Source organism: Lepidochelys kempii, chromosome 7 (assembly GCF_965140265.1).
Source record: "Lepidochelys kempii isolate rLepKem1 chromosome 7, rLepKem1.hap2, whole genome shotgun sequence".
NCBI classification, from domain to species: Eukaryota; Metazoa; Chordata; order Testudines; family Cheloniidae; genus Lepidochelys; species Lepidochelys kempii.
In genome coordinates, this window is record NC_133262.1 from 82,431,108 (window position 1) to 82,548,332 (window position 117,225).

The 117,225-nt window shown below is 41.4% G+C and overlaps 2 protein-coding genes across 3 annotated transcripts; both read left to right on the plus strand.

Annotated features, from left to right (window-relative positions):
• Window positions 1–3,387: 3,387 nt before the first annotated feature.
• On the plus strand, window positions 3,388–39,246 carry SUPV3L1 (Suv3 like RNA helicase). Of its 2 annotated transcripts, XM_073353510.1 has the most exons (15): window positions 3,388–3,697; window positions 16,738–16,815; window positions 17,195–17,302; window positions 18,549–18,663; window positions 20,780–20,948; window positions 24,132–24,243; window positions 25,398–25,475; window positions 26,490–26,581; window positions 27,488–27,668; window positions 28,084–28,177; window positions 29,002–29,221; window positions 29,782–29,862; window positions 31,483–31,659; window positions 38,167–38,315; window positions 38,689–39,246. In XM_073353510.1, the coding sequence occupies exons 1-15, from the start codon at window positions 3,436–3,438 to the stop codon at window positions 39,188–39,190; spliced, it is 2,418 nt and encodes an 805-aa protein (XP_073209611.1). In that variant the 5' UTR covers window positions 3,388–3,435; the 3' UTR covers window positions 39,191–39,246. The 2 variants fall into 2 exon arrangements, with proteins under 2 accessions (XP_073209611.1, XP_073209612.1); XM_073353511.1 differs by lacking the exons at window positions 3,388–3,697; window positions 16,738–16,815; window positions 17,195–17,302; window positions 18,549–18,663 and having other exon boundaries at window positions 20,834–20,937.
• A 5,190-nt stretch (window positions 39,247–44,436) lies between these two features.
• Window positions 44,437–81,849, plus strand: HKDC1 (hexokinase domain containing 1). Its single transcript, XM_073353509.1, has 18 exons — window positions 44,437–45,907; window positions 54,436–54,598; window positions 60,995–61,143; window positions 61,234–61,353; window positions 62,290–62,385; window positions 63,313–63,412; window positions 64,640–64,823; window positions 67,041–67,196; window positions 68,279–68,512; window positions 69,378–69,682; window positions 70,286–70,434; window positions 70,521–70,640; window positions 73,243–73,338; window positions 73,414–73,513; window positions 75,335–75,518; window positions 76,329–76,484; window positions 78,943–79,176; window positions 81,174–81,849. Exons 1-18 carry the CDS (start codon window positions 45,845–45,847, stop codon window positions 81,316–81,318), a joined length of 2,754 nt encoding a protein of 917 aa, XP_073209610.1. The 5' UTR covers window positions 44,437–45,844; the 3' UTR covers window positions 81,319–81,849.
• Window positions 81,850–117,225: the final 35,376 nt, after the last annotated feature.

Below are 117,225 nucleotides of genomic sequence, written 5' to 3' on the forward strand. Positions count from 1 at the left end.
GTTTAAATGGGGTTATTTTCTACAGGAAAGGTTGGAAGTTATCAGGCTGTTTATTAGTAACAAGCCAGGCTGAAATATAGCCAGCAGCTGGCATAACTAAACATTTTTGTGGGCACAAAATGCATTTATTGTGGCTCAGGCTTATGTTTTCCATCAGTGAAAAGCCTGAGTTGCTGAGATGCAAGTCGAGGTGAGAAGGAACACCCAGCTCAGGATACGTGTGGCCCGGGGTGGATATAGAGTTGCCAGCTCTGTTTGACTCTATTCCGGAAGGTTTCATCATATGATGTAATAGCAGTAATGGCTGACCTTCTGTACTCAAACTCATTCACTGCAGAGCCATCCTTTTGCCCTCGGTGGAAATAAGGAGCATCATATGAATCAATTTCACATTTTAAGCATAGTGTATAAAAAAACAATATTACAAAATCTCCAGTTGTAATGTAAATCTTATTTTTAAATAGCAAGATTGGGTTTAGGTTACTTTGCTTGTTAACGCATGCTTAAATGTTTGTGTGTATATGTGCGTTAGTTAATTCCATTATTTAAAAATACAGAAAATAAAATACCAAACCATTAGAAAATGACAGGTACAGCAAAAACTCATTGATTAGACTTAAAATCAAGTATTACTGTATTTACGTTATAGAAGTTGGGTCTTCTGTAGCAGAGTGCCTTTGCTCAGAGTTTTTCTTCTTAAATCTGTACTTCAGCTGGCTTCTTGCTGCTTTGAGCAACTCTGGGGACTTTTTGACATATTCATAAAAGTCCGCACATGACATACTATAATTCAGTTGCACCTGTAACTCTGCTTTCACAACACTTTCACTCAGTCTGTTTCTTTCTTTGCTCCAAAGCTGAGTCATTAAGCTGAAGACCCTTTCACAGTATGCATTTGAGACTGGAATTGAAAGTGTGAAAGATACAAGTTTAAACATTTGGCTGTTTCCACTTTCTGGAATTTGTTTGAAAACTTCTACCCATCTTTGATCTACTTTTTGCTCCTTTGAAATTATTTCTCTTCTTATTTGCTGTAAAACGCAGTAATCATCAAACAGCTTGTCAAAATCAATCTCAATGCGAAGAACTTCAGCCAACTTCTCAAGATCAGACCATTTTACTTCACTGTCCAGTGAGAGGATTGACATATGTTTGAAAACAGATGTCTTGAAATCATACCATTTCTCAAGGTATGTAATGCATCTTGAAAATGCCTTATCTGCTTCCTCCTTAAATTTCCTCTTATTAGATGGAGAGACATTGCACAAAATAGCTTGAACTGATCTTCCATAAAAGTTATCCTCTTTCCTTCTCTTTAGTTTAGAGTGAAGACTTTCCATGACACAATCTAATTCTGTACAGCTGGCATTATTGCATTCTAGCTTTTTGAGTGCTTCATAAAATACTCCCATCAAGTTATGCAGAAAGTAAACATAACAAAGAGGGAGAGACTCCTGCTCATTCTCACTGAATGCTTCCCATATAATCTTGACACATTCTTCTTCCCCCTCTGATATGAAATATGCCTTTAATGCAGGCCAGCACTGTAGGACTTGTTCTATCGCAGGCAGAAGGGACAGCCACCTAGTTGGTACATGATGCAGAAGTTCCTTGTACTCAATTTCTACAAATTCAAAAAATGAACTGAGAGATTCTGCCTTTTTAGCAGAGGAAGAGAACTCACTATATACTTTCAGGACAAGACTTTCAACGTCAAAACTCAAAGCTTTCATGCCATTTTTAATACAGTTATGAATTACATGGCATTTGCATCCAACCTCAATAATTCTATCATTCAATTGTTTAAGCTTCTGACAAACTGACCTGTGTTTCTGAAAATTAACAGATGCATTATCAGCCACATAAGATGATACGCAGTTTATACTGAGGCCGTTTTCTTCTATAATATTTGAAATGCGTGCAGCAATGGCCTCACTTGTCTCATCATTATCGTGGTAAAAATCAAGCAAGCCATGTTTAATCCCTTCTGTCTTGGAAAAATAACGAACAGTTATTGGGAAAAACTTCCTACTTCCCTTATTAGAGGCGTCTGATCCAACTGAAAAAAACCCTGCTAATTCAAGATCATTTAGCAAAAGTTCTTGCGATTTTGGTGCCAAAACATTCTCAGTAATGCTAGTTGCTTTTGTCCGTCCACAAGACATTTTTCTTGCAATTTCTGAATCCGGTAGAAACCGTGGAAGCATATTGTTACCACATTGACTAGCATAACTTAAATGATGAACCACACCATGGTAAATTTCTCCAATTTCTGCTGCCGTCACTAGATTTACTTGAGGTGCGTCCTTTTTTGTAAAAAAAGATGCAATCTGAGGAGTTCGTTTCTGATTTTTCACAGCTTCCTTGTGTTTTGTACATTCTGCATGGATGTTAACAGCTCGTCTCCCTTCATATTTAATGGAAAATGTTTGACGACACAAAATGCATTCTGCTGTAAATTCATCGACTTTGCGAAGCCAGTTTTTATAGTCTGGGTCTTTACACCAGTTGTCATTGTAACAACAATAGTATTTTTTCTTCTTTACGATACCTTCAGAGCTGCTATGTTTCGAGGAGCCCTCACCCTCATCCATTTCTGTTCTCTTTTTCGGAAAGTGCGAGGCAGTTGCAGTGGAGCGTAGACTAAAGTGACCCAGACAACGCAAACGTGCCTGCGTGCGTGCATGTATCAGTTACGCTGCACAGGCTGCACGTCATGACAAAACACAATCACACAAGATGAAGAAATGCACGCACAGTGCACCTGTGGGGCAGGCAAATGCACATTCCCATGGCACTTAAAACCCGGCGGGGCCACTGTATCAACTGGATTCACCATTCAATATGCATTTTCGAAGTGCCCTGGGACTTCTGGCCCCGGCTGCTCTCAGCAGTCTCCTGGCGATTTAGATGTAAGTCCTGGAGACTCAAAGGCGATCCTGGAGTAGTGGCAAGCCTGAGCGGATCCCGGGCACGCCGCCCCAGCCCGTCGCTACCAGGCATCTCACGAGCCAGCACGGGGCCGTTCGAGGGGTCCCAGGCCGCCCCTGCCTGCGAGCGCTCCCCCTGCCGCCAGCCTGGCGCCGCTGCTGCTGGGGCTCGCTGTTGACACCCAGGCAAGTCCCCGCCCTGGGCCCTTCTACCCTAATCTCGTCATCGTTAATCGCCGGCGGCAGCCCTGCCTGCCTGGCCGTCCCCGTGTTAGAGACCAAGGAGGGTTTCGGGCCGGGTATTGGCGGAAGGGGCGCCGCCGGGTTCAGCATTTCCTCTCCCTCTGGATGCATAGCAAGCCTGGCGGGGCTGTTGCCATCTTTGTTAATATTTTCCCCATTCAGGCACCTTACCGGGCAGCCCTGCTCGGGGGCCTGTGTCACTCTGTGATGACGCAGTCGGGCCGCGCCGCCACTTGCCGGCGGAGCGGAGGGTGTTGCGTCTATGTATCGCTGCGTATGGCTACTGTCCCGGCTGCCGCCCCACCTGGGACTCTCGCCCCGCTATGCCGGCGCCGCCTCTGCCGCCTTCCGGAGCCTGGGGGGCCTGCGGCACCCGAGCCGGGCCGCTGCCGCCTCCTCCTCGTCCGAGGGGAACGGCGGCAGAGCCCTGGACACCTCCTTGTTCGTGCCCCTGCACGTGCAGCCCCTGGGGCCGAGCCCGGAGGGGGACATCGGGGCCGAGCTCACCCAGCCGCTCAACAAGAGTAAGTGGTGCTGGGCCGTCCGGGACGTGGAGGGACCGTGCGTCAGGTAGCAGGTGAACAGCGTTTGGCGTAGTCCCGAATTGTAACTATATCAGGAAGTAGTCAAAACAACGTATCTGAAGGGATCAGTCTTGGCATTGTTACAATTCAGGCCTATGCTAAACTCTCTTTACCTCCTACCTGGTGCAGAAGTCCCTCTGTCATGCTGTAGCAAGTAGCTGTTAGAATATTATCTATTTATGGAGAACTGTAGTCTCTTATTAGAAAAGTAGAGAAATGTGATGTTACAAGAACAGAAATATATAAGAAATCTTCTTTCCTTTACAGTGTCTTCATCATTAGCGTAGGACATATCTACCCGTATATTACTGAATTATTTACCTGTTATCATTTCCTTTTAACAGACCTGGGGCAAGGACCTCTGAATTGTTCAGATATGGTGATTGTTCCTTAAGCATAGTGATAAAACAAATGTAACCAAGAAACTACAAATCTTAATTTGTTGAAGGCCTACAAGGTGTGTTATATTTGGAGGAAGAACCTGTGATTTTGTTTTCTTTGCCCCTTATTATGGAAAATGTTGGATTACCATAGTGGGCTCTTCACTGGCTAGGTTGAAATCTTGTGGGCAGTCACTTTTATATGTGGTAGCTTCATAACTTCACTATCACAAATCCTAACCAGTCTGCATCTGAAAAAGTTTCCTCAAATTTCACTTTGTGGAGTGCAGGTGGTAATGCTGCCAAATGGCTGAATTTTCTCCAGATCAAAATCAAACATACCTGCTCATGAGCATTTCTGGTAAATGCCCATCTATGTTAGAAACTTATTACACACACCACTGTATCTTGGAGGATCATCTTCAGGCACCAGTGTGATGACTTGGGGAATCTGTCTATGTACAACACATGAATTCTGGATGGTGTTACAAAGCTGCTGTTATGGATTATTGTATTATGGCAAGTGCATCCTCAGTGAATGGTGAATTCACCATTTGCTGAGAGGGACTGTAGCACATTTATCCCAGTCCAGTTACTGTGGTGGTTTATTAGATCATTAAATGGTCGCCTGTTCAGGTAGAACCATCTTGGGACAATGGATATGCAAAGGAGGATGTCTAAGCAAAGAAGCTAGTCCCTCCATCTTCTCTGCAGGGGGAATGGAAAATCCCCAAGAAGAGAACCAAGGGCCCAGGTGTTGGTATGGGGATAGATAAACTCAGGAGACTATCGGATAAACAGGAAGCTTTGTCAGGAGAGAGGAAGAGATGGGTAGGCTTTTGTGGCAGGTGGTCTGTTCTGGGTGACCAGCCAAGGTCAGAGATGGTCAGCTCAGATAGAAAGGTTCCAGGAGCCTGAAGAAAAACCATGAGCTGCAAGGGAAAGATCGTGGACAGCTCAGCCCAAGCCAAAGGAATTCTTCAGAGTAGGGAGGAATCTGAAGCATGTGTATAGATCTGTGTATTTCTCATGTTAACTTAGTAAAGAACAGTTGTGTTTAGAATCCTGTACAGAGTCTGTCTGTTTGCTTTCACTGTCATGTACCCTTAAAGAGAGAACTTGTAAACCAGAAGGTTCATTCTCTGGTGAGATTCTGGGGAATGTGATAGAGCTGCTGGGGAGGCAGCACTAATTTTAGGGCCTAGATAATTGGTCTGCAGGGTCCCCTGCCAAGAGTAGTCCATCTCCCTCTGCTCCACAATGTACAAGCTCTATGCCAGCTGCCTGGCGTCGAGGATCATGGAGTGGTCGGTGAGCGGGGGAGCCATCAGCTCCACCCAGAAAGGCTTCATGTCCTGCGAGGGCTGCTATGAACACAACTTTGTCCTCCAAACCATCATTGAAACGGCCAGAAGGGCGCGGAGGCAGTGCACGGTAGCATGGCTCGACCTGGCTAAGGCCTTTGGGTCCATGCCCCACCACCACATCTTTGCCACACTCCAGGAGTTTGGGATGCCAGAGAACTTCCTCCATGTGATCCGAGAGGTGTACGAGGGATGCAGCACCACCATTTGCTCGGTCGAAGGGGAGACCGCCGAGATCCCGATCCAGAGCGGAGTTAAGCAGGGCTGTCCCCTCAGCCCCATCATCTTTAACCTCGCCATGGAGCCGTTGCTGCAAGCAATCTCCAATGGCGCAGATGGCTTCAACCTCCATGGTGAGAGGATGAGCTTCCTGGCTTACGCGGATGACCTGGTCCTGATCGCGGATGACCCATAGAACCTCCAACATATGCTAGATGCCACCAGTCGAGCTGCCGATTGGATGGGGCTTCGCTTCAATGCAAAGAAGCGTGCATCTCTCCACATCAACGGCAGCAAAAGGGACTCGGTGCAGATGACAGGGTTCCAGATCCAGGGCGAGCCCGTCATTCCCCTGGCAGAGGGGCAGGCGTACCGGCACCTCGGCACGCCGACGGGTTTCCGTGTTCGGCAGACACCCGAGGACACCATCCAGGAGATCTTGCAGGATGCTGCCAAGATCGACGCCTCCCTGCTAGCACCGTGGCAGAAGATAAAAGCCCTGAACACCTTCCTGATCCCCCGCATCTCGTTCGCCCGAAGGGGATCCGCCGTGGCGAAGGTACCCCTCAACAAGGCAGGCAAGATCGTCTGGCAGCTGGTGAAGAAGTGGCTGTTCCTTCCCCAGAGAGCCAGCAACAATCTGGTCTATATCGCCCACAGGCATGGTGGTGCCAATGTCCCCCGCATGAGTGACCTGTGTGACATCGCGGTGATCACCCACACCTTCCTCCTGCTGACGTGTCCCGATGCCATGGTAAGGAACATCGCAGCAAACGCCCTCCATGACGCAACAAAGAAGCGGATCGGCAGAGCCCCCTCCAACCAAGACACCGCCAGCTTCCTGAGCGGTTCCCTGGATGGTGAATTCGGACGGGACGGGCGCAACATCGCTTCATTGTGGTCCTGTGCTCGCAATGCCACGTGTCGCCTGGGGAAGCGCATCAGCTGCTGCTGGGAGTGGTGCGAGGAGTGCCAGGAGCTGGGAGTCCGAGTGCCGCAGATCAGGTCTGAGGACAACACCATCATCACCCCGAGCGCCAGTGGCATGCTGGAGAGGACCCTGAAGGCAGCCATCCACTCGCTGTACATGGAAGCCCTGAAGCGTAAACCGGACCAGGGTAAAGCCTTTGAACTGACTAGCAAGTGGGACGCCAGCAACCACTTCCTCGCCGGGGGTGGCTTCACCCGTTTCGCTGACTGGTGGTTCATCCACCGCACCGGCTCAACTGTGTCCCGCTCAACAGAGCCGTCCGCCACGGGAACCGAGACAAGCATTACAGGAAGTGCGGCTACTCCAACGAGACCCTGCCCCACGTCCTGTGCAGCTGCAAGCCCTACTCCAGACCCTGGCAGCTGTGCCCCAACGCCATCCAGAACCGCTTAGTGAAAGCCATCGCACCACGCCTGGGGGAGGTCGCCGTGAACTGCGCCATCCCTGGTACTGACAGCCAGTTGCGACCTGACGTGGTAGTCACTGACAAGGCCCAGAAAAAGATCATCCTCGTCGACATCACGGTCTCCTTTGAGAACAGGACCCCGGCCTTCTGGGAAGCCCGAGCTCATAAGCTGGAAAAATACGCCCCTCTGGCCGACACCCTGAGAGCGAAGGACTACGAGGTGCAGATGAATGCCCTGATCATCAGAGCCCTGGGCGCTTGGGACCCCTGCAATGAGCGTGTGCTGCGGACCTGTGGGATCGGTTGACGCTACGCACGGCTCATGCAGCACCTCATGGTCTCGGACACCATCCGATGGTCCAGGGACATCTACATCAAACATGTCACCAGCCACTGACAGTACCAGGAGGTGTGAGCTGGTACGACATCGTGCATCAACTATGGGAAAGGGACTGAGAGACTTTTTCCATTGGAACATATGAACTGGAACCATAAACTCACTGAACATTAAATCCCACCAAATGAGGGTAGATCCATCCCCATCATCGTATCCATTCATTATACTCCACACCTGAACATATCCATTATATGGACAACATACCCCCATATCTCAATGTCTGTACTTTGACCGGTTAAACTTTTACCCCCAATCGGGGAGATTGCACATTATGTATCCCTTACGCCACCCGTTCCTAAACCAAATTTCGCACCCCTTGATAATCTGTACCTTATTTCCTGATAACCAGAAACTTTTATGCTTAAACTCTGTACCGTTTTCTTTTTATTTCAACATTATCTTAATAAAATTATTAAATCTGAGACACAGGTCTGGGGGGCCAAAGCTAGGATGATGCCTAAACTCTTACCAGTCCCAGCAAGCTAAGGGCACGTGGGAGTCAACATTTGGTGCCCTTCACAGCAGTCTGATCAGCGTCCAGCAGGGGGAGCTTGACCAGACCTGTCATAACCATAATGTTCTTTAACAGCTGTTTGTCAAAGACTGAGATTTTTTCTTCTTGGTTTCATTTTTAAAGATGAGCAGAAACACTTTCTAGCTGGAACATAAGTGCAGGATTCTGTGTGTGTTTCAGTGGTTAACATCATTAACAACTAAAGCCTTGTAGGGAATTGTATTCACTTTAATGCATTCTGTGCTACTGAAGCTGTTGAGTGTTGTAGGAGCATTATGGAATATTGAACTCTGGCATTGGAAGAAAATAAAAGAATCTCTTGCTCTAGTTTAGTTTATTTTAGAAGTCATGTACAGTAGTTGTAATTCTTGTCATCTTGCATGATCCTTTAGTTTATGTGGAGTTTAAATTAAAACAAAATAGGAAATGCCTTGTGCCCTTTCAAACATTTTGTTTGTTTTCATGTCCCCATATATGTGATCAATATTTCCCTAGAACTTCAAAGCTTTCTTTCGAGATGCTAGGTGTAATCCAGTTTTTCTTTTTAAAGTTTTTTTAAAAATCATTCACTTATTAATTCTGAATTTATTTGTCCTCTTCCACTCAGGAGCAATGTAATTTTGTCAATACGTGCCATAAAAACCTTAGGACTTGCTAAACGAGACAATTTTGTTGAGCTCTTGGTGCTGTATAAAGCTGAAAATGACACTGGTGCTCTAAAGAGTGCAGGATCTAAATTAAAACAGTTTTAGATAATGCATTAGATTATTAGATGCTGTCCTAATCTAATGTTAGTTTGGACAGTAAATGGTCTGTGCAAAACGTACTGGTGGGAAGTGGGAAACCTATCAAAATAATATGAGCATAAGAGCTGCTATACTGGGTCAGACCAAAGGTCCATCTAGCCCAGTATCTTGTCTTCTGACAGTGATGAATGCCAGGTGCTCCAGAAGGAATGAACAGAACAGGGAATCATCAAGTGATCCATCCCTTGTCGCCCATTCCCAGCTTCTGGGAAACGGAGGCTAGGGACACCATCCCTGCCCATCCTGGCTAATAGTCATTGATGGACCTATCATCCATGAATTTATCTAGCTCTTTTTTGAACCCTATTAAAGTCTTGGTCTTCACAACATCCTCTGACAAAGAGTTCCAGACTGACTGTGTGTTGTATGAAAAAATATTTTCTTAATCTTACTTTGTTTGGTATTACTTTATAGCAAGCTTATTATTATTATTGTGATTATTGCCACACAGAGTGTTAGGTGGAAATCCTGAACTGTCGTGCCTTCCTAAGTCTGAGGTGTGTGAAGACTCCTCCTTGAGTAGCAGCTGGAGCCTGGAACTGGCAGTGATTGAGAATTCAAATACCAGTAAACCAGAGAATTAGTATCTTTGTTACATCTTCTAGCTTCCTTCACATGCTTTTAAAGGGCAAAGAGAGTTTGCATACAGTAGAACTAGACTGAAAGATGATAGCAAGTAGAGCCAGATAACCAGCTAAGTGGGCTGTATCAGTGGTCTTTATTTGATGTGTATTAGAAATGCATTTCAGTATTTTTTGTTCAAAATTATAACTTTGAAAAATGGTTTAGGAAACACACACATAGAATCTGTTTGATCTCTAGTAACCTATGGGCAGAGAACAAGGCCTATCTTGACAGATTAGTTAAATTCTTCACCTTTCCACAAATAATCGATTACTTTAAAATGGCTAAAAGAACTGATGTTTTCGTGCTCTAAGTTTGTGAGGAATGCAATGCAAGAGCCCTCCAAGCAAATGTCTGTCCTCTAGCTTTCTCTGTTCTGCTCCCAGTAGGTTCTGTACTTTGAAGTGCAGCAGTAATAGTAAGGAAAAGATCTAACAACATTTATCTTTTCAAATATTCATCCCTCTCTTAAAAAAACAAGAAACCCTCAAACCTTTAAAGCTCTCTATGGATATGCTGAATGTGTACTGTGTGATTCCTTTCATTGTTAGCAATTTTGAACAAAGATTCTATAAAATTGCATTCTCAAAGTAAAACTCAGGAAAGAGTTATAAGTGGATTAAAAGATGTAATAACTGATCCTGTAAATAATGAGGCTGACCATTTTCCACAGTATGCGTAATTCTGCAATGAATCACTTGTTAATTTTAATGAGTAACCGTTTGTAGTAGCCAAAAATTCCAGAACACTCAAATGAACATTGGCAGCTTAACAATTAAGGTTATGAAGACTTTGATAATGGGTATGCTGCTTAACTTTTTAAACTCTCAATTCCACACATCATGCAGACTCAAAGATGCACACTATTAAATTTTGTGCATAATATAATTCCATAGGACCTGTAGGTGCCATAAGGTTTTTATGCAAGAGTGGGTTAAAATTGGAAAGGCTATCGATTCTGAAGTCTCCTTACATAGATTTGTTTTAAGTTTTTTCAAACAACAAAACTGAAGTTTGAAATATCTTCCTGGTAGTTTAACTAAATATACTTTAAACATAGAATGTCTTGCAATCTGTCTATAACTAACTGGAAATCCTGAGTTTCTTTATCAAGTTCACTAGAGGAGGTGTACTTTTAAAATGCCTGTCCTCTCTGAGTTAGTTTTAGCACGGTTAATTGATATTTTACAGACAAGCCTGTATTAGTAACTTGGTCTTGTAGCCATTTTAAAATTTTGTTAAAGTACAAATAAATTAATGTTATAAGAATACAAATGTAATAGGATTCTACTGGTGGCATCCTGATCAGGAAAAGGATGTTGAATGCACAATGTGCTGGGAAGTCAGAGGCAGCTAAGTATAATAAAACAATAAGAAAGGGTGATTTCAACTACTTGTATATAAACTGGTCAAATGTCAGCGTGGGAAAAGGTTCAGAGAAGCAATTTCCACACACCTTAAAATGGTTGCTTCTTGGAACAATTATTCTTAACTTAGTTCTAAAGAACTTATGAATTGATTAAAAAAGTAATTATAGCTGAGCAACTAACTCATAAGTGACCATAATATAATTAGCTCAACATCCTTGGGGGAGAAATCATATGAAAAACTGGCACTGTGACATTAAACTTGAAAAAGGAGGTTTTAAAAATAAGAAGAAGCTAGTCAAAAAGACCCTATGTTAAAGGTGAGTGAATTTAAATCCTTTGGCTCAGCATGCAGTTTATTTAAGCACACTGTAATAGTCACACCTCTACACAAAAAGGAATCAGGAAGGGAAAGGCGAAAAAAGGGTTGTTTAATGGCAAGGTTCAAGAGGCTGTTTGAGTGAAGCAGGTAACCTTCAGAAAATGAAATTTCAATTCTAATAAAGGAAATGGAAAGGATCAAACTGTGTCAAGTAAAATATAACATGAAAAGAAAAGGAGTACTTGTGGCACCTTAGAGACTAACCAATTTATTTGAGCATAAGCTTTCGTGAGCTACAGCTCACTTCATCGGATGCATACTGTGGAAACTGCAGAAGACATTATATACACAGAGACCATGAAACAACACCTCCTCCCACCCCACTCTCCTGCTGGTAATAGCCCATCCAAAGTGACCACTCTCCCTACAATGTGCATGATAATCAAGGTGGGCCATTTCCAGCACAAATCCAGGTATTGTTTCATGGTCTCTGTGTATATAATGTCTTCTGCAGTTTCCACAGTATGCATCCGATGAAGTGAGCTGTAGCTCACGAAAGCTTATGCTCAAATAAATTGGTTAGTCTCTAAGGTGCCACAAGTACTCTTTTTCTTTTTGCGAATACAGACTAACATGGCTGTTACTCTGAAATATAACATGAAAGTTAATTGTTGAAGGGGTTTTGAAGAATAAATAGCCAAAGACATAAAATAAATGACAGGAAATATTTTAAGTAGATCAGGAAAGCTGAGAGAGAGTCAGTTGGTTCATTGGTCTACCAGGGCATAAAAAAAGATACAGACATACCAGAGAAGCTGAGTGATCTTCTCTTTATCTGCCTTCAGCACAGGAAGTGATGAAGAGATTCTGCCTTTGGACCTACACTTCTCAGGTAATAAAGTTGAGGTGCTGTTAGAGTTCAAAGTGTCAGAATAGGAATTAGTAGAACAAATTTGATTTAAAATTAAGAGCAAGAAATCACTAGGATTTACTTGATGGTATATGTGCAAGAGTTCTGAAGGAATTTAAGAATAAGGCAGTTGAGCTTCTAGCAAAAATATCCAATCTGTCATTGAAATTGGCTACTCTTCAATAAGACTAGAGTGTGAAATGTTGAACCTGTCTTTGGAAGAAAAAAAATGCTAACACTGATGCTAGGAATTGCAGTCTTGTGAGCTTTACTTCAGATTTAGGATAAAGGTTTAAAAATAGAACTAAAAGCACCTAGGTGAATATGACATGTTGGGGACAAACCTGCAAAGCTTCTGTAACTTACTTGGAATGTCAAAAAGCCTGTGACAAAGTACCTCACAAAATGCTCTTAAAGAAGCAAAGTAGTCAAGGAATGAGAGCTAAAGTGCTGTCCTCTGACTAGAGATTGGCTAAGAGAGACAAAGCGAAGAATAGGAGTAAATAGTCAAATTTTCAACTATGCTAGATTGCTCAGAAGGGGAAAGGTCAGAGGTAAATATGGGGATCATCTATATAAAGTGCATATATACAGAGAGAGAGAGACGAGATGAAACCAGAGGATAGATCCCTGTGGGGATTCACCCATGAAAGCTTATGCTCCAAGACGTCTGTTAGTCTATAAGGTGCCACAGGACTCTTTACCGCTTTTAATAGATAGGAAGATGAGGAGCCCCTAAAGGTGATGCTGAAAAAACAATTAGAAAGACAGAATAATAATCAAGAGAACAGAGATTCATGTAGGTGTAGAACGTAAATGGTGAGTGCTCAGTTGTGTAAAAGACAACAGAAAGATCAAGAATAATTAGAGAGATGCTCTTTGACTTAGCTGGGAGGAGGTAATATTGTTTTATTATGTAGCATACTATCTAGAGGTCTCAGTTAGGGATCAGGGCTCTGCTGTCCCTAGGTGGTGTACAGACATTAAGGCTAGATCTGTGCTGTGGACTTTTACTGGCACTGCTGTATTGGTCAGCGATATGAAGAGTTGTGATCCCTGACTGTCAGAGTTGTGCAACAGAAGTCCCTAGTGTAGATGCAGCTATACCAGCAAAAGTGCAGCTTTGTTGGTATATCTTGTTTCATGTGTGGGGGGTGGTTTTACCACACTGGTAGAAAGTGCAGCTTTGCTGATGTAGCTGTGCCCACCGTAGGAGCACTTCGCCAGTATAGTAGGTCAGTATTCCTTTAATAGTAAAGTTCTCTTAGTGAAGACATGGCCTTAGGCATGAGATTCTAATTGTGAGAGGAAGTAGAATAGTTTAGGCCAGGTCTACGGCACAAAGTTTTGCTGGCATAGCTGCATTGGCTAGGAGCGAGCGTGGGAGAAAAGAAATTACACCGCCTAGCTGACATGGCTATGCCAGTAAAACCTCCAGGGTAGATGTGACTGTGGTGACAGAGTTCTTCTTTGGCTTAGCTAGCAACCTCAGGGAGGTGGTGTTACTGTGCAGGCAGACTAACTTATTTTGCTGGCTTATGCTGCATCTACACTTGGGCTCTGCTGGCATCATTATATTGGCCAAAGCTCTGTAATGTAGACAAGCCCTTAGAAAGGAAGAGAGTGTGCTTAAAGTCAAGAGGTATGGTGTAGTCCCAATGCCTTACTGCTTAGGATAATAAATAACACTGACCTGTAAGTTCTGTAACTGAGTTTAGATTCATGGACATGTACTCAGTGTCAAACATTAAGTATCTCCTGCTCTCCCCACTCTTCTCAAAGCTAGTTCTGGAAAGTCCAAAGAGGAATTTAGGGGTTTCATTTTTTATTTTTATTTTATTTTTTTTTTTGAGAGAGAGAGAGCTCTGGCGAATAAAATATTCTCACCATGCATTCATAATTGTTTGAGTGCTGTTCTAGTTCACTCAGGGCTTGGGAATTGAACAGAAAATGCAATACAGTGGTGCTAAAGTCCCCCCGCGCTGTTCTGCTGGTACTCTGCCTTTGTTAGCTGATGCTGCAGGGTGCAAGTTAAGGCATTCAACTGTTGCAGTCTGTGCTGGCACCATGAGATACAAAATAAATTAAAAAAAAAAAAAAGGCTGGCAAAAACGTGGCGGATGGGAATGTGTACAGATCTAGACCAATTGTACTTAGTGGCCAGGTCAGCTATTTCATAAAATATATTTTTTTTTTGTGAGCTCAGAAATGAGGCCCAGTTGACGTGTAGCTTGTAAGGGGAATCTTGAAAGTAAAATTTACCCTGTAGTTGCTCAGAATGCTTAGCTTTTTCTCTTGATTAGTCATGTTAACTTTTAGAATAATATTTAGTTAGCTTCATGTTTTCAGAGCTTTAGGAATATTAGGTATGAGTAGAAGTAATTAAAGGATAGATCATGAATGTCTGGATAATGGACAAAGCATGTCTAGTAGAATGAGTGCAATCTTCTATTCAGTTGCAGATGGAAGTACACTATTTTTGCCACCTGGGCTCTTAATTTTTAATAAGTGCTAAATTCATACCTGACATAAACAGATGCAACTCTGATGTAACCCTGCATCTGCCTTGCAGAGTTAAGGGTTATTACACTGTGCTTAGCTTGCTTTCTGATGTTTCAGGATTCTTAGAACGTATATATCTTTTGCACTGTACCATGTGCTACAATAGCCAAGTGTATTGGGTAAGTTGGAGTGACTGCTCCAACTCTAGATATATTAGCTTATATTGTCTGACCATTTTTATTTGGATACTTCTGAAATGGGTGAACTGCCTGTTCAAGAAAGACCTAACGCGTAGCTTTTGTTATTAGATGTTTAAAGGTAGTGACCCTTTATTTTAAAGGTAAATGAGGTTTTAATTTGTAATGGTTTTAAAATTATAGTACTGCCAGGGCTGGTAGAATTACGATTAAAACCAGATTTCCATTTAAATTTATTTAGGTTTATATCCTATAGCATGGGGTCTAATCTGGTTGGAATTTGGGATTTGTCATTTTATACACTGAAAAGTTTTCTGGCTGGTATCTTGGTTCTAAGTGTTAATCTTCTTAAAACAACTCGTTCTTTCCTTTTCCCCCTAAACACTCAAATTCAAATATTGATCTGTGAATTCTCGATTTTTTTCTCTTTTTTTAAACTAAGGCTAGGGGGTTGAAGTGATGGGATGCAATGGTTATTATTTATGTTTAGACTTCCGTTACTTGAAGTATTTGCAGTCATGTTTAGCAAACTGTAAAGGGGTGACTGCAGGGAAGGGAGAAATGCAGAACAGTAGAGAAGAAACTGTTGCCTGAGTGAATATGTAGTCAGGTTTTCATAAACCACTCAATTTGCCACATAGGCAATTAACATTTTAGTCTTCCTTTCTGTTAAGTTAAAGGGAAGCTGTCAAGACTGGTGCCTAAAATTAGTCTGATAATTTCTGTTTAGGTTTGTAAGGATCAACATTGTTGCGCATGTGTGCACTATTCTTACGTAGTTCATATTCTGACTACACAGTACTGCTTTTTTAAAGGACTTCTTATATGCTATCGATACTCTACTTGCTCAAAATAATCTGATGGGCAGAGTGAAAGGATAACATGATGTACGTGCTTGTCACTTGACATGATGTACGTGCTACTGAGCAACTGGAGGGGAAATCTGCTAATAGTACCACAACTCCTGTAGGACCCATATTGCCTGGTGGGGAGAATGGTCAGAGCAGTAACACACAGCTCCTTGCAGCATCTCTCTTCTGATCTAGGTGCTGTCTTTCCTATAGACGTGTGGGGTTGGAAGCCTTCATCTCCCCCGGTTCCTCTTTGATTCTTGGTGCAGTCACCTTGAGGGGTATTTTCCAGGAAACTTTTTGGTGTGAAATTTGTAGAATTTTCTGTCTTCTGCCCGCTACCAGCTGCAGGGGAGGCTCCAGCCTTGTCTTAAATATATTTCATTATTATATATTTAAAAAATTATTTAGCAGTTTAGAAAGTGGCATATTCTCTTTGACTGGGCTAACATAATGTTAGTGTTATTATGTTGTGATCAAAGAAGAAATAAGTGATTTGAACAAGCCTTTGACAGAATCTCCAGATTAATAGGAAACTAAGTGGTCATGGTTGTGTGTGTATGTATGGGATGTAAACCATTATGCTTTGGGTCACAGCCTACCATTAACTAACAAGAGTAGTAACTGTGCACTACATGTTTTCTTGCACCTTCCTATAAAGTATCTGAGATAGGCTTCTGTCAGAGACAGGATACTGAACTAAATGGGTCACTGGTCTGATCCAGTATGGAAATTCCTCTGGAATCACTTGAGATGATGGCCATCCCCAGTACAAGGCTCAATGTCAGTTGTAATTAAACTTAACGAAAGTAAGAGTGTGTTCATGACGACAAGCGCTCGTTTTTTTACAAACATTTAGATCCACATTTTTTAAGGTATTTAGGTGTTGTGCTCAGTGTGGCAAGGCCTAAATAGACCGCTTTCAAAAATGACTTAGGAGCTCAAGTACCACTGACTTTCAGTGAGACCTAGGCTGCCAAGTCAAGTTAGGCAATGCCTAAATACTTTTTAAAATCTGGACCTTAGACTGAGTTGAACAAAATAATTGTAGTCTTTCTTAATTATATTTTGAGCAAAGGTTAATCTGACATGTCAATTAAGTTAAGAAATTCTAAATTTTTATCTTACAGGTGAAGTCCTGAAAATCTTAAATAAGTTTTACAAGCGGAAAGAAATGCAGAGACTGGGAGGAGAAAATGGGCTGGATGGTAAGAAAAATGGAATTTGTGGCACCAATTATATTTTAAAATGAAGTTATGACCTGGATGTTTTTTCTTGTGTTTTTTCCTTTCTAGTAGAATAACTCACACACATCGTACATCAAACAAATGTGTCCTCTTGGGTTTTGCCTTATTTTTTAGCTGCTTTTAGCAAAACTGTTACAGGCAAACACTATTGTCTGAGCAGCTTGCTTTTCTTTTGTAATCTGAATGTTTGTGTACAAAAGATCTGAATAAGATATATTGTGAAAAATATATTATTTCTAGTTAAGTAACTTGATTTAAATTGACATTTTGCTTGTTCTATTAGGTATTTCAAAGTGAAACTTTGTATGTAACAGTGAAATTTTTTCCCCTCCTTCCACAGCTCGTCTTTTTCACCAAGCATTTATAAGCTTTAGGAAGTACGTTATGGAGTCCAGTTTCCTGAGTGCTGATGTACACATTATTCTAAATGATATATGTTGTGGTGCAGGCAAGTATATAGAACATCTTTTCAAATAAAACTTAGTTCGTTAATAGTTTTACTTCCTACTCTGGCTTGTATAAAGATAAAGAAAACTGAGTCTGAATCTATGAGGTGCTCAATGCCCTTGAAGCCCACTGAAGAGGGAATGGAAGGAGTGGAGGCGTACTTCACTTTGTGGGATCTGGCCCTTTAGCACTTATTGCTCTCCAGACCACCATGAAGCTGCATATCCTGAAGTACATCCCTTCCACAAAAGTATCTATTCCTTGCAAGTTACAAATTTTAAAGAAAAAGACTTGATGGCCATGTTTACTTTTTCCATTCCATATATTTTTCTGTTACGGCTTTACAACTTCTATGATCTTTAAGGGGCTGTTGGAGAATATTCTGATGGATTACTGGTTTTAATATTGCTTACTTTCTCTTGATTTTTTGTAGACGCTGGAGAGTATACTTTTGATCCTTTGCTTTGTTTCTTTGGTGTGTTTTGTTGTTGTCGTCAGTACTGACACTGCCATTCATGTTCTGGTAATTCCATTCTGTAACATAATTAATAATGTCTGTGCCTATGAAGAGGAGATGCTAGCTGATGGCTATAGAAGCAGCACAGGAGTGCACACAGCTCTACTTTTAGAATATGTTCTACAAAAACAGTAGTGTTTTATTTTTAAATGGCAGTTCTAAAGTGTTAAATGTGACAAAAATTCTCTATACTTGAAATATAGTTTAACCTACTGTACTTTAAATTATGGACCCAACATATTTGTTAGCATCCTTTTAAAATTTTCATAAGCTTCTAAAATAGTATACAGTGGCACATAAAATATTTGTCAAAGCAAGTTGAGGAATGAGCTTCACCCCCTAACAAACCTATACATGAAAGTTTCAAACTCATCTTAATTTTAATACAAAATACTCAGTGATGGGAGTCATACCATACTAATTGAAGAGCATCAAAAATAAATTAAAATTTTTATTTGGTTTAGCCTAAACAAATCATCCTAAAAATCTGCCTATTTTGGAAATCTTCTGTAACAAATTTCAGTAAGATGCTGTGGAATAGCCAAAGTCACTGTACTGAAGTTAGATTTTGTTTTCTTGTGTGTTTTTTTTTTTTTTTTTTAATACTAGATTGTATTGCATTATAGGCTTAATGAGTCCATATTATTGTTATACTTTTTTCAAAAAACCCATCTCACGAACCCATATTCGTTAGAAGTAGCAAACTTTGTTAAAAGTGTTTGTCTTCCAGGTCACGTTGATGATCTCTTTCCGTTTTTTCTGAGACATGCTAAGCAGATCTTTCCTATGCTGGACTGTATGGATGATCTGCGCAAGATCAGTGACTTAAGATTGCCACCCAACTGGTTAGTGTTTTTAAGTGTCAGACTTTCATATTATTGCTGTCAGTGACAGCAGTTTTCATGCTAAAGACTATACTAATTTCATTGTCTGCAAGATGTTGTTATAGCTAGTTATCAGAATTGATACTGTGCGTACCTGGCTACTAGTATCAATACAAATTGGAAATAATGTATAGCTAAGAGTAACAGGTTTTGATTAGTCCAGTACGGTTTAGTAGTTAATGCTTTGTTATATAATATCTAAACCTAAGATGGAGTTCAGGCTCATGCCTGTGGTTGTCCAATCTTTGGTGGGTAATGATTTCAGAAAAACGTGCAGAACCTTGAAATCAAGGGTCATAGTGACATAGAATCATAGAAGTACAAGGCCCAAAGGGACCTTGAAAACTCCAGTGCAGCCTCCTGCACTGTGGCAGAATCAAATAAGCCTAGACTGTCCCTGACAGGTATTTGCTGAACCTTTTCTTAGAAACTTCCAATGATAGGGATTCCACAACCTTCCTTGGAAGACTATTCCTGAGTTTAACTATCGTTTATAGTTAGAAAATTTTTACTAATACCTAACCTAAATCTCCTTGCTGCAGCTTAAACACATTACTTCTTGTCCTGTCTTCAGTAGCTGTGGAGAACAATTGATCACCATGCTCTTTATAGCAGCCCTGAACATATTTGAAAACTGTTCCCCCCCCCGTGCCTGGTTTTTTAAATGTTTCCTCATATATCCAGTTTTCCAAACCTTTTTATTATATTTTTTTTGCTCTCTTCTTGACTCTCCCCAACTTGTCCACATCTTTGCTAAAGTGTGGTGCCCAGAATGGGGCAGCAGCGCCGAGTAGAGTGGAACAGTTACTTCCTGTGTCTTACATACAACACTCCCGTTAATACACCGTGGAATGATATTCGCCTTTTTCGCAGCAGCACTGCGTTTTTTACTTTTAATCAATTTGTGATTTGCTATAACTCCCAGATCCTTTTCAGCCATATTACCACCTAGCCCAGGGGTTCTCAAACTGGGGGTCAGGACCCCTCAGCGGGTTGCGAGATTATTACTTGGGGGGTGGCGAGCTGTCAACATCCACCCCAAACCCCGCTTTGCCTCCAGCATTTATAATGGTGTTAAATATATAAAAAAGTGTTTTTAATTTATAAGGGGGGTTGCACTCAGAGGCTTGCTATGTGAAAGGGGTCACCAGTAAAAAAGTTTGAGAGCCACTGACCTAGCCAGTCATTCCCTATTTTGTAGTTGTGCATTTGATTTTCCTTCCTAAGTGAAGTACTTTGCCCTTTTCTTTATTGAATTTCCTTTTGTTGAATTCAGGCCAGTTCTCTAATTAGTCAAGTTTGTTTTGAATTCTAATCCCATTCTCCAAAGTGCTTGCAACCCCTTCAAGCTTGGTGTCATTTGCGAGTTTTATAAGCACGCTCTCTGCTCCATTATCCAGGTGATTAATGAAATGACACATTTGCTGGAGAGTCAGGTATTGGCTTGTTTTTCTAAGAATAACCAGTTTTGCAGATGCTTTGGACCTGGGCTTTATGACATAAAAGTTCAACCGTGGCTATCAGATCACTTTTACAATCCTCTTGTGCCAGGAGGCAAACTTATTTGATGTGATGTCTGTTACTATCAGTGTTCTTTGCCAAAGAATTACAATTAAAATGAGAGGGCTTCAGTTATGAGATTGCTGTTCCATTATCCGACATTCTTTTTCTCCTCCCCTGTTAAACAATTTTAGCTTGTTGATAGAAACTACCTCTACACAAAGCTGTCTTTTACTCATATTCTATTCAATAGACAGTAAGTCAAAACTCTAAAAAGTAAATAAAAAGAATGCAGTAGTAAGACAATAATAGTAAGAATATTATTTGTTGACAACGGTATTCACATATTTGACTTTAAACTTTCTGAAATGGTCAAGAGGTCGACTAATATTTGGGGATTATATTGAAACCTCTTTGTACTTGATTGAGTTTAAGAACTATCTCCTCCCAGTCTTTTGTTTTATTAAATGACAATTTAAAATAAATGGGCAAATAGCACAAATTCACTTGGGATTTCACCCAAATCTGTATCTGGATGATAGATTATAATTATTTTTGTCTTTGTTTTGTGTTTTAGGTATCCAGAAGCCAGGGCTATTCAAAGGAAGATAGTCTTTCATGCTGGCCCTACAAATAGTGGAAAAACTCATCATGCTATCCAAAGATACTTGGCAGCAAAATCAGGAATATACTGTGGTCCATTAAAACTGCTGGCCCATGAGATCTTCCAAAAGAGTAATGATGCTGTCAGTATGTTACTTAAGCAATTTCTCTTCAACTGTACATGCATTCATGTCATTATACAAAATATTTTCTTTTAATAAATGTAAGTTTTTAGGGTAGTCTTTGAAATAATCTCTGCTAAAATGTAGTCTTGAATTATGATACTGTCAGTGTGCATTAATACTAGTGATGCACAGAAAGAGAGGAAATGGTGTCCAAAGAACTTCATGCATGTAGCAGTCTATTGCCCTTCAGTCACTGGTTCACCCCTGTGCTTACATTGGCTTTTGCTAGCTTTCTTGTAGGACTGTCTGGGGAGTGGAGATGACTGCCTCTGTTCCCCTTGACCTTGCATTAAGGCAGCTGTCCATGGACTGTGACCTTGGGAAAACAAGGGCAGTGTTAGGTTGGGATGATCACCGATTGACATATCAGAAAAAAACACTTTAATTCAGGTTACGTTAAATAAAATAATTCTTTTCATTAGCAAATTACAGAAATAGAAACATGAAAGAAAAGTTGATTTTTATATAAATCACTTTCTTGGGTCACTATGTAAAGAGGTGTTAGATTTAATTGGAGAAGTGTTTTTAAACCATGAAAACCAAAAGTAGTAGCAAGTTCATTTCTTGCCTTCCAGCTGCCACATTATGTCCATCTCCCTGCTAAAAGCCCTCCAGATTGGTGGACCAGTCCCAGGAGCTTGTTACATGTATTTTCAAGGAAGTACTTGTGTCAAGGGACACCATGTCTATAGAGTTTCCTTTCTTTTTGGTGTGGAGTTTTATCCATCTCAGAACATCAATAGGGGAGGGCATTGTTCTCTAGTCAATACATAATATAGAATTATTTATTCCTGTTGTACAACAACTTGCTAAGCTAGTTTCATTTCTATTCAAAGTAGCTACCCTGGCGTATACTAACTTCTCTCTTCCTGTTTTAATGTTTATATTCGTACTAGTGGGCATTGAATAAAATGTTTTACCCACTTGCAGCAAATGCTTTGATTTAAAGGGCATTGCTGTGGTCTTGCTTTAGGTGGCTTGAATAAGATTTCATTAGCCCCGCTGATTGCCTTCAAAATCTGTGTAGGTCTTTTTCTCTAGTCTGTTTCCAGCTGCATAGAAGTTGCAGAGAGGCAAATAGAAATGGTATTACGAAGTATTAATTTAAAAGACTAAGTATTAAAATCACCAATATTTATATAGTAATTACGTATAAATCTGTAGTAGTGATCTGTCAGTAAAACATGCTTAGTTTTGGTTAATTCTTTAACAATAGTGATTTTGTAATTCTCACCATTTTAATTTCTAATATATTTTACATTAATACGAAATTCTAATCCCTAGGACCAAACATCTGCCTTTGAATAAGTAATCTGAAACCATATATTGTGTATGTATGTAGGAATGCGTGCATGTGCACCCTTTGTTAGTGGAGTTGTCATGAAAAATTTCTTTAATCTATTGAGGATTCTTTGTGCTCAGCATATTGTATGTTGTTGCTAATATGATTAAAGCATATACTTCCTGGGGCTGGAGAAATACAAAGTTAAAGCATAATGATACTACATTGCAGGAACTGGGGAATGGGTTCAGGGGAAGAGCTTCTGATTACAGAAATTAGTAGTCTCTAAATGTTGCCTTCCACATATTAGAATGTAATTGAACATAGAACAAAATATTTACTGTACTCCATTGTCTATCTTCTGTAAATTACTTTTGGCAGGGATATCTCAAGGATAAATCTATCCCTACTCTAAAAGAAATCAAACCAGAGATGGTAATCCACTAGATCACAAGGGTGGGTCGGAGGGAGAAAGATAACTTATTTTATTTAGATTTTGTTTTAGAGGAAACTATACCAAAAGGCACTTAATCAAAGTGACCAAAACTTCGGATGACTTTTAAAAACACAGCACCATAGGAACTGCAACAAAATTGAGCCGAAAGACATGTTACACCGCTCCCTTGTCCTACCACATCTCATTTAATCAATAGACAATGATCGATACAATTTAAAACCACCCATCAGAGAGAAATTGTATCCTCAACTTCCTCCCCTCCATGTCTAGAAGGTCAACAAAATTGGGCTCTATCTGACCACATATGTAGGAATGTAGTATACTTGGGTTTATTTCTGTGACATACCAGCGAACAATTCAGATATGAACAGGTCTGTCACCCCTGCCAGACAACCTTTGTTAACTTATAAAGCCTTGCAAAAGTAGCTCCCACCTGGGCCGCTCGCAGTTGGCCAGCATGCAAACCACACTGCATGTCACCGTGTAAGTGCAACCAGCCAGCCACACTTGGGTTATGCTCTGGCTTTCACCAGCCTTGGTTATACGCATGGTGACCCCAACATGCCTCCAATCCCAGATTTCCCCCCAGAAATGTGTGTCCAGTACTGCTCAGCCCTCTCCTGGACAGTACAAAGTATTTTAAATCTGTTATTCTTTAAAAGGAACAATGTGCCATCTTATTATCTCAAATAGTATTCAGACACTTTAAATTAAACACACTGGATTAGATAACAGTAAAACAAGTTTATTAACTACAAAACGATTTTAAGTGAGTACAAGTAATGAGGCATAAAAGTCAGAAATGGTTACAGGAAAAATATAGGTAAGATATTTACCAAACTTCACTTCAATCTGATATAGTTTAAGTTTCTCACCACGTGGTTTCAGCAGTGTTACTGACCAAACCCTGTAGATCAGGATCCCACCCTAGAGTCCAAGGAATGCTTTCTTTATTGTGTGAGGTGCTGTGAATGCAATGGGCAGGGAGAGAGGGGGTGGTGCTTTAGGGCATTTGTCCCTTATTTTTACGGTTTCAGTCCCTCTCTTGAAAAACGGCATGAGGAGGCAAAGAATCTATGTGAAAGGATGTTCCCTGTTGGCTTTTTCTCACCTGTTTGAGCTTTCTTTGTTTCCCTTCCTGCTTTGACTCTGTTTACTGCTTCAATGTAAATTAAGCAGAGCATGCATTCCTTTGTCTAGGACAGATCTGTGGCCCAGACTGAGGTTTTCAAATGCTACCTTACAAGATATGCCCTTTGCAAAGATTATTACATTAGTTTGTAGGGTGTAAATACAGGGGTATATTCTGTTCCAATTTCCAATTTTTTTTTTCCCCTTTGGGAAATATTCTAATTCTGTTTTTAAGAGAGTAATTTAACTTCAACTTTCTTAATTCTTTTAGAGTGTGCCATGTGACTTGGTAACAGGAGAAGAGCGTGTTCTTGTTGATCCAGAAGGCAGACAAGCAACCCATGTTGCTTGCACTATTGAGATGTGCAGTGTTACTACGCCTTGTATGTATACATGGTTATTTTCTTCATATACATGCGGTTTTTTATATGCAATGATGCTTACACCCCTGTGTTGAAATTATTAATAATATTTGAAATTATTAATATGGAAAACTATGAAACACTAATTTACCATAAATTCCTTTATTAAATCCAAAGGCCAAACTAATACAATTGCTCTAAACATGCTTATTAGTTAGGCTTTTTAGCCAATTTACTACATCCAAAAAGTAACAAAACGTTTATAAGAATTTGATCAAGATACTTACAAACAGGCTGTTAAATCCAGGGGTGCTTAGACCAAAATACATCAGTTCCAGTGTGGTCAGGCAGGTATTAGCAATGAACCCTTTAAGAGTTTACCTTTTATATCCTTTAATAAGTAAGTGATGTCATTGCCAATTATTGACTTCAGGTAAAAAGCAATTTGAGACAATTCACCCTTATTTCCAGTCTTAATCCAGATAAGATTTACAACCTCCTTACTTCTCAAGGCCTTTCCTCCCCTCCTTGCTGTCCAACAATTTTCCCATTGCACCTGAGTTCACACAGTCTTTAAACACTGGTTTGTGGGTTGGCGAAGGGTCGTGTTGGCTCATTTAAAGACAGTTTGTCTGTGTTTTATTTAAAACCACCTGCAGTCACCCCTGTTGGTCAGAGGCATTCTTTTTAGAAATGTCCTGTTATCTCATTAGTTATTCTTTAAACAGACATGTTCCCTACTTTATTCCTTCTGGCCTTACCGCTTATTATTTTCAAGGCCTTCCTTCTACTTGCTAGGCAGGGTGTTTCTTTACAGTACACACACATTTTCTTAACCAAACATAAGCTAACTCTAATTCTTTAATTTCATATTTATCTTACACCCTATAAGAGGTTAAACTTAAGCAATTCATTCTAGTCTTGCAAGTGCTGTATGTATTCTTATTTTTAATTTAGCAATTTCTGACCTCTGCTAAGCACTGTCATCTGAGAGTTATTAAATCTGGATACTCTCGGCGCAATCTTGGAATGCAGAAGAGATTGAATTTGAATAATTCTTGTAGGAAATAACTTCAGTTATTTTGTATTGTGCTTCTTGGAAATGTTCCTTCATATGTAGTCGTGCCATCTAGGTGCTGCTCTTCACCTAGTATCTTAATTTTCTTGTTTTTAAGATGAAGTGGCTGTCATTGATGAAATTCAGATGATCAAAGATCCGGCTAGAGGATGGGCCTGGACCAGAGCACTTTTAGGTATACCCATCAATGTTGAAACTGAGCCATTTTACATTTAATAACCAAGTGTGTTAAACTTACCACTAATTATGTTGAATGCATTTGTTATTTGTTTACCTGCTTGATTAGTAGAGAAGCCTCATTTTATCATATAACCTACTTATTATACTTTTGTAGGTTGAAACATTGTAATTATAGGTAATCCAGCAGAATTTTAATTTAAATTTACTGTTAAATGTGTGCTAACTTGGCAAATAATACACATTTCTATAATCTTTTTAATTTTAGACTTGGCTGATTATTCCTTCCCCCCCCCCCCCCAAAAAAAAAGTGGGTTTAATTATAAACCAAATTTCTTGCAGGCAAGTGTTTTCAATTTTATATTTTTTTCAGTTGGAATGTTTGAATTTTTTTTTGTCTTCAAAAACGGGAAGACTCAGTTTTGGGGTTTTTCTCTCCCCTTTCTTTCACCACTGAATTTAGCAAAATGATTAAAAAAACAGAACATTCCTCTCCCTTCTCCCCCCTCCCCAATTTAGAGTTAGAGTGTAAAAAGGAAACTGTAACTTTTCCATATTTGAGGAAATTTTGAGAAGTTAGAGTAGAAGAGTTAGTTTCATTTTTCTTTTTACAAGTGAAGCAGTCAAACCTTAGATATGTGTTCCCACGTTGGGCAAATACAAAGATGATGGCAAGGCACCAAGAGGGTGTAAGCAGAATATTAACTTTTAAGATAGTTATCAGATGGATGATTTGACATTATATAATAGTTGGTAAGGTCAAGAATTGCTCCATTGAAACTTAGCAGTGTATATAGTGGTGGTTTAGGCAAAGGCACAAGCAAAAGCTACAGTGACTATAAATATGTAGGAAGGAAAAATCAACAAGGAAAGAAATCCCATCCTTTATTGACATCTTCAGTAGGCAGGATTTTTGTTGTTGTTGTTGTAACCATCTCTGTCAGCTCTCAGTATTGCTGGTTTGTGTGAACATGTATATTTTAACACTTTATCTCACTGCATTTTTTTTCAGGACTCAGTGCAGAAGAAATTCACATTTGTGGAGAAGCTGCTGCTATTGACTTGGTGACAGAGCTCATGTATTCTACAGGAGAGGAAGTGGAGGTAGATCTTATACTGTCTCCTTTTTTCTCCCCTGTCCAGTGGCTATAAAGTTGTTTACACTTTACTATCTAAATATTGCAGGTGTCTACTATATCCCTCATTTGAGAAAATACTGATCAAATCTACAGGAGTCAGAGCTTGTGCTTGACATGTTGGCTATGTAAGCCTACTGAATCAAAAGGGGGTTTCTTAAAGATGTTGCAAAATCAACCTTTTTTTAGCAAAAATATTATTGCCCTTACCAAGAGAACAATGGATCTTAAAATTTCTACTGACTTATCCAGAGGGAGTGCTAGATCTATGCTGAGGCCTCCTTTACATGTCCAATTTTCCTAGAGGTCATGATGCCCACCTTTTTGCTCAGGTCACTTTATTATTAGTTAGTTCTTAAAAAATCTAAAATCAGTGGAAGAGTTTTTAAAATGCTAAAAGGGTTAACATATGCCAAGGAAAAAAGCTATACAAAGGAAAACAGATAACTCGGGTTAGCTACCGACATGTGCTCGTCTGCAAGGGACATTTTACAAATGTAGGTCCTGATTCTGAAAGCATTCTGCCTGCAGGACTCCCATATTGGAGAGCACAGTGTTTTCTCCCTAGTATTAATATAGTTTTACTTACATTGTATATGTCTGCAGTGGAATCGAATTTAGAAATAGAAGTGGTTCCTTTTCTGTCTCCTGAAAAGGTCAGTTTGGAAATGCTCGTAAGAATGTTCATTATTGTTTGGAAGGCAGAAGGGGATGACACATTTTCTCCTAGTACTTCTCTCGTTGGGATTGTGAGGCACAGTATAATCTTAAAGCTTTGATTGACTTGTCATATGAAGTTAAATTTTCATAGTAATTATAAATTTTGCAAAGGATTTTTGTTTTTTGCCTTGACAAAACTGCTGTTTAATCCTAGGTCAGAAACTACAAGAGGCTTACCCCTATTACCGTGCTGGATTATGCACTAGAATCTTTAGATAACCTCTGTCCTGGTGACTGCATTGTCTGTTTCAATAAGAACGATATTTATTCTGTGAGTCGGCAGATTGAAGCCCGAGGATTAGAATGTGCTGTCATATATGGCAGTCTCCCACCTGGTAAGATACTAGCTTTATCTCTCTTTTAAAGAGAAGGCTCTGTTTATTGCTGCTACCATATGAAAAGTATTTAATCAAGAGACTTTACATTTTTCAAGTTCTGTATCTAGATATTGAATTAAGACAACACTGAGCAAATTTTCTTTGTCTTGTATTGTAATGTTGGAGTTAAATCTTTATCAGCTGTGTAATCTTACTTTTGTTCCTCCAACAGTAACTTTTATTTTATTTTGATTTATTTAAAATGACACCCATCCATCTTTCTGGGAACACTTGCAAAAATTAACATTCCTGTTTCTTCAACTGTTATGCTTTTGTTCAGTGACATGTAAGAGCACGCAATCTTTTTTGTATAACAACTTTTGGTGGGTAAAGTCTGTTACAGAAAATGTACTTACGATTGATTCTGTTCTAGGGACAAAGCTTACCCAGGCAAAGAAATTCAATGACCCTGATGATCCATGTAAAATTCTAGTTGCTACAGATGCCATTGGAATGGGGCTTAATTTGTAAGTACTCTGAAAAGGCTAAGGCTTATTTTTCAGTGAGACAAGTGTGCTGGTTTTCCTCAGTCTTTCACAGTTTGCTTAACGTGGATAAAAACCCTTTTTGTACAGTACCCAGTATGTGTGTGTATATGTGTCCTCACTGGAATTAAGTGGTGGCTGACCTGACTGGGAAGAGCTATACTTTCTAGATACTGAAAATGATCGCAACAGTTAAACTGCTCATTTAGACTGCATCCTTTGTGGCACTGAGCATCTTCAATTCAGTGGCATTTGAGAGTGCTCAGCTCCACACAGGATTAGGTTCTTGTTCTCTGATGAGTGGTCTTAGTCAGGTCCCAGATGTTGCCATATCTTTTTGTGACGTGGTCACCATTGGACTCTGCTGAGATTGCAAAGGACTGAATCAGTGGATATCTAATTACTCTGGGTATTCCTTCTTAAACAGGACTGATAAGTCTAAAGAAAGGCCTTCTGTTTCCAATGTCTTCAGTCTGGCAACTTTGAACAGTAAATCCATATTAAAATAACATCTATAGTCTGAAGACCTCCCTGCTTTGTGAAAAGAAGGGACCTTGATAGGAAAAAGGAACTCCTTCCTCTGCAGCAGTTAGCTATATGGAAATAACTTGCATGACTGAAGAGAGAGAATGCAGTGTAGTTGTAGCTGTGTTAGCACCAGGGTATTAGAGACACAAGATGGGTGAAGTGGACCAACTCTTTCACCCCCAGAAGCTGGTCCAATAAAAGATATTACCTCACCTACTTTTTCTCTCTAAGAGAAAGTAGTCCATGATTTTTTGTCTGTCTTTGTTTAAATGTTTCAGGAGTATAAAGAGAATCATTTTTAATTCTCTAATAAAGCCAAGTATCAATGAAAAGGGAGAGAAGGAAATGGATGCAATTACAACATCTCAGGCTCTACAGATTTCAGGCAGAGCTGGAAGATTTAGCTCTGTGTTCAAGGAAGGGGAAGTCACTGCAATGTATCGTGATGACCTCGTACTGCTGAAAGAAATTTTGAATAGGTCTGTGCCTCCTATAGAGGTAAGAGTTTTAAATGTTCTGATCTCACCAGAGTGTGCTGGAGCTGCCTTGGTATTTTGTGATCCAGTATTCTTCACTGTACACTGTTGAGTCTGAGTAAGAAAATTGAATTGTACAGTGCCATCATTCTGAATGCGTGGGGCATTTGCAGGTTTCGTAAAACTCGTGAAGTCTCTCACTCACGTACTGCAGCTGCTCTTCTAGACTTTCTCTTCTTGAGCTTTGTTTTCATTTTGGTTCTTAAAAGTTCAGGATGGTTGTTCATTGTGGTGGATTCCATGGGGTACAGTGATTTCTTGACAGGTTTCAGAGTAACAGCCGTGTTAGTCTGTATTGGCAAAAAGAAAAGGAGTACTTGTGGCACCTTAGAGACTAACCAATTTATTTGAGCATAAGCTTTCGTGAGTTACAGCTCACTTCATCGAATGCATACTGTGGAAACTGCAGAAAACGGTGATTTCTTGCATGTTGTTCTGCTGGATTTTGCTTTTCAGAGACAGTTATTTTCAAAGGTTTTCTTTGTTAAAAAGCAATGTTCATTAGTTCTTCTTTTTCTTTAGACAGCTGGCCTGCATCCTACTGCTGAGCAGATAGAAATGTTTGCATACCATCTCCCTGATGCTACTCTATCAAATCTAATGGTAAGAATGATTAAATCTATAGAAACATGAGCTTTCATTTTTAAAATCACATAAATGTTACCTTATAATTACTACTTTACTGCAATGCAATGTAATTAAAAAGCCAAGATGCTGCTTTGTGGGTTTTTTATTAAGCAATTAGACATTTTGGGTTACCAGTATAGTGACAACTGATGCACTCAGAATGCTCATTGTAACCTTTTGTGTCACTAATGACCTGGAAGTCTCCAGGTAATCTTGTTTTGTTTTTAAGAGCATTTGTTGCTGCAGCCACTGCTGTTCACTTGTTTTGGTATTTTGAAAGTATATTTTTTGGTCTGAAGTTGGAGACATGCACTCAGATATTGAAGCAAAAATAATAGTTTTGGAAACTGCTTCTTGTGAAATTGTTCAAAACTAACCTAGTCATCTAGAATTTTGCTTTTTTTATGTCACTTTTTAGATTTTTCTTCTTCTGATCTTGTGTACTGTCTGAGGCAGTGTCTTCACTAAAGTTTGGACATCTGGATTCTGTAGCAGCCACTCAATCCCATCATTACTTGCTTTTTTGGATTTGTTCCATCTTACTAGTGAATTCACTGTAGTGCTCATAGAAGTTTATTTAGGAATAAACTTTTAATCCTGTGTTTTAAAACAACCGAACAAAAAAAGGACCATGGAGATTTAATCTTCTAAACAGATTACCAGAATTTTACAACCGTTCACACAGATTTCCTGAGTGTCTTGAGAGTCCACTAAAGTTATTAACAGCGAATACTAAGTTAGCTAACCAAAATGTACAAAGTTAACCTATTATGAAAAAGAGAGTTTCGTGCTGTCCAAATGGAGGCCTCATGTAAAACTCATGCTGATAGAATAGCAGCAAGTGTTTAAGCTTCTGCTTTCTAAAACCTCAAAGCTAGTATCCAAGTATACAAAAAATCTTTTAACTATTTTTTTCCTTTCAAAGTCTAATTAAATGCCTTATTTAAAATTTTGCTGTATGATACATATCCAGCCAAGCACACAGATCTGTGATTAAATGTATCTTTACTGATAATGTCCATACTGGTAAGAACTAATGCTGTGGACACTTATATTCAAGATTAGACTTTTTGTTTGTTTGTTTCAAGCACAAGTGGGGAGGAATAGCTGTTTGTCTTTATACTCTTCGATCTCAACTACTGCACCATTTTAGTTTATCTGTTTTCTCACTACTTTTTCCTGTAATCTCAAAAATCCTAAAGCCAACTTTATAATAATTTAATGGTTGAATTATCTACTGAAATAAAAAGAAATCTACCTTGTGTTATGCTGGTGACACAAATTTACAACAGTTTAATGTAGAAATAACTGACTTTGAGATCATACTATGTGGCTTATTATGTATGCTCCTATCCCACTATATTATATATTTAAGAAGAAGTTGTTTTACTTTTTTGTCACATACCCTCTGTACTGCTACGGAATCTGCATTACAGATGTAATTTTTAAAGGAAATCATGTAGGGAGAGAACAAACACAACCTATACAAAAATGATTTGTTTTTTAGCATGTCAATATGAAAGTTGGCAACCATCATTTGTGATAATCCTAAGCTGAACTTCAACTATTAACAGCATTTTAACTTTTTCTGAACAGGATATCTTTGTGAGCCTCTCACAAGTGGATGGGCTGTATTTTGTCTGCAATGTTGATGACTTTAAATTTCTAGCAGATATGATTCAGCACATTCCGCTAAATTTAAGGGTAAGGTATGTGTTCTGCACAGCACCCATCAACAGAAAACAGCCTTTTGTCTGCACCTCTTTGCTAAAGGTAAGTTCTTCAAATGTACAGTATTTATAATTGACTAGATCAGTCTTAAGCAAATATGTGTGCAGTTTCCAAATTGGCAGTTTCCAAGTGCATTTTAAAAAGCTCATGTGGAAGTAGAAATACAAACTAGGTGTTGAATTTGTAAAGAATACAACCTCTGTTAACTGTTCAGATAAAGTTTTGCAAATGCATTATCTTTTCACGTTTGAAACCCAGCTTCCACTTTAGGATGTAAATTAAAAAAAAAAAGTTGTCTAAACTTTCCCTTTGTTCACATCCCCAAATCCCATAACTTGCCCCGTGGGAATTTCTTAACTAGCAGAGGTCAGGAATGATGTACATATTCAGAGTTATGTGGCATTAAGCCTTGCACAGCACCTTCTAGCAGTAGCTTGCCTACAACCAGTTGGTGCCATTATTAGTTACTCATTTTTCTCAGCATCCATCTGTGAATAAAATAGAAGTAAACAAAAACATTTTTGCTGCATATCAGTGCAATGAGAAGTCTCTTATTTGTGTGAAAATACAGATCTGTATTTTACAAAATGGCTAGTGATTTTACTTTTCTCAAATTCTGAGTGCCTCATTTAAGCTACTAAAAAGGGCCAGATCTTCAGCTCTCCCCCTCTGAAAATCAGACTCCTGCCCAATGTCTGAAATTGGGCACCTAAAATCACTAATCACTTTTGAAAATTTAGGCCATAACTTTTGTGATTGAATTGTCTGCTAGCAAAACAGCTAAGATTCCCAAGTGTCCGTGGTTAATTTCTATTTAAAAAAACAACAAAAATCTTTTTTTTTTTTTAATTTAAAGCTGACAATAGTGTCCTTGTTACATCAGGGAATGGGTATCCAACATCACTTCCTCAACCTAGAAAAAATAATCTGAAATAAGAGAAGCATCGTTAGGATTCAACAAAACGAGCTGGCTGCTGATAGATCAAAGACAATGGGCAAAGCCCAGCTGACCATGCTAGGGAGGAGATCATCAAGCCATAAAAGTCTGCTCTCATTTTCTGGATAGCCCCATACTACTTAGTTGTGTGCATGGCCCTTAACAAATTGTTTTAATGAGGCACAGGAGGGGAGAGATGGCTCTTGGGTTGAATAGTTATGTAAAAAATGTGTGGTAGTTGAAGAAAATTCTGAGCTGCATAAAGTAAAACGTTTGAAATATGTGCATACAAACTTTAGATCACTTATTAAAATACAATAGCTGTGAAACCCTCACACTTAGTTGTTCTGATACTTCTGTTCCTTAGTCTCTAATAACAGATGCTTGTTCTTAACTCAATGAATAGACTGAGATCACAAAAGCAGTATTACCTGGCTAGTCAGACTTCATTCGACATGGTACTCTGTCATAGACGGAATGTTAGTTCTTCGAGGAATTGCACCTGTCCATTCCACTTTGGGTGTGTGAACACCCAATGCACTAGTGTCAGAGATTTTTCCCTCAGCGCTACCTGTCAGGGCAGCTTATGTGCCCTTTTCTTCCTCATGCTCCTGTGCGATGATATAAAGGGCAGAGCTGCCCCAGCCCCCGTAAGTTCCTTCTTCCATCTGTGATGGCTGTCGGAGCATGCTGCCTTGTTACTGCAAGTGTTTCCTCTTTCTAAATGTTTTCGATTGTATATAGCTAGTACTTGTTATTCTTAGTGTAGTGTTCTAGTGGTAGTTCTCTTTTTTCCTTTTACTAGCATACTTAGTTTATGCTTCAGTTCCCACTGGTTCTGCATACAGATACCTGGTGCTGGGGCAGGTCTTGGTCCCCGGGCTTCAAACCTTGCCATGAATGCAAAAAGCCGAGGCTGGTCAGTGACCTGCACTTCCATGTGCCTAAAGTGCTTCGGAGAAGCTCACATCAGTGGCAGGTGCCAAATCTTTAGGGACTTTAAGCCCAGAGCTAAAACAGACAGGGAGGTCAGACTAAAGCATCTTGTGGAGGCAGCCTTCTCCCAACCCTTGGAAACTTCCCACTTGAAGTGAGATCTGAGCATCTTTACTTTGGTTGGGAGTGCTCCTCCTATCATGACAGAGTGTCGATGCTGATCTACTTCTCTGATACTAAAGAAGAAACACTGCCAAATGTCATTGAGGAGATCCCTGGCACTGATGTTCAGCAGTCAAGCTGTGAAGCAAGATAGAGCATGCTCAGTGCCGAGGTGCTGTCCGGTGCATATGGAGGCTCAGGCATGGTCGTTGACTCGGCACTGGTACCGGTGAAATTGAGATCAACATCTAGGGAAGCACCATCCTGTGGTGCCATTCTCTTTGGCTCAGCAGCAGCAAAAGACTCTCCTGATGCCATCAGCACCTGAGGCATATGCTGCGGCATGCAATCTGCTAAGTCCGTCAGTGCTGGCTTTGCTGGAGGTTCAATTGACACTTCCCCCAGTACTGGCAGTCTCCAAGGAGCACTTGCCCGCCTCTAGAGTTTAGCACCTGATACCACAGGCACCTCTTGACGCTCTGGTACCACCTCGTATGGTGCTGTTAAAAGGTAAACAGGCTATGATTTCTCTGGTGCCATCCTTTTCAGTCTCCGGGCACTGCTCCCTGGCACCAAGAGATACTGCACCTTCCTGCTCGAACTGCACGGGTTCATTCTCTGAATTGGAAGTTGGATCTTGTGTGTCAACTGTATTACGTAAGCCATCACTCTTCTCCAAGGGGTTTTCATCTCTGGTGTCCAGCAGATGCTCCACATTGGTTGTTCGGTAGGGAGCCTTGGCAGGGGAAAAATTGGGCTCTGGTGCCATATCAACCGCCATATTGAAACCTGTGGCGGTTTCTGCCTACCTCCAGATCCTCTCCTTGCTCACCCTCCTCTACATCCTCTAGTAAGCATTATGAAGCTTCACATCAAGAACTGCAAGAAGTCTCTCCCAGTAATGAGCTCCCAAACATGAGCAATCTGCCCCAGTTAATCTCCCTTTAGAGAAATTTCAGGAAGTAACACCTCAGCCAGCCTTAGGTTCTTCCTCATCACCACCAGCTGAGGCAGCAGTGGTCAGTGTTTCCTCATCTCCTCCTGACAATTACATCAGGACATCCTCGAGAGGATGGCTTCCACCACAGACATACAGGTGGAAGTAGAGCTCACATAGATTGGCTGGTTGATATTTTGGGATCTGTGGGGTCTTGTCAAGTGGCATTTCTCATAAATGAGACTATTTTGGAGCCCACAAAAATAGCGTGACAAACACTATATTCCCTTCTCCCACTGCTAAAAGGACTGAATGGAGGTATTGCGTCTCCCTCGCGCCAGGGTCAGTTGGAGTCTACCTCAAAATCAAAGGATGTGAAGAAACTCTTTTTAGGAGAGAAGTTTATTCTACAGCTGGCCTGCAACTCTGGATTTCTAATCAATGAATATTGCTGGGGCATTGGTTTTCTCCCTCTGGGACATATATTTAAAATTTATAGACAAGTTGCCAGAGGAGGCTGGACAAGAGTTTTTTGCAATAGTGGACAAGGTAGCCAGGGCCTTGCTTCAGGTTGCATAGACTGCTCCAGATTCTACTGCTAGAATTCATCTACAGCTAGATCATAATAATGCATTAAATGTTCATGGATCTAGTCATCAGGCCTTCCTCAGGAGGGACCAGCACTCTCTTCGCAGCAAGGAGATGACAAGTTTCACAGTCTTAAAGGCTCTAGGGCTATGCTGAAGCCTTTGGGTATTTACACTCCTCTTCCAAAAGAAGCAGCAGTTTCCCCCGCAGCAGTCCTACCGTTATACTTTCTTTATGCCTTGTCAGCACCAGACTAGGAGAAAAGGGAAAAGTTACAGGTGGAGAACACCACCACCTCTTCTTTTCTCATCCACTGCGAGCTTGTCCAGACAACCTGGGAACAACAAACAGTCAGTTTGACAATCTTGGGAAGCACAGCGTACAAGGAGTTTTGCTATATTCTCAAACCCCGTTTATTTTTCCAACAGGCTATCCCACTTCCTAAGTGCTTGGACCTATATCACTACAGACTAGTGGATCTTAAACAAGATAGAATTGGGATCCATCCTTCACTTTATTTCTACCTCGTTCCCCGCCTCATTCCCCATCCCTTTTCAGGGACCTCTCTCAAGAGAAAGTTCTCCTTTGGGAGGTACAGCCTCTCCTCCAGTCAGGAGTCATAGAGGAAGTTCCTCCTTTACACAGAGGAAAGGGATTTTATTCATGCTGCTTTCTGATTCCAATGGAAAAAGGAGGTCTCAGGTCCATGCTAGACCTGTGAGAGCTGATGAAATACATAAGGAAAATCAATTTTCACATGGTCCCTTCGGCTTCCATTATCCCCTGTCTGGATCTTGGCGACTGGTACGCTGCCCTTGACTTAAAGAGTGTATTTCAGTGTGGCAATATATCAAAGCCCCAGGAGATTCCTCAGATTTATGGTCAAGCAATCCCACTGTCAGCTTGCAGTCCCTGCCATTTGGTCTGACTTTGGCCCCACCTGTCTTTACAAAGCATGGCATGGCAATGATGGCTGCATTCCACAGGAAATCAGGAGTACAAGTGTTTCCATATCTGAATAACTAGCTGGTGACAGGCTGATCCAAGAGGTGAGGTGGTGCTAATAAATGAGGAAAAGTCAGTCCTTTGACCTGTTCAGAGAATAGAATTTATAGGAGCAGTCTTGGATTCTCCAGAAGCCAGGGTGTTCCTCTTGCAAAGCAGATTCCAGACAATGTTTGCATTTTCTTAGATCTGAAAGCCCATTCTGCCATGGCAGCATGGAACTGTCTCACGCTTCTGGGACACATGGCTTCTTGTATTTACGTGGTTTGGCATGCTAGACTTCCTCTTAGGAAGGTGCAGGGCTGACTGAGCTTGGTGTACTTCCCAATTTGTCATCCACTGGACATGTTAGTTCAAGTGTTCAAAGAAGTCTTACTCTTTGGACTGATGGATGGACCAACCAATGTATGTGTGGGAGTTCCTTTTGTTCCCTACAACCTACTTTGACTCTGGTTACAGATGCTTCTGCTTTAGGTTGGGGACTCCACCTGGGAACTCTGCAGACACAAGGTTGATCTGTCCAGGATTTAGCTCTCCATATAGATGTAAGATAGTTGAGAGCTATTCATCTAGCTTGTCACGCTATTCTCCCCACATTAAGGGAAGGATTTTGCTAGTTCTTGTGGAAAACACAGCAGGAATGCTCTACGTGAACAGACACATAAGGACCAACTTGACACTTCTACGCCAAGAGGCAATGCTGTTTTGGGAGTTTTGTATTGCCAGCTTGATCCGCATCAAACTCTCTGACCTTCAAGGTGTCCAGAACAGTCTGGCAGATGAGCTGAGCAGATCTTTCACCAGTCACCAGGAGTAGTCTCTTTGTCTGGGGAGTTCTCCACATAGAGTTGTTTGCAATCTGATACAACAGGAAGTGTCATCAGTTTTGTTCAAGAACAGGTCACAGTCCAGGGTTTCTGACAGATTCTTTCCTGTTGCCTTGGAAAGACAACCTCATGTATGCTTACCCTCTGGTTCCACTCTTTCCTAGAGTGGTGTTAAAAAATCAGATAGGATCATGCTCACGTGACCCTTGTTGCACCGGCGCGATCTCCAGCATTGCTTTTCCACTCTACTGTCCCTTTCAACTAGGGCTCCATTGACACAAAAAACAGATCCAGATTTGATTTCCCAGGATCCTGGTCTCCTTCACCCCAAACCCAAGGCTCTTCATCTTACAGTTTGGATGCTCCATGGTTAAACGCCTCAGGAGTTTAACCTTCAGATTGAATTGGTTGAGAGTCACCTGAAGTGGAATGGACAAGTGCAATCACTTGAAGAAAAAACTAACCTGGTGTTCTTTGAAATGTGTTACACGTGTTCATTCTATGACCCACCCTCCTGCCCTTTTATCTCAGAGTCTGTCCAGTAAGAAGGAAATGGGAAGGTTTGGGGGGCAGCTCTACCCTTTTGTCATTGCTCAGCACCACAAGGCAGCAGAGGGTGCATGCGGCACCCCAAAGGGTACCACCAAGGGAAAAATCTGTGACAGAGCCTGGTCATCGGTGGGCGGGATCGAACCTGGGACCTCTGGAGCTTAGTGCATGGGCCTCCACCGCACAAGCTAAAAGCAGACTCATTTAACTCTCTCTCTTTAAGCGGTCTCGGTGCCATTAGATGGGACAGAACACCACACCTAGAAGGTGTGGGGGTTACACACACCCACCCACCCCCTAAAGTGCAGTGGACATGTACAACATATCTCAAAGAACAACTACAGAGCAGGTTAATAATTTTTTTTTTTATTTGCCAGTATTATGACTTTCCGTTATTACACTATATCCTCTCTCCAATATAAAAACACCTATACAGAGGGTATAGTTTAACAAAAAGTTGTTGCACTTGTAACTCATGCTAATACAGTCTGTTTCTGAGGCTTTGGGATGGACATTTGAAACGGTTTAATTAATTAATATGTTGTAAAAATACTCAGTTCTTGCTAACAGACTTGTACAAGACCTTGTTGAATCTGTTTATTTTCCAGTTTGCGAGGCAGTTTAGTAGAAATGAGCCTCTGACATTTGACTGGATATGCCGGCACACTAACTGGCCACTGGTCCCACCCAAGAACATCAAGGATCTTGTACACCTTGAGGCTGTTCATGATGTGTTTGACCTCTATCTGTGGTTAAGGTATTGAAACTGAAACTTAAGCTTTATTTTGGTTTTCTAGTATATTTGCAGCTCATGGACAAATGGAAGCCATGTTTTTATGTTGGTGCAAATTTAGCACTAGATGGGAGAATGCCACATAGACAGTTAAGCAGATCTCAGTGGAACCTACTGATTGTACAACCTGAGCAGATGCAACAGTTGTACTGTCAAGATCCGCTCTGATGATGAGGCAATGTGTAATATGATACACAAAGACGAGGCATATGGGTGGGAGCGGGTAGGCGGTCTCTTATATACCACATAATAGTAAGACAGCAACTTGATCTCTGCCTACTCCATTGACCTACAGCAGTTCTTGTATTGGCAAATTTAAAACATTTTTTTCTTTTAGTTACCGATTTATGGACATGTTCCCAGATGCCAGCCTCGTACGGGACATCCAGAAAGAACTAGACAACATTATACAAATTGGCGTGCGCAACATTACAAGGCTTATCAGAGCTTCAGAAGCTACTTCTGTTTCTGGTGCTATCGCTGTGCCAGATGACTTTCCTCTTCAGAGAACTGAAGTTAATGACAGGATGTTGAACTTGGAAGATCTTCCAGCAGCAAACCAAGATCAATTCTCAAATGCCACAAAGGTCCCAGGACAGAAGAGAATAAGACGATCTAAAGCTTTGGGCTATAAACCTGCTGAAGTACAGTCGAATATGAAAAGTCACGGACAAGGATCTCTTGCTGCCAGACTAGTGCGTGAAGGACTCCTTACCCAAGAAATGCTGAAACAACTAGAAAGGGAGTGGCAGGTTCACCACAATAACAATGGAAATTTCCCAACTGAAAAAAGAGATAATCAGAATGGTTCAAAAGGGACAGGGAAAAAGAAGAAGTGAAATAATGACCTAATTCCATTTAATTTTTGTTCACAGAATAAATACTATTTTACTAACCTCTTCTGGCATCTCTGGATTACACTGGTGCTGTTGCATTTTTTTTTTTTGTGGCTAGTTTTATGAAGCAAATATTCAGAGATGGATTCTTGTAAACTGAAAGGTTATTTTATTAATTCTGCTTTTGTTGACTTGTTATGCACTTTCTCACAACCATGACATTCAGCATAAAAAATACTGTGTTTTCCTACATGAAAGTTTGACCCTAAAACATCCTTACAAAATGCACACTTAAACTGTTTTTACCATAATGGTCAGGTATATTTCCTTAGTAATGAATTAGCTAATCATTCCACACCTTCGTATTGTACATAGTTCAACAGATAAGTGCTATAAATGGTAATATACGACTTCACAGGAAATGAGATTAGAATCTCATGCCTTTCAACCTTTGCCTCCCCTGAAAATCTGAAGTAATCAGGTGGAAAGCATTTATCTATTAATGTCCTAGATCTGGGAAATTTACAGTATTTCTCTTACAGAGGAAAAGGTCATAGCCCTTTTAAGTTCTTTCTATCTGATGGCTTTTAGGGGAAAAAATTGATACATTTAAAAAAATTATTCTTTCCCTGGGGGAAAGCTAGACATGATCTTATTCAGGCAAAGCCAAAAATGTTATCCTGTTAAAATACTACATTGTGAATGGGTAGTTTTGTGGTGCTAGCTGTTAAATTCCCTGAATTGCTTTCTTAATGCTGTGTCTTCACTTTGAGTACAATCAAAAGTCTGTATAGTTGCCCTGACTTTTTTACATTCCCTTCAAGAAAGGCAATGTCTATGCTTGGAGCCAGGGCTGTGGTTCCTAACTCATGGAGATATGAGTGGAGATAGCTCCCATTGAGTTCATGCTCTAAAAATAATAGTGTAGCCATGGTAGCATGGGCTGCTGCGAGTTGCCCTCTCTGCAAACCTGCTGGGGCCCTGTGGGTACCTATTCAGGGGTGATAGTCCCTGCCGCCAATGCTTGTGCTACTGTGTACAGTATTTAAATACTGTAAATACAGCAACTGTTTTGGCACATTATCAGTGAGAGCTAATGTGAGTGTGTCTACATGAGCTAGGAATCCTACCCCCAAGTGTAGAAGTCGCCAAAGTGACTCTGTTCTTCTGTGTGTGATGTATTTTATTTCTTGTTTAATTTCAAGATCATCCTTCATAATTCTTAATTGTTGGGGGAGAAAGTAAAATACATAATTCCAGATCAACTAAAAATGGAGACCGTGCAATGTACAGTGCACTGCACTTTGACATCCATGATCTCGGTATATCCGATACGCCGTTAAGAGAAGTTTACCCAGCTAGCTTAAAATTGGAAAGTTGGCTGTTTAGTTTGACCTTTCTTCAGTTTGTTATCTGGCTAAGCTCTCCACCAACCCTGTTTTGACAGGTTGGTTTGTTTGTTTGTTTTAACATGGAGTTAATCACTACGTGATATTTCAAGCAATTTGTAAAGGGAGGGGAATGCTCTAGTCCTATTGCACATGTTCCTTGGCATTCTAGCCCTGATAACTAAATCAGTTTGATTTGGATAACTTTAAGGTGACACTCTTGTTGGTGTATTTGAAGAAAGGCCAGAGATCAAGTGTGCTTAGAAGCTGAAATGACTTTTGTCCAAAGAAGTGACCTTCAGCACTGGGGCATGTTGTAATGGCCGTGGGAAGGAAGCTACCCTGCTTCTGCTGTGTGCTTGTTTTGTGGAGAGGAGTTGTGGCCCTTTGGATGTTAGAGCTCTTCCCATCAATTTTTGCAAACTTGAAAGGAAGTTTTAACTTTCTTTTAACTGATTTCTGACTTTCTAAAATGGTATGCTGTTGTGGAGTTCTCTGACCACTTGCAAATCTATGCTTTAAGTTTTAGGCTACAGACTTCAGTCCAAATCTTAAACTTCAGTTCAGAACAATGTGTTGTATAATGTTAACGCTCCCCTCCCTGATCTCAGCCATCATGGGTATGGCACACAGAAAACCCACATTCCTTCTATACTCCCTGCTTCCATTATGTTTTGATAACCAGTTTATCCATTAATTGTTCACAAAGCTGCTTTTTAATGTATATTTTTAGCAAGGAAAGGCTTCATTTGGGTACTTAGAGGCGTAAACTGAAATCTTGTGTTTGAGCAACAGCCCCTCTAATGAGAAAAAAGCTAAGTAACTCTACAACATTCTTTTGGTATTTTGCTGAGATTAGCACTTCAGCTTAATTCATTGCTTGTTCCCATAGTGACTCCATAGTAACTGTTGTAAGAGCTCTGAAATTTATTCAGGCATTTCGAGGGCTGATTTTCATAAAAGAAAGTTTTCTTTTCTTCTGAGCTAATGGCACAGTTGCCACTAGATCTAATTAACGTTGCTGTCCAATTGGCCTCACAGGGTGTGATCAAAACTGATGTTGCAAAGCTACGCTAGGAACACATTTTTAACATGGGTCTACTTTGCACAAAACAAGAACACTTCCAAATGGCCTGTGTCTAGAGTCTTTGTGCATGGAGCTGTGCTGTGTGTTCCTACGTTGTTGTGAAAGTTCAACACGCTTTTCAACTGGCCCTTTTTTAAATGAAGAAAGCTTGATTCCCTGATAAAAATGTAAATTGCATTTTACACAGTACTTACCTTCAGTTGGAAGAGCCACTTTCAGCAACTTTGTTTCTGAAGACACTGTGCCTAAGCCAACTTGACCTTTCCATTCTTGCACTGTTTTCAAAGGAGATGGAGGTTGTGTAGAAGTTAGGGTAAGACAGATTCCCCCCCCCCCCTTGCTGGACAGGGGCTTCTTTTGTGTTTTCTTTGTTCAGTCTCTCTGAAGGTGTCTTAAGTACAGATTTTATCTTATTATTTTGCAGCCTCGTGCTGCTAATGGTTATGTCTAAAGAGAACCTTAGACAAAACTGAGCTTTGTGCAATTTGTCCTCACTAATGCATATATCCAATATGGTAGTGAAGGTGAAATACACCGTTATCTCCCACTCACTGAAATCTAAATGAGAGCTTTAGAGAATTTGACATGAGGTGAAGCCAAGTGATGACTTTTCACTTCCCTGATATCTGTTATCGCTAAACTCCAATGTGCAACTAAGATTGGAATCCTGAAGCTGAGAATGAAGCATTTGCTTTGGAGAGTGATGCACCAGATAAACTAATAAAACTCATTCTGTCAGAAAATAATGTGCTGGAGGGGTGAATGGGGCATAACGTCAAAATAGTTTGAACAAGTTAAATAAATTAAGCTCTTAGAAACAGCTTCCACTCCTGGTAAAACCAAGTCAGAAGAAACTTAATACTGCACCCAAACTCAAAAAAGTGTTCAGAAAGGTCACTTTTTTCTATCAAAGTTTGCCTGTCCTGTGGCTACTGGGTACATTTGTTTTGCCCAGATTTGAGCTCATTCATATGTGGTATTTTGTTGAGATGACACTCAGAAGGGGGAGGTGTTTAATGTTTTTTGGAAAGTTTTTTTTTAATTTTTTTTTTTTGGTACCACATCTGAAAAATAGCTGAGCTGTCAATCATTTTAGAAACTTCAAATGAGATTTATCTGAAAATTGTAGGGAGATTTGGGACACAGGAGCAGTTCGGGGAAAAGCATATTTGGGCAAATGAGAAATGGTAGTGATCCATTGGTCTTCAACAGAAGGTCCTGATCCTGCAATTAGATCAATTAGATCAACTAGACCCATGCAGAGTTGTGATTGTAGAGTTGGGGCTTCAGATTGTAAGTTCTTCAGGGCGGGCTGTCTCTCTCTCTGTTCATGGGCAGTGTCTTGCACCCTGATTGGGGAGACTGGCTGTGACTGCAGTAGAAATAATAAATAATAAGTAATAATTGTAATGGATACTGAATGACTGGGGGAGACCTAGGCTTTCATTTGTACAGAGCTTTCTTTAGTCTTAAATGTAAACTGTATGCTAGTGTGAGACTGCATGTCCTCACCCCAGGTACTCGACAGCTACACTCTTCCTCTCCAGTAGCCTGAGCTCCTACCTCAACTACCTATTCCTGGCATTTTACCACCTTCTCCCTATACTCTTCCAGAGTGAGACAGCACTGGAATCCACATTCTCCGTGCTACAGCCTACATCCGCATTGCCACCAGGGGAAACTGAGTTAATACCCACCCTTAGTGCTTGTTTAAACTTTCCCCATGCTTCCTTGGGGAAATGACATCCCACTGAAGGGAGAGTCTCATGGAAGGCATTTAAGTGCAGGGATGACACACTGGGATGAACTCACTCTGCACATTTGGGGTAAGAGGAAGTGGCTATCCTCTATCCTAGCACCAGGCTTCTCCTTCCACCAGAAGCCTTGTCCCAAGGGGGTCTGCTCAGAGGCAGCAGGCTGTAGATGCTCGAGTGATAAAATCTCCAGTGATTAAAATCTTCATCAGCTCCCTGCAGCAGGGAGCGTGTAGCCTTTAGCACTCTGAGTAAGAGAGCCTGACAGGCAGCAGACCCATCACCAGCATTCCCTGCCTGTGGGAGGCTGGTGTTAACAACTGTTTCCCTTGATGTAGGGGCAGGTGTTGGAATTTTTTCTCGGCATGCACACCTTTGTTAAAAGCTCCCCATACTGGTTATGAGGATCTTACCTGAATGGTCTTTGACTGTAAGGTAATTGCATGCTGGATTGGAGATGATCATCTGCCTTAGAACACTCCATAATTCCTCAGGATGCGGCTGCGAAGGGAGTATAACAAAGATCGAAAGTCATGCTGTGATCCTTTACGATCTGAAAGTGGGAGGGAGGGGTTGTACCTGACTTGCTGGATAAAACACTTCTATATTTAATGTATATTAACAACAGCAAACCATGACCCAGGTAATTGAAGCTGGTATATTCATTTGGGCCTCAGTTGTCATTTGCACTAATGTCACTACACCACTGTGGCCCGAGTAGCCAATTTGTTTTATTTTTAAGGGCTGTTAGTGTGTTGAAAAATCAATTGAATGGAAACAATAATTTTCCTTCTTTCCTCACCCTCCTACTTATCCAAAGCAAGGATGCACTGAAAACCTGTAATTGATTGAATTTGCTAGCAGAATGAAACTGACAAATACTACTTGATTAACAAACTTTGTGTGGTAATTAAAATCTTTGAGACCCTTTTCATGTGACATTTATATTTATTTATATTATATTTATAATGAGAAAGTGAAAATTTAAATCTGTATTAGGCACACAATGAGCTCTGGAACAAAGAGGAATGGAGCTTAAAAGGTGATGCTCTCCATTTAATTGGCCAGCCAGGAATGTGACTCACATGAGAAAAGTACATAATGAGTAAAGAGACCGGTTGTGTGTGTGTGTGTCTGTCTGTCTCTGTCTTTTTAGGTCAGACAGTACTTACTAAAAGATGAATCCGGGAGAAATGAACCATGATCTCAGGCTGGCAAGGTGTTTAAAATTTTTTTTTGAAGTGAAAGGTATAGTTTAGAAATATTCTTATTTACAGCATGCTCATCTTCTTGTTTGTGTTACAGTTGGCTTTTCCGTTTTCATCTTGTTTCTAGTATTTATTGGACAAAAAATATTAAAAGCTAGAGATACGGTTAAATTCAGCCCTGACGTCAATAGGTGCCTCAATGAGAGCTGCACACCTTAAATTATAATTGAATTTGTCTCTAAGACTGAGTCTAATATTAAAATTGTCCAGCTTCCAAATGGGCCAAATTTTTCCCTTGCACATGCAGTTCTGAGGACATAAGTCTTAAATTTTGTCATCACAAGCAGCCAGAGACGACACATAACTGTTGATTGGGGGGGGTGAGGGTACAATTTAAAGGTTCTGGTGGTATGCAGCAGGGTTCAGGTCAGGACATATAAGCCCTGGCAGAAATGGGGGGGCACATGACCTCACATTCCCTCACCTCTCACGCATCGCCTCTGCAGGCAGCACAGACAATGGGAGAATAATGTGTGCAAGTTGGGAATTGTGTAAGGAGTAAAACTAGGGGCAAGTATTGCTTGGCCAGGGTGAGTGTGAATGCTTACTGAGACAAGCCCCAGAGAATAATGTGCTGTGCGAATCAGAAACTGGGACACATCCGATTTAAGAAACACAGGTTTGTCTCAAAAACTGGAATGCTAGCCAGATGAAAGAAAGATCCTGAATTCCAACAACTCTGCATAACTTTCTAAGTGAACTAAGGTTCATTGAAGCAGCTTGTGTTTGTCACATTCTTGTGTAAGTCTGTCAAATGCTGCACAAGATGGTGCTGGGTTAAGCAAAGAACATTGCATAGTAACTAGATTGTTAAGTGGTAAAAATTCCTGAATGGGCCAATACACATCATTTCCCCCCCCCCCCCCTTCACCTTGGCGGCTAGCCAGATGCTTACTATTAGACAATAAAGTGTGTACCAGGGGAAGGGAGGGACTGGCCGGTGGGGGGGAGAGAGACACACTGAAGTTTAATCATTTAACCAACAAACTGAATGGATTTAGTCCTGGACTTGATTTCGCAGGAGCTCTAATATCTCACTCTGGGGAAATGGCTTTGTTGAAGTATTTTTAACATTTAGCTCATGAATAAGATCTGCCACTTTGGAATTAATTATTCACAGCTGCTCTATCATCACTGAGACACCAATAAGCTTCAAGAAAATGTTTGCTGTGCATTTATTAGCTTTTTATTTCACAAAACTAAAAGAAGATCAAATCAAAAAGGTAAGGTCCAAATTTCTTTGTTGGTAAGATTGATGTGGGTTACAGGAGAGCAGAGAATATTTTACTGTATGAACAAAAAATGAGTGTGGATGCTGTGCAGTATGCTCCTGGCAAAGAGGTGGAGATTAAAGGGTTGGTAAATCTTTGGACTTTAAAACAGTCCTATTTTCATGTAGTCTTCAGATCTGATAAACTTAGACTAGCGCTAGGAAACAAAACTCCCTGTATAGTGAATGTGTGAATAATCTTCAATAAGGGAAGACTGCAATGTTAGCTCTGAGGCTTCTTTTTAAAAATGTTCAAAAAGAAAGCGCTTTCCGGCATACTGCTGTAATGAAGCATAGTATGAGAAACTTGCACTCTTGTTGGATTGCATTATCACTTTGATTTAGACAATGAGGTTGAGGTTTTCAAAACTGGGCTCCGAGTCAAAGTTCACTGAAACCAATGAAAAGACACCCATTGTCCGCAATGGGCTTTGGATCGGGCCCAGGGGCATTTGGACACACAGCTCCTATTTGCTTTATTGGGAAAGTTTTTATGTCTAGATCTAGCTGGCTTTGAAAATCTCAGCCAAGATATTTGATGATCGATGTTTACAAATCTGAGTTTTAATTAACAAAGTCCTAGACAGACCAGACTTTAAGCTTTTGATGTGCAAATAAACTAGCTGATGGTGCCCTGCCTTGGGCACACAGCAGATAGCGAAGTCTAGTCTCTTGGCAAAGTGCTGGTATGTGGGCTCATGGCACTGCAGCATAAAACCCTTACACACTTTGCATGCTCCTTGAGTTAATCTGCATCTCTGTCAAATGTCTGACTTCCCACCTCCTGACCTAACACCACCTCACCCTCATGTTGTGGCCACCTGCCTCTGGCCAAGGGGGATCTCCACTGGACTCCCTTTGGGCCCTGTTGTTGCCACTCTCTCTAATCAGCTGGAAGGATGGCTGTTAAGATACATGAGCAAACCAGAAGCAAGAGTAGGCTGTTAAGTAAAGGAGCAAGAGGAAATGAGTCAAGATCCCCATAAGTGAGCCCCACCACTGGACTAGTCCAGCAATAGAACAAGGTTGTGTGTCGTCCCCCCCCATCCCCCCAAGAAAAACAGAATGCCTTATGCTGGAAGGGCTTGCTGGGTGCTCTCTCAATGTCCTTCCTTCCTTTCAGAAAGAGAGGATGAGTGGACAGCGCAATGGGTAACATGCTGCCCATATCTTAACAAGCAGCCCTAACGCTCCGATTTTCTCCTTGGTCAGTGATAATCCTCAGTTTGTGTTCCAACGTTTTTTCATGATCATAACTTTGGATGGGCTAGCACCAGCAGGAGAGTGAATTTGTGTGGGGGGGTGGAGGGTGAGAAAACCTGGATTTGTGCTGGAAATGGCCCACCTGTTGATCACTTTAGATAAGCTATTACCAGCAGGACAGTGGGGTGGGAGGAGGTATTGTTTCATGATTTCTGTGTGTATATAAAGTCTGCTGCAGTTTCCACGGTAAACATCTGATGAAGTGAGCTGTAGCTCACGAAAGCTCATGCTCAAATAAATTGGTTAGTCTCTAAGGTGCCACAAGTACTCCTTTTCTTTTTGCGAATACAGACTAACACGGCTGTTCCTCTGAAAACTTTCTATAGAGATTTTTCTGCTCTTACGAAGGTCCCTATCTTTAGAATCATAAAATATCAGGGTTGGAAAGGACCTCAGGAGGTCATCTAGTCCAACCCCCTGCTCAAAGCAGGACCAATCCCCAATTTTTGCCCCCAGATCCCAAATAGCCCCCTCAAGGATTGAACTCACAACCCTGGTTTATAAGGCCAATGCTCAAAGCTATCCCTCTCCCTCCTGATTTTTTTATAATCAAACCACTTAATGGTATGACCTTGCTTTGGTTGTAAAGCAGTTTAGAGATCACAGAAGGCTCTGCTTGGTCTTTCTGGAATGTTTTGTTTTGAAGGGCTCACTTATCTTAAGTGCAGAAGCTCCTAAAGGGTTTATACTTGCCCACAGTCTGCAGCTAAACGAGGTGATTGTCCAAACTGAGCCTGAGAAAATGCAACCAGAATACACATTAAGCCGAACGTGCACGTACACACACCTCTAAATCTGTTTTTTCTAAAGGCAGCAGATGATCAGGAGATAACCTCTGCAAAAAGAGAGATGTAATAACTTTTGGATCACTATTCAGATAGTTCTGTCAGAGACTTATCAGCCTCTCTGGAGAAAAGTGTGTGTGTGAGAGAGAGAGATATAGATGGAAGTGCCTTAAAGGGAAAAGGCCAGTTCTCTATCTTGAAACATATTTCAATATAATGTTTTCAGCAATCTCTAGTTTAGATGATAAATTTCTAAATTTATTCCCAAGGTCCTCGCTGCACCTGATAGATTTGCCTGTTTCTTATCTGGGTTTTCATCTGTGTGCTTTGGATAATTTTGGCTCATTCGTTTTAAATGGGACCATGAATGAGTAATTTAGTTGGTCCATGCAAATATAGATATCTGGTGATAGCACAGGCCAATCTATCCCCACTCCCATTTAAATAAAACTGCCTTTTAGTGGCTCATCATTACTTTACCAACATGAAGCAAGCTGTACAAGCACTCCCCAATCTCCACTGTTGAACCCCTTTCATGGCCAATGGCCAGGAAACACCTCAGACAGCTAAAGTAGGACTGCAGTTTAAAACAGACAACTCCAAAGATGGAAAAGAAATTAGCCTTTGGTTCCCTGCTCCTCTGAGAAATGGAACACACTTGTTATACCAATAAAATAAAAACCAGCAGGATCTTATTAAAGGGAATAAGGCAAAATGCCACATTTATTGTGAATACAGAAAGAATCATAGTAAGCAGTTAGTTATAGCTATAACATTCCATTCAATCTCATATTTATTCTCACATTCATTCATACAAACACACACACACACACACATACGCACCCACACGCACAGGTTCTGCAAGGTTGTTATCATAGTTACCAGCCTTAGAGTTGCTCATGCCAAGCCACTGGCCAGGTGGCCTGGACATGAGGAGGGAGCAGGGCCTTGTCAGATGCTCATCTGATGCTCCTGGAAGTTGGTTTTCAGAATCAGACCCCAAAGTTCTCACTTTTTAGAGTCTATTTTTATAGGAATTTCTTCCTATGCCAGTCTATGGGAATTGCTTCATCATGCTGTTGCTGAATCAATCAGCAGATAGCACATTCCTGACGGCTCTGTGCTGCCAGATGTTATCTTGTTCTTCGGTACTCCCATCCTTGAGGCTGTTGGGTGGATTCCAGTCTGCCCTCCGGGGGTTCTCTGGTTGTTTCCACTTGATGCCTTCTTTGGCCGATCGACATCGGATTCTTAGGCTGGCACCTCCCTGATGATTCATTTATTATCCACACCAAGCATCCATCCACATACATCCTCTATCTCTATCTCTATCTCTATTTTAATCACAATTGTTAACAAAGCGAGATGAATACAACAAAAGGGCGGGGAGTCTGTGTGCTGTTTCTGTTGTTACAAAGTATCGCTTTGTGTCTCTCTCTGTGTGAGGAGTAGTTGTTACAAAGAATTGCTTTGAGAACAGACTCTGTCTTAGGATATACTAACACAATTAGCAGCTTGCAAGTGTCACACAGAGGGAGAGAAACAGTACCAAAAACCAAGAGACCTCTTAATTAGTAATACCCTGGAATTTAAACTATGGGGAATCAAACTCATTTGTGATTTTAATACAGAACTTCTTTAATATGAGCAAGCATAACACACTCAGCTCCCATTGGCTCAGTACTCACCATTCCAGGCATCATTCAGCACCTCACAGCACTAGGTCCTATTTAAATCGTATGGTTATGGTGTCATAGGCAAGGCTGAGATGGCCTTTGGATACAACCCACCTGTGCTGTAATCAGTGGCTCTGCTCTGTGGTACAAAAATATGTAACTTAGCAAGGTAAGTTGGAAATGAATTTTAGAAGCTGAAGAGGGGTGGGGGAAGGCTTAGCACACTTGTTGGTTGACTGTTCAGAAAAGCCTGGATTTCACTGGTCAAGGAGAGTAAACCTTTACTCTGAAAGTGGTTCCTTCCACTGGGAGCCAAGGAATGGTGAAAGTGTCGGAGTGGGAGGGAGCTTGATCCTCTACAGCCTTGCCAAGCCCTTTCTGTGTATAAACAGTCAGACTTCTGCTTGTAATGCTGTGCTATTACTCTGACACCTCTGCACAAGCACAGAAATGTGGTCCCAGCACCAAATTAGTTTACAAACCATCAACCCTGGTAGAATTGGAAGAGACTCTGCAAAAGCAGGGAATCTATATAAACAAATGACAGACTCTTCCTTTGCTGTGTTCATTAAACCAGTGAGAGCACCTGGGTAGATCCTCAAGTTTTGGTTTGTGTAACTTATTTTAGTTTCACTTAAGCTGATTCCTAATCAATGTAAATTGGAATGCAGAGGGATGCACGGCCTCACCTGCAGGCATGGCGGACATGGGAGTGGGGACTGCAATGAGCAACTGAGGGGGATGAGTGGTATGTGGAGCGAAGGAGGGGAACTGGGATAGGAAGCTGAGTGGTGTGGGAACACTAACCAGGGCTAGATGGGCCAGATGTTGGGTGGGGCAGAGGGATGAGGGCAAATGGAGCAGGAGAGGGGCATAAGCATCTGTAACCACTAGAACACAGTCCCTTCTGAATCTGGAATAGTATCAAGGGTTTGTGAGTCAGCATTCTTCTGCAGTCAGCAAATATCTATGAACTCCACTGGCGAAACGTGTGGCTCATTTTCTAGTGACTGGCCCACACAGAGGATGCCAACCTACTACTGCTTTCAGTTACTCTGTTAGGACAGGTGGTGGAGATCTGTGCAGTGGTTCTAATGATTCTAACCCTACTAAAGATCCATGTGGGTGTCAATATAATGCATAGCATAGGCACCAACTTTTCCCAGCGCCAGTGGGTGCTCAACCCCCCCACGCTGACTCTGCCGCTGCCCCACTCCCATTCCAATCCCTTCCCCAAAGTCCCTGCCCCAACTCCGCCCCTTCCCTACTTCTATTGGACTCCTTCCCCAAATCCCCGCCCCGGACCCGCCTCTTCTCTGAGTGCACCGTGTTCCCTCCTTCCCAGCACTTACTGCCACGAAACAGCTGTTTTGCGGCAGCAAACCCTGGGAGCTAGGGGGAGCCATGGCGTGCTCAGGGGAGGAGGTGGAGGCGGAGCAGAGGCGGAGGTGAGCTGGGGCAGGGGGCGGGGAGCTGTCAGTGGGTGCAGAGCACCCACCAATTTTTCCCCATGGGTGCTCCAGCCCTGGAGCACCCACGGAGTCGGCACCTATGATGCACAGAGGTTTTAATTGTGTTCACACACTATTTTTTCCACAGTATCCTGTTCTCATTCAGTGAACAGGATGGATGGGGCTCTGGGAGTGAATTAGCGATGTGTAGTGAATGAGGCTGTTGTTTGTAGGACCCCTGCCTCATTTGTTGCAGAAACTGCAAAAGGTATCTAGTGAAGGAGACAGAACAGTGGACGGGGAGAGAGGCAAGTGTCATGGTTAAGGCTGTTGAATGCCACCCCAGAAAATAGACTTCTATCCCTGCCTGTGCCACAGAGTTCCTGTGTTATGCTGGGCAAGTTATTTAAACCAAATACACAGATGGCCAATAACTGTGTATGCATCTCATTTTCTGGGTGCCTGAACTGAGACAATCAGGTCTGGTTTACTGAACTGCTGAGTATTCACAGCTGCAACTGAAGTCAATGGAGCTGTGCTTTGAACATAGATAGTGCTATAAAATTCTAAAAGTCAGGCCATAGGTATCTTATATTGGGGCACTCAAAATTAGTGTACTCTTGACCTTAATATCACCGTGCCTGAGTTTCCCATCTGTAAAATAGGGAATGGTAATGCTTTAACTCACAAGAATAGAGTGAAAATAGATTCATTAGTGTTTGCGAGACAAGGTGGGTGAGGTAATATCTTTTATTGGACCAACTTCTGTTGGTGAGAGAGACCAGCTTTCAAGCCACACAGAGCTGCTGTTTTTGTCTGGGAAAGGTACTCTGAAGGTCAGAGCTAAATGCAAGGTGGAACAGGTTGTTTAGCAGAAGTATTTAGCCACGTTCTACCTTTCAAGGTAGAGTAGTCTCTGAACACCTCTGCAGTCATGGGCAAGAAGAGGGGGTTAGTGGATTATGGATAGTTGTAATAACCCATAAATCCAATGTCTCTGCTCAGTCCATTTTTAGTGTCTAGCAGAGTTATGAATTTAAGCTCCCACCCTCCTCTTTTGAAAGTGAAGTGTTTTCCCAAAGCGATCACTGTGTCTGAACTATCAGTCCTTGTTCTCAAAGGAAACCTGCATGACACTAGTGTTTCAAGTGTAGACAAGCTATAAGTGAGTAGTGTCCATTCTTTGCACTGAATGAAGCAGGGGACCATGGGGGGTGAAAAAAGTATGTGGTCAGGGAATTAAAGATGGTATCATAATGCATGTGTAGAAGAGAGTTGAATTAAAGTGGCACAGAAAATCTTAATTTTAGCATTTCCTAACTTCTGAGTGCTTGGCTTTGCAGCCTGAATGTTGTGTTTAATGTGGTTCTTTCTATGTAATACATAAAGTGTACAAGGAAAGTCAATAGAGGGTTGGGTTGAGATGACGTTTATAGATGCAGCCTTTCAAGTTATCAAAGGATAATCTTCCTTCTCTGAAAACTCAGATATGTATAATGGTACAAATGTAAAATTACCCTTCCTTGTAACATTCATAACTGCAAGTGTGTGTGTACAAACATCAGCTGGATTACCTACGTTTGGCATTCTTTAACTGGAAACATTGCTCTTTACAATGTAGAAATATTTTAATGTGGTCAAAACAAATATGATGACTAAACAACACAAAGGCCATCAGTATAGCACACATAAGAAATAATATGTATTATAGTTCAGCAGGCCAGAGATAAATTTAAAATACACACAGTAAAATGTTTCTCTTAATTTTTAAAGTCCTATGTTAATTAAAATTTAAGGCTGATTTTTTTCTGTTTTTTAAAGCCACAAACTTTCCCCTTACATACTTGGTAAGGATTTGATCACACCACTCATGCAGCAAATATAGGCAAAAGATATAGGTGTGCTTGGCTGGATGTGAGCAGCTACAGGAGACCAGGTAAGGATTTAAAAAGGGTGGTGAAAGGGAGAGATGGGGAGTTTGCCAAGTTGGGTACAGAGGACTAGCTAATAGCACCAGTAACACCTAATTCTTCTGAAAAATTCACAAATCTATTCAAGTGTAAGTAATTTTTGACTACTGCCTGAGACTCTTGAATTGGTGAATCAATTGGTCCTGGGTGGGGAGACCTAAGTTCTCACAAAGTCCTGGTCTACGCTTAAAATGTAGGTCAGCATAACTATGGTGCTCAGTGAAAAATCCATATACGTGAGCTATGCCACCCTAACTTCTGGTGTAGGGGCAACTAGGTGAATGGGAAGAATGCTTCCATCAATCTAGCTGTTGTTGTTCAGGGAGATAGTATTCCTACAGCAACAGAAAAAAGTCTTCTGTTACTACAGACGGCGTCTACGATACAGGGTTATGCCAACATTGCTACAATGCTGTAACTATGCCACTATAGTCCCTGTAATGTAGACATGGCTAAAGTCTTTATTCCTATTCAGTTGTTCGTTGCCCAAACACATGTATATAAGAGAAAAAAAATTGCACAAAACAGCTGATATCTGGTTAGAGCAGTGTAACTCCAAGACTTGGGATCTTCCATTGAACAGGCCAGACTGTTTCTGATGGACAAATAGTAAAATACTGTCACAAACAATATTAGTTAACACTGGGTTAAACATCTTTACAAATAGATTTTATAGGTTGAAGCATTTCTTATATAGGGCATCCTCCTGCTTACACTGAATTCCATGGAAATGTAGCTATTGGTTTCAATGGGACAGGACCAGGCTAACCCTATATCATATGACTGTAGCTGATGTCATAGAAAATCTCAGAATCAGAGGATCAGTGTAAATAACCATTTTACATGTATGTAGGGTGCTTAACTTCAAAGCGCTTTATAAACATTTAACTATTTCTCCCACCTCTGAAAGTGAGGTACATACAATCATCTCCATTTTACAGACATACACTGAGGCAGAGTAGTGAAGTGAGTTGCCCAAGGTTATTCAGAAGTCAGCTGCAGACTTGGGATTAGAATGTAGGAGTTCCTGGTCCTAAGCTCTGTGCTCAGGACACTGCACCAAACTCCTGTGATTAGTGGTTGTATATAGGAAGCATTTTCTGTGTAACTGAACGCTAATGATAGTGGGAGCGTGAGAGAAATCCTGCTCTAGTGACTTCGAGTAGAGAGAAATCATCCCTTATGTACTTACATTGTAAACTCTTTGGGGCAGGGATTATCTTTTGTGTGTGTGTGTGTGTGTGAGATACGTAGCACAATAGGGTCCTGATCCTTGGCCAGGGTCCCTAGGTGTTACCTCATCATTATAAATAATATTCTCAATGTCCTGATTCAGGTTGACAGGTTCCTTTACCACATGCGTCTTTCTGATGATGTATTACTTGACGTGATGACGCGCTTCCAAGCAGAGATGGTGAAGGGCCTGGAAAGAGACACACACCCAACAGCTGCCGTAAAAATGCTGCCAACATTTGTACGGTCGATTCCTGATGGGTCAGGTGAGTGATCCTGGTGCATTATTACTTTTTCTTTGGTTTAAAGAATTGATGGATTACAATGAAATATGTCCAGGCATCTTGGATTTGGAATTTGGAGCTCTGGAACAGTCTCAAGCTATGTGGATAGGTGGGTGCCATCCCAGAGTGTCCCCTTGTGCCCTAGGGTGGCCCTGCAGGTACCATGCCCTCCGTTCCCTCTTGGTTCTTTGCAATGGTTAATAACTCTTGACTCTAAGACCAGAATCTTTACAATAAGATTCCCTTCTGTGGGATCTTTATTTATTCAGTCTTTTATCTGCTACAGCTCCTTTTATCTCCCACAGTCCTAGCCCTTAGTCTCACTAGTTTAGGAGTCCCATATCCCTCGTCCCAGGGGCATTTGTGATAGTCCAAGAGAGATTCCACTCCTTGACACTGGAGCCAGTGGCTTTCAGTCCTTCAGGCTCTCTTTAGTCTTTCCTGGGCTCCTTTGGGGGTGCTCCTGCTCTCCAGTGAGCAGCAGTTCTCAGAGCTTGCTTCTTCCTCTGGTGTCTTCTCTCTCCCACCTGCCAGGCCTCTCCCCTTTTTATCCCAGAGGCCTAATTGGGTCCCGTGACCCATTTTCTCTACCTTGGAAGGTGATTTAACTGTCCCGGTTGGGGCTGAGGCCTCTCTCCCCGTGAAGGGTCAACTAGGCTATGACAAGCTGCTCCTTGCTCCAAGCACAACACAACTCAGCTGAGCTGTGCAGGTACATTCTCACATTCCCTTGGTTTCAAGGGGATGTTCATGCTCAGCTGCAGCACAGCAGGGACTGTAGAAGACCGGGGATTAATATTAAACGTGCTAAATGGCCTTCTAGAGTAGTTGTCGTTCATGGAGAAGATAATTGTGGGTCATTAACAAAAATGTCTAAACACACCTAATATTTTTCAGGTACAATGTGCTGTCAGATGACATGAATATGTATAATGCCTTTGTGTGGGTGTGTTTTGCTTTCACCAGGACAACACTCAGCTAGCTATTAAAAACCTTCATCTTACTGAATACAAAAATACTAATCTAGTCTTAGCCACTGGTGCGAAGCTAAACTCAAACCAACACCGGACCGGTGATTAAATAGGATGAGGGGACCCTCTACAGGTCAGTAACATCCATGCAATTTGAAAACAATATGAAGTTTTCATTTTGAGGATGTGTATAACTTTAGGCAACGATGCTTTTCCTCTGGATATAGAAGAGGAAAAATATTTAAATTCATGGATGCCAGAATGGTGCAGTATAATCAGATCCTGCAAGTGGCTGCATGCAGAACTCAACAGAGCTTGGAGTGGACACGGGGGATGGAGTGAACCCCATTGCAGGGCTGGAGCCTTCATCTTAAACCCCAGCTATTGTATTGAAGTTCTAATAACTCCCTGTCCCCCCATGGATCCATGATTTCCTGACATGGCTACTTAGCCCTTCCGCAGTTTGGTTCCCGACAGTGACTTCTGTACCTCTGTTTATTTCTAAAAATACATGTTTCCACATTGTGAAAATTACAGAACACAGAAAGAGCTTTCCCCAACACAGTCTATATAATCTGTCAGGAAAGTGCCCGTTATATTTGATGGAATTAATCCTCATTTCCAGCAATAGTAATAAATCAACCACGCACTAGCAAACAAATTGACTGAAGAGGTAATCTGTGTTTCAGTCCCTAATGAGACATGCAGAATGATGATTGAACTGACCAGACAAAGGAGACTGAACCCACCAAAGCAGCTCTGTTAGTTTGCAGAAGCCAGCCATAGCAGATTCCCTTTAGCAGATATTGGCTTTGTGATGCTCACGTGGCAGGAGAGGGCTAGCTGCTGCCTGGTGGAGCAGGAGAACCTCCTTCTGGAAGGCAGGCATAGGTTTGGGTTCACTCAACTTCATGGTGATCCACCAAACCCTTAGCTTCTGAATACCCTCCCTCACCCCCTGCCACACACAATAGTTAAAGGGCTGCATCTTCAAATCAGAGTTTATTATGGAAAATTTCAAACTCTACCTACATTTCTGAGAGCTGATTTTCAGTTTCCTGCACAGTTTCAGCTGCCTGCTTCCTATTAATGCTAATAGGATTTGGGTGGCTAAAGCCCGACCCAATCAGTTAAATGTCTCCCTCTCAAACATCCTGATGAGACTCCTGCTGGTTTGTGTCATGGTTGGCTGCTATTTGTTTTAGCCAGCATGCATAGTAAAGCTCTTTATTTTCCAGTAAGTACTGTAATGGGCTTAATGAAAGGTGAAGTCTCTCCCCTGAACAAGTGTGCTTCTCAACCTGCCAAGGCCCAAATGCAGCCCTCCAGGTGTGACATAGCCCCTTGTGGCCAGGGGTGCCTCTGTGGTGTCTGCTAATAATGTCTCCCTCAAAGGGCTCCTGACACGGACTCCACACACTTTTTCTGAGGTCTAAATACCCCGCTGTGGGGTCTGGGTTTATTCACAGAAAATAACTCAAAATCCCAAATTCAAATCCCACAAACAGACATTTCTCTTCCTACTCCCAGGCCTCCCTGGCTGGAAAGATTTCACGCTCTTCCTTGCCTGCTCAGGGTCTCTCCTGCATTAGCAGGTGACTTCTAGACCTTCCTGGTTGGAGTCTTAGGGTATGTCTAACCTGCGCCTGGCCCAGGTCAGCTGACTTGGGCTCGTGGGGGTGTATAATTGTGGTGTAGATGTTCAGGCTCGAGCTAGAGCTCTGGGACCCTGTGCTGGGGAGGGGTCCCAGAGCTGTGGTGCCAGTCTGTGCCTGAGTGGCTGCCCCGAGAGCCTGAGGCAGCTGACCTGGGCCAGCCACAGGTGTTTAATTGCTGTGTAGACATACTCTTAGTCCAGAATGCCAGGACTCTGCTGGAACCTGCTCGCTCCTAGCAGAGTCTGTTGTCTCTGAGCATCCCCCCCCCCCCCCATACAGCTTCCAGCTGCTCTTTATAATGGAATCACCTGAGCCCTCTCATGTGGGGCTCATCCTTAATCAGGATTGGCTTAGCCCCAGGCTCTACAACCTGAGAGCAAGCCACCCAGTTACAGACCCAAAATGGGGGACACAAATTATTCATGCAAGAAATTTAAAATGATGTGGGGCTGTATTCTTTTCATGTGAGAAACCCTGCTTCCCGTCGCCTCAGTTCCACGGCTCTTTGTTTCTGGTGATAGATAATTTTCAACCATAAAAGTGAACAGAGCAAATTTGAGGGAACATAGATAACTGTGGGATTAAGATCAGTGCTGCCCCTTGAAATGAGGGACATTTGAGGGGTCTTGTACACTAGTGTATGTACATAACCCTTCGAAGTCACCCTGCTGGAAATTAGAGCTCGCTATGTATCCCAACCACCAAAACAGAAAAGTAAATCATGGAGTAAGTCCTGTTATCCCTTGGCTTTTCACAGCTAAAATGACGCTCAGCCCTTCCTGAAATTCCAAAGTGGCTTCAGGGGATATCTGATTTCAACAATTATCTCATTACTGTTTCAAAACTTCACTTGTCTCAAGGCCAACCCTAAGCAGTTTCTCCTGGCAGACAACAGTCTCTCTCTCTCTCTGGTGTCAAGGACTTGTTGATATGTCACCTTTTGACGTACCTTACCATCAAATTATGTCTTGTGTAATGCCGTTTTTGCACTCTCCCCGAATTCTCCATTGATTGCTGGAAAAGAGCAGCTTTCTCTGCAGACAAAACTTCTGGAAGATTCTGAGTACTTGGAATTTGTTTAAATTTTCAAGTGTGCTGTTATAATTAACCTTCAGAATAGCTGCACCTTGAGGTTCACTCTTTGAAATAGCTCTCATTTAACAGCACGCCATTCATTTTTGTCATTCAGCTCTTAATTTTCTGACTAGTGTCATAGTGTACTGACTAATCCAGTTTATCTCCTTTCCTTCATGCTATCAGCCCATAGAATTACAGAGGTATATTTCTGGCTTGCTTTTCAAGGTCAAAGCCATTAAAATCTCAGTCTGGCATGGAGTTTAGGTCACATACGGCTACACAAACTCCTGTGGGTAACAGAGTAGCAGCCGTGTTAGTCTGTATTCGCAAAAAGAAAAGAAGTACTTGTGGCACCTTAGTGCGATACAACCGCATTTGCTCCAACCCCTCAGACAGAGACAAACACCTACAAGATCTCTATCAAGCATTCTTATAACTACAATAACCACCTGCTGAAGTGAAGAAACAGATTGATAGAGTCAGAAGAGTTCCCAGAAGTCACCTACTACAGGACAGGCCTAACAAAGAAAATAACAGAACGCCACTAGCCGTCACCTTCAGCCCCCAACTAAAACCCCTCCAACGCATTATTAAGGATCTACAACCTATCCTGAAGGATGACCCAACACTCTCACAAATCTTGGGAGACAGGCCAGTCCTTGCCTACAGACAGCCCCCCAACCTGAAGCAAATACTCACCAACAACCACATACCACACAACAGAACCACTAACCCAGGAACCTATCCTTGCAACAAATCCCGTTGCCTACTGTGCCCACATATCTATTCAGGGGACACCATCACAGGGCCTAATAACATCAGCCACACTATCAGAGGCTCGTTCACCTGCACATCCACGAATGTGATATATGCCATCATGTGCCAGCAATGCCCCTCTGCCATTTACATTGGTCAAACTGGACAGTCTCTACATAAAAGAATAAATGGACACAAATCAGATGTCAAGAATTATAACATTCATAAACCAGTCGGAGAACACTTCAATCTCTCTGGTCACGCAATTACAGACATGAAGGTCTCTATCTTACAACAAAAAAACTTCAAATCCAGACTCCAGCGAGAAACTGCTGAATTGGAATTCATTTGCAAATTGGATACTATTAATTTAGGCTTAAATAGAGACTGGGAGTGGCTAAGTTATTATGCAAGGTAGCCTATTTCCCCTTGTTTTTTCCTGAACCCCCCCCCCCCCAGACGTTCTGGTTAAACTTGGATTTGTGCTGGAAATGGCCCACCTTGATTATCATGCACATTGTAGGGAGAGTGGTCACTTTGGATGGGCTATTACCAGCAGGAGAATGGGGTGGGAGGAGGTATTGTTTCATGGTCTCTGTGTATATAATGTCTTCTGCAGTTTCCACAGTATGCATCCGATGAAGTGAGCCGTAGCTCACGAAAGCTTATGCTCAAATAAATTGGTTAGTCTCTAAGGTGCCACAAGTACTCCTTTTCTTCCTGTGGGTAAGGGAGTGAGAGAAGGGGGGACAAATAGAGGTTTTTAATTTAAATTAAATGTCTATGCTGTGAATTTTAACCAGCTCTAGCTGTATGATGGTTTCATAAGGCCAAGTTTAACTTCCAAGCTCCTCCAAAACAACTTACTTTACAATAAATAAAGTACATTTTAAAGTAAAATAAATTTTTTTAATACTTTTAAAAATTCATTTTTTGTTGAAATTTCATATGTGAAGGTTCTGGGGAGAGAAGAATTCTTGGAGAATATTTGTCAGTGGGATAGAGCGCTGCAGGCAGTGCTGTTTGGGGAAGATGACACTTCCCCCTACAATGGGTATGTCTACGCTGCAGCTGGGAGCAAGCCTCCAGCCCTGGTAGATAGACTCATTCTGGTGGGACTTGAGCTAGTGCACTAAAAACAGCAGCTCGGGCTCTGAAGCCAAGGGGGTCGGGTAAGCTTGAAAGTCTGAGCTGCAGCCTTCACTGCAACGTCCGGACTGTTATTTTTAGTGCTCTAGCTTGAGCCCCCTAGCAGGAGTCTGTCTGCTTGGACTGAGAGGTTTGCTCTCAGCTGCAGAGTAGACATACCCAATATGGCCTATGTAGTTTCAGCCTGTTAGGGGAGGGACTGCACTGGCCCTCCACCTATCTGATCATGTCTTTCTGCTGCTATTCAGAACAATGGAGCTAAGGAAGGGAAAGAAGAATGAACAAAAGCAAGGGCGACAGTAAATATATAATACAGTTAAATGCTGAATGTCAAACTATTACACAAGCAATTTCTCCTCCATCCCCTTTGTGGAATATATCCGCTTGTATCAAATTCAAGGTGAGAACATCATCCCACCCTATACTTGACACTAGGTCCCTAGTTCAGGAAGGCACTTAACCATGTGTCCAAGTTGAAGCACGTGTGTCATTCTGCTGATTTTTTTCAATAGGATGGCATTTCCAATATGGCCTACAACTATTCACAACACACTCTGCAAGGGTCCTTATTTTCATTGCAGAATCTAGTGAAGAGCTAAAGAATTCACCACTCTGATTCTTTTAGCTACTGGCAACAATTCTGCTCCAAATGATTAATAATGTACATTCATTATCCCAAGCATTTACCTTAAATATGCCTTCAGATCACACTTCACATTGCTGTATACTGCTGCAATAGTAAGTAACCTTTATTGTTTTTATTGCAGAAAAGGGGGAATTTCTTGCTCTAGATCTTGGTGGCTCCAAGTTTCGAGTCTTAAAGGTGAAAGTGTCTGAAGATGGGAAGCAGAATGTTCAAATGGAGAGTCAGTTCTACCCAACCCCAAAGGAGATCACACATGGGAATGGAACAGAAGTATGTGGTGCATTTTTCTCTGTGGAGTTGCTTTCTGTGTTGAATATAATTGATGCTATTGATCTGTCCTGTTCTTTCTGTTCTATACAGCTATTCGATTATGTCGCTGACTGTCTGGCAGATTTCATGGAGACCAAAAACATAAAACATAAGAAATTCCCTCTTGGGTTTACATTTTCTTTTCCTTGCATACAGACTAAATTAGAAGAGGTAAGATTAAAAAAAAAACATTATTGTAATAGTAGTAGATCTCAGAGAGAATTTTTGAAAGGATTGTTAACATATAGTAGTGTAGGAAAAAGTAACCTTTGTGTGGCTTTCTGAGGAAGAAAAATATTCATAGTTCAACCAAGTTTCGTATCACCCTTCACACTCTGCATCGTGTTATAAACCTACAGGAGGAAGAGGTGGGAATCACAATTATGTGCTGAAGTAGATCTCAAGGATTAATTTTTATATTTCAATGCAACTGGAGCAGTTAACTAAAACTCTTCTTTTGTGTGTCAATTTAAATAACAATCTACTCAGCTGATAGAAAATACTACATGGATTTCAAAAGGCATTGTATTTCTGTGCTATAAAGCAGGCTTATATTTTAATCCCTCTTGTTTGGTATGTTTATAGGAGATTTGAAATACCAGGGGCACACGGTTGAAATAATCAGATAGCATATGGGGGGTGGGAGCAGAAGCTGCAATAACTGCCTTTATTTGATTGCCTGTTTTTTGCCACCTCTCTTACAATAATAAGTTAGTGTATTAGGCCCTGACACTGCAAAGGCTATGCACATATTTCACTTTAAGTATGTGAGTAGGCCATTGAGGTATATAGGATTACCCACGCTTAAAGTGAAGCACGTGCATAATTGTTAACAGGATCGGAGTCTTATTTTGACCACTTCTGTAGTATTTTTGGTGATGGCTACAGTTGACAAGGCTGCTTGTATGAAAAGACCTTTACTCCGCGTCCCAGTGGATTGCCAATGGGTGATTCCGCTACTTCTGCTGAAATTCTTACATATGCAGTAGTGGCAGTGAAATTCTCCAAAAGTCAATGATAGAATATACTCTATTTTCTACTGCCTCTGTATTTATTCATGCTAAACTTTATTTTTGAAGTTGTAACATAGATTGAATATTTTTAAAGGGTGTGCTGCTTTCCTGGACAAAGTACTTTAAGGTACGAGGAGTGCAGGAGACAGATGTGGTCAGCTCTCTGCGCCATGCCCTCAGGAAGCATAAGGCAAGTTTTATAGTGAAGAAGTCTTAATAATAAATAGAATAAGATAATTTCCTCATATAGAAATAAATAGCCTATATTTGATAATGAAGGCTAGCTTACATATTTTTACAGTCTTAAAGGATAGTTTATTTGTGCTTGACTTTGCTGTATTTGTAATAAAAAGTACTAACTATGGGATGATTGATTACATTTTAAAATTAGTAATGAAACATAGTTAAAACCTAATTTTTAGCATTCTCCTATACGTATTCAGTGGCACTTTAAAAAGCTAGTTTCCTTTACACCTTCTCTATCCCTTGTAACATTTACAAAATATGAAAAAAATTGTGTGCTGACCTCCTTTTAGCATATACTATATTTCTCTGTTTCTAACCTGGCAAAAAACCCCAGCTCTGCTTTTCGTTTGTTCTGTCTGTGTATCAGTGTCACTGACATCAGCAAGGACCTGTGCAGCTCTGACATGAATGTTTGTTACTTAGGGCCGGAGTCTGGTGTACGTACTTAGGTTGAGTAGCTCTTTACTCCCCCAGCTTCCCTTTGGCTTCAGTGGGGCTATGCAAGAAATAAGGTGCTACTTCACATGAGTAAGGATACCTGAATCTGGCTCTTAGTGATTTGCATGGTGATCTTTGGTGCCATCGCATCAAAACTGGAGCTTTTGTTTTCCTTTAACTTCTTGACTAAGGTCTGGTGGAAATGGGAGAACAACTGAAGATTCTGGCCCTGATTCAGCAAAGCACTTATGCAGGTTCTTAAATCCATCCTTATTAAGCATATGCTTAAATCCTATTGAAGTAAATTAATCTTAGTCACATTGTTAAATTGGGCCCTCTAGAAGTTAGTCAATTTTGTGTCTAAACACGGTTACTTAACTATAAGGAGGGGTGTAAATGTTTTTCTATTCACTAGAGGTCTTTATTCTCTTAGGATATTGATGTAGATGTTTTAGCACTGGTAAATGATACTGTGGGAACAATGATGACCTGTGGATATGATGATCAGCGCTGTGAAGTTGGTGTCATAATAGGTAATTTTATTTTCTTAAAGCAGGGTTGAAAAAGCAGGCTTATGATTTTAGCAAATCTGGGGCAGGGAGGCATTTTCAACTTCACAATTCAAAAATTAAACTATTTGAAAATAAAAAACATAAAAGATTGGATTTTTAAGCACTAGTCTCTCACTTTTGGATACAAAGTGGAATGTAAACATTTAAGTAACACTACCTGCATATCCAAAAAATTGCAACTACAAAAAAAAATGGCTTGGTTAAAGCTGGCTTGAAAAAATGTAGTCCCAAATCAATAAAATGAGTGTTGTCATCTTGTATGCAAATTGATGATATTTTAAAAAGAAGTTACTTGGCTTGTTTTATTTTACCTGGGACCTTTTACAAATGATCACTTCCTGAGTACTTCTACTTACTCTTATTCTTACACAGATGCCTGCCTGTCTGTCTGTCTTCTAGTGACTTCTTCTGCCTAACCTTGGGACAATTCAATATATCCTAAAATTTTATCTCTGCATGTATATATTTAGTTCTGTTAAGAAAAAATAAAGACACGAAGATATTGGCAAGTCCTGAGACATTGGAGAGCTCTTGGGGTCAGACCCACAGTGAACAGCTCCTTTTGCCAGCTGTTTGGAAAATGTTTCATTACAGTTAGTATTTTCTAGCCTTTTGATGACTGCAACAATCATGCTTAAAAATGATATTGTTTATATTGTCAGGAAGTGAGAAGTCCATAATGGTAAAGGAATTTCCATCCTGTTCATATGCAGATATATCATCAAATAATAAAGGAGGCTGTAATTGTGTTTCTATTCAATTCTTTCAGGAGATTCTGGCCTACATAATAAATGTTTCTGCTAATGATATAGAAGATCCATATCTTTTTGTTCAGAGATGGAAAACCTCTTCTCACCTTTCCCAACAAGAATCATATACTCTTTTCATAACATGTCTGCTTCACATTTTCCCAATTTTATTTTTTTAAAGTATCATATAGGAGTGAATATGAAATAGCACAAATATTTTGAAGGATTCAGCCCTTCTATTCAGTTAATTTCATTCATTCACTATTTCCTTGATATTCAATGGTTATTTAACAGGTTTCAGACACAGAAGGTTTTGTATAGCATAATATGCAACTTAATGAAAGTACATTTTCTGGTAAAGAAAATATTGAATCTAATTCTAAAATGCATTTTCAATTAATTCTTCATGTGGAAATTTGTTTCCGTCTGATGCACTCAGGAACTGGCACAAATGCCTGCTACATGGAAGAAATGAGTAACATTGATCTGGTGGAAGGTGATGAGGGGAGGATGTGCATTAACACTGAGTGGGGAGCATTTGGAGATGATGGGTCACTGGATGATCTCAGGACTGAGTTTGACAGGGAGATTGACTTGGGATCTATCAATCCTGGAAAACAACTGTAAGTATTGTTCCTCCCTCACCAACTAACATGAGGCTTTCTGTGACAGTCTCCACATTTTGAGTCTGTTTACCGAGCATACATTGAGCTATAGAGCCATTGGGAATGGAAGTAGGGTTAGGTGAACTAGTTCAGTCATGATGGAAGCTGGCTCAAGCCTCCATCCATCCATCCCCAAAACATTCCCGGGACCAGTTCAGTTAAGATCCCCTTCCTTTCTGTAACCTACCAGTTGATGGTGGGATCTCTTACATGGCTGTGCCGCACTGCTGCTGTGAGCCGTCACCGGCCGGGGCACCCCAAGCTGCATGGTGTGACTTGGAAGCCACAGACCTCATGCATTGTGGATCATTTTTTGCAACTCTGTTTCCTTTTATTTCAGCTGGAAGGGTCCTGTTGGAGACTCTGGGTGAAATTCTGGCCCCACTGAAGTCAATGGGAGTTTTGCCATTGATATGACTTCAATGGAGTCAGGATTTCACCACCTATCCCCACAAAGGAACCAGTAATGTTACATGATTACTAGTCAGTAATTCTGTTGTCATTTTGTGATGGAGTAAAATGAGGAAGTGAGGCTGATTTTTATAATTTTTCTTCATGAGAGAACCTGGCATGTGTTCTTCTTAAATTACTTGCATGTTAATGAGAAACCACAGGATAGAGGTGGGGATAGCTCCTCAGCAGTGACAGAATTAGGAATATTAGTGTAACCTCTATTAGTCCACTCATTCACTATGAATGCCAAGAGTTCCCATGCAAGGTCAAGTCATTGAAAACTGCTTCTCTGTTATACACTACCTTCTAAAGTGTTCTCTGTATGTCACCCTGTAGGTGTCCAAAAGAGGAGACCCCAATGCACATAGATGAAACCTGTGTTAAAAGTGTATTTCATCTAAGCTCCTCCTAATGGTTGGGTTGCAAATATATTAATACATTGCTTAAGAAGCGATAACACAGGAATACCTGCTTTGTCCTTGTGTCACTGAAAGAAAATACACACCCAAGTTTAACTGCTACCATTTGAAAGGCTGGTAATCTGATGTTTTCCCCTCACATTATTCTTTTAATTCCAGAAATGCATCATTTTATCAAAGTGCAATTCCTGCACTATTACTTGTTAGAGCCTTTGGAGTGAAATGCATCATGTTTAATATGGTTTCCATGATGGTTAATAACCAGTTTAAAATACAGAGAGTTGCTGGTATTTACTTTTATGAAGGCTTAATTACATTTTACCTTTTAAACATATAGCAATTCTGGTGATCTGTAGAAAGAATTAGATTCACTTAGGTTCCTTGGTGTTTTTGTCTATAAGAATATAAGAACATAAGAGTGGCCACACTGGATCAGACTAATGGCCCACCTAGCCCAGTATCCTGTCTTCTGAAATGGCCAGTGCCAGATGCGTCAGAGGGAAAGAACAGAACAGGGCAATTACTGAGTGATCCATCCCGCGTTGTCCAGTATGAGGTTCTGGCAAGTGGAGATTTGAGCATGGGGTTCCATTCCTGACCATCTTGGGTAATAGCTGTTGATGGACTTTATTTTTCACTAACATATCTAATTCAGATTTGAATCCAGTTATAGTTTTCTCAATGAATTCCTCAGGTTGACTGTGTGTTGTGTAAAGAAGTACTTCCTTATGTTTGTTTTTAAACCTGCTGCCTATTAATGTCATCAGGTGTCCCTTAGTTCTTGCGTTATGTGAAGGAGTAAATAGCACTTACCTATTCACTTTGTCCACACCATTCATGATTTCATAGACCTCTATCATGGAATCGTAGGACTGGAAGGAACCTTGAGAGGTCATCTAGTCCAGTCCCTGCACTCATGGCAGGACTAAGTATTTTCATATTCTCCCCCTTCTTCTATTTTCTAAGATGAATGGTCCCAGGCATTTAAATCTCTCCTCATATGGAAACTTTTCCATACCCCAAATCATTTTTGTTCTCTTCTCTGTATTATTTACAATTCTAATGTATCTTTTTGAGATGGGGTGACCAGAAAAGCACACAGTATTCAAGGTGTAAGTGTACCGTGGATTTATACAGTGGCATTATTATATTCTCTCTTATCTATCCCTTTCCTAATGGTTCCTAATGTTCTCTTAGCTTTTTTGACTGCCTCTGCACACTGAGCAGATATCTTCAGAGACCTATCCATGATGACGCCTAGATATCTTTCTTGAGTGTAACCATTGCTTCTATTCACTAACAGGTTTGAGAAGATGATTAGTGGATTGTATTTAGGAGAACTTGTAAGACTTGTTCTTCTAAAAATGGCAAAGAAAGGCCTGCTCTTCAATGGCAAGATATCAACAGCTATCCGTACTAAGGGCAAGATTGAGACAAAACATGTCGCTGCTATGGAAAAGTAAGAGCTTTAAAAACACTCCTCAGTAATCACTTTTTAGCCTTTCCATAAGCGCAACTAGTCATCTTCCATGCCATTATAATATGCAAATATTTGAAATTGATTGTTGAGATTGATCCTGGATTGATGATCGAATTTCTGCTCAAATCAATTCAGTGCTAGAATCAACGGGAGAATCTAGCAGACCAAACTGGTCTTTTAATCAGTAATAAAGTAATACAGAAGCAAACACACACTGAACTATTTAAATGTGTTCTATTTATCGTATGTAACAAATGGAGAGACCTGACCATATATGTAGATCCACTGAGCTGTTTTCAGTGTTTCAGAAAAATGGAAGGCTTTACGTATTCATACTTGTTGTTATGTTTGGGTTTATAAGGTTGGATAAAGAGCATTATGGATCTGCAGACAGCCCATGTCATTGATGACTGTCTGTAGTGTTTGAAAACTCTGTTTTTGGTGTTTCGGTTTTAAACATCAGCCATATTCCAACCACAAAATAGACCATGACTTTATGGTGTTCTTTAAGGGAAAAGCAACAAATGCACATTTTTCTTTAAAACAGAGCATTTTGTCTTGAATATTAGCATGCAGTGCTCCAGTTCTTCTTCTAATAGTAATCTAAAACCTGAGAATGCAGACAAGGGTGAAAGTGATACAGAAAAGGAGCAACCTGTTTAATGTTTGTTAAACATAACTTGCCCTCCCCTGTTTATTCAAGGGTCAAGCCAACTCTGATTAAACTTAATGGGAATCTTTTCATTGACTTTCATTAGAGCTACATCAGGCCTTCTGAGACTTTCTAATTTTATTTGGTTGGACAACCTGATTCATGGCAAGAAACCTTAAGAAAATGAAAAAAGGACAGGAGAAGATATCAACCTGTAATCAGCCAGCTCACTGAAGATTGGAAGCAAATCATCTGCGGACCACTAGTAATATATGAAGCCCATAGAACCCGTGCTCTCAGGAAATTGCCTCATCTCTTGTGACCTAAGTCTGTGTTGTTCTCTGAGAATCACAACCGGACACAATTGTTCTAAATATAGGTTAATGTATGTTTCTTTGTTTGGTGTTAGGCGTAAAGAAGGTCTCCAAAACACTAAAGAGATACTGATGGAACTGGGCCTGACTCCTTCTGAAGAAGATTGCATTGCTGCTCAGCATGTGTGCACCATCGTTTCGTTCCGCTCCGCAAATCTCTGTGCTGCTGCCTTAGCAGCAATACTGACCCGTCTTAGAGAAAATAAAAAACTTGTACGACTGAGAACTACTGTTGGAATGGATGGAACTCTGTATAAAACACACCCTCAGTAAGTAAGCTGCCTAGCTGCTGTATTATTTTGTCTGTGTTATTTAGCAAAGGTTATGAGCATTAGATCGGGGGAGGGGACAGACATTTACTACATGTCTTGTGTACATTCACTTTTCTGAGACGATACTTGAACATGAAATCTATCAGGATGAAAAGTTTTTGTAAAACAAACAAATAAAAACAGCTCCTCTACCAAACAATCAACAAAATACATTTTCTTATGATATATCACACGGAATTTTCAAACTAATTTTCTATCCTAATTCACTTCTTTATTTTGAACCTTTGGTTTCTTAGCTGTAGCACCGTTCCCTCTTAACTAGAGATGTACCTGAGTTGAGAAGTTTGGATCCAGAATCTAATCTAAATCAAGCGTACCCAAATTCTAGTGTGTTCAGAGTCCACACATTATGGAAAGAAGGGCTTGAATTCAAAGCTTGGCTCTGAATCTACACCTACATTTCCACAAAATGGAGAAGGTGGCAAGTTGTAACTGGTCTGGTTAAGGCCTATCTCTACACCCTCCCCAGTGTGTGTCATATAGGGGCCTCCCTTCCCCCCAGGATCATCTTCCCACTTGAACTCGCCAATATAGCAAGACTTGAAGGTGTAATTTCGTTATAGCCTATTTGTATGGATTGGCTCATGGGGGATATTGCCAATAATTCCTTCTCACCTACAGTAACAACTGAAAGTGCCAATAACCAGAAAACAAGAGTTGCACACCCATTCCCCCTCCTAATTTCTGAAGTTGCATTTAGCTAATTCTGCTTTTGTACTTATGAAGTTTTGTGTGTTTATTCTAGATGTATAGTACACACACAATATTTTGCAAGGGTCTAAGGCAATGATTTTTCTTCTAGATATCCTAAACGCCTGCATAAGGTTGTGAGAAGACTGGTCCCAAACTGCGATGTCCGATTTCTTCTCTCTGAAAGTGGCAGTGGGAAGGGAGCAGCCATGGTAACTGCAGTTGCATGCAGACTGGTATCTCAGCGCAAACAAATTGATGAGATTCTAGCATCATTTGAACTTTCTGAGGAGAATCTTATAGAAGTGAAAAATAAAATGAGGGAAGAATTGGAATATGGACTGAAGAAAGAAACACATGCAACTGCCACAGTGAAAATGTTACCAACTTATGTTTGTGGAACGCCGGATGGAACAGGTAAGGGTCTTTGCTAGGCACCCAAAAATCTAAGGTTACATAGTAGAGATGGTTGGACATTTTCCTCTGGAACATTTTTGTGTTGGAAATTGCCAATTTGTCAGAGTTTAAATGTCTCGTGAAATGCTCCTGACCCCGTGGCAGTTTAGTCTACCAGGGCTTCCAAGCTCCCGGCTACTTGACAGCCTTGACAAAGTCCCTGGTTCTGTGGCAGGCTGCCTTGCAGGCAGGTTTCCAGGCTCTCCTAGCTCTTTGGTGCCTGGTAGCCTGTAGAATCCTGGCTCCCAGGCTCCTTGAACCGGGCAGGCTGCTGGGGCTCCCGGAAGCTCAGGAAGCCTTGGAAATGTTTTTAAAAGGTTCTAAACAAATTTTTGGAATTCCCATTCTACAGAAATTTTGATATTTTATTTCCCATTCCCTTTCGGAACACCATTTAAACTTGGGAATTTTCTGCAGGATGGGAATTTGAGTTCCCGGTCAGCTCTTACCCAGTATTTATGGTGTGCTGTAATGGCTCCCTTAGCTTGCATGTTCTGAGTAGACAGATGTACTATGTCTAACTGTTGAGAAGCACTGAAAAAAATATTTGTTTCTCTGATACAGAAAAAGGAAAATTCCTGGCACTTGATCTTGGGGGAACAAATTTCAGAGTTCTGCTTGTGAAAATTAGAAGTGGGAGAAGAAAATCTGTGAGAATGTACAATAAAATCTTTGCCATTCCTTTGGAAATTATGCAAGGAACCGGGGAAGAGGTAACGTCCAAACCGGTTATTATTTTTGCCATGTTATTGTCCATTAAATGTGTGCTGGTTTTTACACACTGCTTCTGTTCTTCCAGCTCTTTGATCACATTGTCCAGTGCATAGCAGATTTTTTGGAGTACATGGGAATTAAAGGTGCACGTCTCCCTTTGGGCTTCACGTTCTCTTTCCCCTGCAGGCAAGCTAGCATTGATAAGGTAAGGACTGCAACACAAAACCGTGTCGAACAGCTACAGTAGGTCTAATTCCTATTAGAAAATTGCTGGATCATTTTGATGGATTTTTTTTAACTAGTCTCCGTTCAGACATTTAACGCAGAAACCCTTCTTTTAAATCCAGCATTTAAAAATGTATATTTTTTACAAGCAAGGATTTACAAGGTTTTAAATAAGATTCAGGGCAGATCCTTAGACTTATTAATTGCCTCACATAAAATAGAGATGAAGAAAACACCATAAACACACATAAATATTCTAAGTATATACACTGTCAGATTTTGCCACCCTTACTCATACTGAATATCAGCTTATTCAGCCAGTTGGCTACTTACAGAGCAAGAAGAACAAGCCATGATAACTACTAAATGATCTTGTATGTTTTTAATGGGTCAGAAATCTCTTGCTGTCCTTCGGATCGATAATACCAATGGAGATTAGTCTCCTAATTATAATTTTTCAGCTACAGATTTAGAGTGTTTTCAGAAGTGTGCAACTGAGTGCAAATATCCTTTTTTCTGTCTACTTTCACGCTTTCTTTATTCCTTTTTGTGATGCACCAGTGGGCAGTGTTGAACTTAGTCATTCACAGCAAAGGGTTGAATTTTGATTGATCATCAAAGCAGCTTTTCATGATACTTCCTCCCCCTTTGTGCTCTGATCTGACACTTAGACTCTGCAAAAATTTGAAAGGAGATTCAATGCTTGGTTTATTTTAAACCTGTTGTACGAAAAGAAAAAGAAAAGGCAACAACAACAAAAACCCCAACCACACACATCGGAACTTCAGCCTAAGGACTTGGTTATAATTGAGAACTATTTATCACTCTGCCTTTCAAATATGAAGCAAATTAGTGAGTGAAGAAAATGAATGCAGCCAAAATGACAGATTATTTATGAGCTATAAATCTGAGTCAGGGCTTGCACACTCTGGGCCGGTTTGTATTGTCTCTTCCTATGACAAGAATTTTCTATCTTAAATTCATCTTGTTTTTTTAAAACTTGGTGTAATTAACAGCTATGATTTCAACATCATTCAAAAACTGTCATTGATTCATATTGAGCAGTCTGTATAATACTGGTTGCCCAATGGAAAGCTAGCTATTTTTAGCATAACTTCAAAACTTCATCAGTGGGATCAGATTATTTATCTTCGAGTTAAAACAAATCACTTGGTAACCTAGATAAGAATCCGCAGTATTACTCATCAAATGAGCTGAAATTTTGCAAAGGAAATTTCTTAAAACTCATTAAGTTGACTGCTTAATTATTTACAATAAATATAATTCTTCTCATAGTTCACTCACAAATGATGGAACAGGTGATTACCTGCAAGGAAGTAGGTGGGAAGGGAATGCGTCTCAAAGAAGTAGAAAGAAAGAATATTTCAGCTTTTGCTGCTACTTGGTTGATTGCTCCAATGGCTCTTGTGTCTGATAAGATGAGGGATAGCAGACAGGGTATTTAGACCAGCATGAAGAGTAACATATCTGTTAGGTGATGGTGAAACTTCTGGACCCTCATGATGATGATCCTGTTATTGGGGAAACCACAACACACACTGCGGGAATCTTGAGGAACCACTAGTGGTCAAATAATAATGGCATATGTAAGGCTATCTTCTTCCAGTCTAACTGTGTCTCCGTTGTTTCGGTAACAAGCTACACCTTGGTAATGTCTAGTATTTAGGAACATAACTTGACAAATTGAACCACTGTTTGTGGTTCAGAATCTGAATAAACCATGGAGTAAAGCTGTCAACAGCAAACCAAATGGACAGTGGTGGATTTAGAGTTAGTGGGGCCCTGTGCACAGCTTCATTTTTGGGGCCCTCCGCCTTGGGACCCAGCCAAGAAAAAGAACATTCTTCTCCCCCCGCATTTTTCATTTTTTCGTGCCCCTGGAGGGAGGGAGGCAGCGTGGGCAGGGAGCCATCTTAGCCCTGCTGCACTGCTGGCACGTCTGTGCGCCTCTTGTGGGGAGGAGGGAAGCGGGTCTCCGTGCACTGCCTGTGGCAAGGGCAGCGCACAGAGCTGTCTCCCCCCTGCCAGGGGCACACAGAGATGTGCCAGCAGCTGGCCACTTCCTGGAGCGGCGTGCGGCCACCAGCCATGGAAGGCAAGCAGTCTGCCTGCCTGAGCTCTGCTGCACTGCTGGCCAGGACTTGGGGGCAGGTTGTCAAATGAGATTTGTCCTGCATATTGGGGGCCCCCCATCATTGGGGGCCCCATGCCACTGCACTGTTTGTTGCATGGTAAATCCACCTCTGCAAGTGGAGTCATTTCCACACAGCAGTTGAGTCTCAAGCACAGTGGAAGTTTGGTTTTACACGGGCCAAAAACATATTATACATAAAAAACTACATTAAAAGAACATTACTAAGTTTGCAAAAGTCAAGCACTCAAATGTTAGGAAATGCCAGAATGTAGATTACCTGTGCAACCTTAATTCAGTCCCCTTGTGCAAATGATACAGTTGTTAACTACATGCTTACATACTATTTTGTCCACAGGAGGCTGCCCCATTCAGTGCACAGGATTCACATCCAACTCCATTTGTCATTTTTGTTGCTGTTCTGTTACAGGGAGCGCTTGTGGAGTGGACAAAAGGTTTCAAGGCAACAGACTGTGAAGGAGAGGATGTTGTTGATATGCTAAGAGAGGCCATAAAACGCAGAAATGTAAGAAATTCTGTTGCTATCTATTTGGTTTGTTAAAGCAGCTGTACCTCTTTCTAAATATGATTTCCATTGCAGGAGTTTGACCTGGATATTGTAGCAGTGGTAAATGACACTGTTGGAACAATGATGACATGTGGCTATGAGGATCCATATTGTGAAATTGGCCTTATTGCAGGTAAAATACTAATCAAATTACTTGTTTAAAATGAAAGCAAAATATTTAAATGATCAGTTGATTTGTGATAGAAAAAAATCTTACCACTGAGACCTATAAAATAAATGGTTCACTTCATAAGAACTATTAATGTCTGGAGAATCTGTGCCAGCTTGATAGCTCGGTGGTAATGATCTGCACTAGTATGTAGGAGAATGGGAATAACTAATTTTCAGTCACTGGATTGACAGCATGTTATGTTTCACAATATTCAAACAGATAAATTGGATATAAACATTAAATGTTTTCTGCTGGAAAGCTTTAAAATAAGACTACTTTATTTCTTAGAATTCAGAACACAGAAAAAACCCCAAACTAAGGAAAACAAAATAGGTTGATCGCTAAAACAGAGCAGCATAGCTCACCCTAGCTCACTCTAGCTTTCTGGAAACTGACTCTGCGAGGTGTAGATTGATCACATACTTTCCTCCGAAGCCTCTAGCCTGCAAGCTGGACCAGGATTTAAAGTGACAGCTTGTAATTTTTATTGTTTCCAATACACCATCCTGGGGCTCTGAATATAGCTGGGGGAAAGGCTGTGACATGTTCTGGATGAAGTTTCATCTCTTCCTCTAGTGCTACAATTTAAGGCTGTGTCTATACTGCCACTTTCAGCGCTAAAACTTTCATCACTCAGGGGTGTGTTTTTTCACACCCCTGAATGACTAAAGTTTTAGCGCTGAAAGTGGCAGTGTAGACAGTGCTTTATCGCCGGGAGCCGTGCTCCTGGTGATAAAGCTACTACCCCTCGTTTTGGGTGTGGTTTTTTGTTTTTCTTTTTTTAATTGCCAAGAGAGCTCTCCCCCGGCGATAAAGCGTGACTACACTGCCCATATCTGCCGCCGCTGCGGTATAACATGGGCAGTGTAGACATACCCTTAGTGGCCAGCCTGTAAGCCTTATGTGTGGTGAGGACAGGGGAGAGTGTTTAAAGCAGAATATAATGGGGGAATCCTTGGAGACTGTGGCTAATATTGTAGGAAGATGATCAGTGCTTAATTTGTAACGAAAGAGGTGCCATGGCTCAAGCAATGAGGTGCCAGGGCTCAAGCAATTGATTTGCTTTCATAACTGACGTGGCAAACCCAGAGATGCCAGGGCTCAGCCCTGGAAAGCCCTGGCACATATTAAGCACTGAAAATGATGCTCTCCTGCTCTGCTATTTTAGATTCAGATGTTCTGTTCTTTTTGAGAATCTGTTCACATGCAGAGATGAGCTGCGAATCTGATGTATCCTCTGAACAAAAGGACTCAGGGCTCATTGTAGTTAGGCAGATAAAGATGCCTGGCCAGCGTGTAGCAACACTAAACAAGCAAATATGATATGTAGATGCATGAACATGGGATAAAACTAAGTATGGTTGAGCCAAATAACTTTTACAGTAGCGTGAGTTGTTTGGCCTGCAAATGTGATGCAAATATCAATTGTGTAGTATTCAGTCACCTGACTCTGTGCTTTCCTACCCCATCTCCTTTTCTCCAGTGAGATTCCCATGAGGGCATTGCAGTAATAGGAAATCTCCAGTTAATTTCTATGGCATATTTTGCGGAAAACCTACCTCAGTTCTGAATGTTTGTATTTCAATTATGTAGAAGATACGATCAGAAAGGCCACTTGTTGACACTGATTTCTATTAAGATCTTGGGATATCTTTGTAATATGGATCTGGTTCAGGAGAAGTGACATTTAAATATTTCACAGTGTAGACACCATGATTTCCTTCTGCGCATTTCAGTTACTCTTTAACTAGATGTGACTGAAGCCCTGTTGCTTTCTCCCAGGTACAGGTAGCAACGTGTGCTACGTGGAAGAGATGAAGAATATTGAAATTGTGGAAGGGACTGAAGGGAAAATGTGCATTAACACAGAATGGGGAGGATTTGGTGACAATGGGTGCATTGATAGTATCAGAACAAAATATGATAAAGAAGTGGATGAAGGTTCATTAAATCCTGGGAAACAGAGGTAAAGCTGATTTTATTGTTTTTAAATGATGACTAGGTTACTGCAGTTTCCCTGAACTGCCTTTTTTTTCCTTTTCTTTTTTAAACAAGTACTTTACAAGGAGATTTTGGTACCGTAATTCATTTGCCAAACTATAAATCATGCAGATTGCCTGTGTTCTTTAGATCTAGACAAAACTGCTTCTCTGTCCCCACATCAACGTTGCCAAAACAGGTGATTTGCAAAACCAGAACACCTTTTAAGACACATATGTAAAACATAAGCATGTCTGTGTCATCCTTTCACTTTTACTGTTCCACTTGGCTTGACGCTAGGATAAAATACTCAACTGTGAACACTTTCCAGATAAGATTAATTGCAAAAGTTTTGTATTAAAAACAAACTTCAAAATAAAACCTGCAAAAAACGAGTTTGAGTTTGGTTTTACAAGGGGAGAACTTATCTGGATCTAAGTGCCAATTTATATCAGCCACCAAAGTTAAAGGTGGGGGAAGCTGGGTAAAATGTTAGAGTTAATCTAAAACTGGAACTTCAATCAATGCATTATATTTAATATTTTGTGTTTTCTTTCTAATTTCTTTATCTTCTTTAGAACATGAAATATTGTAACTAGTGTTTGCATTTGAAGTAATTGTAACAGATAATGTGTTGGTTTTTTTTACAGCCAAGCAGCAGTGAGTTTAGGTAGTGGAATACCCGAGTTTTTAATATTTTTAGGGTTGGTTATAGTGTGTTCTACAAATGGTATTAAACAGAATTAATTTGCCATCTTTTATTTATTTGTAATTATTTATATGTTTTGTAAAATAGGTATGAAAAAATGACCAGTGGAATGTATTTGGGTGAAATAGTGAGGCAAATTTTGATTGACTTAACCAAACATGGACTTCTGTTCAGAGGTCAGATTTCGGAATCGCTCAGGACAAGAGGCATATTTGAAACAAAATTCCTGTCTCATATTGAAAGGTAAAGTAATTCATTGGAGTGAGGTGGTTTCTGTCTTGTTTCATTGCCAATTACTTCTGTGCAAATAGGAGCTATTGAGGTCAGGAAGTGACAAAATACTGGCCCAAATCTTGAAGTTTTTCCCTGGGCACTGCTCCCATTGAACTAAATGGAATTTGTCCGAGGGCTGGTCTACCCTGGGAACTTACACTGGCATAGCAATATGGCTCATGTGGGGTACGTATTATATCCATTTTAAAGATAACCTCTCTGTGCCTCAGATAATCTAAGTGACCAGCCAGGCTTACATCGAGACTCATCGTTTTGCAAGAGTCCTAGCCCCTGATCCCTTCTATAACCAATAGTCAATGTTCCAGGGCAATATTCAATAGTGAAGGGCAAATATAGTGCCTATGTATAAAAAAGGGAAATAAGGACAACCCAGGGAATTATGGACCAGTGAGCTTAACTTCACTACCCGGAAAGATAATGGAGCAAATAAACACCTGGATGATGATAAGGTGATAAGTAACAGTCTGCAGGGATTTGTCAAGAACAAATCATGTCAAACCAACCTAATAGTTTTTTTTTTTGACAGAGTAACAAGTGTTGTGGATTGGGGGGAAGCAGCAGATGTGGTATATCTTGACTTTAGTAAGGCTTTTGATACTGTCTCATATTTTCCTAGTTTGTTTGTTTATCAGAAGGTCATGCAACCTACATGGAGCTACTATAAGGTGGGTGAACAACTGGTTGGAAAACCATTCCCAGAGAGTAGTTATCAGTGGTTCACAATCAAGCTAGAAAGGCATGTTGAGTGGGGTCCCACAGGGATCAGTTCTGGGTCTGGTTCTGTTCAATATCTTCATCAGTGATTTAGATAATGGCATAGAGAGTACACTTACAAAGTTTGTGGATGATGCCAAGCTCAGAGGGGTTGCAAGTGCTTTGGAGGATAGGATTAAAATTCAAAATGATCTGGAGAAATGGTCTGAAGTCAGTAGGATGAAATTCAATGAGGACAAATGCAAAGTACTCCATTTAGGAAGGAACAATCAGTTGCACGCATACAAAATGGCAAATGACTTCACAGGAAGCAGTACTGCAGAAAGGGATCTGGGGGGTCATAGTAGACCACAAGCTAAATATGAATCAACAGTGTAAAACTGTTGCTTCCTGACCCCAAAAAAACAGCAAACATCATTCTGGGATGTATTAGCAGGAGTGCTGTAAGCAAGATATGAGAAGCAATTCTTCCACTGTCCTCCTAGGCTGCAGTATTGTGTCCAGTTTTGGGTGCCACATTTCAGGAAAGATGTGGACAAACTGTAGAAAGTCCAGAGGACAGCAGCAAATATGACTAAAGGTCTAGAAAACGTGACCTACGAGGGAAGATTGAAAAATTGGGTTTGTTTAGTCTGGAAAGGAGAAGACTAAAAGGGGATATAACAGTTTTCAAGTACATAAAAGGTTGTTACAAGGAGGAGGTGGTACATTGTTCTTAACCTCTGAGGACAGGACAAGATGCAATGGGCTTAAATTGCAGCAAGGGAGGTTTAGGTTGGACAATAGGAAAAATTTCCTGTCAGGGTGGTTAAGCACTGGAATAAATTGCCTAGGGAGGCTATAGAATCTTCATCACTGGAGACTTTTAAGAGCAGGTTAGACAAACACCTGTTAGGGATGGTCTAAATAATACTTAGTCCTGCCATGAGTGCAAGGGACTGAACTAGATGATCTCTCCAGGTCCCTTCCAGTCTTCTGATTCTGTGATTCCCTCACAGAAACATGGAGTATTCCCCTTCCTGGAAGCCTGTTAAAAATAGGAGCGCAGTGCGGGGGGGGGCGGGGAGTCACATAATTATTCTGTAATTGTTAGGAGTGATTATCCCTGTTCTTACTCAACCATGTCATCTTAAAAATCCTACCACCATGCACAGCCTTTATCTCATTCACAGAGTTTTCTGAGGCACTCAAGTGTTACTACCTTTACAAAAAGCATATTAATAATGGATTATAAAAAAGAACTGTACTCTGAATGTACATGTGTATGAATGTGTGTGGGTGCTTGTCCATGATCTTCAGAGTAAAATCACTTTTTGATCCTGAAGGAAAAGATGCTAAAAAAAAAAATAGGGTGGCTGATTTGTGACCCATTGGTGGGAGATTTTCAAAGGCAGGAATGGCAGTGAGGTGCCTAATTCCTACTGATTTTCAATGAGAGGTGCCCAACAGATATTTGTGCCATTGAAAAACTACCTCATTCCTCTTAAGTGGTTTTCATAGCAATTACAGAAGAGCTCAAGATGCAAGATTTGGATTTGAATTCCAATCAGATCCTCCCTCCCAGTTGAGGGTGTTTGGGCTTTTCTCCAGAGCTAATCTCTAACAATTCGGTTTCATTTGTAAGATTAAAAATCCAAAAGTACACACAGTATCTTCTAACCAAAAGTTGCTGTTGTGTTTTGTATGAACACAGTGACCGGCTAGCCCTTCTTCAGGTTAGAAGAATTCTGCAGCAGCTTGGATTGGACAGCACTTGTGATGACAGCATTATCGTAAAGGAGGTGTGTGGTGCTGTTTCAAAGAGAGCAGCCCAACTATGTGGAGCAGGACTGGCTGCTATAGTAGAGAAGAAGAGAGAAAACAGAAATCTAGAGCACTTGAAAATCACTGTTGGAGTGGATGGAACTTTATACAAACTACACCCGCAGTGAGTACTTTGTTCCTACTTTGCTTTAATGTTGACTTAAGAGTCCCTTAAGAAAACAAACAAAACTGTATTCAACAGTCTGTTTAGATTATAGAAACTGAAAGGTTATCCTCAAGAAATGAATGCGTATTCCTGCAGTTGACTTATTAATTCAGACTAAGGGTTGAAAATTGCCAACAGAGAGGCTCAAAGCAGTGCCTTCTTGTACTGTATTAGTTCAAAGCAGCCTGATTTGAAGAAAGGGAAACTTGCTGCTGAGGTTGTAATGATTGATTTTGAGTTTAACAGAAGAGCTAGTTTCCAGTCTTTTAGCTTCCACAGCAAGCAAGAAATGAAGGTTTCTCTTTTTAGTTAAATACATTTAGAAACTACCTAAACTCTTTTATACAGTATAAATGCCTAGATACAATGGGTGCTGACCTGGTTGGCCCCGAGGAGAGAATACAATATTAATGTTAAATAATAATACAATATAAAGGCATATTCATCAGCTGATTAATTTATAGTAAGTCAACTCTATTCTTGTGCCAAGCCAACAGCTACATCTGTCAAAGACTGTATACCTCTCTGGTTCATTTAGCACATATATTATCCTTAACATTTCCTTTTTTTATGGCCTTTTGGATGCTTAAAATGTATTAAAATTCCAGTTATGAGGAGAACCTCCCCCCGAAATCTCAGTCAAAAGGAAATCTTCATGCTGGAAACCTGCAATGGATGAAGTTTCTAATAGTTCTAAATTAACTTTTGGCATTTTGGATCTTTATGCTTTTTGGTGATGGCGTAGGCCTAATTTTTTCCAAAAAAGTGGCCTTGCTGAAATGGAAGATTACGCTAGTTGCTGAGGTTACATCCATGTTCCGTGAATGAGGTCTAACCATGGTAGAGGAAGGTGTAGAATTTGCTGCCAAACTAGCCGCATCAGAAGACCGACCTTGCAGAAGGGAGACTGCCTATCATCTTCAATAGTTTCTAAAATGTGAGGCTTTTCTGCTAACTTCGCTTCATGATGGTAGGAAAGATAAGAAAACTGAAAATGAAAACTGTGACCAAGATGGGGAAGTGCCACTTTTTTTGTTTGCTGTTAAAATGTTTCCAGATTACATTAACTTTTTTCACACTATTTATAGAGAGGAATTTATAGCTGCCATCTCCCAACTGACCAACTTAGGCTGTGGAAATGTTTCCATAGATTTAACTACTTTCTTTTGGCATCTCTTCTTCCCTTCTTTTCTCTTCTGAGTCACCTGCAGTACAAATTCCTGCATTAGCTCCTGATGGGACTTCATCATCAGAACCCTTTGGCACCTAAAAAGCCCCACTTCTTTAAAACAAACAAACAAAAAAACCCTAACCCCTTTTCTGTGAACTGGTCTAAGAACATCTAAACCTCCATGTTCACCATTGCACCACTTGGAACAGGCAAAGTGAAATTCCCATAAAGTACAATGAATGAAATGGCAAAGAGCTGGCTAGACTAGTAGCTCCACAGAAGGCGTCAATGCTTCTTTATATGAAAGGAATTTGGAACCCAGTATTGCCTGTTGCTGCATGCTAGAGCAAGACCATCATTAAGTGACATATGGTCCCCTCTGAGGAAATGGGTCCTTTTCTCTCACCATCTCACAGGATGGAAGAACTTGTTTCTGTTTCCTGTTGTAGGAGGCAGAACATACTGAAGGGACGGGGGAGAACCAGTGGAAGATGTTGACTGGTGTGCTGTCTTGTTTGTTTGGTCCCTTGCTTCCTATAGGTGAAACAAACTGTTTTAGTTTGGGTTAGTGAAGAAAGGATCGAACAACATGTATACACTCAGGATCCCTTATACCTGGGGGTACATTATGGTGGTTGTATATGATAATCATTAGCATAAAATCAGCAAACTAAAAAATTTCAGACTACACAAAATTAAATAAGTGGTGATTTAAATAATTTATAAACAAGTAGAAATGATGACTCCATTTACACATTGTAAAATATTTTTGTTTTACTTTTAGTTTTTCTAGGATTTTACGGGAAACAGTGAAAGAAATGGCACCTCAGTGTGATGTGACTTTCATGCTGTCTGAAGATGGAAGTGGAAAGGGAGCTGCCCTAATTACTGCTGTGGCAAAAAGATTGCATAATGTTGGAGAAAATTAAAAACAGACACAAATTTAAATACAACTGTACAAATGCATTAGAGATTTGCTCAATGACTACACAAAATAACTTGGGTGGAGACCAACAAGAAATACCCACTAGCAGCTAGACTAGAACCACTGCCAATGCAGAACAAGTCAAATCTTTGACCCACCATAACTTGGGTGCGGGTTGGGGCATCCTTTTGCTAGTTAGCACTATGTTCTGGGATACTACAATAGACTCATTGACCGAATGCCATACATAGTGTGAAAAAGCAGGTCACATAAATGTAATTTTTTTTTTCAAAAATCAACTTTTGAAGTGCTTAATTGATCTCCTGCCCCACTAATGTTATCTTGTGAGTTTGTCGCACAGTTTTTCATGGTTTGAGGGGTTTTTAGCCTTAGTTTGGTCTGCCTCAGTGGGTATCGAGATCCTGGTACTATACATCTCTAGTAGGTATACTTGTTCATTTTTGTTGTTTTTTAAAATAGATATACAAATTGGAATAAATTAACTTTGTCCAGTAAAACATTATGTTCAATGAAACATATGTTACTACTAGGGCTGCCAAGTGATTAAAAAAATTAATCCTCGACTAATTGCATGATTGAAAAAATTAATTGCAAGATTAAAAAATAATCACACTGTTAAACAATAATAGAATAGCATTCATTTAAATATTTTGGATTGTTTTCTACATTTTAAAATATATTGATATCAATTACAATGCAGAATACAAAGTGTACAGTGCTCACTTTATATTTATTTTTGATTACAAAAGTGTCATGCGAACACCAGTTCTCACTTTCAGGTGACATTGTAAATAAGAAGCGGGCAACATTATCTCCCATAAATGTAAACAAACTTGTTTTTCTTAGCGATTGGCAGAACAAGAAGTAGGACTGAGGGGACTTGTAGGTTCTAAAGTTTTACATTATTTTGTTTTTGAATGCAGTTATGTAACCAAAAAAAAAAAAAATCTCCATTCGTAAGTTGCACTTTCACGATAAAGAGATCGTACTACAATATTTGTATGAGGTGAATTAAAAAATACTATTTCTTTTATCATTTTTTACAGTGCAAATATTTGTAATATAATATAAAGTGAGTGCTGTAAACTTTGTATTTTAAATCAATATATTTGAAAAGGTAGGAAAAACATCAAATATTTAATACATTTCAATTTGGGCCTTTTTCTTATATAGAATTGGTATTCTATTGTTTAACCGTGTGATTAAAATTGCGATTAATCGCTATTAATTTTTTAATCACAATTGTTTGAGTTAATTGCATGAGTTAACTGCAAGTAATTGATAGCCCTAATTACTACATTTTTTACTTTTTGTTCCAGACCAGTTGTAATACAGTGCACCCCCACATCCAGTGGACATGGTTAGAAAGTGGCTGTACTGTACAAAAATCAGCTGCAGCCCATAGGAGAGTGTAATCGCAGCTGTTTCTTGGTCTCAGGCTCTTTCATGGCCTGGAGCCCTCATTTATAGCCTCCAACCAGGAATCCGATCTAATCACAAAATGCTGTCTTGCTGGATTGGCTGATTCTGCCTGCTGGGCTTCTCTTCGGAACAGGGCTGACTGCTCCCTGTAACGTGGCCAGATAGCAAGTTTGAAAAATTGGGACGGGCTGGGGGATAATAGCCACTTATATAAGACAAAGGCCCAAATATTGGGACTGTCAGTATAAAATCGGGACATCTGGTCACCCTAGTACCCTGCCCCACAGCCTTTAAAGGGACAGACCACTCTGTTACACCTCTTTTAATCTCAGTTTCCCAGGAATTTTTCTAGAATGAGGCTGCATTAATGTATCAGGTTCTTTTATTCTTTGTTTTCTTTCTGGTCTTTCCTCCCCATTCAAATTTTAAAAATCAGATTGTTTCCATTTTGTGGAAATGTTTCTCTTTTCATCTTTCTTAGTCCCCTGGCTGCTGATCTGCATGTCTCCAGCCACGCTAAATTAACTCTTGTGGGAACAGCATGTTTTGTTGCTCACTCCAAAAGTGACTCTTCAGTGCCAGGGGATGAGCAGCAGAGACACAGGCTTATGTGAACTTTTTAAACCTATCAGTAGTACTTGAGCTCAGCAGCCGGGCAGTTAATAAAGATGGTTTATTAATGGACAAAGGCCAACAAGCAGGGGATGAAACAGGAATGCCTGTTTCTTTTGGCTGTTTTATATTTATCAGTGGGACATGGACAGTAAAATGTGCTGAGATTTATAGACATCTTAAAAAGAGTCAATACCTTTGGGTGTGACTTAAAAAAAATCACACTCTTATTTCATGGATTGCCAAATGAAATAATATGTAGCACACAATCAAAATGGCAAAACAGGAAACCTCTGGTTTCCAATCTCAGCTGCTTCCATACCCTCTTAACCCTCTGTTCATATATATTCCTGTGTACTTGTGCTGGGAGCACAGCCGGACACAACACTTGTGCTGACAGCAGGATGCCTGAGGCAGACATACTCTAGGAGCTTGGATGTGTCCATAACTAGTATGCACTGTTAAATAGTTGGCTTCATGTTAACAATAATATAAAAGCTGAAATAAGACTGAAAATTTAAGCCTAGCAACAATGAATCAAATTTGTTAAGATACATTCACTTTATATTTTTTAAAAGCTGGTCAATAGCATCTTTCACTGTGACATATTGAAATTACCGAATGCATAAAAAAAATAAAACAAATTAATGAAACTGAAAATTATTTTCACTTGCTAAAGTGCTAATATATCATTTTTGTTTCTGGGCTAGCTGGAGAGGGTAAATGCATATTTAATATTATAGAACTGACTACTCATGCAATCATTACAAACAGCATCACATAAATGTAAAATTATTAAACTATTTGTAAGACATCATGAAAACATTCATTTTTATTATACCTTTCTTCAGATTTAACAATACCACTTGATCAGATTTTCCCATGAAATACTGTCTCTTCACAGAAAATTACTTCTAGTAAGTAAAATAAGCAGGCACTATTTGGAGCCAACTTTTCCAAAGCAATGAGCAGCGTAGCTCATGTGGTGATGAACATCTTAGAAAAACATTAGAGAGGGTGACTGGGTTTCTTCTTTCAGAGCTATAGGTACTAAATCAAACATACCGTACAGTACTCCCTACTGAACAAAGGTGGGCATTTGGAGACTAGTGACCTGCATCAAATCTTTTTTATATACATTCAAATGTTGCTACAGGAATAATTACATGATCTCTGCATAGCCAATTTTAACTTCAATAGCAATCCCACAACATCAGCTGACTCAAAAGTAGCCTGGCTATATATGACAGAGGATGAATATTTGAGTTGTATTAGTTTTGTAGAGGAATACTTGCAATTGTCAGGCTGTAATGTTAGCATGAATATTTAAAAACAAGTTGGTAATAACTGGGGCAAATAAAAATGGTCAATGCTGCCACATCCTGAGTCCCCATTCAACCCAGGACCAGAGGAATTAAAATGACTGCTCCCTTTAGGGCAAGAATTGCAGTGTTCACCTGACAATGCTGGGACCTGATAACTCTTTCAGTGGGTCCTGATAATCTCCCCTGCAAATGGGCTTAAACTCGTATTTATGTCCCAGAGTGAAGAATGCTCTTGTGAGAAGTGCAGTGTGTTCTGGTCTATCGGTACAGGGGAAACCCCAAAGTGCAGAGGAATCTGAATGGAGCTGTGGGACTCAGTGGAAAAGCTCCTGGCTCCCACTGGCGGGAGATGGCTCTTGGCTGGCTCCCACTGTCACTGTGAAGAGGTGGGATTCATTATAGTCCGTTCAGAGAGGGGAGAGAGCATGGTCTAGTAGTATATGATACATTCCTAGGTTTAAAGAATCACTTTTATAGAGCCCCTTTTTTATTTATACAACTGTTGATTTGATTTCTATTAAAATATATAGGATTTTCCTGTAAAATGATATGTAATATTCATTAGTGTTTTTTTTTTTTAAATAAACAGTCCCTTTAATCCATTAAAGATGATGATAGAGAGTTGTGTACTGGCAACGGCATGTTACTTTGTTGAGAAGTAGGAGCCTAAGGGTTGATCTACACACAGTTTGAATCCCAGTTTAACAAAATCAGTATAGTGAAACTGGTGCAAAACCTTTGTATGGACACTCTTTTTTTAGATTAGAAAAGTCCTATTTCACTCTGTTTTGTATATAAATGAGCCCTTAGAAAACTGGAGCTGAGTTGCGTATACCTCAGCTGCAGTGTGGTTTTCCTGTGATATGCTAGGCCAACAATATAAAATTTTTGTGGCTTCATTTTACAGTTAGTGTAGGTGTTGTGGAATCCAATCATGTGATCACAAAATGCTGTTCACACAGTAAATGGAAATCATTGTCTAAAGATTTCTCAAAATGCCAAGGACATTGTTCTAGTCCACATCTAGTCTAACCTTCATTTAAGCAGCAGGAACACCGGGAATCCAAACACTGCCCACACAGATATGATAAAACGTCAGCAGAACAATGATATGTCATAGCAACAGGGGAGGCTTCTGATTTCTGAAAGTGGGTAGGGAAATAATGAACAAGGTTCTGACATGCAGTTTCTCTCTGTCTCTCTAAAGAGATGAGGATTGGCAGCTATTGGGTTATGGAAAGGTGAGGCATAGTACCCTGTGCTGATTTCCTAAAGAGCCTGTTAGCTACAGCTTTTAGGATCTATACACTTCATTACTTTCAGCTTACTCTAAAATAAGATTCTCCTATAACCAACTAACAATATGGTACATTGTTTCTGATAATGCCAACATAAAACGTGAAAGGAATTTTGCAAACTTGCAGTCTCATGGGTGCATATTTTAAGAAGCTGAACAAAAATCCTTTACACATCACACACAGCAATACCTTCTTTTGCTTTAGCTGAGATTGAAAATAAGAAAACTTCAGATAACTATCTGTTACCCAGCACACAGTACATTGAAAAAGTATGCACATTAATTATGTATATAATTAGCATATAAACTCTTGCAACAGATTTACAATAAAAGTGAGTCACTTCAAGTTGTGTCCATGTTTTGTGCTTCCTTCATTCTGTTTTTCCCCTTCAATATCTTTGCTTCAGATTCTTTAGTGTGTCTTCCCTCTGATTAATGTAGTTTGCATACTTTTTGAAATTGCCACTTTTCTTTTTCTTGGCAACAGGAGAGCTGACAATTGTAGGCTTAATGCAGAAATTACTGGGTGAGGTTCTGTGGCTTGTGAAAGAGGTCAGACAAGATGATCATAATGACTTCTTCTGACCTCCAAACCTATGACTCTGTGAAAGAATGGTCTCAAAGATACCTTCCTCTCCCATTTCCCCCCTCCTCCTCCTCCTCGCTATTTATCCTGCCTTAGGTGAACGGATGTACGCTGGCTACCAGAAGGTTGTTACAACATTTGCTTCTGATTTAGAATCCAGAGTAAGTGGGTTTAATAGATCACTACTGAGATGTTCCCCTTGGTAACTCTGACAAACCAGTGTTCAGAAGTAAATATAGGGTCACTTGTAAATCCTTCAGAAATCCCTGATTATAGTAAATCCCTGAATATCTTGTCTTGGGAGCTCAGTTTTATATAGCATTAAAGGACAGTGTAAAGAAGTGAGGAAGTGATTCTATGACGTATAGGGCCAAAATGTAGGGGTCCTCAAAATTTAATACAAGAACAAATGTTTTCATAGAATCATAGATCATCAGGGTTGGAAGGGACCTCAGGAGGTCATCTAGTCCAACCTCCTGTTCAAAGCAGGAACAATCCCCAACTAAATCATCCCAGCCAGGGCTTTGTCAAGCCTGACCTTAAAAACTTCTAAGGAAGGAGATTCCACCACCTCCGTAGGTAATGCATTCCAGTGTTTCACCACCCTCCTAGTGAAAAAGTTTTTCCTAATATCCAACCTAAATCTCCCCCAATGCAACTTGAGACCATTACTCTTTGTTCTGTCATCTGCTACCACTGAGAACAGTCTAGAGCCATCCTCTTTGGAACCCCCTTTCAGGTAGTTGAAAGCAGCTATCATATCCCCCCTCATTCTTCTCTTCCGCAGACTAAACAATCCCAGTTCCCTCAGCCTCTCCTCACAAGTCATGTGTTCCAGTCCCCTAATCATTTTGGTTGCCCTCCGCTGGACTCTTTCCAATTTATCCACATCCTTCTTGTAGTGTGGGGCCCAAAACTGGACACAGTACTCCAGATGAGACCTCACCAATGTCGAATAGAGGGGAACGATCACATCCCTCGATATGCTGGCAATGCCCCTACTTATACATTCCAAAATGCCATTGGCCTTCTTGGCAACAAGGGCACACTGTTGACTCATATCCAGCTTCTCATCCACTGTAACCCCTAGGTCCTTTTCCGCAGAACTGCTGCCTAGCCATTCGGTCCCTAGTCTGTAGCAGTGCATGGGATACTTCTGTCCTAAGTGCAGGACTCTGCATTTGTCCTTGTTGAACCTCATCAGATTTCTTTTGGCCCAATCCTTCAATTTGTCTAGGTCCCTCTGTATCCTATCCCTACCCTCCAGCGTATCTACCTCTCCTCTCAGTTTAGTGTCATCTGCAAATTTTCTGAAGGTGCAATCCACACCATCCTCCAGATCATTTATGAAGATATTGAACAAAACGGTGTGAGGACTGACCCTTGGGGCACTCCACTTGATACCGGCTGCCAACTAGACATGAAGCCATTGATCACTACCCCTTGAGCCCGACAATCTAGCCAGCTTTCTATCCACCTTATAGTCCATTCATCCGGCCCATATTTCTTTAACTTGCTGGCAAGAATACTGTGGGAGACAGTGTCAAAAGATTTGCTAAAGTCAAGGAATAACATGTCCACTGCTTTCCCTTCATCCACAGAACCAGTTATCTCATCATAGAAGGCAATTAGATTAGTAAGGCAAGACTTGCCCTTGGTGAATCCATGCTGACGGTTCCTGATCACTTTCCTCTCCTCTAAGTGCTTCAGAATTGATTCCTTGAGGACCTGCTCCATGATTTTTCCAGGGACTGAGGTGAGGCTGACTGGCCTATAGTTCCCAGGATCCTCCTCCTTCCCTTTTTTAACGTTGGGCACTACATTAGCCTTTTTCCAGTCGTCCGGGACTTCCCCCGATCGCCATGAGTTTTCAAAGATAATGGCCAATGGCTCTGCAATCACATCCGCCAACTCCTTTAGCACTCTCGGATGCAACGCATCCAGCCCCATGGACTTGTGCTTCTCCAGCTTTTCTAAATAGTCCCAAACACTTCTTTCTCCACAGAGGGCTGGTCACCTCCTCCCCATACTGTGCTGCCCCGTGCAGTAGTCTGGGAGCTGACCTTGTTCGTGAAGACAGAGGCAAAAAAAGCATTGAGTACATTTAGCTTTTTCCACATCCTCTGTCCCTAGGTTGCCTCCCTCATTCAGTAAGGGGCCCACATTTTCCTTGACTTTCTTCGTGTTGCTAACATACCTGAAGAAACCCTTCTTGTTACTCTTAACATCTCTTGCTAGCTGCAACTCCAGGTGTGATTTGGCCTTCCTGATTTCATTCCTGCATGCCCAATCAATATTTTTATACTCATCCCTGGTCATTTGTCCAATCTTCTACTTCTCGTAAGCTTCTTTTTTGTATTTAAGATCAGCAAGGATTTCACTGTTAAGCCAAGCTGGTTGCCTGCCATATTTACTATTCTTTCTACACATCGGGATGGTTTGGATCAGGATCTGGTTTGTTTTCATGATGTTTCTTTAGATTTCAGTGAAAATACATGTTCCTGGGGGATTTAAACATTCCCCTGTGGCGTTAGGAACCCAAACACAATGGCAGTATGTGAAAGAGAAAGTTCTCACTTCCTGTTCCTGCCAAGATGTCTCCTCCAGTGAGTTCTCTGCTTGTGATGGTGGAAGAGTCTGTCTATTTGGAAACTGATGCAGAAGTTACTGTGTACAGATTGGTGGATCTTGTGGTGCTTCCTCATTTCCTGAGCTCGGGGTAGTCAAAGGATTCCAAGCAGCACTGCAATGACTGATGAAAGCCCCACTTTGAATGGCAGAGCCTCTCTACTTGTAGGGGGAAGGACCTTGTCCTTTACTGATACAGGATTGGGAAGGGTGAGGAAATGGGAACCTTCGAGAACCTGGACAATACAGATGGGGATATGAGCACTGGTAATGTGGGGGAGAATACTGGAAATGGGGAGGCAGAAAAAGAGAAACTAGGGAAGGGACATCCACAGACAACTGGTTATGCAGCAATCCCAGTCACCAAGGAGAGATTGGCAGGCTATGGGTATAGCAGATGCTCTTGCTGGGGAGCAGGTTTCGATGTGCTCAACTTCAGGAATGGAAAAATTTCTTGAAGTCAGACAAGAAAAAGAGAATCCAAGGAGACTGCTGGGGTTACAGTAACTGAGGGTGGCCTACCAACTGTCCAAACCATGTAGCATTTTCATAGTTCAAACGGATAGCAGGTTCTCTGTATCAACTGGAGTACAGACAACATGTGGCCCAAGTGCAACCGCCAGCCTGTGCTGAAAATAACCACATCATTGAGGGATCATAGATGCCACTGCAAACTGGCAATGATGGCAAAGCATGTGGTCCAGGAGGTGCTGGAAGCGGGCTGTGGCTCTGTGCAAGCCAAAAGGCATGGTGGTGAACTGAAAGAGCCCAAGGGGAGTGGCAAATGCTGTTTTTCCCTCAAGTCTCGCATAAGGGGTATTTGCCAGTGCCCTTTTGTCAAGTCTAGGGCTGTGATATACTTGGCCTTTTCTAGATGATCCAGAAACTAATCTAGCCACAGCAAGGGGGAAGTGTCAAACTGGGATACAATATATAACCTCCAGAAATCCATGCAGAACTGGATAGTGTTGAGTTCCAGCATTGCCTGTACCTCCCGCTTCACCGAGCTACTCAAGGATTTGATAGGTCTTGTGGAAGGGAAGAGACCAGCAAGTTCAGACCTCCAGGGGATGCCTAGAGATGCTCCCATGATCAGATGGAGGCAGAACCAGAGAGAGATGGTCATCTGGCACCTGCAAGGGAGGCCAATCAGAGTCCAGCTGGCCAGATAAAAAGGGCTGGCTGCTTCTACTAGGGGCCAGTTGTGGGTGAAGCCAGGACACAGAAGAAAGGCTCTTGCCCTAAGCCATGTAACCTGACCTGATCCAGGGCCTAATCTTGATAATGCTGGCCAGCGGTCTCTATGAAGGACTAGGGTACACATTATGAACTCTATCACCCAGATGGCTATTTTGAGTTGCGGTTCAGTTTGTTTTCTGTGAACCCCAGAAGGGGTCTGGGCTGAGAGCTGACCTGGCTGGAGGGCTGGGCAGTGCTGACTGTTGCGGAACCAGGACAAAGGGGCACTAGAAGAAGAGTCCCTGCAATGCCGCATTCTCACAGAAGAAGGTGCTCCGGTGGTGAGTGCACCCTATACCACAGGTATGGTCCAGTCCTTGGTGCCATGGTGATCAGTTTCTTAGATGTACCTCAGATAAATGGAGGGAAGTGCAATGGACTGTCGTGAATGTAATGTAAAATGTAAACAAGTACCATAAGTTGTGAAAAGCATATTCAGTTTAAAAAATCAATAGTCCAAGTTTTAGTTATTGACATGGGTAGGGAACTCTTTCCATTTAGATGTGGCTTTAATCTTGAGTATGTGCCTTTAAGATCACACCTCACATTTTCAGTTTGTGATTCATGCTGTGTGGCACCCAACCCCACTTCTGCATGCCAAAGCCGTGGCAGAACAATGAGAGAGCCTGGCACATGCTGTCTGTAGCTCACTGAGCCACTTATGTGTCATGAACTGTCACATACCTTTAATAAAACAACTGCAGAAGAATAAGGTACTCCAGCAAAGGTATGGATTTTCTACAACTACAGTAGAAAATAGGATACATCCTAAAGGACAAAATGGGTTTTGAAGCAAAGATGTAGAATGGCCATCATTTTGAATTAATGGAATGAATCCTGAGGCCACTTATGATACTTTAAAAACTTAATTTTTGCTTTAAATGTGCTATTGTCTTGCTGTTTATAAATCCTACAGTAATTGCTCAAATAGACTTTTTAAACAGAAATTAGGGTTTTTAAAACTTCTAAAATGGCCCAAAGGGTGGTTGTGAGTAGTGTCAATATGTGAGAGAGAAATACTACAAGATTGTGAGTCCTCTGTATATTATTTGTGAATGTGTTCTTCTAGATTCCCTCCTTTTCTCTCCATTTTCTTTCTCACCTCCACCTCAGCCTGTGATTGGGCTACACTGTCTCTCAGGAAATATACAGATACTGAAACATGCAACAAATAGATTATGGAGCAGGTAGGAGCACAGTTATGAAGTAAAAATATTAGAGGAACTTATAGTTTACTTTAGAAAAGATCTGGCAGTCAGATACCCCAGTGATGAACATGGTGTAAATGCCTAGGTCGGAAGACTTCTGACTAGATTTCCTATACAAATAATACATGGAGACCTGGAATTCTGGGGATGTTTTCCCGCTTTTTTTTTTTTTTTTGGCGCATCTTAATGGAATGGCAAACAAAAGGAGACAAGAACTTAAAAAAACACTGACTACTGTATTTGCAATCTTGTTCTTTCATGCCTGGTTACGAATATAAAAAGAATAGAAACTTCATATTTTTGAAAGGAGAGGATTAAAAAAATCCAAACCTTAAATTAGAAACTGACTGGATGAGGATTTAAATAAGAAATAAAAGCTTTTTTCCTTTTTTGCAGGGGAGGATGGATGCTATTGGGAAAAGGAGTAGAAAATGAGTGGGGAGAATTGTAACACTAGGGCCTGATTTCACTCTGTTATACCACCGTACATCAGGTATAACAACGGAAATCAATGGAGGTACACTGGTGCAAAGGGGTGGAGAACTGGGCCCCTTGAATAAAAGGAATCGAGAAAGAGGCAAAATAAGAGGAAGATAAATTAAAAACATTGAAACGCTGTGATCAAGGATGCAACTGACTTAATTGTTTATTGGAAGGGCCAAGGAGATGGGAAGTTGCTACTCCACTCTGTCCTTTCCCTTGTGTAAGTTCTCTTACATTGGTTAGCTCCTGATGGGTGGTTCTCTTGGTAAAAAGATGAAAAGTGGTGTTCTCCTTGAGGGCCAGATTCTCCACAGCCCCTTGCAGCTTGTGTAGTCATTGACACCTGTGCAAACAGAGTATAAAAGGCTACTACTGGTGTAAGTGAATGGAGAATTCTGATCTGTTAACATTTTACATGTAATCTGCCTAGGTGTAAAGGACACAGAAAATGCAAGGTAGTGGGTAAGTAGGACCACAAAGTCTCCCCGCTTTGGATGTGCATTGTGTAAGCTCTCTGCCCACCAATGTCTGTATTGTCTCTGCTCTAAGCTTGCCTCCAGACATGAGGTGCAGTGATGCTACCCTCAAGTGTATAAAAATCACGATACAGCTCCCCAAAATCATGAGATTTCAAAAAGTAATAAAGATTGGGTTCTATTTACCTTCTGGCTTTGGAGCCTTTAGGGCTCATGTTTTCAAGCTTTTTCTCTGTAATTAGAGGGCTAAAGCTTAGGTTTTTTTAAATGTAAGATGACACTTTCAAGTAATCAAACGTCTCCTGGGGGTGGGGCTTTAAGAAAAATCTCGAACATTGAGCAACACAGCAGCACTGTGTCTAGCGGCTCAGCTGTGGGCCTACAACTGGTGTTTACAAGGCAGTCAAGGAGAAGGACATCAGCTCTTCACATCTGCTGCAAGAGAGAAATAGGCGGGCTAACCAACCCTCAGGACCACAGCAAAGGAGACAGCCTGGAGAAGTAAAGGAAATGGGACCAGAGGGAGTGTCTGTTTTCCTGGGCAAATAAGTCTCATCTCTGCCCATTCACAGCCTAGCCTGTCAAGCTTGCTTTCAACTCAGGTTTCGCACAAGTGCTCACTAGGCAGGGATGAAGTCTCCTCCTCCTCCCTGCTTAATGGAAGCCTGCTGGACCCAAAGACTCCGTGTCCTCTGTGGTTGAGTGTAAATCAGTAGAGCGCTGGCAGCAGCATCTGGACCATGAATTACTTGTCAGGTATCACTCAGCTAGTGTGACTGTTGCCCACTCACACTGCCTTTGCTCTGCCTTTCATCCCAGCCCACGTGACTCACCAGCAGAGCTGTGAGGAGTAAGGAAGGTTTCCTCTCCAGCTCCTATGCTCAGCAGCTAGAGGCTCAGCTCAGGGCTGTTGAAACGTCAGTCAAAGCTTGCCACCTCCTCCCCCTCTTCTCCTCACTGTCCCCATGCGGATTCTGAGAGTACAACAGGAGGAAGGGGCATGAAGTGAAGAGGAGGAGGTGGCGGTTCACACTGGTTTGGTTCAGGCTTTCTTGCTCACTTGTTTCCTGGCCTTGAAGGGGCATCTTCTGCCACCATATATTCCAACTTCCTAGGAGCCGGTCATCATGGTAGGAAGGAGGAGATGGACAATGTGGAGGAGAAAGAACCAGAAAGTGAGAGAGTAGTGATGATGGTAGGGAGGAGGTGAAAGAGAGAGAGAGGCAGGAGAGAATACACTGAAGATAAAATAAGGGAGGCTGGAAGTGTGGCTAATGCAAAGCTCTGGTAGTCAGGAATTCAGGAGTCTATTTCCAGCTCTGTGTGTGGTATCTTAGATAGGTCACAGTCATCTCACCCTGGTTGTGGTCATATAAAATACAGTAAGGATGAAAATTATGGTGCTTGGAACTTAAGTGGTTAATTGGAACAGATAAATCACATGACTGACAATTTGATCAAGGGAGGGAGCTTGCTGGGGAAAATATGAGAAGAGCTCACAGAGAAAGCTTTCTCTGATTTATGATTAAAAAGATAAATAAGGAAGGTGCTGTCCCTATAAGCGTCTCATCAAAACTTCAGTGAGAAAGGTTAAGGACAGTGGTGTTAGAACAGTAGCTGATTGTGGAAAATGAATGGGATAAATAGTGGCATGAGAAACAAATTGTTTAAATGCTTGAAGGGCACATGTGCTGCAGGCAGTAATGCTGCAGGAAATTAACTTAAACAAAAAAGAGCTTAGGAAGCTAAAAATCAAATGGGGGAGAGAAATGATTTTATGATGTAGCCAAGTTAGTCACAGGCCTTATAAGGTTTCCTGAGTTGTACTGTAATCACACACTGAGGAATACAGTAATGCAGTTTGGTTTTTGCTACTCAACTTTTAAATGAAGCATCTGTGTTTAAAATTCAGTCAGCACAAACAGAATCATGCCTGCACTAAAGATGCTTTGTTATATATTCAGAAACTGTGGTCTAGAAACTTTTCTGTTGCTTTCAAGTTTGTGTTTTCAGTGCACGGGAGCAGCATTGTAGCTCTAAAGCCCAGTCTGAGTCTGAAATTTAAATAATTGCATGGTCATTAAATTTTAGACAAAAAGGAATTGACTAAAACCAGCTGATATGTTATCATGATTAGAGCAATAGCAATGCCTTCATTCATCACAACGAAGTTACATTGTTGGAGAACATAATTCACATTTTTTTTATTGAAAGATTAAAAAGAATTTGTTGACAGCTTTCAAACAAAGAACTTTTAATTCAACAAACTACAGCAGGAATAATCAGTAAGTAGCATTTTTACCCAACAGGTGTTTAGCTCTTTAACTATGGCTTGCTGCCAATAGAGAAATATGAAAGATTTAATAGCTCAATATGCTGCCCAGTCAAGTGTGTCCCATGCTGACAAACATCAGAAAGCTGACAGGGAGAAACTTAAAGAAATGTAAAATATTACATTTGTGTAAAGAAATGGGAAATATTTAATATTAGCATTCTTTTAGAAGAAGTCCTGGCTTTCAGCATTCAGTTTGACATTCTTGTCATAAATATGTCAAGGTATGTTTCTGAGGATGTCTTTGCTAAAGAGCTTTCAGGACACCTGTCAATTTAAGTGTGTACTAAAATATCTGGGTTCCTTTTTTATTTTGTTCATGGGATAATTTTATAGTATGGAACTAAATGGTATTGGTAATTAAAGGTGGTATTTACGGGATGGTCTGAAGTGTGTGTGTGTGTTCATTCATTTAGATATTCTGGATACAAGCAGGGCATCCCAAAAACTGAACTCCTGTCTTCCTTCAGTCGAATGATAAACTTAAGTATAGAGAAGTCTGACTAATTAAATGAGTCTAGTATTCTGCTTCTGCCAGTGGCCTATGCTTGTCTCATTCTCTGTGTGTATCTGTTACAAATCTCAGTTTTATCCCCCCAGTTAAAATCAGGGAAGTGTGAAGTTGGTGTTTCCAGCCCCAAGCAGAAATTTGTTTTGAAACATAACTGTAGGGTTTATTACACACATCAGATCAAAGATTCATTGAGCCAGGGATCCATTTTCAGAAGGTGAAAATCCCACATAATGTACTTGGATTTTTGGTGCTGGCTATCCTTACATAAGAGCATTTGTAAAACTGTTACATTACATTGCTATACATGGGGGAAGGAGATCTTTTCTGACTTCTGGCATGATCAGCCAATAATCTGAAACCTGCGATTTGATTACCTTTTTCTTAGTATGAATATATCACTCTTTATATATTTATTTTAAAAACAGCAATGGAAAGAGATTGATATTGATGCTGGGTGATATAACAACTTTAGGGGTCTTCTGGCTTTAAAAAGTCAGGTCTTTTGGGGAACAATGGTTCTTCCCCAGTATTGTTAAAAGAAGGTTACATCTTATACTGTAGACTGGATCTAAGTATGTTTGATGGTGTTCCCGAACTGTGCTGCAGCTCTGCTCTGTCCCTGGCTGAGGCATAGTTAAGGACTGTGGTTAAACCATAGCTACCATACCTGGCACATGTCAAAGCAGAACTGCTTTAACCATGTTGGGGGAGAAAGATGCTTTAAGTGGGTACCCAACTCAGTAGGTGTTATAACATAGGACCAACAGGAGAGTTTTTACTTATTTCAGCCTTAGCTATGTTACTGTTGCACATGTTACTCTTTCTGCAGAGCAAGATTGTCTCCAATTAATAGGAGCACCTCAGCCATTAACTTTACTGAGGTGTTTTATTCCAGAGTGTAGATACTGACATTATTATTAAACAGGGTAGCATTAAAAAACAAACAAACCCCAAACAAAAAAACCCCAAGTCACTTCTGAAAAGAATATTCTCTTATACATCTTACCTTTCACTTTTCTGGCATAGGCTTTTCATTCTCTCTCCAAAGTCAGACTGCTTAGGAGATTGGGAAATAAAAAGAAGGAACAATCAAGAGAAAACAGACTCCCTTCCCCTGTTGTAACTGCATTGTGGCCCTTTGTTCCCAGGATGCAGAACTGCTGGCAGGGACAAACAAACCAGTTTAGATTAAATAAGAACCCTTTCACCCACTGAAATTCTGGGATTCAAAAAAAATTTCCTCTCCCATTCTACTTCATTTTTGTACTCCAAGGATCTGGCTGGGACTGAAAATATGAAAACACTAAGCACAAGGCTCTTCCTGCTTCCTGGGCTGGAAATACCAGAAGCCTCGTAGGAGGGAGAGAAGGGGGATGGGGGGGAAGCCTATTGTTGTGTGATTTACATCTAAAATCTGCAAACCCACCGGGTTCTGATAGCACCCAAACTTCTGAGGACTTTATTGAAGCTGGACTTTGAATCTTTTGACCTTCACCTGTTATCAATAGGACAAAAGCCACTTTAAATGCAGCTTGAATGTCCTGCCAGTGAATTCAGTCAAGTGACAAAACTAGTGCTTTGCTACTGGAAACTCTGCATATACCTTTTCAATGCCGAACTACTGTCTAGATAGTAAATAACTTGGTAATGAGTGCAATGTAAAAACCTTGATTGAGTGACTAAGTACAGATATAAGCTTAGATCTCTCGATTTGTTGTTTGATGTTGCATTATGTGAATTATGCATATTTAGGCATAAATGTTAATAAGACATACCATGTTGAATTGAGGCATAAACCTCCTGTCAAATATAAAGTGAAGGGTAACCACCTTTATGTATGCTGTAACATCAAATCCCTCCTGGCCAGAGGTACAGAATCACTTACCTGTAAAGGGTTAATCAGTTCCATTAACTGAGTTGGCACCTGACCAGAAGGATGAATGGGGAAAGAAGATACTTTCAAGTTGGGGGTGGGGGGGAAGAAAGGCTTTTTCCCTTTGGAAAAAGGTTTGGGCTTTTTGTTTAGTTCCCTCTTGGGACAAAGAGAGGGACCAAGCAGCTAACCCAGCTCTACTGAAATGATACATCTAAAGTTACAGAAATTGTAAGTAATAGCAAGGAAATGCATTAGATTATCTTTTGTTTTAGCTTGTGAATTTTCCTTATGCTAAGAGGGAGGTTTACTCATGTTTTTGTAACTTTGAAGTTGAGCCTAGAGGAGAATCCTCTGTTTTTAAATATTATCCTGTAAGATTACCTTCCATCCTGATTTTACAGAGGTGCTTCTTTTACTTTTTTTCCTTTTATTATAAAGTTCTTCTTTTAAGAACCTGATTGATTTCAGTGTCCTAAACATAAAGGGTCTGGGGTCTGTACTTTTATTAAAGGCAATTGGTTCGTATATTATTCTCAAGCCTCCCCAGGAAAAGGGGCGAAGGGGTTTGGGGGGATATTTTGGAGAAATAGGAACTCCAAGTGGTCCTTTTCCTGAATCTTTATCTAAATCGCTTGGTGGTGGCAGCAATACCGTCCAAGATCAAGGGAAGGATTTGTGCCTTGGGGAAGTTTTTAACTTAAGCTGGTAGAAATAAGCTTAGGAGGTCTTTCATGTGGGTCCCCACATCTGTACCCCAGAGTTCAGAATGGGGAGGGAACTGACATCTCCATTTTCTTGAATCTTTAACTCTCACATACATCACAGATGACTGCCCTCTGACCAGATTTGATGGTGGTCTGAGGGCTCTGCATTTCACTGACCAGGCTGCTCCAAATTGGCTTGGCAAGCTCCACATCCAATAAAAATACTGCTGTGCCTATTTATTTAAAAAAAACATAGTATGGGAAATCACTGGCTGATCTGAGAACTCTGAGCAATGGGCCATTCATATGAGGGGAATTTGCTACAACATCGCTCTGGGACTTTTCCCTGCAAAGTCTTTTTAAAAATTTTTTGAGACTGACAAAACAAAATTCATTGAGTCTGAGATGGTCATTTTTAAAAGTTACATATCCAGAAAGGAATAGTGGATTGGGCAAAGTTTCTGTATGACTCTGCAGATTCAAGTGTTGTGAAGAGGTCTTGAATTGTCAAGGGCTGACTTTATTGTGAAATGCTGAATTCATTCAGAAACTGTACGCAAAAGATTAAAAACTTCATTATATCCTTACAACTTTTGGTGTTCACCAGCTCTTGCCTCTCTCACCTACTGGCAGGTATGTGGTTGGGAGTAGAAGGGGTGTGAGGGGAAGGAGTTCTGTTATGCTGATTCTCCACTGGTGTAGGTCCTTTAGGAAACCCATAGGAACCTCACATCAGTAGTGTACGTTAGAGCAGTTCCTTCGCTGCTCTAATTAATGCCAAGGCTGGGCTGGTGCTGAATCAGGGAACCATAACTGGATTGCTGATGGCCTTAATTTCCCCTCAACAGAGCAGAGCTTGGACACAGAGAAACAAGCCTAAATCATTATGTATACATGCAAAGAGAGAGGTAAGGTTGGTTGTTCAATCTTAGGCCTCATTCCTGCTTGTGAAACGTAAGCATGTGAGTTTTCTACACTGGGGAAAGGATTTTTTCCCCTCACTCAGTGAAACTTGGGGGGAGGAGGGGAGTCTTCTCTAGGAAGCAAGCAAGGATGGAAAATATAATCCCCAAAAGTGAATTTTTTGGGAGAGTTAAGCATATGAAATAGGAAACAAAAGGAAGTGCTCTGCAACTTATTATAGCAGGTACTGAGAATGCCTGTTTTAATGAAACTTTAATAGCAACTCCATTAAAAGTTAACTGATTTTCTACCAACTCCTTAAATTTCCACCTATTACATGGTAGCTGGCCCTCTGAAAGGCTCAGGCACTCAGCCTACCTGTGACAGGTTCTGCTGAGGAGAATGAGTCAGCCCACATCCACCTGTGAATACCTAGCTAAGTTAATTTGCTAAGAAACATCTGGACCTAATAAATCTGGGCCTAATAATAGAGAGCTCAGTCAGAAGCCCCCAAAACACAGAGGAAATTCCTGCGGAGAGGGACTTCTCAGGGGAGTTAAGGAACTGTTAAGGCTGATTCCCCAGTCTGGCACTTTAAATGCAGAAAGTGGGGGCCCACAAGGACTCTAAAAATTAATACTTGCCACTCCAGGCTTGTATTAAACCCCCAAGGTTACAGTTTAAAAAAAAAAACGCAAAAACACACACACACCTTTGATTGGTAAATGCTGCTACTGCCCAAGTGCAAAATCCCTCTGAGAATCCAGGAAGGCATGCTTGGGAATTCCTTCCTGTGGGGTATCCTGAAGCCCTTTCACCCCCTACCCCCTCTGGGGAAGAGCTGGGGAAGAAAAACAGAGGAAATCAGCTGTTGCCACCAGTTAATTAAACAACATGTGCACATACCTCTTACAACACAAAAATCCAATCCTGTTCTTAGAAAAGGTAAGTTTTATTAAAAAAATAAAGAAAATACATCTGGAAACTCAGGCTATTGCTAGCTTTAAGAAAAACACTTAAAAGGATTAAGCATCAAGACTAACATTCTTGAGGTCCAATTTAAAGGTTACAAGCAAAACAGAAGTATTTGGGGTTAGCACAGAGGAGTGCACAAGAAATAAAAGGGATAAACCTAATCGCCTCTTCCTAGACATTTCCTGATCTACTTACATATCTGGGGGTTTAAATGAGTAGCTTCTAGGTATAATTCTGATTATTTTTTCATACCTGGCCCCAAGCTTCTAACAGCATAGTTCTGCCCTGTCCCCTTGCTCTGGGAGAACAGACAGACAAAAGGGGAGTCTTGTTTCAATTTTAAAAAGTTCTAACTTCCCATTGGCTCTCCTGGCCAGGTGCCCACTCACTTCTTTTAATCCTTTACAGGTAAGGCAAGTAAAGAACAGCTACTAAAAGGGATTTTATAGCTAACTGGCTGGGTGGGTCCATAAAAGGAAGCTTACCCGTCCTCCCCTTCATTTATCACAGGAACTCACCAGGAAAGGCAATTTAGGAGAAATACTCTTAGACGAAAGAGGTTTTGCAAGGGACGAGCTATGAGTGCCAAGCTCCCAGGGAGACGTGGTCCGAGTGAAAGGATGTTACCAAACAGGGACAGGTGGTCCAGATCACAGAGGAACCACATGTTGCTCTGGAGAAGAGCTGAAGTGGTTTGGACTCAGCACCCTTACAGAGGTCAAAGAGGGAATGGTTCCACAGGTGGTGGCAAGAGGCCTGATTGGGGGTATGGGGGCAGGTCATGAGGGCCTTTGTGGTAAGGAGCCTGGATGGAGGAGATGGATGGACTCAAGGGGGGCAGATGGAACAACATTCATTCAGCCCCCCAGCTAGGGAGCTGGGGAAAGGTTTGTTTGTGTACCATATTTTGGCCTTTGGTTAAATAAATTAGATCTCTGAAGGGGCCCTGTTTCTTATGTAAGCCTCATTGAAAGCCCATTAGGGAAAACTGAGGCATGGATGCAACCACAGTTCTGCACCAGGGGGTTCTGCATGCTGCATTGTTGTTAAGCAACACTGTGCCAGTACATGGTGCCTTGGATTCTGTGAAGGGGCTCGGGGGAAGCTGGGTAGGGCTGAAGTAAAAGAAAAGAGCCTGAGAAGAAAGCCACTTTAGGGCAATGACAGCTATCGCTTGTCTGTGTGACTCTGTATATATTCCTGTTAGAGTTTGGAATCCAGTCTCTCCGTATCAGATTATATTTCTTCTGCTAGCTACATACCTAATGTACAATCAGTTCCTGCCGCTAGATGCCTTCATGACTAAAGATGAAAGGCAGTATTGACCTTGCAGCCTGAGAAAGGAAGAGATGAAGTACGTACTGTGCATGCCCTATGTCAGTCCTTTGTTATAAATAAGGCTATGATTATGTCATGGAATCCGTGACTTCCATTCACCTCTGTATCATTTTCTGCCCTAGGGCTGGAACTTCCAGCCAGTCCCACCTCTGCAGCTCTCAGCTGCCCAGCCGTGGCAGGGGGGCTGCCCAGGCAGGGCGGCTGGCCGGCAGGGGGAAAGACCCCTGTCAGCTGCCCACTTGTGGCAGCTGGTGGGGAGACCCCCACACCTCCCAGCTGCCCCAGAGATGAGAGGAGCCTGCAGCAGCCCAGCCCCCAGACCTCCCATGCACCACAGCAGGGGGGACCTGGGAGCCCCAGCAGCAGTGGGTGTTGAACTCACCTACCCCTTTTGTTAGGGATATTTTTACTGAAAGGCAGGGACAGGTCACAGGCTTCCATGAATTTTTGTTTATTGCCTGTAACCTGTCTATGACTTTTACGAAAAATATGCATGAAAAAAACGTAGCTTTATTTATAATTTACACAAGATGCCTATTCAAGGCTCTAGGTGCCCTGACACATCATTAATAATACAGTAAAATCCCAGCAGCATTAAAATAATAATTTCAATAGTAACTTGGCCAGCCAGCTGCCCACAGAAACTCTTTCCCGCCCCGTTATAGTAAGTTTTATCACTTTCATATTCTGCTTTCCTAATATCACATTGGCTCATGTATTTTTCAGCCTTTCTGACTAGTAATCACTGGTTCCTATAGGCATATTTCAATTTTTTAAATGTAAGTGAAAAATAAAGTTGCCTTGTTACCTGTTGATGCTTGTTCTCCTCATTGTACCTCTCAACTGTACCTTAGATTGACACAGGTCACTTATTGAGTCCCAAATCTCTGTCCTAACTAAATGTGGTGTTAACTCACTGTGTAAACTGACATAAGAAATATTGAAACCTCATGATGCTGAGGTTATAGAAAACTTTATGGGTGAAATCTTGGCCCCATCAAAGTTAATGTCAGAACTCGCATTGATTTCACTACTGCCAGATTTTTTTGATACTGTATTTGGCACGGTCATTCCTAGTCAAACCAGTTTTGTAAGCTGGCTGGAGACAGAGGCAAAATCATAAAAGCTAACAGTTCTGGCATTGTCCCTTAATGATTCTTGGTTAGTTAATAGGTGGCTGTCAGGAGCCATCTTCTCCTTTCAGATCACCACCAAGTCAGTTAAACCAAAGGGGACATACAGAAAATATTTCCCTGCCCAGGCCAAATTCCAAGCTCTCTTTCTGCTTTCTCTCTCTGCTTCTCTGTTCTTTCTGCCTCTTTCAGATATACAAACCTTCACTAAACAGCAAACAGGTGAAATTCTGCCTCAAACATGTGCCTTGTATTTGCCTGTGTTCTGGGGGGAGGCTGCTATTGTTTCAGCTATCTGGTTCCATAAAGGATCTTACCTGTTGCCTACATTTATGCCAAGTAAAGGGTGGCTGTTACACCTTCTGGTTTCAGTAAGGTTTAACCCATAACAATAATATTAGAGAAATTAGTTCAATAAGTGTCCTATCCAGTGAGGAATCTCTTACCCACAGGGCTTGTCTACTGTGACAAAGCTCTGTCCTTGCCTCCATGGGTCCCGCATTTCCTGGCAGATTTCATTAGCCTCAGAGGCTCACTGTGACCCTCCACCTAACCCTTCTTTCTCTAGAGACAAGGATCACAGTCTACTGAACCATTTTCATCATAAGCCAGCAAGGGAGGGGAGGAGAAGCTATTCTTCCTTGCGCAGTCTCTGTTGTCTCCTAGTCTCAGTGATTAATCAGGGGGCAAAGGGGGGGGGGGAGCCTAGGCCCACCTTCTACTCCAGGCTCCAGCCCAGGGACCCTAATAGTATCAGCTATGGCAGCTGATCTTTTAGAAACAGGACATGTACAATTCCCTGGGCTACTTCCCCCACAGAAGCCCTCAAATCCTCAAGCTCCATTTCACCCTTAGCTCAGGGCCTTCTTCCTTGTGCCTGATATGGTGTGTACTACTCAGCCTCTCCAACAGCACAACTTCCTCCCACAGCTCCTGACATGCACACCCACCTGACTAACTGGGAGGCTTTTAACCAGTTTCAGCCAGCCCCTGATTGGCTTCAGGTATCCCAATCAACTTAGCATTCTCCCTGCCTTCTGAAAAGTTCTTAATTGGCCCCAGGTGTCTTAATTGACCTGGAGCAGCTACCATTTCACTTATCCTGGTACCAGGGATTTGTTTAGCCTGGAGCCAATATATCTACCACTACTTTTCTATAGCCAACTGGCCTTGCCCCGTCACACTACACGTGGTAATTTACTGAATCAGCTATTCTAGAATAGCTGTTTTGGGTAAACTTCCTCAAAAGAAGGCAAAAGCCAAAATACATAAATTGATTGATTTGACTTGTTGTTTAGATCCTTGAATGCATCATTGTAACCAGTTAATATCTGGATCATAAGGCCTCTAGCTGTGTTTTTAGTTGTATTACTGTTTGTAATGTGTGTATTTACTAGGAAAGGAATATATGTGCATTTTGGGATAAGAGGAAGTGTTGAAAACCTATATTGCTACCTACTTTCTTTTGCACAGCCACTTGGGATTGTAATGTGACATCACAAGACATGCTCCAGCTATGGCCACAGAGGAAGAACTTAAAGCCTTAGATGAGTCTTACTATTGCTGTTCCTCAGAATGCAAAGTAAGTGACTAATAAGCTAAAAAGATACAAGGTAAAGTACATTGTATGGGTTAGAGGTTTCAGTTTCATTGAGTAAAGAGGAAGCAAGATGATGATTACAGTAGCATAGAAGAGGAAAAACTTCCTTGACTTGGGATATTTTCATCTCTATAGAATTTTGTCTTAAACCATAAAACAGAAAAATAATTGCATTTTAGAATTTTAAGTCTTACTAATAAAGAAAATCAAATGCCAACTCTTTCTGGTAGTAACATCACACTTATTTTTGACAATTTCAAATACCCATTTGTGCCAAATTAAGTAGAATTTGTCCTATCCCAGTGTGACATACCAGGGTACAATCCAGACTAATGAGCCACTGTGTCACCCCAGCCCTACAACCTTAGGTGCCTTACAAAGCCTTGCTGAAGTAGCTCCACCTGGGCTGCTCTCAAAGAGCCTCCAGCGTGCAGGCCACATCCTCAGTGTCTGTGAGGTGCAATGTATCTGCAGCCACCCAGCCACTGGGTTACACTCTGGCTCTCACCAGCCTTGGTTATACTTCAGGGTGACCCCAACGCTTCCCCAGTCCCAGATTTCCCCCCAGAAATGTATGTCCTGTACTACCCAGCCCTCTCTTGGGCAGAACAAAGTCTTTTAAGTCCATTATTCCTTAAAGGGAATAATGTGCCATTTTATTATCTAAAATAGTTATTCAGACACATCAATTTAAACACACTGGATTAGATAAAACAGTAAAACAAGTTTATTAACTACAAAGAGATAGGGTTCAGGTGAGTACAAGTAATGAGGCTTAAAAGTCAGAAATGGTTACAAGAAAAATGAAGTTAAGATGTTTACTAATACCTAAATTAACAAACTATATCAAGATTCAAGCAAAGTTTCTCACCACATGCCTTCAGCAAACATACTGGCCAAACCTTGTAGGCCAGGATCCCACCTCAGAGACCAACAAATGCTTCCTTCATTGTATCAGGTGCAATGAATGAGATGGCCATGGAGAGGCGGGAGGGTGCCTTGGGGTGTTTGCCCCTCCTTTTATAGTTTCAGTCCCTCTCTTGAAAAACATTTCCAGCTGGGCACTAGGAGACAAAGAATCTATGTGGAAGCATGTTTCCTGCTGGCTTTTTCTCACCTGCTTGAGATTTTTTTGTTTCCCTTCCTGCTTGATGACTTTGTTTACTGCTTAAATGCAAATTAAGCAGAGCACACATTTGTTTGTTTAGGACAGACCTGTTTGCCAACCTCAGTTTGTGGAGGACTGTGGGGTATGGAGTATGGGTTAATAACATCATACAGGGAAATCTTATAACTTTACACACAGTATTGCCACACATTTTATCAGGACAATACTGACCAGCAAATTATAAGTTTTCGAATGATACCTTACAAGACATGCCTTGTACAAAAATTATTACAATAGTTTATAGGGTATGAACGGGGGTGGGAGTGGTATGCTGTCACAGCCAGCTTTTAAACATAATTTCTAAAGTGCCTGCCTCTAGATAGAGGGAGAGAGCTCTGCTTCACCATTGTGTTGACCAAGAAAAAGCGCTTCAGATCATGAGTCTAAAGCAGTCGCAAGACCTAGGCTGTCTCCTGCAATTATTTCCTGATCCCTCAATTCCTATTTAAGCCAATGGGAGCTGAAGGTGTAGGATTGATCCTCTATTGCGTGAGTAAGAGTGGTATGCTGTGTGCGCGCATGAGCGCTCCATAACTGAAGACAGCAATTGCAACTCTGACTGTGCAGCCTCTCAGAGGAGTGCAGGAATCTGGCCCTCAGAGGTCCAGAGAGGCCTGGGCCACTTCCAGCTTTTGAGGCCCCTAGCCATGATAAAAATAAAAAAATGACGACACATGAAAACAAAATAAGGCACCAAAAAAAGAATGAGACATAATTTGAATTTTTTTTATTTAACAAATGCTTTTCTGGTCCGATAGGGATGAGCATAAAAACAAGTTGCAAAACTTATCAAATGCCAAAAAATTAACAAGTGTCTAAATTTGAGGCCCCCTTTGAGCTTGAGGCCCAGGCCAAATGGCCCTCCTGGCCCCACCTCTGAATGGCTCTGGCAGGAATAACAGGGTGGGCCTGGGTGTGCATAGTCATTAAAATTAAGTATGCCAATTTCATTTTCCAAGTATAGGCTCTGAGTCAGCAAAGCACTTAGGTATGTGCTTGTCATTTAGAATGTTCTTAAGTATTGTTAAAGTGCTTAAAGTTAAGCACATGCGTAAGTGCTTTGCTGAACTGCACCCTTAGCCACTTAATTGTCTGTCCAAATTTAAGAACTTGCCCATCAGAATCAGTGGGTCATGATGTATTTTAAAGTACTCGGTACTGCTTTGTTTTGTGTTTTCTTAAAAATCAAATTACCAGCCAAGAAATTTGATTGTGAAAACATGTTGAAAATGTTTCCTTTGTATAAAATGTTTACAAAGTTAAAAGATGACAACTGGGTAAAAGAACTAGCACTGACAATTTCAACAAAACAAAAACAGAACAAATGAAATATTTATTCATTTCCATGTAAAGTGTCATGTATGATACTGTGGATCAGACTCCACTTCATCCACCTGAATCACTAATCAAAAAGATATTCGGATAATTATCTGGAGAGTTCCAAAATCATATTAAATTTATTTAATAGTACTGCAAAAGTATATTAGAGTGCAGCCAGTTTGCCTGTATATTAAAGTTAAAGATCTCAAATATTTTCATCATATCAGGTGCTGTGCTGTGCTGTGTTTTAGGAAAATATGTATTCCAAGATCCATAAAATACCTGTTTATTCTTTGCCTCAGGAGGCAGGGAGAGGGCTGGACAAGGGATGCATTTGGCCTCAGACAGAACTACTCTAAGAGCACAGATGCACATACGCACTTTCTGCTCTGTTTTACCAGTGCTGATGTTGACCCTGGAACAGGGTGCGGCTTCATGGTCCACTATCCATGTGACTGGTCCTGGGCTGCCATTGCACGAGTTGCACGTCACCAGAACCAGCATTGCCTTACCCATATGTTATGTGCAGGATGAAGACGTGCAAGATGCATAAAAATGTTGCAGTTTTGTCACATATGTTGTAAAGCAGAGGAACTAAAGTGTGTTTACTCTCTCCCCCCCAACCAATTGGGTTTGAGGACAAAGGGCCAGGTTTTGTTGAACTCTTACCAAGCATGGGTATTTTAGAGGTATAGGTTTGACAAATTATAATTAAAATGTGTAAGGAGTTGAAGTGGATTTGGGAGAATTTAAAAAAATGTTTAAAGTAGTTTACATTCCTGTTTTTTGAAAATCTGAATATGTAATTGCCTCCTCAGTTAGCTGCATTACTGTCTGTGAAAAAGTTTTTCCTATTGTGCTGCCTCTCTCAAGAATGAAGATTTGAGTCAAATAATTTAAACTTTCTTCCTGCATTATGAGATTTCATGGCAATTTTCATGTTGCATTTATGCCCATACAGCCCACAGTTTTTTTTTTCTTTATGGGTAGTAAGAGATCTTTGCTTAAATCTGTTTTCTGTTTCTCTGAAATCAACAAATGTTTATAAAAGGTAAAATGTTTTGTTGAATTTTGGTCAGGAAAGATGAGCTATTAATACTGGGTTTCTGTTGCTATGGTGATCTGTCAATGTAAAAAAATTGTCAATATGCTTCTCTGTGAGCAAAATGTATGTGGCTTGCAGGAATTACTAATTACCAGAGCACCAAAGAAGGCAGTTACTTGATACAATAGTTTTTATCTAAAGGGACAAATGTTCTATTAATGCAGCACAACCATCTGGACTAGAAAGCTTAGGATAGTTATAGCTTTTCTTTGGGGTGACTTAAAATGACTTTGCAGTTCTGTTGACAGCAGAGAGGGTTGCAATGAATACTCATGATGAATGGCTTACATGAGCGGAGTAAGAAACCAATTCTGGGTTAAATTTATTCATAGTGCATTTTTAATGTATAAATGAAGGAATCAGCTAATGAACTTGGATGACAAAATACGAAGTAGTGTAACATTCTTGTATATGAGTTGTCCTGAAAATCCATCAGGTCAGAAAATGTTTGTTACACCCTGAGACCCCAATATTCACCATTGTCATCTAATTAGGATATATCTTATACAAAGTATGCCTTGTGAGGTGTCATTCTAAAAGTCTTGATCTGCTAGACGGTAATATCTTGTTGGATTGTATGTGCTATTGTTGTGAGTGAAGTTATGAAGTTTCGCTATGTATGTGTTGCTGAAACACTTCCTGAGGTTGAAAACACCCTCAAGCAGCCTTTCAGATACGACAGTAAAAAGGCCAAACAATGTTAATAGCTTATTGAGGAAATGCACACAAGCACAAGGATTACCCCAGGAGCTGTGTACAATAGAAACCTCTCAGAGATAGCACTTCACAATGGGAACTGTTTGATCCAGATCACATAAAAGAACTTTCCAGCAAGTGGGGAGAAGATATAAAAGGGGGGAAATGATATTATGGGGGGACCTCACTCTGTCTTCAACAACACACCTGGAAACACCTGAGGAACCGTGGGAAATGACGGTCCCAGGCTAGAAGGATTTTTAGCCTATGTATGAAAACCTGGGAAAGCCAAGGCAACTTGTACCTTAAGAATCTGCCAGCCTGTTTATCACACAGGGTGAGAATTTGTAAATTTATATCTTACCTATCTAGAGTGTTAAACTCAGTTTGCAGTTTTTGTTTATTTACTAAGGTAATCTGCTTTGATCTGTTTGCTATTCCTTATGATCACTTAAAATTTACCTTTTGTAGTTAATAAACTTATTTCTTGTTTATAACATAACCCAGTTTGTGCAATTCATTTCGGGGGCAGGGGAGGGGCAGCAAGAAGCTGTACATCTCTCTCTCCACTTGAGGGACAGGGTGCATTTTTATGAGCTCGCACTGTGCATATCTTTCTATACAGTGCAAGACAGTATTATTTAGGGTTTATCCCCCAAAAGGGGTGTGCACGTGAGTGCTGGGTGAGTCCTCTCACACAGAGCTGACTTCAGTCTGTGTCTGCAGATGGGTGTGGCTCTACCTGTATGTGTGTGCGTCGCAAGAGGCCAGAAAGCCTAATTCAGCAAAACAGGGAGAGGAAGTCCAGGCTGGTGGAGCAGGAGAGGCTCAGTGACATCCCAGTACATCAGGTGGCACCCCTGACGAGGGGGTCCAACCCGTCACAGTGTTGACAAACACATTTTAACTCGGATGATATTAAATGTGACTAGAACCTCATGTAGACAAGGACAGTTTGTGTTTTAAAAGTCTTGGTTGTTTTTTCGTCCCTGAGATTGACCAAAAAGGAGGCAAAACAACCTTATCTCAGATCTTCCTGCTCTGATACCAGAAGAAATGGAGGCTACTGGAATAAGTGATATGCAGCAGCATCCTTAGGTGAGCTGCTAGGCAAATAGCTTGATATAGGCCTATCTACACAGGTATATGCTTATTTAAAGATTCTTCTTTGATTGCTGGTCCCTATGTGTATTCCACACAGGGGTGTGCATGCGAGACATAAGAGACAGCATGGGCTCATACCACTCTAGTTCATTCTTGCTGCTGCATGACTTGAGTCAGAATCCTTGTGTTCACAGATTTCTCCAGCTTTTTTCTCTCGATAGAACCTGTAAATAGATATGTAAATAGTTTTTATATTAGTATAGCTTTTATATTAGTATAGTTAGTATAACTTGTTCTCCCCAGTACTGGGGACTCCCTTCCCATTGTCTGGGACTACACTCAGAGTTCTGGGGTTCAAGAATTGCGTCTCCTGTCCTTGATCCTTCTCTGAAACCCCCCAAGTCTGGAGGGTAAATTGTGAAAGAAGAAAGATCTCTTGGTGACCCCAGCTCCAAAACACAAGGACTGTCATCCGCTGGTTCAGTCAAGGGCAGTAGTTTTCAACCTTTGGTCTGCAGATCCCTGGGGGTCTGCAGACTATTTCTAAGATTTCCAAAAGGGTCTACACCTCCATTTGCAATTTTTTAGTGATCTGCAAATGAAAAAGGTTGGTCTAGGAGTGTGGTTCTGGACTTGGTACCAGCTGTTGTTGGTACCAGCTCACTTGTCCAAGGACTGCAGAACCATCACTTCTGACTATTGGAACTCCCAGACACTGGAATGTCTGGAGACATATAAAACACTGGAGGATATCTTTCTCCATTATCCACCGTATCTCATCCTCTCCAGCCTGGCCCTCCTGAGGGATGTTACTTTGCTGGAGGATGATATTATTTCAGTGTTTCAGGAACTGTCTCATCTCCAACCATGAGGCAGGAATGCCCTGGTACCAACGGCCCCACCATTGAAAGGGGAGCAGTTACAGATTTGGACTCGTCAGATGTTCCGGCTGCTCCTCCATCCCTTCGGAGAGAGCCGAGCCCTGACAGGCAGTCATAGAATATCAGGGTTGGAAGGGACCTCAGGAGGTCATCTAGTCCAACCCCCTGCTCAAAGCAGGACCGATCCCCAACTAAATCATCCCAGCCAGGGCTTTGTCAAGCCTGACCTTAAAAGCTTCTAAGGAAGGAGATTCCACCACCTCCCCAGGTAACGCATTCTGTGTTTCACCATCCTCCTAGTGAAAAAGTTTTTGCTAATATCCAACCTAAACCTCCCCCACTGCAACTTGAGACTATTACTCCTTGTTCTGTCATCTGCTACCATTGAGAACAGTCTAGAGCAATCCTCTTTGGAACCTGCTTTCAGGTAGTTGCAAGCAGTTATCAAATCCCCCCTCATTCTTCTCTTCCGCAGGCTAAACAATCCCAGTTCCCTCAGCCTCTCCTCATAACTCATGTGTTCCAGTCCCCTAATCATTTTTGTTGCCCTCCGCTGGATGTTTTCCAATTTTTTCACATCCTTCTTGTAATGTGGGGCCCAAAACTGGACATATTCTCCAGATGAGGCCTCACCAATGTTGAATAGAGGGGAAACAATCACATCCCTCGATCTGCTGGCAATGCCCCTACTTATACATCCCAAAATGCCACTGGCCTTCTTGGCAACAAGGGCACACTGTTGACTTATATCCAGCTTCTCGTCCACTGTAACCCCTAGGTCCTTTTCCGCAGAATTGCTGCCTAGCCATTCGGTCCCTAGTCTGTAGCGGTGCATGGGATTCTTCCGTCCTAAGTGCAGGACTTTGCACATGTCCTTGTTGAACCTCATCAGATTTCTTTTGGCCCAATCCTCTAATTTGTCTAGGTCCCTCTGTATCCTATCCTTACCCTCCAGCGTATCTACCACTCCTCCCAGTTTAGTGTCATCTGCAAACTTGCTGAGGGTGCAATCCACACCATCCTCCAGATCATTAATGAAGATATTGAACAAAACCTTGGGGCACTCCACTTGATACCGGCTGCCAACTAGACATGAAGCCATTGATCGTTACCCATTGAGCCTGACAATCTAGCCAGCTTTCTATCCACCTTAAAGTCCATTCATCCAGCCCATACTTCTTTAACTTGCTGGCAAGAATACTGTGGGAGACCATGTCAAAAGCTTTGCTAAAGTCAAGGAACAACATGTCCACCGCTTTCCCCTCATCCACAGAGCCAGTTATCTCATCACAGAAGGCAATTAGATTAGTCAGGTATGACTTGCCCGTGGTGAATCCATGCTCACTGTTTCTGATCACTTTCCTCTCCTCAAAACGCTTCAGAATTGATTCCTTGAGAACCTGCTCCATGATTTTTCCAGGGACTGAGGTGAGGCTGACTGGCCTGTAGTTCCCTGGATCCTCCTTCTTCCCTTTTTAAAAGATGGGCACTACATTAGCCTTTCCAGTCATCCGGGACCTCCCCCCGATCGCCATGAGTTTTCAAAGGCTCTGCAATCACATCCGCCAACTCCTTTAGCACTCTCGTATGCAGCACATTCGGCCCCATGGACTTGTGCTCGTCCAGCTTTTCTAAATAGTCCCGACCACTTCTTTCTCCATAGAGGGCTGGTCACTTCCTCCCCTTGCTGTGCTGCCCCGTGCAGTAGTCTGGGAGCTGACCTTGTTCGTGAAGACAGAGGCAAAAAAAGCATTGAGTACTTTAGCTTTTTCCACATCCTCTGTCACTAGGTTGCCTCCCTCATTCAGTAAGGGGCCCACACTTTCCTTGACTTTCTTCTTGTTGCTAACATACCTGAAGAAACCCTTCTTGTTACTTTTAACATCTCTTGCTAGCTGCAACTCCAGGTGTGATTTGGCCTTCCTGATTTCACTCCTGCATACCCAAGCAATATTTTTATACTCTTCCCTGGTCATTTGTCCACTCTTCCACTTCTTGTAAGCTTCTTTTTTGTGTTTAAGATCAGCAAGGATTTAACTGTTAAGCCAAGCTGGTTGCCTGCCATATTTACTATTCTTTCTACACATCGAGATGGTTTGTCACTGTAACCTCAATAAGGATTCTTTAAAATACAGCCAGCTCTCCTGGACTCCTTTCCCCCTCATGTTATTCTCCCGGGCATCCTGCCCATCAGTTCCCTGAGGTTGTCAAAATCTGCTTTTCTGAAGTCCAGGGTCCATATTCTGCTACTCTCCTTTCTTTCTTGTGTCAGGATCCTGAACTCGACCATCTCATGGTCACTGCCTCCCAGGTTCCCATCCACTTTTGCTACCCCTACTAATTCTTCCCGGTTTGTGAGCAGCAGGTCAAGAAGAGCTCTGCCCCTCGGAGAGTGCATCCAGGAGATCTGGATACTATCCCTCCAGACATGACTTCCCCAGGGAACGCTTGTACCTGATACCATGTGGTCCCCCCCACAAAAAGTTGACCCCCCCCACTTTCTGGCCCTATCGGGGCCCAGGGATCCCTATGGCAGGTGCCCATGACCCGTCCAGGAATTTTACCACACTTCTCCTTTTCTGCACCCACTGGAGCTGTTGGAGGATGAGGATATTGACCTGGATCCTCAGGTACTGTTGGGACTGTCATTGTCGTCTCTGGATGAAGCAGTCACTCCTTCCTCTCCATCTCAATGGGACAATCATAGGCAGTACCAGGAGCTACTGCGGAGGATTGCCAATGACTTCCAGTTACGGCTGGAGGATGTCAAGGATGCTCAACTCCAGCTCCTGGATATTTTGCAACCTGCAGGCCAAAGTAAGATAGCACTTCCAGTTAACGAGGCCATCACGGAGCTAGCTAGATTGGTCCAGCATACTGCAGCATCCTGCACCCCCACCCATAGAAGAGCTCAGAGGCGCTATTTTAACAACTATTCCAGGCTGACGGACTTTGAAGACAAGCTTCCCCCGAGGCCAGAGCCCAATTTCAGTTCTTCATAGAGTAGGGTAAGTTAATGGCAAGATCATCCCTTCAGGCTGCAGTGGATGCAGCAGATATGGCATCTGGCCACTGGTATAGTCAGAAGAGGGTTTCTTGGCTACAGTCTTTAGATTTCCCCAAGGAGGTACAGAAATACCACACAGGACCTTCCCTTTGAGTCAAATCTCTTAAGTGAGAGAACAGATGAGTCCATACATGTATTGAAAGACTCAAGATGGACTCAACACTCCCTGAGGATTTACACTTTGGCCCTAAGGAGAAAACACCAGAGACGAGCCTATAGGCCACGGTCGCCCCCTCCTCAAGTGTTCTACTACCAACATCCTGCCGAACCTCTGTGGAAACATCAAAGGGTTCAGAAGCCTCACTTCTTGGCCCCCTTTACAAAGATGACCTCTACCCGTTCCCAGCCACCTGCAAAGGGCTACAATTGATGTCTTGGTTGAGACCTGCCTATCAACAGTGATGCCAATTACCTCTTTCCCCATTATTTTGAAGGTCTGTTTCCCACTCTTCACCCTCAGTTGGCACTTTGATCATCACAGACAGCTGGGTCTTGGAAATGATCCATCGAGCATACTCCATTGAATTCCTCCCCTTCCCCTCTCCTAAGTCCCCTTCCCAGTTCCCCTTCAGGAACTACTCTCATGAGGTGATTCTTCATTAAGAGGCAGACTCCCTCCTACAATGTGGGGTGATAGAGCATGTCTCATCTCAGTTTTAAGGGAAAGGGTTCTATTCCCCATATTTCCTCATCCCCAAAAAAGACAGAGGGTAGACACTCATTCTGGACCTTCTGCAACTGTGGCTCTTGATATGAAGGATGCATACTTTCATGTAGAAATTCATCCCTCTCACAGAAGGTTTCTGCAATTTATGGTGGGCCAAGAACAATTCCAGTTCAGAATTCTTCTCTTTGGCTAGCAATAGCATCCAGAGTGTTTACAAAAGTTTTCTCTGTGGTAACAGCCCAAACGAAATGTTCAAGTTACACAGTCGTCCTATAGCTAAACGACTGGCTCTTGGTAAGTTGCTCCTGCTGAGAGGTCAAGTTGGTGTCGGAGTTTCTGCTCCATCTTCTAGCAGCCCTGGATTTCTGCATAAACAAAGAAAAGTCCATTTTATGACCCATGAGGATGATAAACTTCATCAGAACAACACTGGACTCTGTTTCTGTGAGAATTTTCCTTCTCACAGAAAGATTTCAGATAATGAGCAGCCTGATAGCACGGATTACTCGAAGACCAAGAATTTCAGTCAGAATGTGCCTCTTGCTTTTAGGCCATATGGCCTTGTGCACTTATATGATACCATACATCATGCTTCATCTATGATGTCTACAGTCTTGGCTCTGGTTGGGCCGCTCACCAGACAAAGATCCCAACAACTCTAGAGTGACTGTTCCCAGCAGAGTCACTGTCTCCCTCACCTGGTAGCTGAACCCAGAGAAAGTGAGAGTGGGTGTTGCCTTCAACACTCCCACCCCAATGCCACCATCCTAACAGATGCTTTCCTTCTGGGTTGGGGTGCTCATCTGAACAACAAGGTACCTGGACCACATGGAAGGCCAGACTGTGCATCAGTATTTTAGAACTGAGAACAATTTGCCAGGGTTGCAAGTGGTGTCAGACAGTATCACCACAGTCATTTACATAAACAATCTGGGTGGAGCCAGATCTCTTCCCCTTTACCTGGAAGCAGTCAGGCTTTGAAACTGATGCATCAGAAACAGCATCACTAACAAAGCTGCATACCTCCCAGGTGCTCAGAACACTTCAGCAGCTAACCTGAGCAGGTGCTTCTCTGTGGCCTATGAGTGGGAGATTGACATCTCAGTTCTGAGCAAGATATTCACTCAGCGGGGTACACCTCAATGGGCTCTCTTTATGTTCCAAACAGAAACATTTCCCTGTACTGCTCCAAAAGAGCTATGGGCTATGGCACCCAGGGTGATGCTGTCCTGTTGTCGTGGATAAACCATCTCAGATATTCCTTTCCTCCCATTCCCCTACTACCACAGGTCCTGAGAAAGATCCATCATGACAGGACTAGAGGCATTCTCCTAGCACCCAGTTTGGTTCCCAGAGTTCCTGAAAATGTTAGCCCTCCCTCAGTCAGGATCTGCCTCTTCCCGGACCCCTTAACTGTGGAGGGGGGTAGAATCCAGATTTCTCCATCTCATGGCCTGGTGTTTGGATGAGCATTGGAAAACAGAATGCTTCTATTCAGCACCTGTTCATTCTATCCTTAAACCCAGAGTAGGAAAGATTCAATTAGGACCTACTACCTAGCAAAATGGAGGTGTTTCTCTACCTGGAGGCAGCATCATCAACCTTCTCCGGGCACTGCAAATATTCTGGTCATTTTAGAGTATATCCTGGCTCTAAAAGAAATTTGGGCCTTTTCATTAGCTCACTGTGAGTCCATCTCTCAGGAATTAGTGCCTGCCTTCATCCGGTAGAATGATGTTCTGTTTTCACCCACCCAGCTACAATAATATTCATGAGGGGCCTAGTCAGGACCTTTCCACCCAGGGTCAAACCTACAACTCAATGGGACCTCAACTGCATCCTGTCAATATTCACCAGACCACCGTTTGAACCTTTGGCAACATGCTACATGTCGCACCTGTCTATGAAAGTTGTATTTTTAATTACTATTACTTTAGCCAGGAGGGTGAGTGAGTTTGGGAGCCTTCATGGCAGATCCCTTTATCCTTTTGCCTCCATCCAAAGTTCCTCCCCAAAGTTATTTATGAATTCCACGTCCACCAAAGTATCCACTTACTTGTCCTTTTTCTGAAACCCTAGGCTTCTGCAGAAAAGACTTCATTCCCTTGACATCCGACCTGCCCTGGTGTTCTGCAAAGGACCAAACCTAACAGAAAATCACCAAAACTTTTTCTCGACATAGTAGAAAAATTGTGAGGTCAAGCAAGATCCTCTCAGAGAATCTCTAAGTCAGTTTCTGGGTGCAACAGTGGGTGCTACAGGTTAGAACACATACCTCCTCCTGAAGACACATCCCACTGGGGCACAAGCCACATCACAAGCATCCCTGCAGGACATTGCAATACTAGACATATGCAGATTGGCCACCTGGAGCTCCAGCCACATGTTTGCTAGTTCAGGCTTCTGCTGCAGATATAGCAGTGGGAACTGCAATACTGCAAGCATCTTTGCTGCTGGCTTCCTTGTACCCCCCCTCCAGCCTGAGCACTGCTCGTAAATCACCCATGTGTGGAATACACATAGCGACCAGCACTTGAAGAAGAACTAGAGGTTATTTACCTGTAACTGGAAGCTCTTTCAGATGTATTGTCCCTATCTGTATTCTACTACCTGCTCTCTGTCCCCTCTGCTTTGGATTTTGTTGGATTTGTGGTAAGAAGAGGAACTGGAGAGTCACTGGTCTACACTGCCTTGTTTGTCCTCAGTTGGGAGCATGAGGAATGCTACTATACATGTGCAGCCCAATGGACTCTGCTTGTTAGAATTTTTGGACTTGGGCACATGACGCACATGTGTATCCGTGTGTGGACTACAGATAGGGACCACACATCTTGAAGAACTACAAGTTACAGGTAAGTAACCTCCATTTCCAATACAAACGTTAGTACGCAATAACATTATGAAGTTTTGGGATGTTCCCTGGAGGATTTTGATTCCAGTCAAAATTGTTTGACATTTTGGGGTTGGGGTAATCCTATTTTCACATGTCATATAATATGAACTTTAAGGGAAACTGTACACATTGATCAGATGAGCATGCTGACATTTTGAAAGATAAGCACCTCTCAGCATTAAAAAACTCAGACATACATTTGTTGTTTCCTTTGGTATCATCTTTTGAATTGGCAGATTTCTGGGTTGTGGGTTGAGACTCTGAATTTTTTTGAAGGCTGTGATAGACAGAACAAACTGAATGGAACTTGTTTATCCGAATTATGAGAGGGGCCTGTG

Coding starts and splice junctions, on each gene's coding strand:
- SUPV3L1 (XM_073353510.1), top strand. CDS start 3,436: ATGTATCGCTGCGTATGGCTACTGTCCCGGCTGCCGCCCCACCTGGGA. Junction 29,222..29,781: donor GGTCTGTGCCTCCTATAGAG/GTAAGAGTTTTA, acceptor CTTTTTCTTTAG/ACAGCTGGCCTGCATCCTAC. Junction 31,660..38,166: donor TCTGCACCTCTTTGCTAAAG/GTAAGTTCTTCA, acceptor TTTATTTTCCAG/TTTGCGAGGCAGTTTAGTAG.
- HKDC1 (XM_073353509.1), top strand. CDS start 45,845: ATGTTTGCTGTGCATTTATTAGCTTTTTATTTCACAAAACTAAAAGAA. Junction 67,197..68,278: donor CATGTCGCTGCTATGGAAAA/GTAAGAGCTTTA, acceptor GTTTGGTGTTAG/GCGTAAAGAAGGTCTCCAAA. Junction 76,485..78,942: donor TTCCTGTCTCATATTGAAAG/GTAAAGTAATTC, acceptor GTATGAACACAG/TGACCGGCTAGCCCTTCTTC.